The 144179-nt window shown below is 41.0% G+C and overlaps 10 protein-coding genes and 1 pseudogene across 11 annotated transcripts; 6 read left to right on the top strand and 5 right to left on the bottom strand.

Annotated features, from left to right (window-relative positions):
* Window positions 1-11888: 11888 nt before the first annotated feature.
* On the bottom strand, window positions 11889-28515 carry meis3 (myeloid ecotropic viral integration site 3). 2 transcript variants are annotated; one of them, XM_051958045.1, is made up of 13 exons: window positions 27979-28515; window positions 27485-27588; window positions 23384-23523; window positions 22893-23058; window positions 22754-22804; window positions 22617-22667; window positions 21696-21845; window positions 21431-21539; window positions 20162-20307; window positions 19419-19495; window positions 16651-16709; window positions 16484-16570; window positions 11889-13197 (listed from the first exon to the last, which is right to left on the bottom strand). In XM_051958045.1, the coding sequence occupies exons 2-13, from the start codon at window positions 27494-27496 to the stop codon at window positions 12998-13000; spliced, it is 1248 nt and encodes a 415-aa protein (XP_051814005.1). In that variant the 5' UTR covers window positions 27497-27588; window positions 27979-28515; the 3' UTR covers window positions 11889-12997. The 2 variants fall into 2 exon arrangements, with proteins under 2 accessions (XP_051814005.1, XP_051814006.1); XM_051958046.1 differs by lacking the exon at window positions 27979-28515 and adding an exon at window positions 27757-27962.
* Window positions 28516-34885: 6370 nt separating this feature from the next.
* On the bottom strand, window positions 34886-49630 carry LOC110952877 (serine protease 16). Its single transcript, XM_022196627.2, has 13 exons — window positions 49046-49630; window positions 48281-48456; window positions 47171-47270; window positions 43184-43313; window positions 41969-42092; window positions 40260-40337; window positions 39766-39813; window positions 39550-39669; window positions 37918-38082; window positions 37549-37690; window positions 37275-37454; window positions 36915-37069; window positions 34886-35475 (listed from the first exon to the last, which is right to left on the bottom strand). Exons 1-13 carry the CDS (start codon window positions 49113-49115, stop codon window positions 35404-35406), a joined length of 1560 nt encoding a protein of 519 aa, XP_022052319.2. The 5' UTR covers window positions 49116-49630; the 3' UTR covers window positions 34886-35403.
* Window positions 49626-55841, top strand: LOC127536920 (lysophosphatidic acid receptor 6-like). The gene has a single exon (XM_051958362.1). It carries the CDS (start codon window positions 54395-54397, stop codon window positions 55232-55234), a length of 840 nt encoding a protein of 279 aa, XP_051814322.1. The 5' UTR covers window positions 49626-54394; the 3' UTR covers window positions 55235-55841.
* A 4756-nt stretch (window positions 55842-60597) lies between these two features.
* Window positions 60598-61572, top strand: LOC127536870 (lysophosphatidic acid receptor 6-like). The gene has a single exon (XM_051958243.1). It carries the CDS (start codon window positions 60598-60600, stop codon window positions 61435-61437), a length of 840 nt encoding a protein of 279 aa, XP_051814203.1. The 3' UTR covers window positions 61438-61572.
* Window positions 61573-69770: 8198 nt separating this feature from the next.
* Window positions 69771-71569, top strand: LOC110952882 (lysophosphatidic acid receptor 6-like). The gene has a single exon (XM_022196630.2). The coding sequence runs from the start codon at window positions 69882-69884 to the stop codon at window positions 70728-70730; it is 849 nt and encodes a 282-aa protein (XP_022052322.1). The 5' UTR covers window positions 69771-69881; the 3' UTR covers window positions 70731-71569.
* Window positions 71570-80747: 9178 nt separating this feature from the next.
* LOC110972825 (lysophosphatidic acid receptor 6-like) lies at window positions 80748-81596 on the top strand. The gene has a single exon (XM_022223206.2). It carries the CDS (start codon window positions 80748-80750, stop codon window positions 81594-81596), a length of 849 nt encoding a protein of 282 aa, XP_022078898.1.
* An 8238-nt stretch (window positions 81597-89834) lies between these two features.
* On the bottom strand, window positions 89835-91470 carry LOC110972824 (lysophosphatidic acid receptor 6-like). Its single transcript, XM_022223205.2, has one exon. It carries the CDS (start codon window positions 91405-91407, stop codon window positions 90550-90552), a length of 858 nt encoding a protein of 285 aa, XP_022078897.2. The 5' UTR covers window positions 91408-91470; the 3' UTR covers window positions 89835-90549.
* Window positions 91471-99842: 8372 nt separating this feature from the next.
* Window positions 99843-102612, top strand: LOC127536672 (lysophosphatidic acid receptor 6-like). Its single transcript, XM_051957666.1, has one exon. The coding sequence runs from the start codon at window positions 100548-100550 to the stop codon at window positions 101370-101372; it is 825 nt and encodes a 274-aa protein (XP_051813626.1). The 5' UTR covers window positions 99843-100547; the 3' UTR covers window positions 101373-102612.
* Window positions 102613-105391: 2779 nt separating this feature from the next.
* LOC127536869 (lysophosphatidic acid receptor 6-like) lies at window positions 105392-106228 on the top strand (annotated as a pseudogene).
* A 3977-nt stretch (window positions 106229-110205) lies between these two features.
* On the bottom strand, window positions 110206-118848 carry itm2ca (integral membrane protein 2Ca). The gene is made up of 6 exons (XM_022218056.2): window positions 118588-118848; window positions 116920-117063; window positions 116556-116744; window positions 114170-114280; window positions 111524-111674; window positions 110206-111330 (listed from the first exon to the last, which is right to left on the bottom strand). Exons 1-6 carry the CDS (start codon window positions 118678-118680, stop codon window positions 111239-111241), a joined length of 780 nt encoding a protein of 259 aa, XP_022073748.1. The 5' UTR covers window positions 118681-118848; the 3' UTR covers window positions 110206-111238.
* A 2963-nt stretch (window positions 118849-121811) lies between these two features.
* cab39 (calcium binding protein 39) lies at window positions 121812-135323 on the bottom strand. Its single transcript, XM_051957667.1, has 9 exons — window positions 135077-135323; window positions 132506-132661; window positions 132183-132347; window positions 131276-131394; window positions 129885-130053; window positions 128330-128389; window positions 127633-127711; window positions 126904-127046; window positions 121812-124112 (listed from the first exon to the last, which is right to left on the bottom strand). The coding sequence occupies exons 2-9, from the start codon at window positions 132617-132619 to the stop codon at window positions 123924-123926; spliced, it is 1038 nt and encodes a 345-aa protein (XP_051813627.1). The 5' UTR covers window positions 132620-132661; window positions 135077-135323; the 3' UTR covers window positions 121812-123923.
* Between the last annotated feature and the right edge of the window lie 8856 nt (window positions 135324-144179).

Raw genomic sequence — 144179 nt, 5'->3', positions numbered from 1 at the left:
ATCCTACACTTAGCTAACTGACAAACCTGGTACATTCAGGTTTTAGCAAACAGATGTGATAGTGGCTTTACTATTATTCTCACAAAAATAAAGGATTTTCCCAAAGATCTCCATCATAAATTGAGCAGAGATATTATAAATGTGCTTAATGAGGAATTTTGACCAAGGTATTAGCTGACGAGACATTTACCCATCATAAAATTAGATTTATAGAGCTCTCTCATTGGATAAACAATGGAAACTGTGGTATTACTGCTTCTGACTTATTGCAAACATCTTTAGCATTTCTTTAAACTAACATTTCTAATTGTCAGCGGACATATGATGAGGTGACAAATTGAAGGAAAAACTTGAACGTGGACCCCACAGAGATGGATCCAGTGGTGTCGTTATGTTGTGGAGGGCATTTTGCTGGCTTGGTTTAGGTCCACTTGTCCCCGTAAAGGGAGGGATCAATGCAGATTAATACAAAGTTGTTCTTGGTGATCATCTCTATCCTGTGATGAAACTTTTCTGTCCTGATTGGAGTGATCTCTTTTGCAATTCTATAGTTTCATTTAGCAGAGCGACGTACAATTAAGAACCTGAGTGATCTCTAGGATGGCAGTCTCCTCATCTACAGGATATGCAGGGGTCTTTTTGAAATTTCTGGTCAACGTGTTCGTTCTCTTCACCACCGCCATCAAAACATCAGATGAGGTCAAATCTCTCAGAGGAATGATGTTCAACCCTCCAGCAGAGTTCAGGAGTCTTGGACAATCAATACGGAGGAGCATTGAAGCTGTTCTGATGGCAAACTGTGGTCCAACATTTTACAGATGCACAGGTTTTTCCTTTGTTGTTACTTTTTAAAAATGTGCCTCCCTTCTGTATCTAATCATCATAAGTAAGTATGAGAATTGACTTTAAACTTTCCAGTTTAAAATATGCGTTGGTCTTCTTCATGTTGCTTTAAACCAACAACACAGCCTGATTTATGGACACTATCTAGAGTACAGCGCCACGTGTAAGCACAGTTCTTGGTTGAGGAATGAGTGTTTATCATATAAAAGGAAGTTTTGTCTTTTACTTTTGAGAAATAAGAGTAAATGTAGTTCTTTTCCCAAAACCAATTTTGTATTGACTCAGAGTTCAGTGTCCAACTCTGGGAGGTCATCCTGAAACAAAAGCTGCTGCGCTGCTTTACATGACAGTGCTGTGAAAAAGATTACCAGGCAAACAAACAAGCCTGTGAGGAGGTGAAAGAGTAAAAGTGAGGGGTCCGTCCTGAGCAGCGAGGCCTAGGACTCAGTGTGTGGAGGCACAAAGAGAAAAGAAAAAGTGGATTGGTGCTGAGGTCAGGACCTGGGTGCCACCAAGAACAGCCATTTCCTGTTGACCTCTGTCCGAACTCTGGCCCCTGACCCCTCCTACTGCCCCAGGCCAAATGGGGGAAGGGCGAAGGTGGAGCATTTAGTGTTTTGTGGCGTGCTTGGGGTTGAATGTTGGCTGGCAAAAGGTGGAATTATGTGACAATGTTTGATTGTAGAGCAGACGAGAGGTGAAGGTTGCAGAAGCGACGTGTGCGTCACGAGCAAATATGTAGAGGTGAAGTTTCAAGGGTGTGCACTGGTTGACTCACACAATATAATTCTTAATTTCAGTGATGAATGAAAAGGAAAGAAGAATGTGAGCTCTGGTCTGAGTCATAAAGCATTTAAAAAGATCTTTCCTCCCTGTGATAATCCAGCCTGTGTGACAGATCACTGCAGCTGCAGCCTGAGGCCTCCGTCTGAGATAAACTGATAGTCGGAGCAGAGGACCCACTGACATGACTTATAGCTGCACAGAAAAGGAGGAAGATCAGTGCATTTTTCAAGAGAAGGTCTTATGAATGTGAATAGCTGTGAATGTTTGAAAACCACAGGAGCCAAAACTGGTCAGATGTGGTTTGGATAGTTGTAGATGAGGAACACACAAGCTGTTTTCTTTACTGTTTAAAAAAAATAATTAAATTAAGAGCTTGCATTCAGATTTTATTTATGTATTCATCCAGCACCTGTAGAAGATTTTTGGAACTGTTTATCTACAGTGGTATGCAAAAGTTTGGGCACCCATGATAATTTTCCAGATTTTCCTTTATAAATCACTGGTTGTTCGGATCAGCAATTTCAGTTAAATATATCATATAGCAGACAAACACAGTGATATTGGAAAAGTGAAATGAAGTTTCAGATTCATAGAAAGTGTGCAATAATCATTAAAACAAAAGTAGGCAGGTGCATAAATTCGGGCACCCCAACAGAAAAAATACATCAGTATTTAGTAGATCCTCCTTTTGCAGAAAGAACCTCTAAACACTTCCAATGAGGGTCTGGATTCTGGTTGAAAGTGTTTTTGACCATTCTTCTTTACAAAACATCTCAAGTTCAGTCAGGTTTGATGGTTTCCGAGCATGGACAGCCCGCTTTAAATCACACCACAGATTTTCAATACTATTCAGGTCTGGAGACTGAGATGGCCTGTCGAGGGCCAAGCACAAAATAACACAGGTTTAAAGTTAAATAAAGAAGAATATATTTTCCAAAAGCAATTTTTACAAACAAATGACCAAAGCTAATTAAATCAAAGGTATAGGGTCCTTTAAAGAGGTCAACAAAATATAATTCCACTGAAAATAGGAGTGACAGAACCTAGACACCAATTCAAATAACAGACCTACCAGAATGAGATTCTGGGGCAACATATATATACTGATGGAACAGACCACATTTAACATACAGGTGGAAACTATATATAAACTAAATAAAACTAACTAAATGAAACCCGGATTCCAGTGATTTATAAAGGGAAATCTTGAAAATTATCAGGGGTGCCCAATCTTTTTCATACCACTGTACATACACTACCGTTCAAAAGTTTGGGGTCACTTTGAAATGTCTTAATTTTTGAAAGAAAAGCAAATAATTGATGATTAGAAAACCCTTGTGCAATTATGTTAGGACATGGAAAAATGTGGGTTTTCATGGATACTATGAAATTGTCTGGGTGACCCCAAACTTTTCAATAATAGCGTAGATTGGTTAAAACAAAGTTTGAAGGAAGGTGCACACCCACTGCTGCTGTGTTTTTGAGAAAAAAATATTCAAAAAATGGCATTTTGCTCATAAATGGCCATTTCTGAGTTGTACTTGCACTGCACTGATGCTTAATTTCTACAATTTCTGCCCAACCAGAAGCCTATACACAGAAACTGTATGCCTGTTTTAAACAATAAACTAATACTATACGTTATATAGTACCACATCATAGTATACACTACAGAGCAATTTAAGAAATACTGTTCATTGATGGTGTGAAATGTGAACCTTCAATCAGACATTACATACAACTGCTAAACAGACCGGTGGATGTGTGAGTATTTCCATTTTATGTCACTTTATACTTCCACTGCTCTACATTTCTGAGAGAACTATTGTACTTTCTACTCCATCACATTTATTTGACATTTTAGTTGCTTTACAGATAAGCATGTTATGCAATGGATGATTCAATAAACTTTTTGAAAAATAGAACACATATTGTTAGACAAGCGGTGTCCAACTTATAGCCTCCTTACAAAGCCAGTGTGTAGGTGGGTTGCATTTCAAATGACTATGAGTTGTTAATAGTTTTCTCCTCTAAGCTTCTGAAAAATGTCAAAAGCAGATTTGTGTATCAGAATTGATTTTTTTCTTCTCTCCTCTCCCAATAATCACACTTTGAGCCTTCAGATTTATCCTCTGTCTCTGTATATAAAGCTATATATGCAGTAGTTCAGACCTGCAGCAGCTCCAACAGCAACCAGCTGCAGACACACTGATGCTTCACTGTTAAAAAAACAACTTTAAGGGTAAAACATGTATAAGATTGAGTTCAACATTACAAAAGTAACTTTGTGCAAAAAAATGAAATGTATGTGTCCGCATACTCGGCACTAAGTCAGACACGTTTCCAGTGGGTGTTGGACTCCGCCAGGGCTGCCCCTTGTCTCCAATCCTGTTTGTGGTCTTCATGGACAGGATTTCAAGGCGCAGTCGTGGTGGGGAGGGTTTTTGGTTTGAGGGCCTCAGGATCGCATCTATACTTTTTTGCAGATGATGTGGTTTTGTTGGCGTCCTCAGACCGTGACCTCCAGCACGCACTGGAGCGGTTTGCAGCCGAGTGTGAAGCGGCAGGGATGTGGATCAGCACCTCCAAGTCCGAGGCCATGGTTCTCTGCTGGAAACCGGTGGATTGCTCCCTCTGGGTTGGGGCGGAGTGTCTTCCCCAAGCGAAGGAGTTCAAGTATCTCAGGATCTTGTTCATGAGTGATGGGAAAATGGAGCGAGAGATGGACAGGCGGATTGATGTGGCGTCAGCAGTAATGCGGGCAGTGCACCGAACCGTCATAGTGAAGAGGGAGCTGAGCCGTAAAGCGAAGCTCTCAATTTACCAGTCCATCTACGTTCCAACCCTCACCTATGGTCATGAGCTTTGGAGGTTTTCTGAGCACGTCCATCTGGGAGGAGACCCCGGGGTAGACCCAGAAGTCGTTGGAGGGATTATATATCTCGTCTGGCCTGGGAATGCCTCGGATCCCCCAGGAAGAGCTGGAAAGCGTTGCTGGGGGGAGGGATGTCTGGAACGACCTGCTTTGCCTGCTGCCTCCGCGACCCGGCCCCGGATAAGCGGAAGAAAATGGATGGATGGATGGATGATGAAACAATGTAAAGTAGGCCATGAAAAACACTATGGAGCAGATTTCTTTGAAAAAAAAATCATCATGAATTTTGTCCAAAAAAAAGGCCCTACTATACTATGTCGAAAAAATACCATTTTTTCAACATGTCTTAAAAACATGCCATATGATGAAACAATGTAAAGTAGGCCATGAAAAACACTATGGAGCAGATTTCTTTGAAAAAAAATCATCAGGAATTTTGTCCAAAAAACCCATACTATGCAATGTCGAAAAAAATGCTATTTTTCCAACATGTCTTAAAAACATGCCATATGATGAAATAATGTAAAGTAGGACGTGAAAAACACTATGGAGCAGGTTTCTTTGGAAAAACAAATCATCATGAATTTTGTCCAAAAAAAAGGCCCTACTATACTATGTCGAAAAAAATGCCATTTTTTCAACATGTCTTAGAAACATGCCATATGATGAAATAATGTAAAGTAGGCCATGAAAAACACTATGGAGCAGATTTCTTTGAAAAAAAAATCATCATGAATTTTGTCCAAAAAAAGGCCCTACTATACTATGTCGAAAAAAATACCATTTTTTCAACATGTCTTAAAAACATGCCATATGATGAAACAATGTAAAGTAGGACGTGAAAAACACTATGGAGCAGGTTTCTTTGGAAAAACAAATCATCATGAATTTTGTCCAAAAAAAAGGCCCTACTATACTATGTCGAAAAAAATGCCATTTTTTCAACATGTCTTAAAAACATGCCATATGATGAAATAACGTAAAGTAGGCCATGAAAAACACTATGGAGCAGATTTCTTTGAAAAAAAAATCATCATGAATTTTGTCCAAAAAAAAGGCCCTACTATACTATGTCGAAAAAATACCATTTTTTCAACATGTCTTAAAAACATGCCATATGATGAAACAATGTAAAGTAGGCCATGAAAAACACTATGGAGCAGGTTTCTTTGGAAAAAAAATCATCATGAATTTTGTCCAAAAAACCCATACTATGCAATGTCGAAAAAAAAATGCTATTTTTCCAACATGTCTTAAAAACATGCCATATGATGAAATAATGTAAAGTAGGACGTGAAAAACACTATGGAGCAGGTTTCTTTGGAAAAACAAATCATCATGAATTTTGTCCAAAAAAAAGGCCCTACTATACTATGTCGAAAAAAATGCCATTTTTTCAACATGTCTTAAAAACATGCCATATGATGAAATAACGTTAAGTAGGCCATGAAAAACACTATGGAGCAGATTTCTTTGAAAAAAAAATCATCATGAATTTTGTCCAAAAAAAAGGCCCTACTATACTATGTCGAAAAAAATGCCATTTTTTCAACATGTCTTAAAAACATGCCATATGATGAAATAACGTAAAGTAGGCCATGAAAAACACTATGGAGCAGATTTCTTTGAAAAAAAAATCATCATGAATTTTGTCCAAAAAAAGGCCCTATTATACTATGTCGAAAAAAATACCATTTTTTCAACATGTCTTAAAAACATGCCATATGATGAAACAATGTAAAGTAGGCCATGAAAAACACTATAGAGCAGTTTTCTTTGGAAAAAAAAATCACCATGAATTTTGTCCAAAAAAAACGCCATAGTATACTATGTTGAAAAAAATGCCATTTTTTCAACATGTGGTAAAAACATGCCATATGATGAAATGGTGAAGCTGCTACCTCGCCCGGGTTAGGGAGACCGGGGCCTTCCCCTGGAGCCAGGCCTGGTGGGGCAGCTTGTAGAAGAGTGTCTTGTGGCCGAGCCTTGGGGTCCCGTGGGGCTCGGTCAGGCACAGCCCCGAAGAAGAAACACGGGGCCACCGCCCAGTAGGCCCACCACTTACAGGGCAGGAAGTCGGGCTCGGGTGCTCTGTCCACCGGGCAGTAGGCAGGAGCGGGCGCCTGGGCGTGCTGCCCCCTGGTGGCGTAGACTAGCTCTGTGGACATAGAACGTCACCTCACTGGTGGGGAAGGAACCTGAGCTGGTGCGGGAGGTGGAGCAATACCAGCTAGATATAGTTGGGCTCACCTCCATGCACAGCAAGGGTTCTGGAACCAGAATCCTGGAGAGGGGTTGGACTCTCTCCTACTCCGGAGTTGCCCAAAGTGAGAGACGCCGGGCGAGTGATGGGGATACTCACAAGCCTCCGACTGAGCGCCGCTTTGTTGGAGTTCTCCCCGGAGAACGAGAGGGTCGCCTCTCTGCGACTTCGTTTTGCAGAGGGGAAAACTCTGACTGTTGTCTGGGCTTATGCGCCAAACAGCAGTTCGGAGTATGCGGCCTTCTTGGAGTCTCTGGATGGTGTCCTGGAAGGGGTACCGCCCGGGGATTCCATAGTTCTCCTGGGAGACTTCAACGCTCACGTGGGCAACAATGGAGAAACCTGGAGGGGGGTGATTGGGAGGAACGGCCTGCCCGATCTGAACCCGAGTGGTGTTTTGTTATTGGACTTCTGTGCTAGTCATAGATTGTCCATAACAAACACCATGTTCGAGCATAAGGTTGCTCATAAGTGTACTTGGTACCTGAACACCTTAGGCCAAAGGTCGATGATCGACTTTAAAGTCGTATCATCAGACCTGCGGCCGTATGTTTTGGACACTCAGGTGAAGAGAGGTGCAGAGCTGTCAACTGATCATCACCTGGTGGTGAGTTGGATCCGATGGCGGAGAAGACTGCCGGACAGACCTGGTAAACCCAAACGTGTGGTGCAGGTGAACTGGGAACATCTGGCGGAGGACCCTGTCCGTAGGGTTTTTAACTCCCACCTCTGGAAGAGTTTCTCCTGCATCCCGGCGGAAGTTGGGGACATGGATTCTGAGTGGTCCATGTTCAAAGCCTCCATTGCAGAAGCAGCTGCTAGGAGCTGTGGTCTGAAGGTCACTGGTGCCTGTCGCGGCGGCAATCCAAATACCCGCTGGTGGATACCAGTGGTGAAGGAGTCCGTCAGGCTGAAAAAGGAGACTTTTCGAGCCTGGTTGGCTCGGGGGTCTCCAGAAGCAGCTGGCAGGTACCGGCTGGCCAAAAGTGCGGCATCTGTGGCAGTTGTGGAAGCTAAAACTTGGGTGTGGGAGGACTTCTGGGAGGCCATGGAGAAGGACTTTCGGTCGGCCTCGGGGAAGTTCTGGCAAACCGTTGGACGCCTCAGGAAGGGGAGACAGGGCTTCGCTCAGGCTGTGTACAGTCAGGGTGGAGAACTGTTGTCCCACACTGGGGATATCGTCGAGCGGTGGAAAGAGCACTTCGAGGAACTCCTGAACCCGGTAAACACGTCCTCTATGGAGGAGGCAGAGCCTGAAGACTCGGGGGGACCTTCGTCCATATCCGTGGCAGAGGTCACTGAGGTAGTTAAGAAGCTCCTTGGTGGCAAGGCGCCAGGTGTGGACGAGATTCGCCCTGAGATGCTGAAGGCTCTTGACATTGTTGGACTGTCTTGGTTGACACGTCTATATAATGTCGCGTCGGCATCGGGTACAGTACCTGTGAAGTGGCAGACCAGGGTGGTGGTCCCTATTTTTAAAAAGGGGGACCGGAGAGTGTGTGCCAATTACCGGGGTCTCACACTTCTCAGCCTCCCCGCGAAAGTTTACTCTAGGGTGCTGGAAGGGAGGCTCCGACCGATAGTCAAATCTCGGATTCAGGAGGAGCAATGAGGATTCCGTCCCGGTTGTGGAACAGCGGACCAGCTCTTTACCTTTGCGGAGCTGCTGAGAGGGTCATGGGAGTTTGACCTGCCAGTCTACATATGTTTTGTGGATCTGGAGAAGGCCAAATGTAATATTTCTAATTTATTGTTCTTCTTCCTTCTGCAGAGAGGGAAAAGTAAGTGCCCATTTTCAATCAAAAATATACATTTATGTTTATGCTGGCCAAACAAATTTGAAGTCAGTATAATTTTAACTGTTACAAGTGATAATATTTGAAGTTATTTTGAAAATATATCATACCATTAATTTATAGGATTTTTTCAAAGTCTGATATCCATTGCAATGGACATCAGGAGTTGGGCGAGTTTAGCCAACACTCACATGTTTAGTGTCAGTTTATAAAGAAACAAAACATCTGTAAGCTTTTCATAGGTAAATTAGGGTGTCACAGTTTATTTATTCATGATTATAAAATTTTAAATATATATATATATATATATATATATATATATATATATATATATATATATATATATATGCCGTATGCTGTGATACACCTATCAAGTTTATATGCATGTTCAGTACACAGACTGTACACAGACTCAAAGCCATGCAAACATCAAGTTCCAGATGTCTGATTGATTACCATGTGGAAAAATTGAGCCTTATTTTTCATAAGTTTTTCTGACATTTTACGCCCATGTTGTCGTGGCGTCCATTGGAATGGTCATGAAAAAATACTATTAAAAACATAAGTTAGAAAAAAAATGTTTTTTCCACTTTGTTTTTATGTTGGATAGGAGTCAGAATCAGTTTTAAATTCTTTTTTTTTGCCCAGCCAAAGAAATGCGGGTCTAGGCTCATGGGGGGCTGGACCCGAATGAGAGGTCACCCTGGACAGGTCACCAGTCTATCACAGGGCTACATATACAGACAAACAATCACACCTACAGAGAATTTAGAATTACCAATTAACCTCAGCATGTTTTTGGACTGTGGGAGGAAGCCAGAGAACCCAAAGAAAACCCATGGATGCTCAGGGGGAACATACAAACTCCATGCAGAAAGATCCCAAGCCCAGGTTGGACCAGTGTTAACCACCAAGCCACTGTGGAGCCCTACTTCACTGTTACTGTTATCTATTTTTAAATAATTTGTTCTTTTCTTTAGGATCTTTAACTGTAATGGAATATATTTTACATTGCTTTACAGATCTGAAAATTTCTTCCACTACTGTAAAGAAAACAGATTTAAAGTTTCATTGATGAGAGTGGTGAAGTGTGTTCCTTGTTTCTGCTCATTATAGTGTAAGATAATAATTTGTACTGTGTTTGGGACAGTCTACAGTCTATCCAAATATTATTACTCTGACATTTACATCCATTTTCATTCTGTTTATTTCACCAGTAAATATTTTTGATGAAACCAGAGATGAACTACCAGCACACACTAAAGGTTGGATGATATCAGTAATCAAGGAGATTGAAAACTGAAATTTGGAACCAACATGCATTTGCAGGGAAAACCTAAAAATCAAAAACTGGAATAAGACAAACTCTAACACACAGCTATGTTGAAATCTCTGTGTTTATTTATATTTTCCATGTGTTTATGAGCATAAACATTAAAATAACATAAACATTTATCCTTCACTGTTGACTTCAAGTCTCAGCAGAAATAAATTCTGCCTTCCACTTTGCAATAAATAAATGAACTTCAAAGGACATCACAGCATTAAAATCTCATCTCATTAGTGAGTTTAAAGTCTGTGTTTCTTAAAGCTGTTCTGAAGCAATGGAGGTTGATGAAGCCTTGAAAGTTGGTGCTACCAAATCATACAGGTGTCCCAACTTTTCTAGATTACTTACAACCCCCTCTGTCTGCATAAAAGTAGCGCTGGAACACACGGTGGCACCAAACCCTCCAGAGCATTATTTGAACAGTATTGTACAGCAGAAAGTAATGTGTTGCTTTAAAAATGGCGAGGAAAAGGCAATTAACATAGAAGAGAGACGGACCATAACCAGGTCTCTTCTACAGAGAATCTGTGAAGAAAGTCAGGGTGTCAGTGAGTCCAGTTTTCTTCACCATCAAAAGGCTCAGAAACTGGAGGAAACTCTGACAGGAAGAGGTCTGGAAGACCCAAAGCTACAACAGAATCAGAAGACAAGTTTCTGAGAGTGAACAGCTTGGTGATAGGAGCTCACAGGACAACAGCTTCAAGCACAGCTTGATAGTGGTTGTAGTGAGAAGTCTCAGTTTCAGCAAAGAAGAGAAAACTTTTTGGTATGACAGGTGGAGTTGCAGCAAGAAAGCGATTGCTAAGACGTCAGAATAAGAAAAGAGGTTTGCCTGGGCCATGAAACACCACCAATGGACTACTGAAGACTGGAAGAATATATTATGGACTGATGGATCAAAATTTGAAATCTTTGGTTCATCATGCAGGATTTTTGTAGAAAGGATGGATCCTCAGTGTGTGACATTAACTGTCAAACATGGAGGAGGAAGCGTGATGGTCTGGGGCTGTTTTACTGGATCCAGGGTCGGTGACTTGTACAGAGTGAAAGGAACCCTGAACCTAAACATCTAGCACAGTATTCTGCAGTGCCATGCAGTACCCTCTGGTATGAGAATAGTTGGTCAGGAGTTCATCCTACAGCAAGATAATGACCCAAAACATCAGTCCAAGCTATGGCAGAACTACCTTAGAAAAAAGAACCAGATAGTGAACTTGAAAACATGGAGTGGCAGCACAGTCTCCAGACTTAAACCCATGGAGCTGGTTTGGGATGAACTGGACAGAAGAGTGAAAGTAAAGCAACCTACAAGAACCTCGCATTTATGTATGGTTCTGCAACAGAGTTGGGAAGAACTTTCTGAAGAATATTTGATTTATACTGTGGAAAGAATGCCACGAGTGTGTTCAGCTGTTATATCTGCCAAAGGTGGTACTTTGAAGAGTCAAAAGTTAAGAATACATTTTGGTTCCTAAGTTGATTTTTGTTTTAAGTTAATTTGTTATTTTTTTGTTCTATGCTTTCATTTCAGAGCACAATGAGACATTAACATACAGAATTTCCAATTTAAAAAAATGAAAAAATTGGAGTATTCTAAAACTTTTGACTAGTAATGTATGTTAGAAGCTGGTGGTAATACTTGCTTTGTCTTTTCAGCTAATACATTAATGGTACAAATTTATTGACTTTTTTTTGCTATTTATTACTTTACACTCTACACAAAATCTTCAGTTAAGTTTATGTGCAGCGTGAAGTCTTCATGCACGCTCAAAAATCTAATTTTATGCACCGACTCCTCTGAGGATATTTATTTTAGCTATTGTTTCAGAATAAAATCATGAAGCCAAGGAAAATTCACGATATTGTGAGGAACTGAGGCACAGTGACTGACTGACCGCAGTTTTTGGTTCAGTTCTTTCAGAAATGTCTTTTTGGTTGGATTGGTTCCAGGTACAATCACACCACACACACAAACAGAGGACAAGCGACAAGTCGTACAAAAAAACATTTTAATACTTTAACTGTATTTCCCATCGTCATCAACATCATTCAGAAATACGTCAGCAGTCCGAGCAGAGCGGAGAAGGAGCTGAATGTTTAAAGAGTCCTTTGGCTGCAGCTCCTCTCACACACCGCCGTGACAGACAACAATGTACTAGAAATGCTTACAGAAGTTTGTTTGTATGTGTGTGTGTGTCTGTATGTGTGTGTAGAAATGGCTTTCAGTGTCGTGTTTGTTGCTGTGTGTGTGTGTGTGTGTGTGCAGGAAGGATCCTAAGGTAATGGACACCTGCTGGCGTCTTAAGGAGGTCAGTGGTACGAGAGCGAGGCAGACTGGAAGTCATTCATAGTGTTTTAGCTTCATGCTGAGGAAGAGCACTAACATTTCAACAAGCTCACGTGAAGCTGCATCCGCCTGGAGTGGCACACATAAATATAAAAATAGAATAAGAAAAAACTCAAAAACAGCTTTAAATAAAGTGTGTGTGTGAGACGGTGTGTGTGTGTGTGAGTCTTTGACAGTCAGCGAGTGCAGGAAGACAGGGACTAGTGAAGAAGGCGTGTTCACAGGATCGACTCCAGTCATGTCCGTGTGCTGTGGATGAATGTTCATCTGGATCTGCGATCTCTGATCCTGCGTCTTCCTGTGGTTCAGCAGGCATGATGGGAAGTGTAGTTTAAAGCATGTGTCTCGCCCACAGGACACAGTGGAGACGTTTGGAGAGGAGGAAGCACTTCTACTCTGAAAGAGGTATGGCTTAAACCTGTGGGTCCAGACTGAAGAGTGTGTGTCATGTTTATGTCTATGTGTGTGTGCATGTGTGTGTGCGTGTGTGTGTGTGTGTGTGTGTGTGTGTGTGTGTGTGTGTGTAAATGAGTGGAACAGCTACATTGAGGTCAGTGTCTTTCAGTGGGGAATGTAAACTTTCAGAGCAATGTGTCTTTTTTCTTTAAATAGTGTACTATATGCGTCATTACACATACACACACACACACATACGCACATGCATACACATCCTCCCACCATACACACACACACTCACACAGTAATTTCCCCTCGCACACGCACACACACAAACACACACGCCGACTCCCCGCCGCAGCTAGTGTGCGTGAATGTCCAGTCCTTGGGCGAGGAGTGGCTCTGCGGGGTGTGCGTGTGGTGGCGGGTGCAGCAGCATGGCGGGGTGAGGGTGAGGGCCCGGGTACGAGTGAAGGGACGGTCCAGGGTGGGGCGGGTAGCCTGGTTGGGACAGCAGAGCACCGGGGTAGTCGCCCTGCAAAGAGGACATTCCCTGGAGACCTGGGGATGACAAAAATGTTGATGAAGAGGAGCAAGTTTTAGGAACTGGTTCAGCTAAAATGTAGAATGACAGAGCAGGTAGAGTGGACAACAGTTCTCCGTTCACAGCATCCATATCAAGTGTGGAAGTTAGAGTGGAGAAGAGCATTTTGTCTTTCTATTCATAATTCTACGTGGTTCAGTCATGTTCTGACCTGCATCACAGAGCACAGACTGCAGGTTCTCCACATGCACGACCAGTCAAAGTCTGGACACACCTTCTCATTCAATGGCTTTTATTTCACTATTTTCTACATTGTAGATTAATACTGAAGATTGACACTTTTAAAAAAAAAAAAAAGAGCACAGTTTAAGCCTAAAACCACTCATTTTTTTGAATATTTATTATCTTTATTAACTTGTCTTTATTATCTCTCATCAGCACTTGAAAATGTCAGTAAACTTCAAATGGGATACTCAAACTTTTCAGGCTTTAACCCCCAAAATACCACAGATCTCCACTGTCCAAGAAGGCAGCTGAAGCATACAAATGTTGGGAGTATATGAGCACTGACAGGCCTAACAAAAAAGGAAACCAAAGCCTGACAAACATAATGTTATTTTATAGTAATGTAATAGAAGAAACAAGAAGAAAAATGAGTAAAAGTAATGTGTATAAACTGTAGAGTATGTGAATGCAGCAGGTGATTGCTGTGTGTTTGTAACAAGCAAAATTTAACTGCTATCTTTAAGATCGATTACAACTAAAATATTCTATTTCTGATGCGTTTTAAATTATATTGATTTCTAAAAACCAACAACCCTTGGTGTCTTCTGACCTCTGACTTAAAGTATTCACCTATTTTCCTGCGGCTAACTTTTAACTGACTTCAACTTACAGTATAGATTCTCCTCTTTGTTTTCTGTAATGAAGCTAAAAAAAAAATACAATTCTACACAGCATTTTTGGTATCCACTTGTTGCAGATCTTAATTGAAGCTACACAATATTTACACTGTCTTACACAATGCTTCTGATAACTGAATCATCTGGATGTCATTTTGTCGACATTTCTATAACATTTACTCCAACAATATCAGGCAGCACAGCATTAGGTTGTAAGGCGCTGCTTTCTAATTTTGTTTACAGCAGCAGAAAACAGATTTTGTCTACAATTAAAAGACACGTAGTCGATGAGAGGTTCCAGTCGTTCAGTGTGGTCTCTGTTTACATTTAAATCAAAGATTCAATCCACAACTTTCCACATAAAGTTGTCTTCTCTTGTAGCAGAAATGGAACAGAAACCTCTTCTAACATTGCTAAAGAGTCACTCTTTTTATTTATAGTATTTAATGGTGGATGTGGAATACAAATATTTCATTCTTATGTTTATGTAAGTTTCTCAGTTCATCTCTTTTCCCTTTAAAGTCAAACTCTGGTTTTCAGCAAGGTTCTCAGTAGTGACTCTTTGTATCTTCTAGTTGTACCTTTTAAGCAGACTTTAAGGAGATGACTGGTGATAATCTACGCTTTGCTTATCGTCAAGAAGTCTCATAAAAATCCCAAAATGTTTTAGCCGGAGCGCCGGATTGGATTCAAAATGAGTTTGTTGGAGGTTCTGTTTAAATGAGATATGTGTAGATTTAAAAATCCTCCGAGACGCTTTCTTTTTCCAGCATTAAAATGGCTTCATTATCATGGTATGGTCATGCTGAACCTAAATAGTTCCAACATGTTTCAACATGAAGCCTTCTTCAGAGAGTTTTCAGCAGATTTCAAAGAAAAATATGACCATATCATGATAATAAAGGATTTTTAATCTACATGTTTCGTTGATGAAAGATGAAAACTTAGATCTCTTGACACTTGATACCCACTGGCTCCTACTTTAGTGAATGATCGTCAGACACACACTACAAAGTTTGGAGTCACTGAGAAATGTCCTTATTTTTGAGATTTTTTAAATGAAGATAACATTAAATGAATCAGAAATCCAGTCTAGACATTGTTAATGTGGTAAATGACTATTCTAGCGGGAAACAGCTGATTTTTAATGGAATATCTCCATAGAGGTACAGAGGAACATTTCCAGCAACCATCACTCCTGTGTTCTAATGCTACATTGTGTTAGCTAATAGTGCTGAAAGGCTAACTGATGATTAGAAAACCCTTGTGAATTATGTTAGCACATGAATGAACAACCCGGTCTCACGGGGATTCGTGAAACTGTCACGTCAGTTTTTGTTTCGGTTTCGTGCGCACCAACACGATGTCGTCATGTTTTTCGTGCCGCTCACCACGAGCGAAAACCACTGTGGTAATCACATCTGAAAGTGGTTTATACCGGCGGATTCATGACGATCTAAGCTGTCCATCGGCGTTTGTGGCCGCCACAGCGGCGGCCGCCAGACATTCTTTAAATTCCTATGCAAATTAGGCGGATTCATGACGATCTAAGCTGTCCATCGGCGTTTGCGGCCGCCGCCGCCGCCGCCATTGCAGCCGCCGGACATCCGGCCGCAATAGCGGCCGGATCACATCTGAAAGTGGTTTATACCGGCGGATTCATGACGATTTAAGCTGTCCATCGGCGTTTGCGGCCGCCGCCGCGGCCGCTGTTGCGGCCGGATGTCTGGCGGCCGCAATGGCGGCCGCGGTGGCGGCCGCAAACGCCGATGGACAGCTTAAATCGTCATGAATCCGCCGAATTTGCATAGGAATTTAAAGAATGTCCGGCGGCCGAAGCGGCGGCCGCAAACGCCGATGGACAGCTTAGATCGTCATGAATCCGCTGGTATAAACCACTTTCAGATGTGATTACCACAGCGGGTTTCGCTTGTGGTGAGCGGCACGATAAACATGACGACATCGTGTTGGTGCGCACGAAACCGAAACAAAAACTGACGTGACAGTTTCACGAATCCCCGTGAGACCGGGCTGGAATGAAAGTGTGAGTTTTCATGAAAAACATGAAATTGTCTGGATGACCCCAAATGTTTGAATGATAATGTACATGCTTTCATTTAACGATGAAGCCACGGTAATTTCTAATCGATGCTACTCATACTGAGCATTTACTGGGGACTATTTTCTGTCTCCACATTTGTGTTCTAGTACAGCAGCAGGACAGATGATGTGGGACAGGATCCGAATAGACTGCTGTATTTGTGTGTATGTTGAATAAGGAGTGTGTCACCCAGCGCAACAGTGAGCCTCACTGGTGTGTATTTAACACCCTGTGACACAAAGGAATGAGATCACCAGATCCCTATCACTAGGGAGCCAGTTTCCCTGCAGGATGCCGTACCTGCTGTTCGAAGGCCGAGGTGGGCCTGTCCGTCGAGGCCGTAGCCCCCCAAAGCTGCTCCTTCTGGGCTGTAGGGACCCCCCTGACCTGTGAGGCAACACACACCTTCAGACACAGACACACAGCACACTTCTAGACACATGCAGTGAGGATGAATGAGCACCGACCTGAGCGATTTGACTGGTCAATCATCGGCTGGACTATTCTCCTCCTGGCGTTGATGAACCTTCACCAGAGAAGGAGACATAAAGAGGAAGAGAGAGGGAGATGGACAGCGCCACCCGTTAATGGAGAAAAAGGCTGACCGGGAGACTATTAACCTTTTCCCTTTTACAACCACTTAACCCTTTCAGAGGGCAGAGTAAATCAACGTTAGGCCAGAGCAGCTATCGATCAGCCCTGTGATAATTGATTGATCTGCATCGATCGGGCGGTTGTGTGTGTGTGCTGCAGCAGGACTACAAATAAAAACATGTGGGCGATCAAATGACCAAAGCTATTGTTTAACCCAGCTCGTGTTGCCCTGTGGGTCAAAATTGAAGTTTGAAAACGTGGAAAGAAAAATATATTTTCACAGTGGAACTTCTGATGTCCACATTTTCAACATTTTAGGAAACCTTTGAACATTTTTTGTTGGGAAAGAAGAAAATGTTTCTTTAAGAGCATTCACCAAAAAAATCAACCAAAATCCAGTGAAATTCGCTGGATTTTGGTTGATTTTTTTGTGAATGTTCTTAAAGGGGCACCGAGGAAGATTTTTATGCTAGTAACAAAGTCTCATATTAATGTGGATGAATCTTCGTTATTTACACTTATTAATGCCCCCATTTTCGATTCATGAATCATTTTGGTTTTGTAAATATTTGTATTTTATTAATTTTTTGTCGACTCGTCCAGAAGTTCCTGTGAGAGACGGAGCGATTTACCGCAAATACGGTGCGCGTGCGCTGACCGAGCGTAGCAGAGCGGAGCTAGTTGTTTTTAGCAGTAGCAGAGCGGATAGTTGGATGAGAAGATGGCACACATGGAGCGCAAAAGGAAGCGAATGGAGCAAAGTCTGCAAGCAAAAAGGTTGTCAGATTGACAACGAAGCAAAAGAAAAGTTAATCTTGGACAGGTATTTCAGAGGTGGAGAGCATTCCGGGAGCAAAAAGGAATCAAAACAGATGCCGAGCTGGCTGTGCTTCTCCTAGACAGGTACGTAACTTTAGCTCTTTGTAAGTTTGATACAATTCTTTTGTCTTTTGTGTGTGTTGCTTGCGATGTGTGGTTGGTAGACTATGGGATTCGTTTGACTGTGACTGGTTTAGTTGACTAACTTTGTGGCAAAAACACTGTGTGGGTATTGGCTAATGTAACGTTAGCTCGGAGCTACCGAACGTTAGCTCCGAGCTAACGTTCGGTTAACTCCGTAGCTCGGAGCAGCTTTGACAACTCGGTTTTACAACATTAGACCGCGGAGTCATTTACACATGTTATTGTTCAACAATGATTTCAACTCCGCCGGCTTTCCTGAGGCTCGCTCGCTCGTTTATGACGGTTTGCGACAGTGCGCGCCGAGGCTCACGGGAAATGCAGGCAACGCTACATTTCCGCTAAAATCTTCCTCGGTGCTAGCCTAGCCATGCTAGACCCATGTTTCTGACGGCACAAGGGTCTAGGGAAGCTCGACAGGGAGGGAGGCGGGCTAAAAGGTTGTCTATCAAATCCCTCTGCAGCAATTGGGTAGGTGTACAACCAATCAACGCAACGAATAGGCTGACGTAGTTCCGAGAGCACCGGCGGAATGTGTCCCATTAGCTTCCCAACCAGTGGAGCCGCGGAGTCAACTGGTATATTAAGGATTTGCCATATCCCATCGGCATAAGTCCAAATTCGTCTTTCTTCTCAATGAAACAGTTCAGTGCCGTCCTTCGTTTATCTTTCAAGTTGAATTTTAGCTTAAAATCTTTAAGGGCTGTGGCCAAAGCCGAGTCGAAAGATAACTGTTTATTGTGCGCTGGTTGTTTTTGTCCCTCTCTTCTTTCTGCCCCTTTAAAGAAAACATTAGACATTTTCCTGATACACATGTAATCATTTTAGCTATTTTCTGATTTTTTTTTTTTAGATTTTTACTCATTTTTTGAAAAATATTTACAAGAATTTTCTTGTCAAATTTGGGGGATTTTTTAAAAATAAAACTTTTAAGGGAAACTTTTAAGGAATTATTGGAATTTTCTTCCTGAAAGTTTTGCAAATTTTCAGAAATTTGGGGAATTTTTTGCTGAATTTTTGTATTTTTTTTCAGACAAGTAAACAATATTTTTGCCGCCTGTAAACGAGGACAACAGGAGGGTTAACACATAACGCACACTTCATACATTCTGGTCCCAATGTGTGTTTCTGCATAAACTTCTGCTGCACAGAAAACAAGCCACTATGGCAGGAGTGTGTGTGTGTGTGTGTGTGTGTGTGTGTGTGTGTGTGTGTGTGTGTGTGTGTGTGTGTGTGTGTGTACAATCTGTGTGTCTGGAGAGGGAATGGGAAGTTTGGGAGCAGTAAATAATCAGATTATTGGACATTGATTTGCAATTCTGTTTTATGAACATGGAGAGAGTGGATTTTATGGTGCTGCAGCTGCGGGGAAAAATGCTTCGTCAGACATTTCATCCTCTATTGCAGCACGTTCCCCAATAAAGCAGATTATAGTCGTCTTTTTAGGTCCTGTAAAAGTGCTACCTTTTTTTAATTAACACTTATTCACACCCTGAAAAGTGCATCTTATGTGAGTTGTAAAAGACAGATTCTGCACCAGGCTATCCTCCTAATATATTATTGACACGACAGCGGCCATGTTAATTTGAAACTTGATGCTTTACATTTAAACAAGGCCGCTGAACCGATTATTGATAAGCCGCGCGGCTGGAATTAGAGTATTGATCATGACAGCACTGACCAGTTGTTGACCTGCAGGATGGTCAGCCCCGTGTCCTGTGACAGCTGCTTCTTCTGCTCCTCAGACGGGTACGGGTGCTGCAAGAACACACAGAGATGAGCTTAAAGGAAATGTCTAGGTCATGATGTTTTCCAGCTTTCTTGCAAAAACATGCAAGTGAATGCAGGCGGATCAACAGGAGACTCATCCTGAGGCGACTCGAAGCTGCAGCTCAGCTCCAGAATGAAATAACGTGTGTGAACCCTCAGTGTGAATGTTGATGACCTTCCATTTGAATTCACATCTGCGCCCACATTTCCAGCCTCCACTCCCTCCCTGTGTTTCTTCCTCACACACACACAGACACACACACACACACTGTAATAATTGGAGTGAAGCAACATTTGACCTGCCTCATTTAGTAGCTAATTACCAATCTAACCACCCCACCAACAATTACTCACTCCATTTCTATCACTTCCACAATTATTCAACAGCGAGCATATTCACATAATCACTTAATCCCCCGATTTTTCATTTAATTTAATTGACCTCCATTATACACTCGCTTCCCCTCACCGTCTATTCTTGTCGGTGACGTTTTGTCCCACACTAAATCCTCTTTTCCAACGATTATTCTCTCACGCAGCGCAGTGCAACACACAGGCTTTCATTGTTTGGCTACAAGGATGCTTTGAATTACCGTCCACACTCATTATTTTCATTCATTTTGAGGCTGCGAGAACATGAAAAAGCGAACTCACCGACAGGTGCTGGAAGAGCCACGCTCTCATGATGTTAGTGGCCACTTTGGGGAAGATCCCTCTCTTCTTGTTGTTCCTTCTGTCTCTGTCGGTCTCGTCTTCTTCTCCTGTGCTGGGGGACGCCATCCCTCCATCAAGACCATCGCCTGCAGGATGGAATCAGCATACATGAGTCTCTGTTATGGCCCTCTGTGCTAATATTTTATCATATTCATTGCATTTTACTGATATGAAGCCAAAATGTCTCCCCCATTTTCAGCTTTCCCAAACCCTAATATGCGCACTTACAGTACTAGTCAACAGTTGGGACACATCTTCTCATTCAATGCTTTTTATTGACTTGTATTATTTTCTACATTGTAGACTAATACTGAAGATTAACACTTTTTTGTTTACAACATAATTCCATATGTATTATTTTATCGTTGTGATGTCTTCAGTATTACTCTAAAACATAGAAAATAATAAAACCATTGAATGAGAAGGTGTGTCCAGACTGTTGACTGGTGGTGTATGTGGAATCTAATCAGACTGTTACATTAAAACTAGTTGCTGGTTACCATAATAATGATCAGTGCACTGCAGTAATCATATTTTCTAATTAAATGACATAATTGTTCAGTGTGTCAAATATGCAACAACTGCAACAAAAAAGCCTTTATCAAAAACTACAGTGACCTTGAAATATTTAATTTACTGTCAAATGTGACAAACAAAAGCCACATTTTTTCTCATCTGAAAGGCTGAACGCAGAAAAATGTTTGTTGTCTTAGCTTCAAAATAATGAGGCCCATTGATTTATTGCAAATTAGAATAGAATAGAATAGAATAAAACAGCCATTTTCTTGTTAAACAGAACATACACTTGCTCGTGCACATCATGAATAAAATTTCGATGCAAAAGCTCACCATTGGACTGATAAAAAACAGAACAAAAACTTTTTGAAATAAAAACTAATTCAATAAATGCATGTAATATATGTATATATATATATATATATATATATATACAAATACACACACATACATACATACATATACACCTGCACATATTTTTATACACATACATTAATAGCTCTATTTTACATAATACTTTTTCATTGTTATTGTTGTACACTGTGGCTGTATAGCAGCTACAAAAATCATGTATAAATCTGCTTGCACACTTTTGTTTTCCTGCATGCATCTTCACTGAGCAACACTGTTTTTCCACACACAGTATTTTCCATGTACGTGTGTGTGTGTGCCTGTGTGTGTGCGTGTGTGTACCTGCGTCACTGCAGTTGTCTGCTGTGCTGTGTGAAGGCAGGCCACAGGTGCCTGGTGTTCCCAGAGGAGTAGTAGCACATTCATCTGGCTCCCGTAACCATGACACGTTCTGCAGAGGGAGGTTGGAGGTAAGGTGGGGAATTCCCAGCAGATGAGAGAACAAGGATTCATGAAACAACGGGAGTCGTTGCTCAGGTTTTGAACGGACACAGGTGGACGTGTGAGTCTTTCCTGTCATGGTGTGTACATTAATTCAGCGCCTCACCTGCTCTGACAGACTGGTGCAGGATCCAGTGAAGTCCTCCATGTCAGACTTGGAGCCGCCCTCCCGGTCATCCAGGACCAGGTCTGTGGGCATTTTGCCCTTCAGACAGGTGATGTAGCGATGGCAGAAGTTGTCACACAGGTCATGCACCTTAGGGAACAGATATAATCTCATCAGTGCATACTGTTAACACCACCAAGACAGGTGTGAGAATGTATTTTCATAGCCTGATCACTTTATCTTCTCTCTTCTAAATGCATAGCCAAAGATTCTCTTAAACTGTCTCAAGCAGTTTAACTCTCGTGGCGTCCTGTGGATCAAAATTGACCCGTTTTAAACTTTGAAAATGTGGGGGAAAAAAATACAACTGTTTCCACAGTGAAACTTCTGATGTCTACATTTTCAACATTTTGGGGAAATTTTGAACATTTTTGGTGGAAAAAAAAGAAATGTAAAAAAAAAAACTTTCTTAAGACCATTCACAAAACAAAAATCAACCAAAATCCAGTGAATTTCACTGGATTTTGGTTGATTTTTTTGTGAATGTTCTTAAAGAAAATATTAGAAGTTTTATTGATATGTATGGAGTCATTTTAGATATTTTAAGGATTTTTGGGAAAATTTTTACTCATTTTTTGAAAATATTTGCAAGAATATTCTTACCAAATTTAGGGGATTTTTTTAAAATGATACTTTTAGGGAAACTTTTAAGGAATTATTGGAATTTTCTTCCTGAAGGTTTTGCAAATTTGTAGAAATTTGGAGAATTTTTTTGGCTGAATTTTAAAAATTTGTTCAGTCACAGAAACAATATTTTTTGATGTCTGTAAATGAAGACAACAGGAGGGTTAACAGCTGTAGATCCTGAACGTTAGACCTTTACAGAAAAGGAACATTCAAACAGGCTGCAGGGCCACCAACCTTCTCTAACTCCAATAAATGGAAACGAAGAACCTGTATGGCCTGGATCATCTGTAAAGAGGAGAACGAGCATTAACTATGCAGACACATCCCATAATGCAACAGGTTTTAGCATGACGGTACGTGACGCTTCATACCAAGTTATCCAGCTCAGGATTGGAAGAAAATATGGGTTTCTCGGAACGAATCTGCAAAACAAATTTAACTGATCACAACAAATCGATTCCGCATCAGCTGCCTTCTGCGTTCTGATTGGTTCTCACAGCCGTCACTCACCTGCTTCGCGAATGCGGCGATGTCGTCGTTGAAGGACTCGGAGGAGCAGACGTCGCTGTGGTTGGTCAGGTGGGAGGTGGCTGAGAGGGAGGTGGAGTCTCGGGGGGAGCAGGTGGCCAACTCACACTTCTCAAACACTAAGGCCAGCAGTGGAAAGAGTGGATGACTGCACACACACACACACACACACACACACACACACACACACACACACACACACACACACACACACACACACACACACACATATACACACACATAGACAGTTAACATACTCTACATTAACACAGTAACAGTTGACATAGTGTGCACATTTACAGACTGTGTTGCCAGAAACTTTACACCACAGTATTTATGAAGCAGACAGCTGCTAACACTTCACATGTATCTTCATATTCGACACACAAACATTGTATATTCTGTATGCTAATGTGCTACAATAGCAGTATGCTGCTTTAAATGTTGACAGGCTACATAAATCACAGTGTTACCCGTAGATCTGATCTTTGTGGTGTTTGAGGGAGTCAGGGACGGTGGGTCCGTACTGTGGGGGAGGAAGCGCCCTGATGTCGTCCCCGTACCCCCCCACCGACATGCCCTCTGACCCTGAGTAGTGCACCAGCTCTTCATACTGAAACACAATTAGATGGAAAGACGGAAAACATGAGACATCTGCGGCTGTCTGACATCAAATCTTACTGTGATTTTATTATGTGGCCGAGCTGTCAGGGGGTTCACAGCACTGATGTACGCTACGGTTCAAAAGTTTGGGGTTATCCAGACAATTCAATGTTTTCCATGAAAACCCACACTTTCATTCACGTGCTAACATAACTGCACAAGGGTTTTATAATCATCAATGAGCCTTTCAACACCATTAGCTAACACAATGTAGCATTAGAACACAGGAGTGATGGTTGCTGGAAATGTTCCTCTGTACCTCTATGGAGATATTCTATTAAAAATCAGCCGTTTCCAGCTAGAATAGTCATTTACCACATTAACAATGTCTAAGATGGATTTATGACTCTTTCAATCTTATCTTCATTAAAACTGCTTTTCTTTCAAAAATAAGGACATTCCTAAGTGACTCCAAACCTTTGAAGGGTAGTGTACAGTCAGTAGGCCTGATGAGGTTTTACATCTGCAGCAGTAATCGTGTGTGCTTGAACTGCTGCAGGTATTTTGGATTTTAAGAATTAACTGTTGCATGTTTCTGCATGTGTATTGATTTGTGGATGTGTGTTTAAGAGTTGCACCAAGCATTTATCTTCATTTCTCATTCATCTGGCACATATTTCCTCACGTAATAATTCCATAGGTGTGTGTGCTCAGCCGTTTTCTCTCCTTTACACTCCACTTGTGTGTGCATGTATCCCCATTTCTTCACGAGAAGAAACCTTTTTTGTTGTTGTTTTCACTTCAGCTGGAGAACTAGTTCAGGCTGAAAAATTGCACCGCTCTCAGGATTACGAAACCCTCGTGAAACCCTTTCAAAAGCATCGGCACACACGCACAGCATTCAAGATTAAAAGGCAGCTTCTCTTAGTTCTTGAAAAGTCTGCTGGTGCTCAGGAGGAAGATGAGAAAGGAGGGAGCTGAGATCCTCGGAGGAAGACAGCAGCGAGCCTGTAGCTGCTAATGTGGTCTCCTCCCTCCTAAACTCAGACTAGACAGGAGCCGTGCTGTGACAGCCACAGTGGGGCCCAACACAGTGAGTCTGACACACATATGGCAGACACAATGACACACACCACATGCACATCCAGGCACAAACATATACATATACAGAATATACATGTCATGAATATACATGTCTGACTCCCTTGTCTTCCCCCCTCTACCTCCACTTCTCTCTGTGTTATGGAGCTAATTTGTGCCTCACTGCAGCTTCTGTCTCTGAGGCAGCGTTGCTCAGGTCAGCAGATCTGCTCCTGTTTCTCTCCCCGCTGGATTAAAGGGACTCCGGTCACTGTCCCTGCAGGGATCACAGACAGACAGCACCTGCTTGGCGGCCCGGCCCGGACACCTCTCGCTTCAGTGTTATTTTAACCGAGCCGTAAAAGTCATGATGTGCTTCGCCTAGTTCTTCTGTGGAGACTGTTCCCTCGGCAGGCTGCAAGGAGAGGTTTACTATGATTTACTGCAGAAATGTGTGACTCAAGGTAACAGCAGGGAAGGTGATTCATTTATATTTGTGCTCCTATTTGGACTCGTTTAAACAATGTAACTGCATTTCTAGGGTTTTTTACACAATCAGAACTCCAAAAACACCAAGATTTGTGTCCAAAAGGGATGTGTTTTAGAAGATATTGGAGGACAGAAGTTTCTACATTTTAAGTGGTGAGACAGTAACAGTGAGACCAAACATTAATGCAATTATCCTTGCATATTGTCTATGTTAACCTCTGGGAAATTAAATTATTCCTCTTCATGTGCATGCACTGCCCCTCTGCAGGACCCCTGGAGGTCTCCGGACCCCACTTTGGGAACCACTGTCCTAAATGGCTTATCAAATTGTTGTATTTCAGAGTCCCATATGGCCACCGGGATCACAGAAAGCACCTGCTCTGAGGCCCTGTCCCCGGACACCTTCTAGTTTTTATGGAGGCTGGCTATTAACACAATCACCGCTATCGGATTGCGCGTCTCTCTTTACGCACGGCCCCTATCGTGTTTCTGTGCGTCAGGCGGATCAAAGCGCACGAGTTGAGATGACAAATTCCGCGAATTTTCCATTTTTAAAAAGTCACGGAGCCGGTAAACAGCACTCAGATGGCAAGACAACATTTTCATTACGAGTTTTAATTGTGTTATTTTCAAAGCGAAAAGTTATTTCAGGCCTAACAGGCGTGTTTAGACTGCTAATACTGGGATTGTGTATCGTGAGTTTGAGTGGTTACATCTGTGGAACTGAGTACATATCCGACAATAACATAACATTTAGTAAAAGAAGAAATTAAAAGACTAAACTGGATCCAACTGCTCCGTTTTATGTGTCAGACATTTTGTGAAAGAGGAGCTGAACTGAAAGAGAAAACTTATTTTCCTTTCTACAGACATTAAAAAGTGTATTTAACTTTGTAAACACCAAAATTTGGTCAAACTGGGACAGCTATCAATTTTAAAAATGCTCTTATTTTTTACATTACAAATAGTAAAGTTAAAAAAAAAAGACTTACGGTTCTCGGTGCCTCAACTTTTAAAATTAAACCGAAAACGTGAACTTCTTAAGGTTCCTTTTTACGTCAAGGAATTATTAAATTAGCCGACAAAAAGAGAGTTATTTTATTTACTAAATTTCATAATTTTTCCTCAACAAAACAAAGAAAAGCAACCCGGTGGAACAAAGTATACCTTTAGAAAGCTACACAGTAAATGAATACGTCTATTTGCACTCATTTTTTTGAAACATTTAACACGTAATTAGGAATTTGTGAAAGCTATTAAAGTATAAAAACTGTTCGGTTACAATTAGAACTTTTCGAAAGAATAATTTCTACATTTTGCAGAGGAAAAAACAGACTAAATGAAACGGTACCTGTTGCAGATTTGAGTGCCTGAAAACAACTGGAACTATTTTCACTTCTCAAACATTTACGCGCGTTAAGCCACAAACCTGTTTTAAATTGTCTTATATTTTTTGCACTAAAGAACCGGCAAACTTTTGTTAAATAATCAGAGTTATTACTGCACAAAACGCGGCAATATAGAGCTGAATGAAGCAGTAAAATTGAAATTTTAACACCCAACAATCCCCTGACACAACCTGTGCCAACAAATGACGCATCTACCCAAAAGCTACCCTCTATTTTACGCCTGTTTGGTTTGGATTCTCTTGATTTAAAAGCGATTTTGAAGCTGTTGCTGGTACAGGTGGTTGTGTCTGTGCATGTCTGACCTCTCATCTGCCTGTGTGCATACAGCAGTGATTTTTCTGGCCACACACTGTACCAGTCTAATTGCTTTCTTGCACTCTGAGGTCTCAGCCCTGCCGCTGCCCGTCAGCCTCTGCCTGTTCCTCCTCCTCCACCACCACCACCAAGCCTCTGAATCACTGTAGCAAAAAAACTGACCTACTTACCGAGTTGAAGAGCTGCATCTCCTCTGCCCTGCTCTGCCTTTTAATGATCTACTCTGTAACCCTGCTCTGACTGGCAATGCACGACAGTAATTGTGAGGAATCTGGAGATGAAAAATCGACACTTCAAGTTGCACAAAACCTCCCCTGAACCTGACGGATGGGAGCTGGTTTGGAAGTTTATTATGCATCTATATAAATGTGCTTTAAAATAAACATCTGGTTGCATGTGGGGGGAATTTCTAAATAGTTTTAAAGCTTAAAATTCCTCCCTAAACGTGAAGTCCATGCCAGCAGCAGCAGCGCACTGCTCGGGTCTCCACAGGGCCTTGTGTTTTCAGCTAACCCCGAATGCGCACCGCAAAGAGGATTCCCAACCATGTGCTCCTATTATTGCTGCTTTTCTTAATTACTTCTCCTCCGTGGTGATATCAGAATATATCCCCCCCCCCCCCCCCCCCCCCCCCCGCTCTAAGCAGCCAGCTCTGGGTGAACAGCCCAGCAGACCTACCCTCTTCTCCATGCGCCTCGACAGCCAGTCCAACCCCGGAGATGATGATGCGCTGCTCGGCTAGTCCAGCGAGCTGGGCTCCCTTCCTCTCTGTCTCTGGGGTCCTGGAAATAAAAAGTGCATTTGTTTTATATCAGCAATTAAGTTGTAAACATGATTAACATCACAAGAGAGAGAGAGAGAGAGAGAGATATACAGAGATAGAAAAAAAAAACAAGCCTGTAATGATTCAACAAAAACAGAGGAGGCAGTGGATTGAAAGCAGTCCGGACCTGCTCCCTCTGTTTACTCCGAGTCCGCGGCGTTTTATATTACAACCTAATGATGGGACCGGAGCTTTTTATGGACGCCTCACATCCGTGCACCTCACTGCCTTAATGGTGATGGCTGAGAGGGTAATAAAGGCTATAACAATTCTCGAAGCCTATTAAACGCAAATTGGCTGACGAGGAGGAGTAATACGAGGCTCCGGTAAACGGTGTAAAATGTCCCACCGAGACGTAAATACGCGCCGTATCCGGTCCCGGTCGGGCCGCTGGAGTCCTGGGAGGGTTTGGAAGCAGAGCAGCGGCTTCCTGCAGCGCCTCGCCTCCGCCTGGTGAGTCTCTGGCTCCGGATCGCAGCGCGTCGGGATGCTCGGTGCTTGTTGGAGGATCGACAGACAGCCTCCTCTACCTCTCTCTCTCTCTCTCTCTCGCTCTTCTTTTTTTTTCTTTTTTGCCTTTTTGGCTCCTTGCGCTCGCTGTCCGCGCAGCATACGGCGACAGGCTGGAAAATGTCACGGTTGGGAATGAGCGATGGTGTTTTCAGCCTCCAGAGGGGAGGAGGAGGAGAGAGGAGGAGAGAGGAGGAGGAGGAGAGAGGAGGAGTGATGGTAGTGATGGTGGTGGTGTGCGGGGAGGTTTCCGAGGGTCAAAACGCGACGGGGTCTCTCGGCCCCCTCCCCCCTCCTCCCCCATTTACTCCTCCTCCTCCTCCTCCTTATCACATACAAACGCCACAGAAGAAGAAGAAGAAGACCTCCTCCATCGTTTTATCTCCGCGCTGATTTCACTCCTCCATCATCCTCCCATCTTTCCCTCCCTTTCTCTCCCTGCAGCTGCGCTATTATCATCCCGGGATAGAAGAATCGTGATAACTCTCTCTCTGTGTTCAACAGAATCTGGGGAAGTCTCGTGGTTAATCTGAAGTGTCCGTAAGAGGACACATCACCAAAAATGTTTTTAAAAAATCTGGATAGTTTGCACACAAACGCGACACTTTGGATCTTAATCAGCCAGAAAAATCCATAAAATTGTTGGTTTCCCTGCAGGAGAGCTCATCTAAAGGCTGATTTTAAAGGTATTTAGTGCACAATTAAGGAGTTTTATCAAGTTCTCTCTCATCCAGAGTCATAAATAAGTTTGAAGCGTGTTCGGTGACACGGAATTTACAAGCTGATGATAGTTTCCAAAGTGTTTTATTGTTTTTGTCTTCATCCATCCATCCATCCATCCATCCATCCAGGGCCCTTTTGACGCAGCCCAAACATGCCCCTTTGGCCTCTTTTTGTTGATTGAGAAAAGCGAGAAAACAAAACCACTCCAGTGAGAAAGTTTAATTTTAACTAGAGGGAGAAAACAAGAAACCTTTGACATGTTAGTGGGATATCTAAACTCCCAGTCTTGTGTTGTAAATGGCACCTAAGTAACATAATAATTATCCAAAACGCTCCTCTTTCCCGGGCCCCGCTGTGAGGGGCCAACAGGCGGCTGCACTTCAATCAGCAGCGGCTTGGAGGGGATCAGCAGGCCGGGGCAGGCGGCTCCGTGGGCGGCATGGTGTTTGGCCGTGGGGCCGCCTGCGAAGGACCCGAACCGTGCGTCCAGGCAGGGGTCTTTCAACTCTGCGGGGCGCTGATGTCCTACAGGGGTGATCAGAGCGCACAGCCCCCTCCGACACTGAGCCGGTAATACAGCCGTGAAGCTGCGTCAATGGGCTGGAAAAGGCTTGTTTTGCCTTTATCAGGGTGAATGAAAAGGATTAACACTCAAGTGATCTGAAGGATTCATGTTTGCAGGGGTTTAGATTTCATTTCCCCAACCTTTTCAGTTCACACTAATGCTTCAATAACGGATTGAAAACGCAGATCTCAGTGTTTTCCTTTGGCTCCTTTGACTTGTTGCTTGAATTGGATCATAAATCTCCAGGCTGAGTAACATCTATCTAACAGGCTGTTGCCTAAACATGCAGATTACACTCATTTAAATCCTAAACACATAAAGAATCTGACGTTTTTATCACATCAGCAGCTTTGACACACACCGCTTTTACACAACATGTGCTGTTAAGGCCATAAGCTGATTTCTTAAGGAAGACACACAAATGTTCTAACACAGGGAGGAACATTAGGTTGAAATGCAGCAATTAAAACAACAATGAGGAATTAAATACAATTCAAGGTAGAATGAGGCAAAATATTCAAACAGTGACATTCATTGGCTTAGTACTGGGATCTATTACTGCTTCATTGTTTTATTTAAGTCACAGTTTGGGGTCATATTGTTGTTTTATCAGCTTAATAATGAATGATTTTTCCTATTTTATGAGAACTGCTGACATATTTTACCCACATATGACATCTATAAGGTCCGACTGACTGTGGGTTGTGTCATTGTGTGTGTTTGTGTGTGTGTAGGTGGGGGTTCTAGGTTTATAATGTTGTCTGTGCTGTTTTTATTGGTGTTGTTGGTCCTCTGACTACTTTTACGGAAAAGCCCAACCAGGGACAGGGGATGAAAATGAGCTCAATGCTATACACTCTATATATAATACATCAGATGTGTTCTATGTTAATTGCATGGTCCCTGATCAAATAAACGAATAAATAAATAATAATTTTAAATGTCTGCTACAGAAAAAAGCTGCATTGCCTCAGTTTGGGGTTTTGAATGTGGTTAAAAAGATTGAATTTTGATACTATCACATAGTACAACCCTCCCAAATGTCCAAACTTGAGTCTAAATACTATCGGATTCCTATTTAAGCATGTCATTACATATAGTAGACATAATACATTTGCTCTGGGGTGGTTTTTGTTTATAACGATCATAAAATGCATTTCAATACCCATTTTTTAAATGAGAAAAAAAGCAGTATTGATTCTTTTAAAGAAAGCAAAAGATTGATCTTATTATTAGAGTTATTATTTTGCAAATACAGCAAGTAATTGTCAACAAAACTGGTTTAAACTAGAATTCCTGTTGCTGTTTTTTAGAAGATTTCCTTGATGTGTTTTTTTTTTTTTTGGACGAGGAAAACAGTTGATGGTGCGCGACGTTTCCACTCTGCTTTCCCGTCTGTATGTGCGGTGGCTGATAAAAACTTATAGTGAAGAAGTGGCTTCTTGCCTGTAACCTCCAGGTAGATTCAGGTTTGCGTGTCTGCCTCCTCCTGTAAAGAGCCGACTGCTTTTCTGCACCACAGAGCTGAGTATCAGTCAGGCAGGTTCACTGAGGGACCATTCTGCATGTCAGGGCTGCTGCAGTTATTTGTCACTCCCTGTCAAGGCTCAAGCACTCGCTCCTCTGCACCTACCGAGGCCTGTTGTTGAGAGCTAGCGTGTGTGTGTGTGTGTGTGTGTGTGTGTTTTCAGACTCGTGTGTTCATGACAACGAACACAGGAATGTGTGTAATGTATGTATGTGTGTGTGCTTGCTTACTTGTTTGCTTGTGTGCAGGAGGGTCAGTGTCAAGGTTCTTCTTTTTTAAGTTGGGCCTCACTGCAGGCGATGCCGAGGGCTAGAAAACAGGAAAGAACAAGCAGAGAAGTGCTTGTGAGAGTGTGCAGAGCTGTGTGAGAATGTGTGTCCGTGTGTTCCCTTTGCGTTGCATTAGAAACAGATTTGCCTGTAATCTCAGGAAGCTCTAAAGTGAACATGTCAGACTTGTTGTCCTCTGTAGATCCTCCCAGCATGATGTTGTTGTTGCAGACATAAATATGACATTTCCAGCTGTTGACGCTTTTCAAATGGTAATCTGTCAGCTGCAAGGTGAAAAACATCCACCTCCAGAAAGCGCTGCTGCCCCCGTTTCAGTCATGTAGCCACAAAAGTCTAGTTTTACTCGACTTGAGAAGGCCACCCAGCCTTGTTGACTTCGGTGACTCCGCCATTAAGAAAATATGGCTGCCGTGACCTCTGGCAACGACACACAACCACCCAAAACATCAGACGACCTCCACCCGCCTGCCTCGGCGAGAGAGGGAAGAAGGAGAGTGATGGAGGGGAGTAAAGGCAGAAGCAGAGGTTGGGGAAAAGAAACAGAGAGGGGTAAAAGTAGGGGGGCAGAGTGCATTTTTATGAGCCTGAGCCTCTCTAGTTTCTGGGTCGTCTAGCCGCATAGACATAAATTTTCTCCCTCCATCTCTCCTGTTTTTTTCGGGCACGCTCACCAAGCAAATCCACCCTTATCGACCTGCTCTTGCAGCCTGTTTGCAAACTTTCCCCCCAGTTTCTCTCATTCTCCTCAAAGCGGGCCATTCGTCTTCCTTTACCCCTCCCTCCGTTTCTACCTGTTCAGACAGCTCCCCATCACTGCCTCCTTCCCTCCTTCCTTCTGCCTTCGTCCTCTCCCTTTCTTTTTGTTTTTAGTAGACCAACGCCATCTTCCTCCATTCTGTTATTTTCCTCTCCCTTCTCCATCCCTCCTCCACCTCCCTGCTCCCCCCCACCCCCACCCCACCCTCCGCCCCCCTTATAGATGGAGATTAACTGGGGAGTGCAGCGCCATCCGTCCTCGTGACTGTTTGTTGTTAAGGAGATGGATGGAGGCTCCCTCTGCCAGCCCCACGCAGCCGCAATTACACCAGCCGCCATGATGGATGGAGGGGAGGGAAAGGGTGGAGGGTGGGGGTGGGGGGGATTGGAGAGGGGGAGATACGGAGAGGGGCATCTATCACGCCCCTTAATCTACCTGTCACGGCACAGGCTTGGTGGTGGAGGGGGGCGGAGGGGAAGAGTCGGCTTCACCCTGACTGCTGGTCAAAGGTTTACTTCTTTTCTTTTTTTTTTAAACACGACATTTGTTTCTTTTTTCTTCTCTCACAGAATTAGGCCTGTAAGGACTGAACTTATTAAATGTCCTGATCTGTCCAATTGATTTCCCTGAGCTTATTGGATTCTGTCAAACATGCTGTGGGTGTGTTTAAAGTGGTGTGTCTGTGCATCTCAAGCATCAACAGGTAATAAGCTGCAGCTCTGTTGCCTCTTTTTCGAGCAAAACATGCAAAAGTTTTGCATAAACTCCTTTGTGACACACACACTTACGCACACCGCAACTCAGCCAATAAACATGCATAAAGGTGGCACGCACTCACACACTAAGTTGTTTATCATCCCATCTGTGGTTATTGCCTCTGCACTCCACCCACACATGCTCACCTCTGCAGCATCTCCAGCTCGTTCTCGTACCTGTTGACGGCATCCCGTCATTGAGTGAATCTGCATACATCACCCGCAGTGCCTCCTCACTTTTTCCTCCCCACAATGCTACAGAAATGTTATGAAAAGTAATCCGAGGCCTCCAACCTTCTACCCCTCCTCCTCCTCCTCCCATCTCCATCTTCCTCCTCCACCTCCTCATCTGCCCAGAGGAGTGAGAGATGGGACGGAGGGATTAATACTCTTCCGCCCAAGCCAGCCCTGGGAGTGATAGATGGACAGATGCAGGAAGGGAGTAGAGGAGGACAGAGAGATTAAAGGAGAGAAGTCTGAGGGTTCATAAATCCAAAAAAGAAAAAGGAGGGGGAGACCTGGTCGGCATCACACTCTAATAAGATCTGCAAGAAATCTATGATGAGGGAGAGAGAGAAAGAGGAGGGAGAGAGATGGGAGAGATGTAATAGCATTAGATGTAATCTAATCATGGCAATAAGATGTGAATGGATGAGTGTGAGTTTGGTGATTATGCAGAAGAGGGATGGTGGTGTGTTGATGAAGCTTTGAGGTGCGGGGACAGGCCTCGTTATTGGACAACAGATCAACAGCGTTCTAGTCGTCGCTGGGGAGCTCTCTGCTGCAGAAAAACACCGAGTTCACTGTAGTTTCTGTCAGATTTCGTCTCACACTAACCGCCTGTAACATGCGTGCAAAAGTAAATGAGGGGCAAACGTATTGATTGGAGTTAATTATTCTACGTGTATCGGCCATGAAACCTCCGCTCCGTCATCCATCTGTGTGTGTGCCGTCAGCCGTCACCATGTTAAGAATCAACTGTAAGTGCATTAAGTGCAGTTGTGCAGCCGTGACCTGACTTGGATCAGATAGAGTGCTCCTTCACCTCCCTCCTCTTCTGCACGACCCCACCACCACCACCCATCCTCCCCCTTCTCCCCAGCCTCCCCTTCATCCACCAGGCCACATTTTTCATGGCCCAGCTGTCGGAGGGCCGTGATTGGTTGGCTCGGCAGACAGATAGCCGATAGGCTCTGATTAATAGTTGAGGCCCAAGAACTTCCTCATTGATCAACAGGACAGGCAGCAGGAGGAGGAGGAGGAGGAGGAATGGCGGAGAGAGAAAAAGCATGCCCTGTCGCTCTGCAAGTGCTGGCTGATAATCCTGATAGTGGCTCTTGGAGTTTGTGGAAGTGTGTTTCTGGTTGTGAGTGTGTGTGTGCTTGTTTACTACAACAAAGGAGATGAAGGTTGTTAGAAACAGGATAAAATAGAAGCACTGCAGTGAAAAAGTGCTTCAGGTTTACTCTCCTTTCCTCCTCCTGCTCTCCTCTTTCTCTATGCTGAGGTGTATGATAGGATCTGTGAGTTTACTATGAATAAGAAAGCATGTATATTATCAAAGAAAACACACATACAGCCTATTTGGTGAGTAGCAAATGTCTAGAAAGGTCTTTATGCATGTAGATGAGTGTGCGAGTGTGAACTGAAATATAAAACATGTTTAATGTCTGGGAATTTGATTCACAATTATGTGATTGGTTAATTTTAACGCCCTTTTAATGCGTTTTATAGTGTTTGTTACAGTACCTAGGTATGTGTGTGTGTGTGTTTGTGTGCCTGTGTGTGCCCTCCTGCTGTTCTGTCCAACCTCCAGTTGATTGATGATCTCCACTCCCACGGGGTCAGCAGGGTCGTGACCTCCCACTTTTGACCCCCCTACAGAGAGACATACACACACACGGAAACAGATGGCCTTGGGACAACTGGTGCTTCCTCACCTTTCTCTCACAAACACCCTCCGATCTCGCCGTCACAAACACAACACAACAGAGCCACACATACACCCTGACAACACACAGTCATGTAACATCCGAACAAATCAAAATGACAGAAGAACATCCAGCAAAGTGTTCCAGATGAGCAGGTTTACTGTATTTCATCAAAAACATCAGATCAGTGTCTCTGAACTTTGATATGCAGTGATTGAAGAAAAGGGTTTCCAGCCTATGTAGCAATATCACACCCTAGTGACTCCACAGGGTTATGACAACTGATGAATGCTACAAAAACAAACCGTAACGTTTTATTTTATCGACACCACACAAAAATTAATGAGTAGAAAAGAGCTACCAAGTCATTGTTACTATAAATATGTAAGCAGAAACTGTCAAAACCTCCTTTGTAATCTCCACTCAAATACAGCATAATTTAACAACAAAATAATTGAAGATCAAGTACAAAATAATGACAGCAAGGACATCTACGACAGAAATCTAAATAAATCAAGCTGAAACAAAAAGCACGTAAACACACAGATCAGGTGCAGCCCTCTGAGATTGTTATAGATGGAGAGTGAAGAGGTGGAGAACCGGAGAGAGGAAATGGAGGACGGAGCGGAGCGGAGAGGCAGGCCAGATTATTAACTATTTCTTATCAGTTCCAGGGGACGGCGATAAGAGCTGATCAGGTTATAATGTGATGTGATCACACTGTTATTTTCTTCATCTTCTCCCCGGCAGCTGTCTCCAGCCAGCGGGCCACATGTTTCTCAATCTCCTGAGAGGTGAGAAGATGAGAAAATAATGTGTTAGAAATCACCAAAGATACATATTTCAGTTTACTTTTATGCTTCATCAAACTACCTCAAATTGTTGTGTTTCTGTTGTTGCAGGCATGACTTTAAAAGCAGATTTTGATGTAGAATGACTGAAATGTGATTCATAATATTATACCGAGTGATTCCTTTGACACCTTTGTGCAACATTTAGGAAGTAATAAAACAAAACCCCTTGCCGGTAAAAAAAAAAACAACAAAAAAAACACTACCGTTCAAAAGTTTGGGGTCACCCAGACAATTTCACATTCTTTATGAACAGCCACACTTTTATTCATGTGCTAACATAACTGCACACGGGTTTTCTAATCACCAATGAGTCTTTCAACATCATTAGCTAACACAATGTAGCATTAGAACACAGGAGTGATGGTTGCTGGAAATGTTCCTCTGTACCCCTATGGAGATATTCCATTAAAAATCAGCCGTTTCCAGCTGGAATAGTCATTTACCACATTAACAATGTCAATGACTGGAATTATGTTTAATTTAAAGCTAACTTCATTGAAAAAAAATGCTTTTCTTTAAGAAATAAGGACATTTCTAAGTGGACCCAGACTTTTGAACGGTAGTTTATAGATGTGTGGCAACTTAAAAAACCCACACACCAATGTAGAGCATCTTGCCATCAGAGCAGAATCAATGCTTCTTGCCGTTGACTCTTCAAGTCTCTGAACTTCTCTGGAGAAATGATTGCCTTTAATCAAAAAAAAAAAATCCCCTCATTTAATGCTTTGATGATGGTGGTGGAGAGTGCTGTCTACCACATCTCCCATAAGATGTTCAGATGTGTTCAGATCTGATGACTGTGAAGACCAGAGCATGATTCACATTGTTTTCATCAGATCATTCAGTGACCCTTCATGCCCTGTAGATGGAGGTATTGTCATCCAGGAAGAAACCACTTTGATTGTGATCTAAATGTGTCATCACAGGATAAAATAGATCACTCAGAACAACTCTGTTTTTTGACCTGCAGTAATCTTTCCCTCTAAGGGGACTGGTAGACCCAGACCATGCCAGCAATATGCCCCCCATAGCAGAACAGAGCTAATGGATCCCCTCATTGTGGGGATAAAGCATGCATATGCTCAAACTTATTTCTTGGTGGACTTGATCAGTGAGGTCCAAACACATCAGCACATAATAGCAACTTGCCAGTCACCAATTTCCAATTTGCCACAATCCAAAATTTACTCTGCTTTATCATCTGTTTTACTCAAAATGAGACCTTCATATACAAAATGAATATCATGCTGTCTTGAATCCAGTCCAATCCAAGCTCCACAGATGTTCTGGTGAGAGAACCTTGCTGTGGATCTTTGTTGATTTGACTTACATGTTTGTTATGATGTGACAAACTAAGGTGTTCATGCTGTACCTGTCTGGCTTTCCTGAGTGAGCGGCGGTCTGTGAATCTTCTGCTCGCCATGTCGGCACAGTGAGCAGTGTCCTTAATGAAGACCGTCTGAGCATCTTCTCCTTCCTCAGTCCTGTCCTGGACCACTGACAGCTCCTTCCATGGGTCAACCCCACCTGTGGAAACGATTATGCAGACATTTATGTCAATGTGGTTGCTCACCGCTGTTCTCATGTCTAATGAGGGAATGAGGGGTAGCTTCCTCAGAGCCTTTTACTCGCCAGAAAAAAATGATTACAGCTACATCTTACTGTTAATGCTTTACTTTGCTACTTTATTCAGTTGCTGTGATTCTGTTGATTTTGTCTCTTGTAATCTCACCGTTGACATAAAGGACTCTGTGCGTGTTTGGGTTGTCTCCTCCATAGTAGCTATTAGTGAAGGCGATGCGTGCAGGCAGAGAATGCTGGGAAACACCAAACACCATGGTACAGAGCTTAGTCTGAGTCTGCAGGGTCAACATCCCAGAGAACGGACAAGTGGCATCCTCACAAGTTTCATCTAAACACACATGGAAAAGAGTTCAGGACATGAAAAGAATGATGGTTGATTATATATATATTTTGGTGTGTGTGTGTGTGTGTGTGTTTTGTACAGAATCCAAACTCAGTGCAGGTCTGGTAAATCCACTGTCTCTCTGTCCTCCTGCCAGAGTGGATAGACATGTCCATCAGATCCTTCACTGTTTTCTCATGGGAGATGTCCAGACATGACTCCTCACTGCTGGAACGGTAGATCTGCAGAGTGCACAAACACACACAAAGAGAAAAAAAACAACAACACACACACAGAGAAAAAAAACAAAACACACAAAGACATAGAAACCCCTAATGATTACACCTTTTCCGTTGAACTCCCACAAGCACTTCCCTTGTGAAGAACTCATTAAAATGGTTCAGCAGTGACATCTGGTGGTAATATCCGTGCTTGAAAGGGGACAAAGGAGGCCTTCAGGTTTCCATACCTGTGAAAGTTTAATGAGGCGGCTGTAGGCTTCCATCTCCTCCTCATATTCCTCGCTGGCATTGGTCATAACGCCACACAGCTCATTAATAGACATGAGCACCCCTTCTTCATTGTACTGCACCGTTCCCATCATAATGTCAGCCAAGTTTTGCATCAGCTCAACCTAAGTAAGGGCGTGTGATAAGAGTTATGCTTCACTGTAGAGCATTTATTCTACCAAAAGTAGAATAAAAAACTGAGTAAAGTTTGATTAAGTGATACTCATCATCAATAAGGAGAGCAGGTAGGAAAAAAAAAACATCTAATTAAAAAATAGCCTGTATATAACACTGAAACTTCACACGCAAATGAGAGTGAAAATTAGTAAGCTAGTAAACAGAAAGAGGCATTATGCTCACAGTAGTTGATAAATAAACAAATAAAACTAAAGCTAAGCTAACTCAGAGTAACAAATACACAGTTCAGATCTGAAGCTAATAGCAGGCTAATGGATACATGACCGGAAAAGCTAAAAGCAGATAACCAGGGTAAAATACTTTACAGAAGGTAAAGAAAATGGTTAGAATATCATAAAAAATAATAGAAAAATGGTCAATACATAGCTAAAAGTAATGGACATGAAGTTAAGATGTCCATTAAGCCTAGCTCAGGGCTAGGCTTAATGGTTGAAATAGCTAAAATAGCTGGTTGAAATAACTAGCTGAATGTAATAGATTAAAAGTTAACCGTTTGCTAAAAGCAATGGTTGTAGGGTGATTTTAAAAATTGTTAGAATTAGTGAATAAACAATAATTAAAAGGCTAAAATTGCTCAAATTAGTGAATATATAGTTCAAATGTTAGTAGGCTAATGAGTAAATCATTATAGCAGAAACAGCTAAAATTATGTGACTGGTTGAAATAGTTAACAAAATGTAGTAGACAAGTGGTTAAAATGGTGAACAAAATGTGGTAGATAAGTGGTTAAAATGGTGAACAAAATGTAGTAGATAAGTGGTTGAAATGGGTGAAAGTAATGAGTAAACATTGAACGGTTAGCTAATAAGCTGACAGATAAACCGTAAATAGTAAACAAAGGTATCACATAAAAGATAAAAAGTAAAATAAATTGTTCAAATATTCACCTAAAAGGAATAAACAGTTCCTTAAAATAGTATGTCGACAAAGAGCAGTTTAAATGTTTAAAGTTTTGCTTTGTACAGAACAAATGTGAATATAACCAAGCCAAACACTGATTGCTCAGTTAAATAAAAAAATATTTGCAATAACAGGAGTCATTTTAATGCTGTACATATAATTTTAAAATAAATCAGCTATTTTAGAACACATGCAGTTGTTGAAAAGCTAGGCTATTGTACCTGGGCTGTGAAAAGGGTTTGAACCTGTGATTTAAATGACAAGTTGGCTTTCTGAAACACGTAGATTATCGTCACTGTCCAATAGTACGATCCAAAGGCATGTTTAGTGGTCCCATGTTGAATGGTCAAGTATGACCATGTGGTGTTAAAGAATACATTTTTAATCCTCACAAAAAATAGGTGTTACAGCTGGTGCATTGCCTCCCTTTTTTTAAAGCCTCACAGCTGCTAAGTTTTCCTAAAAACACTCCATGAACAAACCAAAGCCTTCACCTGGTCATCATGATCTTTAGGGATCTGACAGCAGCCAAAGTCTTTGGCCACCTGGCTGACGTTTCCACCCACCAGGGCTGCCTCCACTGCTGCAAACGCTTCCCGCACTTTAGCCAGACACTGCAGGAAAAGGATGAGGGTGAATTCAACAGAAAAAGCACCAGACAGGATTTAATTACTGTCACACGATGCACAGACAGGTGGCAGCCTTCACACCTTCTCTGAACCGCCAACTGCCTCATTCATCAGCCCCATGCCAACAATCTGAAACACAGGAAATGGCAAATGTGTAGGTGATAGGAAACTAGAATCAGTAGAATGATCTGTACCAAGTTTCTGCTCTGTGTGCAGAGATAACGGCAAAGTGAGAACACTGAGATAAAGCTCTTGGTCATATTTCTTCAAATTTGATGGAGTTAAACAATTTGACAAGAGGTTTTTAGAATAAACTTCTTGAAACTGTATTGTTTTTGGGCAGCAAAATAAATAAAAATGAAAATAGAATAATATCTTGATTATTTTTGACTATAATTTCCTGCTTTGTGGTGTTGAGAAATCTTCGAAACAGCATTTAGATAAGAATGTTCAAGGGTGGAAATGTATAGAAACTATTTTGTAATTCATATAGTTTGCTTTAAGTTTTGGTTTCTTTGTTTTATGTTCGTCCTAGTAGAACGTCAACACTATAACCATGGATTGTACTAGTTTACATTGTTGTAGGCAGAAAAGTCCAGCTTCGCCTTGACCGGAGCAGAGGACGCCACAGCTCCATACACCAGATTAGGAAACTGAGGAGTCAAAGAGAACGGAGACAGAGGAGTGACAAGAGATAAAAATGAGTCAATACGTAGACAGTTTTATTCATAATCTGTGGTCTATTTCCTCACGTGTGGAGTATGCAGAAAAGAGAATGCATCTAGTGCCTTTTAGAAACCAATAAGATGTGGGAGATCTAAGATTCTAGGACCATTTTCAAAGGTAAAGGATAAGACATGAAAAGATTACGACTAACAACAAACAAATCCAACTAACATGTTTTTGGATTCAAAGCGTCACATGTTGTACAGTCCCAAAAACACATCAGTGAGCCACATCACGGCACTCACTGTAACTTATTTAACAATTAAGGCTTATGATTGTCTACTTTTACCATGAATGCTATGATAGTGACCTGAAAGCCAACAAATGCACGTGACTTCCATTTCAGTAACATTGGTAAACCGTGGAAGCCCATTCCTGTCAATGTGATGGCAAAAACAGGTCCCGTAAATCAATATAATCAGAGACTTTCTTGAAATAAAGAGTTAATATCTCAGAACATGACTGTGTGATCAGTCACATTTGACAGGGCTCCTCTGTCAGTAATTACCTCAGCCATCCAACACTTCTGGAGCATCCATCTGTAGTCGTGCTGTTTGCCAGATGTTTGCAGCTCTTGGTCAGTGAAGGATGGCCCTTCAGCTTCATCTGTTTGATTTCATCTCTGCCAAATCTGGTCCTTCTGCAGCTTTCTCTCTTAAGTCTGGAGTTTGACATTTTGTGATTCTCCCAAAACCACTGAAACTTCATGATTTGTGATCTCACGCCTGAGTCAGTCTTTAAAGGTGGTTTCCACCCTCTTCTGTTGCTTTGGCATGTATGAGGAAACATATACATTTGCAAATATTGAGAATGTTTCTTGTTTTTTTAAGCTATTAACTCTATTTCAGGAAAGTTTCTCATTATAGGGACATTATAATGACTCACAGGACATTTTTTCCATCACATTGGTTTAAATGGGCTTTCATGAGACTCTACAAAACCCAATTGCGAATTTCTATTCTCTGTATAGAATGAACAGACAGAAAGCCGCAGACATAATAGAGAAAGCATGAAACACAGAGATGGATTAATTCATGTTTGGCCTTTCATAAGATTATCCACGATAGAAAAACTAGTAGGGGCACTGAAAGGACTCTGCTGAGACAAACATCTATTTTTTGTTGGTGAACTTGGAAGTTTCTAAGCGCAACCTTCAACAGTACTTGATGAATCCCTGTACTATTTTAAAGGAGATTCAGAACATCCTTTCTTATCTCTTTTAAGATGAGAGCAAAAGAGCGTCCTTTATAAAATATAGTCCCTCCACAATTCTGCAGAAATAGATGACTCACACTGCACCTCTTCTCGACCAGCTGATTCCTATCAGTGAACTTCAAAAGAAAGATTCCGATTTGATACGTTTTTGCAAAATGATGCAGAGAAAACTACATAATCTCCATGTACATGTTCTCATGAACACAGTGTCTGGTAGGAATTAATGTTATTTAAGGATGTCGTTTACAGATTTATTATTTAAAGTAAAAGATTCTGAGGTGCCATGTCTTCAAGCAAAGAGGCTTTATGGAGCTTTAAATGTTTTCAGAGTGTCATATCTGACCTTTCCTCTAAACCAGGCGGACAGAGCTCCAGAGTACGAGCCTCCAAAGCTGATCCAGGTGTTCCTGCGACTCAGATTGAAGCTTTGACTGATGTGCTGGTGGAATACAGCCAAGTCAGTGAGCCTGAACCAAAGAGAACAAAATACTGAAAATATGGACTTTTGGCACATGGGACATTTAGACGCAAAGACATGGGGAGTTCAATAGGCAGAGGACAAATGTAAAAGGCTTTCAAAAACACACCAGCTTCCTCACACTCGTCAATACACTCAAAGAAAATGAGAAATAGTTTAAAAAGCCGATATCTGTCTTAGCCCTCGTGTCGTCCTGCGGGTCAAAATTAACCACTTTTAAAGTTTGAAAATGTGGGGAGAAAAAAAACCATTTTCACAGTGAAACTTCTGGTGTCCACATTTTCAACATTTTTGGGAAGTCTTAGAACATTTTTGGTGAAAAAAAAAATGTTCAAAGAAACGCTAAAAATCCCGCAAATTTCGCTGGATTTTTTAATGAATGTTCTTAAAGAAAATATTCAAAGTTTTACTCGTATATATTCAATCACTTTAGGTATTTTTAGGATTTTTTGGAGGATTTTTTTTAAAAAAAGTACATTTACAAGAATTTTCTCGCCACATTTGGGGGATTTAAAAAAAAATTCAAGCAAACTTAAGGAATTATTGGAATTTTCCTCCCGAAGGTTTTGCAAATTCTTAGAAATATTATTTTTTTCAGACACGGAAACAATATTTTTTTGGTGTCCATAAATGAGGACAACAGGAGGGTTAAGGATGTTCTTTTTTTCACTGATTGACCTGGAAAATATTTTCAAAATGCTTTAGATTTTTATTTGATTTAGTTTTAAAGGAGCTTGAAATGCCCATATGTCCATGACTATGATTTGTGCTGAATGTGATTGGGTTGGAGATGCCCATAATACACAAAATGCTAAAAAAAAATCTTATGATGCAAATGTTTGATCATTGTTTGCCTTATATGATTATGATTTGTTGCTACTGGTCTCATACAGTGAACTAGATTATTGGAGGCAAACTAAATACTAAAACATTAACAATCACTCCGACATGAAGAGAAGAAAGTGATCTGAAAAAAACTAAAAAGAGACAGATGCACATACATATGCAATAAGACAGAGGAAGAGGGGAGAAAAGCGGAGTGAACACACACACACATGCTAGAATAGAGCTAACACTAACGCCTGCTGGCTGCTCAGGTCTGCCAGGTTCTCCGTTTTGAGGCCATCAGGGTTGATGCTGTCGCCATAGAAACGGTGCTCCAGAGCCAGTAGCAGAGCCCCGTGCTCCTCAGCCATGTCAACATGGTGACCTGGGAAAATATGTTCAGAGCAGATAAGATTCAGAATGTACCAAGGTTCAGTCATTTTAGCACAAAATGCAGCTGCAGCATGTGAAAGGATTCAAAGTGAATAAAGAAGTTAAGATGTGTGACGAGGTGATGACCATCAACACCTTCGATCCCCCACAGGTACGTAAAGGTAACATTCTGTTAGCAGAACAGTGGGAAAAATAGAGTAGATGATATCAAAGATTTGATTCATTTCATTTCATTTGTTATCATTACAGTTTTCTTACTAGATTTCCTCTGATTTTAGCTTTGGATTGCACCCTAAAAATGTTGCAGATGATGAAGATGTGTGAAGCAATATTCCTATCAAAACAAAGAGACATGTGGTGCAAGCAAATTAAAGGGGAGTCAGTAAATGTAGAAACAAGAGCAAGGAACGATGGTGAAATAACAAAAAAAATGGAGAAAATTGACGCTCAAGAGAAACAATAAAACACTGTGAATTACATCGTAAATACCTCTTTATTTACAGTCTTTAAAAAAAATTATTAGACCGCCCTGTTTTCTTCAACTCCTTGTTTATTTTAATGCCTGATACAACTAAAGGTACATTTGTTTGGACAAATATGACAACAACAAAAATACAGTGCTCCCTCGTCTGTCACCAGGGTTACAGTCCACAAAGTAGCGACCTTATTTATTTGAATATTTATGTATATTTTCAGGTTTTATAAACCCTCCCACGCACAGCAGAGCAACACTATGCGCAGCAATCAGACGTCTATGTGAAATAGACAAAGCCAGATGCTGAATGCTGCTACACACAGAGACAGAGGAGACTGAAGCTACGGTCGCTGAGCCAATCAGTGCCCAGCTGCACGCATTTTATTTTCATTAAATGTTCTTTTATTATGTTTAAATTACATTTATTTTTTAAAATCTAGTTTTCTATCATTTTTTTCAGATTTTTATTCTAGAAAATGCTTATTTTGCCTCAAAAATTATTTAAAATAATGTAGCTATCACAAAGCTGAACTGTGATTGAACTGTTGTGCTGCAATGCACTATGGGAATTCTAGGTGTTGGGGGTTTAAATGTTATTATTGTGGTTTATGTTAATGTTCCAGTGTGGTTAGTGTTTTGTTGCGTTTTTGTGATTTAGTCTAGTGGTATGCTGTCAGGACCGTATGAAGTGTAGTGTGTTCAGTGACTTCCTGCCACATTCTCTGTATTGCTGGTGTCTGTGTGTGTCCAACTAAAAGCATGCTTTAGTTGCAGAGTGCATTAAAAGTAGATTTCTTGCAGCCGATGTTCTTAAAACGCAGCTCACCACAATAATAAATACATACAAATGCTTAAATGCCGCAAAATCCTGCGATATACCAAAACATCCACTATACCAAATGCAACTTTAAAATCCACAATACAGTGAGACCATGAAAAGTGAACTGTGATATGACAAGGGACCACTGTAGCTCACAAGAGTTTAACTTAAGTGCTGATATCCAGCAATTTTCCATGGTTTTCTTGATAACCAAAATCACTGAAGTTCTTCCATCAACAGCTATAGCATTGTACTGTAAAAACAGCTTTTAGGCATTCCATGTTTTCTTTTCTGCTTGTTTTAGTCTCATGATACACACAGGAGTTAGTACTGATTCATAACTATTGTTTCTGATGGCTGCAGCCTTGCGTCTTGGCATGCTCTCCACCAGCTTCTGACATTGTTCTGCTGTCACAGCAGCCCATTCCTGTTGCACAATTTCTAACTAATTGGCTTTGTTTTGGGGCTTGTGGTTCTCCATTTTGCATTTGATGATTTTCTACAGGTTTTCAGTTGGATTTAGATCTGGTGATTGAGCAGGCCACTGGAGGCAGGAAAGAGTTTCCAGCTGATAGAAGATTGTTTTCAAGAGTAGCCCCGAACATGACCTGGTTCATTCGCCCTGTTCCACCCATCCTGAAACTACCCCAGATCATCACTAATTTACCCCCATGTTTTACTGGAGGGGCAAGGCAGTCTGGTTTGTAGCTTCTCCAGACTTCCTCCTAACCAGTAAGTTGGCTGGAGTGGGCATCAACTGAAAACTGGATTCATCAGTGAAGAGAACCTTAGCTCAATCATCAACAGTCCAATCCATGTGATCCCCAGCAAAGAGTAACCAGGCTTTCCTCTGCCTGTCATTGATGAAGGGCTTCTTCTGTGTCCTGTGTGAGTTCAGACCAGCTTCATGAGGTCGGTTTCCAACTGTCCTTGCTGAACAAGTCACATTTATCCACAGTGTTCACTCATTTTTAAGTTCCCTGGAGGTCTGAGGATGATTCCTGACACAGGAACGGATGAATGACGGTCATCTGGTGGGTAGAAAGACATTTCCTACCCAGCTAGCAGTTTGGTAGAATCATGTTGGGCTCGTTTTTTCTTGGTGTAATGAATGCCTGTCTTGGAGATCTTCAGTTTTTTTTTGCTACTTGTCTCTCACTCATGCCAATTTCCAGCAGTGCCAAGATGGCTGCCTTTGTGGCTTCACATAATTCTTTTTGTTTTAGGCGTTATGTGAGAGCTGACAACTTCTGAGTTGTGCTACAGCTTGAATGTAAGCAGGAAACCACTCTAGACCTTTGCATGTGCAGTGCTGTGCATGACATGAAATATCCTAGGAATAAAATTCAGCTTAAGCATGCAAAATAGGACATAAAGTATTATGTAATCAGCTGCATTTTTGTAGTATTCATTCCTTTCCTCAGGTAATATACCTTTAGTGGTACCAAGCATTAAAGTGAACAAGAAATTGAAGAAAACAATTGTGGTCTAATCATTTTTCCATGATCTTGTCAGAAAGTACATCATTTACAAAAAACTCTACTCCTTTCCTTCTTTAATTCTGCATTTTATCAAATCGGAGTGAAATTCAACTGTTGATAAAGTTTTTGCCCATCTGATAGATGCCAACATGAACAATGACTTGCAACTCATGATTATTTTAATAGATTGCGTAATAAGTTTAGTGTTTGCTGTAGAAAATGCCCAAAACTAGTGAAAAATGGCTATCACACTTTTTGCCGTAATGAAATGTAATATCTTGTTTTCTGTCATCAACAGTCCTAAATGCAGAGATATTTAGCCTGTTGAAGCCAAAACTGTCACACTTAAGGGTTGTCTTGTTCAAGTTATAACCGACCAAGTGACTCATCATTTCTAAACGGACATACATAAAGCTGCAGTTATTAAGGTATTCATATCTCTTAAATCATAAACGATATGACATCTATAGTTTGAACGTATTTTAAATTACACTTATCGAGGCTGTTTTTTCCTGACTAGATCCTTGCTTGTGCTGTATTTAATCAGATGTACGTCGATTTGGATAAAAGTGGCTGAATGAAATTGTAGAATTGTAGAAATTGTAAATAATCTTTGCTTTCATTATTTCTTGTATGTTGCTTTTAAGTTGGAATTAAGTTTATTTCCGCTATTTTCGAACCTCCAATTTTGAGTAAAAATATGATATGGACCACTGAGTAACATACATCCTAAAAAAAGGAAAACAAAAAAACACCACAGTATTCTAAAAAATCATATATGTACTCAGACCATTACTGGAGAATAAAGTCGCTTTCTCAGTTTTTATTTCTTTCCTTTCTGCTCCTACGTATGTGAGAGATATGCTTGGTACAGACAGAACACAATTTAGAGCAGAAGGACATGAACCGCTTTCAAACAAGTATCACCTTACTACAGATATGACGCTTCACTAATGGTGTTTGCACTTTCATTTCACAGTTTCTGAGGATGTGTTGAAAAGTTTTATTGGCCAGTCTGACCTTTGAAAGTGCAGGTGTGGACAGGTGAAGACATGTGCTGCATCTTTCAGTACCTGCCAGAACATCAAACTCATAGATGGGCCCTTCTCCTCCAATGAACAGAAACACTGGACCATCAGGACGCTGCCAGTAGGCTTCGTTCACAAAGAACCTCTGGAAGACAGAAAGACAGAGATTTACATTAAAAAAAAAAAAAAAGTTCTGTTCATGTTCGCCTAAAACAGCAGCAGTGCACAATCATGGCCTTGGTGTAAGTAATCCTTTACTAAATGCTGCAGTGCACAGATTTGCACATTGTCAGCCTCAAATGGTTGGGAGAGCTAAAGAAGCTGAATATTTCATTCATGTTGTCAGGAAACGTTGTCTTGTCACTCTCTGGTGGGTTTGGAGAGGTGAATAGGTTGATTCAGCCCTGATTTCTCTAAATCAAGTGCCCACATTCTCTTGTCTATAGAACCAAACGAAATGAAACGAAAGCAAAAGAGTAGAGTGGGACAGGAGATTTGTTTTACTGGAGTCTTTTTTGTGACTGAAGCTGACAAGGCCGCTCCTTTATAAACTTTACTGCAGTCAAAACAGTCCTCAGAAGCAGTATGATGCCGTCTCATTTGATGCTTTAAATAAAATACGGCCTTCTTCTAAGAGATATAAGATTTCTTTGATCAACACATTGAACTTTCATAGTCACATGTTGTGTGAAGAAATGCAGGGGCCCAGATGTGAAACCCACAAAAATGGTATCAGGGGGATTTGAAATTGGCGGTATATGTAAGAAAACCCTCAAACATCTTGCAACTGAAGGAATTTTACATGAGCAGGAGTTTGAAATTTCAGCAAATTGGTGCCAAAATGATGGAAATCCTGCAAAATACCTTCAAGAGAGGATTTCTGTTCAAGGGGGTAATCCTAACTTCTGGTGCCAAGGGTGCACTTTATCCACCACGCTATATTGCTTCTATTGATATTGGAATTAAATAAACCGTAACAAAAATTACATTTCTTGAGGTATTGCTGAAGTGTACCACTTCAATTCTAAGCATTACATCAAAGAGAACCAATGCTTTCTTGTTCAAATATGCCAAAAATGTTTTTAAAAAGTCTTCTTTTTTCCTATATTTTTCACACGATTGCATTTGTTCTGATCTTTGTTTGATCTTCTCTACCTGAGTGAAGGTGTTAACATCCTGTCGGTTGAAATGATTCAGAGGCTGGTGGATCCAGGCCTCCTTCACGTGTTGTAGAGGCTGCTGACCGCTGGCTGTGAGCGTCAGGAGAAGCTGCTTGTTCTTCTGCAGCTGGAGTTCACGCACACGCTGTTTGATCGTCCTCAGAATCCGACCTGCCGGTAAAAAGAAACAAAAAGCAGGAAAAAAAGAGCAAGACAACTATGAGCACAGTTTGTATGAGCCCAGTTTGATGTTCATGTCACTGTTGACAAAACTCTTCCTACAAAATACATGATCTATTTCAGGAACAATCTGAGAATAGTTTCCCAAGAGACCCACTATAACCACCAGCATTTAGTTTGTTATCTCTTGTAGCTGGACTACAAACATAACTAAACCTGCAAACAAGTACTCCAGCACAACTCAGACCAAGAAGGTTTCAGAATCAAGTTGACTGGCAAAGCAGGAGCAGTGAATACAAGTGACTGGACATGCCCAGATAAGAGCTTCAGACAGTACCGCTACCATCTGATCGGAGCCAGTCTGGAACCACAAGCTTCTGTCTTTTCCCAAAATATTCATGAATGTAGAAATATAAAAGTTAACCTTCTGCCATATTTAAAATACAAGTGCGATTTAGACACATTAAAACCAAAAAATATAATTATTCACATTATTTTTTATTTCGTTTCAGGACAAAACCAAAAATGTATGTAGCCATAAAATCCATTAACACATTCAGTGGAACATTCATCAACTCACCAGAATCAACATAGCTGAAGAGCAGCAGAGGGATGAGACAGCGGACCAGTGAGAAAAGCATCTTAACCATCAGCTCAGGGTACTTCAAACTAAATTTAATGTTTATCCAATGTATAACACTCTAAGACTCTGGAGCATCTCATCACTCTGATCCCTATATAGTCTACAGGAGGGGCCACGCTGAGGAAACAACACCTGTAAACTGGCTGTGATATGAGCTGAGCATCATTGTTATGCTCTACATGTAGCACATCAAGAAAATGGACTAGTGTGTGTGTGTGTGAGAGAGAGAAAGAGAGTCTGTATGTGTATTTGCCATATACAAGCTGCTCAGCAAAGTATAGCGTCAGCCTGGTGATGTAATTAGACCTCCCTGCCTTGTAATGGCTTTTTTGTGATGGATGAGTTACTAGAGCAGTTTTCCACCGTTTCCGACTCTCGAGCTGCATCGTGTAGAAGCCATCAGAAGAACTGTTCCATAACTTCATTTGATTTCAAATGTTGCTCTTTAACTTCTACATGACAATATAAAATAACAATTAGAATGAGTTACGTGATGGATGAAAGTTAGCATTTGACATTTGATTTGGGTATTTGTTTAAATATAATAAGTATAAATGTGCTACATTTCATACCGGCTGCACAGTGGCTTGGTGGTTAGCACTCTCATCTTGCAGCTAGAAGATCTCCTCTTTGTGTCTTGGCTTGGGCCTGGGATCTTTCTGCATGGAGTTTACATGTTCTCCCTTGTGGTGTGGAGATGACAACTCCCATCCACCAGGTCCTCAGGTGGTAGATAGAGGAACGGCCCTCAGATATGAGGGCTAGCTGCAAATAGCAGTCCCGGACCAAATCGTGGGTTGCCCTTTGGCAAGCCATACCACCCGCCTGTCACCCGTTGCAGGTTGACATGAAGATCCATTTGGGAAGCAGGAATGGTGATAGCATTGGTGGGTCAACATCAATAGACAGCTGTTTCTGTCAATGATGGCTGTTTGTGAAGCGGATGAAATGTAAAGAGTCAACAATTATGAAACTCTGCCCCCTTCAGTGGGGAACTGCTCCTGTGATAGTCTTGGCAAGTCATCACAGTATTTATGCTACTACAAATTCATGATGCATTCAGATTACATCTCCATGGTTGAAGTACATGCTGCTTGGTCCCTACATGGTTATGATGAATCCCAAAAACTTCCATTGATGAAGATAATCCAAATCCTTCCGGACGGGTATCTTCTGAGATCAGAATCATGAAGGGACTCTCCCGACCAAAAAGACCCTATTTCATTGGCACTCTAAATTGTCACACTCTGTGTGCATTCAAGAACACAGACACGTACATTAAGAATAGCATTAGAATTGCCCATGATCTTGGCTCAAACACATCGTTTACTGCATCTGCCTGGAGAAACGAAGCCGGAGCATCAGTCGGTGGAATTGGGATTGTAGTTCAAAATCATCTCCTTCCCCTTCTTACAAATGTCACAAGAGTTAGTAAGCGCATCGTCACGGCAGTGCTTAAGGGAAACCCTATAACAGCCATCATCTCCTGCTACTCTCCACACAACAACCCCCCAGTAGAAGAAGCAGAGGAGTTTTACCAACAGTTCAGTGATACAGTCTCAGCAATACCACTGCATGCCATGCTCTTAGTTGGAAGAGACTTCAATGGTCATATTAGAGGAAAATTCTCATATCACTAGTCAACAAACAGAAATGGCTCCATGTTAGAGGACTTCCTACAGCAGCATAATCTCTTGGCTGGAAACAGTGTTTCAGAAATCTTCTCAGGCTCTGGACCTGCAGACACCCAGTTGGCCATCTGTCATAGATCGATTTCATCCTGCACAGGAAATGCTGAAGAAATAGTATTCATGACTGTCAAGGCCATTCTTCTCTGCTCCTATTGGTGGCGACCACAAAATCATTACTGCTACTGTCCAACTTAGCCTCTGTACATAAAAGAAACTTAGCACCAATAATCTCAACTGGCGGGCTTTGAAAGAAGACGAAGAGCTAGAAAATACAATTGATGATTTAATATTGGAAAAACTGAATCCTCTCTCAGGCTGAAAAATCATGTACTTCTGTTGTGTCCATAAGCAACAAGGTTGGGAAGGAGGAGTACTTACCACAGAGACTCCCACGTGCAACACCTACTGTGGATAGTTCACCAAGGAGAAAAGAAATAGAAGAAACTCTCAAAGCAGCTTCTTCAAATTTAACAAAGCAGCAATCAACTTTTGACAAGCTTGAGGATGACCACATTAACAAAACTCTTGCTGAATTTGAGGTCAGTGATAGCAAGCAAAAGGGACCTACCGGTAACGGGCCACGAGCGGCTCACAGGTCGGACTAGACACACAAAACGCGGCCTGCGTGCAGCTCACTTCTAGCGCACCACGGTGACTCTATGAGGATAATAAATGGCTACTATAACAATAACACACGAAAACTGCCTTAAACAAAGGGCAAGCGATGCAGCAACTGCTACCTTACCTGTTGGCAAAATGTAAACAGGAAGTGAGCCGAGCAGGAGCGTGCCCCTGACGTCAAAGCAAGAGAATGGCGAGTAACCATTGCCCAGCTTTATAGTGTGTCCTCCTAACATGATTGGTTAATGGAAGTCACAGGAGCAAAACACTAGCCAACCCAAAGCCAAGATGCAGCACTCATTCATTCTGCTACAGAACATTTCTGCAGTAGTGAAGAAGTACTTGAAGTACTTCAAGGAGACCCTCTAGCACCTTTCCTGTTCATCATCTGCTTAGACTATGCACTGAGGAATGCAGTCTTACCCTCCGATGGCCTGACCCTAAAGCGTCGTCAAAGTAGAAGACACCCTGAAGAAGTCCTCCCAGAACTTGCTTTTGCAGAAGACCTTCTGCATTGGGGAGAGTGAGAATCAAGATGATTGGACTCTTCCTGAATGCTGGGAAGACGAAGTTCATGCACCTTTACCCAAGATCTGAAGACAGATTGCATGTACTAGATAGGTTTGAAATCAAAAAAGTTGATGATTTCCTAAATCTTGGAGGCAACACCAAAACAGCACATGATATAGAAACAAAAACTGGTAAAGCTTGGGGAGCATTAAACTGTGTCAAAAATATGGGTATATTCCTATTATGACAACAACTAAAATGAGAGTATTCAAGGTGTCAGTGGAATCCATCTTACTCTACGGATCTGACTCCTGGTCAGGAAGGTTCTCTTAAGAAGAAATGATGGGACTTATACCAGAATGCTACGGATGGTATAAAAGATCTCCTGGAAATCGCACTTCGCCAACAAGTCGCTAAACAGTCTAACTAGCTAAACAAGAAAGAAATGAGCTTTTTGAAACATTGTTTTGATTGTGTTCTTTTTTATTAAATTTAGATAATCATGACAGACATTTTTTTGGCAATATATCAAATTTTATATGGAACAAAAAATTGTATCTGTGTCCGAGAAATGCATTTCAACTAAGTTACCCATTACAAAGACACCTCTCAAGGAAGTGTGTTAATTCCAGATCACATGACCTGCTCCACATGATGTCATTTCCTCCTGAAGAAAAGACTGGAAAGACTCCAAGGCTTTCTGTGTTATTGAAAATAAAGTAGTCTGTGAGTCAAATGTGGATTTATTGCATGTCAACAGGTTTACGACACTTTATTTATAAACAACTTTCCTTTTCAGTCTTACTCAACTCTATATATAATATTTAGAAGATTCTCTCTCGAAAAATGCCATGTGGTGTTTGGTTGTAGGTGGCCATGTTGATTTTAGGCCTGAAAACAGCAAAAATGCAAACTATGATACCTGTCAACTATGTTACAGAAAGTCCCGCAATTATACATTGGCCCTTGCATTTCTGTCAATCTCTTCATATGGAATAGATTATCATTTAAATGTAGAACATGTACAGCATGAATGTTTGGCTCCTCTGATTTGACCTAGATCCTCCCCACAACTGTTCCACTGAACAGACTCACAGGTTTTGCTGCATGTATTCAAGGAAAACATTTTTGCTCCTCTTGCATTATTAAAAAAACAAAAAAAACATTGTCAAATGTACTTAGAACATGCATCTTGATTATTGTCAGTATCATACTGAATATCATTATGAAGTTTCCACTTGAGAAGTGGTGAAAACCACAGAGGAGGAGGAGACTATGCGTGATTGCATTCTCACTGTTCTTATCCTATCAACATGGTGGTGGTGGTGAATCAGTTTGTGCCACATTTAGATTTGACTTTTAACTTTCTCAGAGAAATGAGTGAAAAATTTCCCTTGTAAGACCACAGATATTTCAATATAGGCCATCGTTTAATGCATTTCATCAGGTCAGGTTAAACAGCCAAATAAACAAATGCAGTGGTTCTATTTAACAGCAGGGACAAGGTACAAGAATAAAGGATTTACTACGATTGCCACTGAAGAGCTGGTACTGAGGAGATCTTTGGCTTTGTTGGGTTTGTCTCAGTAATCAAATGTTTTAAGATCCTCTTCTTACTCAGTAAAGTGCCTTGAGATGACTTATGTTGTGAATTGATGCAGTATAAATGAAAGTGAGAAGAGTCAAATTGAAATATGTTAGCAGATTATTGCACATCCAGCTGTGCTATAAAATATAACTGTACCTTTGAATGAATGTAGTCTTCAAGTGCATGTCAGTGTAACCTGTATTGTGCCAATATGATGATGTGCACTATGTAGAATTTTTAGGTTTTCTGAGCTGTGGAATATCTTGAAAACATGCATGTGTGCCAAAGCAGCACCAGATATCGTCAATCAATGAAAATTATGAGCAATAATGGAACAAGCAGCACAAACAACACCATTGGATGATAGTCTGTTTACAGTAAAAGCAGCTTTAAGCAGTTAATGATCATTTACATGCAAACGACCAAAAACCTTTTACTGATATGATCTGTGTAAGATTGACTAATATCAGAAGATATTTTCATAAAATGTTGCAATAAATTTGCATAATGTTCACTCACTTAGAGAGCAATGAATACTGGATATGTCACAGTAAAACTAAATAAGTCAGTTTGTCAGTTATTTACTATCTGTGTTACTATCTGTGTTATTTAACCCAAAAATGTGTTTATTAACCAGATATTGCATTTCAAAACCACATAAAACATGAAAAAAGTAAACTGTTGATTCATTTACGTCAGTGAGCACAACTCTTGGGTTGAGACACAAGAGTTTCCTGTTCCATTTTTAACATCTACCCTCCCAGTTGAACTGCTGATCACACAGATAGAGAGCAGAAAGAAGAACTACTGAGTGGTGTGTGAAGGTACAACTTTCACTCAAGGACTCAGAAACATTGCTTTTCTCAAAAAGTCGACATGAACAACACCACTGAGGACGAGCCACAGCCAGTCTACGCTGTGCTCTTTGGCTGCATCATGGCCCTTGGTCTGCCTCTCAACGCTGTTTCTCTGTGGATTCTGCTTCGTCGCCACAGCCTCAAGTCACCCAACGCCGTCTTCATGGTCAACCTGGCAATCTCGGACCTGCTGCTCGTCATCTCCTTACCCATGAGGGTCTATGTCTATGCAACAGGTAACTGGCCTTTTAGCAGCACAGCGTGCCTCGTTACAGAGGCACTCTTTTACACCAACATCCGCTCCAGCTCTATCTTCATCACCTTCATCAGCGTGGACCGGCTGCTGGCTGTAGTTTATCCTCTGAGGTCACGGCATCTTCGAACCTCAACCAACGCATGGAAAGGTGCTGGATTCACTTGGCTCATTTTGTTGGTGACAAGTATCTCAGTGACGGTGACGCTTTCAGGACAACCACCACATAACCACACCTGTTTTGTACCACATGATACAAATGATACTGCTCCTAAAATATCATCAGCCGATTTTCTTGATCCTGTGGTAGTGTCCATCCTGCTGGCAGTCAACGTTGTGTGCACTGCTATGGTGTTGTGGACTCTACGCAGTCATCTCAGTGACTCTGCAAAGGTCAAGAACAAGATGAATGTAATGCTGATTTTTGTGCTGAACTTGCTCATATTCACCATATGTTTCTTACCTGTGTCAATTAGTTTGGTTACAGTTCATAACCGTTTGTCATTGATATGTCTTGCTGCTGTGAACTGCTGCCTGGATCCACTGTTGTATTATTTTTCTTTTGATGCCTTCTGGAAGAAAAAAGAAGATGTGGAACTATCATGAGAATAGGACAAAAAGAACATATTTACATGAGGTGGTGTCAGATCTCCAGTGGGATGTTGTGGTTTTCCTATTTTCCTGCAAAATATGGAGCATGGGATGTACATTTGGCGACAAGCTAGACTATGTGATGCTTTTACATTTGTCTTTATACCAAGAAACCAAAAATTATTGGTAAAATGACAAATGTGCATTATTTTTTAAACCAGTTTTCTTCAGCTGCTTATGGGTTCTTATTTATTTTACAGACATAACTGATCTTCTCATCATTTACCAGAAGGTAAAACGACCTTTGACATGGTTTATCATGATGCTTTTAATACTAGTGCTAATTATATTCCTCTTCACTGTATGATAATGTTGGTGGTTGTACCTCTCTGTAAAGAGTAACGCCTCATTGCTGACATTTGACTCACTCTTATCTTTAATGCAAATCAGTTTTTAAATGCAATGTGCTTTCGTTCTGTTGATTCATTTTTCAAATCTTAAATGCTTTAATTATTGTTTGTCTTATTTTTCTAAATTTGCTTTAATATTTTTATTGTTATCCAAGTTTCTTATTCATGTGTGTACATCTTTAGTTTTCTTACTTGGCTGCATTGTAGATGAGGCCTCCACACTTGAGTGTATTCCAACTTGAAATAAAGATTGAAAACAACATTTATTAACCATTTGTTTGCATCCAGTGTTTTTTTTTTTTTTTCCAGTCATCAGAACTGAACTGAAGTTGCATGTTTAACATCCCTTCAGATTTTCATGCAGTTGAAATGACAAAAGGAGGCAGAAAGGGTTTTGGTTTAAGACAAGGCTTCAGAAAGTCACTGGTACCTGCAAGTAGTCAGCCACAAAATTCTGCATTTTTACACTTAGGCCTGTTTCAACGAGGGTTTAACCCGAGCAGAAAGCACACAGAGGCTGATCTGGGTTGGCTGGAAGACAGAATCAGGCAGCTGGCAGGCGTAACTGCAAACGACAGGACAAGATTAACAAAGGTTTTAAATGTACAACAGCAAGGTGCAGAATGAGCCTAAGTACTGGCTACAATAGCAGAACTTCACTCCCTGGCAGAGTGTGGAGTGTGAGACCGGCTTTTGTGGTAGTTGATGATTCACAGGTGTGCTGTGCTGCTGTAACCCAGTGTAACGGAGTAAGAGCAGCATTTCTTCTTCTCATGTAAAAGGAAAAAGTATGGCAGAGTTAAACTATAGACCTTTTTGCAGTGACGTCAGAGTCTGGGACACGTGACCATACCTTCCTTAGCAACGCACGCCGCCATTTTAAGAGGGGGCAACAAAGTCATTAGCAACCGTGATTTGACCGCCGAAACCACGCGGTTTTGACCCGGAGAAAAATGTCTGGTGATTATTTCGGAAATCTTGAGCCAAAAGCCAAGCTACGGTATAAAGAAAAAATAGAACTGGTTGGTTTGCAGTCACGTCCGTACCAAATTGCACTGGTTTCATGGGAAAACGACCCTACTACGTGTCCAGATCTTCATTGGCACTCCATTTACGAGAACCTTATCAACAGCCCAGGCTTCCACACAATGGAGAAGACTTATAAAAGCCTGAACTCATACATTTTCTTTGAGGTATGCTTATATTTATACGTTTTTGTGCATACAGGTCAATGTCAGAATGATAAATGCTTTGTAAGATACGGCTACACCAGCTCCGCTATGCTAAGCTAATGTTACGCTAACGGGGTGAGCCATTACACCTTTTAATTTCAAGTGGAAGTAGTGTATGTATATTAGTTAGATGTGCATTATCAAAACTAAGAGTCAGATACCTGTAAATGAGCTCTACCCACCCTAGGCCCAAGGGTATGAGGTGCTAACAATAATGAGGACAATGCTGCTGATTACAGCATAGTAGTTAGCAGAACGAAAGGGAGGAGAGAAGGTTTAAAAATAGCAGTGTGAGTAGAAAGACCCCTGACTTTTTGTGGGAAGCAGAGCTAGCACTAGCCTAAGCTAAGTAGCTAGCCCTCAACATTTCAGATAATTATAGACATCATAAGCTGCAGTCAATTCCAGCCACTTTCAGTACAAAAAAATCGCTAATATTCTATTTGTAAATAAAAATATGACGAGAAATACAGGGAATATTGGACGCGCATCGCGAGGTGCATTTCCTTGAAAACGACCTATTCGTGGATTATATACCGACTTCAAGATATGTTTTGGACAAAATATGTTACTGGCTTGTTTCGTCTGGATGTCCAAGGTTGGATTATGGCCGTTTTTTGTGGAATATTTTCATCTGTGTGTAATAATGAATCCGGAAATCTGAGTCGCGCTGTGTATGTTGAAGCTGTGAATAGAGAACGGATGGATGGATATTTGTTGTTTGTCGGACAAATGTGTTTATATTACCCGCTGTGGTAATCACATCTGAAAGTGGTTTATATCGGCAGATTCATGAGAATCTAAGCTTTCCATTGGCGTATAGTGCTTGTATAATCGCGTTTGCAGTTTCAGACATTTAGCAAATTGCTTATGCAGATCTCAAAGTGTACCGCGGGCGGAACACTGAAGCGCAACTGGTTAAGCTTATTAATTAATAATTTCAGAAAATCAGTTAAGGGGTAATAATTTCATGAAACACAACATACCATTGACGAAATGCTGACTGCAAACATAGGACCATTTTGACTGTGGGCTCCATGTGGTTCCATTATTGTTTATCCGCCTCAATGCTGTGAGCCATAAACTCCTTTTCTGGCCCTTTTCAGTCGGAATCCTGTAAAAGGAAATGTTCTTGTTGCTCCATGACTGAGAACTACAGCAAAAACAGCGCAGGTTTTGGGCATATCTGCTTTTGGTCGTTCAAATCAGGAGGGAAACGTGGGAAAGTAATGGTCGTCAAGGCAAAGCATACCCCTCTTAAAATGGCGGAATCGCGTTGCTAGGGCCGGTGACCGGCGGTGACGTTCGATGATGACGTTTCGGAAAAAGGTCTATTCTCAGAAGTACATTTTTTCCAAAAAGTTACTTAAGTAAATGTAACGAGTTACTATCCACCTCTGTATACACATATATATGTGTGTGTGTGTATATATATATACACACACATTTTTATTTATTGGCAATGTTTGCATGTAGCTTTACGCTGCCAGCTTCTGCATCAGCCAGAAGACCTCCACCTGCCCTGCAGCTCCCAAACCCACAGGAAAGCGAAGACGGGGCTCTGGTTCCACTTGCCGGCGCAACAAAACTCTGGCGACCAGAGGCCAACGATGTGGCTTTCACAGCATGCACACTCGATGCTGTCCCTGGCAGAGGTTGAGGTCCAGCTAGCAGCGGTAGAGGACCAGCCAGCAGTGGTGTTAGCCCAGCCAGCGGAGGTGGACGCCCAGCTAACAGTGGTGTGGGTCCAGTCAACAGAGGTGAAGGTCCAGCCAGAAGCACTGTGGTCCCAGGCAGCAGTGAAGTCCCAGCTAGCAGAGGTGGAGGCCCAGCCGGCAGAGGTGTTAGTTGAGCTAGCTGTGGTGTTAGCCCGGCTGCCCAAGGTGAAGACCCAGTTAGCAGTGATGTTGGCCCAGCTAGCAAAGGTGGAGGCCTAGCTGGCACTGGCCTTGTTACAATTCTGAAGGTGAGCTCAGGTGCAGAGAATAAGCAAGCAAGCAGAAGGTTAGCTTATTAAAAGCTTTATTGCAGAAAACAGAACTTCAGGACTACAACTCGCAGGCAGAAGACTACAAACGGAAATACTAAACGAACAACTAAGGTTTACGCTATACTGCTACTAGAGGCTGAGAAGACTAACTACAAGGACAGAACTCACGGAGGGTAACACCCAGGCAAGAACTGAATACTAAGATTACGATTTTACAAACAAAACTAGAAAGGAGTGAACAACTAAGGGCGAAGCTACTAAGGCTTGATACGATAAATAACTCAAAAGAATTAGGTACTCAAGTTAAACAAATCAACGCGTACTATGAATCTAACTGTGAACAAATACTCAAAACTAAGGATGCTCGGACTGGGCTTCAGCTGGTGTGGGGATCCGGGGAGGGTTGCAGCGACAGGTAGGTGGAGATGGACACTAGACAGACAACAGTGCAGGTAGGTGGCTTTCCAGGTGGAGAACAGACTGAACCAGGAGGAAGACAAAGAAACCCAGATGGCAGGAGCAGGTGGAACCAGAACTGCAGCAGAGGAAGACAACTAGAATTACTAGGAGTACTCAGTAAACTCAGAACAAAAGAATAGAAACTTACAGGTGGTTTCACAGTCCAGCACTGAGAGGTGAGTGGCATCTGATTGTATTGCAGGAGGAGTGAGGCTGATTGGCTGCGCTTCCACCTGCTCCTAATCCAGCTGTTGATTGGGATGAGGGACACCTGCTGCTGCAATCACCAAGTGAGAGAACCTAAGAAGGGAAGAAGAGAGGGGAAGGAGGTACTAGCCAGAGCTGGCAGCTGCCAGCCTAACAGGCCCAGGGTTTAGTTCAACATCACCAGCCGAAAGAAGTATTAGCAAGACATTAAAAACACCCAAGAGTGGTTTGCCTGTAACAGCCTGTTCCTGCTCACATGGGGGTGGCCTGGCATGGCCATAGTCCAGTACCCTTGTGAATAGCATGTGCTGACTCCATCTGGCTGGATACAAGGTTTGAGTGTCCCTTTTTCTTGGAGAGGTTGAACTTAGCAGAAGATAGAGAGTTATCCAAACAACAGAGGAATTCATTGACAGCACAATCCAAGGTCCAATTTGCTCTTTGGATGACTTTTTAAGCAAACCCACATTAATTGCCAAATCACAGCAGCCATCTTGGATTGAGGATTTCATGTCATTTCATATGGATGCAGATAAATTAAAAGTCACATTTAGACTTGACTTTTAACTTTCTCAGAGAAATGAGTGAAAAATTTCCCTTGTAAGACCACAGATATTTATATATCAGCCATCTTTTAATGCATTTCATCAGGTGTAAGGCTGACTAATATCAGAACATGTTTTCATAAAATGTTTTCACAAATCTGCATAATGTTCCCTCAGTTATAGTGCAATGATTACTGGATAAGTCACAGTAAAACGAAATGAGTCAGTTTGTCAGTTATTGACAATCTGTGTTACTACCTGTATTATTTACCCCAAAAATGTGTTTTTTAAAAAAAGATATTGCATTTCAAAACCACAAGAAACATGGAAACCTTAACTGTTGATTCATTTACGTCAGTGACCACAACTACTGAGTTGAGAAATAAGAGTTTCCTGTTCCATTTTTAATGCCTACCCACCCAATCGAACTGCTGATCACACAGATAGAGAGCAGAAAGAAGAACTACTGAGTGGTGTGTGAAAGTGTAATATTCACTGAAGGACTCAGAAACATTGCTTTTCTCAAAAAGTCATCATGAACAACGCCATTGAGGAGGAGCAACAGCCAGTCTACGCTGTGCTCTTTGGCTGCATCTTGGCCCTTGGTCTGCCTCTCAACGCTGTGTCTCTGTGGATTCTGCTTCGTCGCCACAGCCTCAAGTCACCCAACGCCGTCTTCATGGTCAACCTGGCAATCTCAGACCTGCTGCTTGTCATCTCCTTACCCATGAGGGTCTATTTCTACGCAACAGGTAACTGGCCTTTTAGCAGCACAGCATGTCTCAGTATAGCTTCACTCTTTCACGCCAACATCCACTCCAGCTCTATCTTCATCACCTTCATCAGTGTGGACCGGCTGCTGGCTGTAGTTTATCCTCTGAGGTCACGGCATCTTCGAACCTCAACCAACGCCTGGAAAGGTGCTGGACTCACTTGGCTCATTTTGTTGGTGACAAGTATCTCAGTGACGGTGACGCTTTCAGGACGACCACCACATAACCACACCTGTTTTGTACCACATGATACAAATGATACAGATCCTGAAATATCATCAGCCGATTTTCTTGATCCTGTGGTAGTGTCCTCCCTGCTGGCAGTCAACGTTGTGTGCACTGCTATGGTGTTGTGGACTCTACGCAGTCATCTCAGTGACTCTGCAAAGGTCAAGAACAAGTTGAAAGTAATGCTGATTTTTGTGCTGAACTTGCTCATATTCACCATATGTTTCTTACCTCTGTCAATTAGTTTGGTTACAGTTCATAATCGTGTGTCATTGATTTGTCTTGCTGCTGCGAACTGTTGTCTGGATCCACTGTTGTATTATTTTTCTTTTGATGCTTTCTGGAAGAACAAAGAAGATGTGGAATCATCATGAGAACAGTAGAAAAAGAACATATTTACATGAGGTGGTGTCAGATCTCCAGTGGGATGTTGTGGTTTTCCTATTTTCCTGCAAAATATGGGGCATGGGATGTACATTTGTCTACTATGTGACTTTGACTATTTGACTATGTGATGCTTTTACATTTGTCTTTTTACCAAGAAATCAAAAATTATCGGTAACAAGACAAATGTATATTTAAAAAAGCAAAAAAAAAACTGTTTTCTTCAGCTTCTTATGGGTTCTCATTTATTGTACAGACACGACTGTTCTTCTCAGCATTTACCAGAAGGTAAAAAGACCTTTGACATGGTTTATCATAATGCATTTAATACTAGTGCTAATTATATTCATCTTCACTGTATGATAATGTTGGTGATCGTCTCTCTCTGTAAGGCATAAGGTCTCATTGCTGAAGTTTGAATCTCTCTTTTCTTTAAGGTAAATCAGTTTTTGAGTGTAACTTTATTTTACTTCTGTTGATTAATTTGTTTTCAAATCTTTGTGTGTGTACATCTTTAGTTTTCTTACTTGGCTGCATTGTAGATGAGGCCTCCATACTTAAATGTATTTCAAATTTAAATGAAGATTGAAAACAATGTTTCATTATTTGTTAGCCAACCAAACGCATTCAGTGTTTTTCTTTCTCCATCAGTCATCAAAACTGAACTGAGGTGCCTGTTTAACATCCCTTCAAATTTTTATGCAATTAAAAGTACAACAGGAGGAAGGGTTTTGGATGTAAGACAAGGCTTCAGAAAGTCACTGGTACTGACTTGCGAGTAGTCAGTCACAAAATTCTGCATTTTTACACTTAAGCCTTTGTGTGATCTGATATCATTTTAAATGATATCAGGTGGAATTTAGATAATAAAAAACTAACAGTGTTGGTTCTACTGGATCTCAGTGCCGCTTTTGATACAGTAGACCATCATATCCTATTAAACAGACTCAGACACCTGGTTGGCCTCTCTGGTACTGTGCTTAACTGGTTCAACTCTTATCTTTCAGACCGATGTTTTTATGTAAGTATGGATACGTGTTCCTCAGGAACCCATGAAATTAGGTGTGGGGTTCCCCAAGGGTCAATTTTAGGTCCCATTCTTTTTAATCTTTATATGCTTCCTCTTGGGGACGTCATCAGGAGACACGGCATCAGTTTCCATAGCTACGCTGATGATACACAGCTGTACATTGCCGTGTCTCCTGATGACACAGGGCCAATTGATACTCTTTTAAAGTGTATTTTAGACATTAAGTCATGGATGGCAGCGAACTTCCTACAGCTCAACCAGGACAAAACTGAGGTTTTAGTTATAGGTCCTGAAGGTCAGAGAGAGAAACTTTTACTTAAATTACAAGTTTTTAAACCAGCAGAATTTGTAAAAAACCTGGGCGTTATTTTTGACTCTGAGCTGAATTTTATCCCACATATTAAAAACATAACAAAGATAGGTTTTTATCATCTTAAGAATATAGCCAGAGTCTGCCCATTTCTCTCTCAGGCCAGCATGGAGGTGCTAATGCATGCTTTTATCTCTTCTCGTCTCGAGTATTGTAATGCCCTGCTCTCTGGTCTTCCCAAAAGAGTATTTTTAATCTTCAGCTTTTACAAAACTCAGCCGCACGCGTGCTGACAAGGACCAGGGGGCGGGAGCATATTACACCAGTTTTAAAGTTGCTGCATTGGCTCCCCGTCCGTTTCAGGATCGATTTTAAGGTCCTTTTATTAGTTTTTAAATGTCTTAATGGCCTTGCGCCTTCCTATTTGTCCAATCTCCTTTTAACATACCAACCCTCGCGGACCCTGAGGTCCTCTGGCAGCGGACTCTTAATTATACCACAAGCCAGAACTCAAACATACGGCGAGGCGGCATTTAGCCATTATGGCCCCCGCCTCTGGAATGGCCTGCCGGAGAACCTCAGGACTGCAGAGACTGTCGGTGTTTTTAAAGGAAGGTTAAAGACTTACCTTTTTAATCAGGCTTTTAACTGATCTTTTAAGCCTTCTTATATTCTGTTGTTCTTATCATTCCTTATTTATCATCTTATGTATTTTAAGGTTTTTTACTTCCCATTATTTAGTTATTAGCACATTTATTTATTTGTTTATTTTATTCTTTCAACTCCAGTGTTTCCTCAGGGGGGTCCTCCACACTGGGGGCTGTGTCTGGTCTGCTGCTGGGGGTGTTGTCCTCGGGTCTCCTCGGCTCGGCTAGTTGAGGGGCTCCCTACCTCGGTGTGGGGTCCCTGTGTCAGTCGTGGTCGGGGGGTCTGGGTGCCGGCGCCTCCGGCGGGCATGGTCTGGAGCTCCTCCCGGTGTGGACGGCCCCAATGGAGGCGTTTTCCACAATTGTCAGTGCCACGCCATGTCTTCCTTTAGCCATTGGTGACGGTGTGTGTGTGTGTGTGTGTGTGTGTGTAGTTGTGTACCTATAAGGAGGGAGGGTGGGATGGGTATTCTTATTTTAAATGTTTTTAAATGTTGTACAGCACTTTGAGCTGCTTTTTATTGTATGAAAAGTGCTTTATAAATAAAGTTTGATTTGATTTGATTTGATTTGATGCAAACAACAACATATAGCACAGTAGTTATAGTTTTAGTCAGGCTTGACCAAAAAGATGTCTAGTCCTGGTGACTTCATATTGGATGGACACACACACACACACACATACACACACACACATACATATATATATATGTATATATATATATATATATATATATAGAAGGTCCCCAGTTCGTATCCTGTCCTGGGATCTTTCTGCATGTTCTCCTTGTGCATCTGTGTGTTTTTGAACTGTGGGAGGAAGCTGGAGTACCGGCTTCCTGCCAGAGTCCAACAACATGCTGAGATTAATTGGTAATTGTAAATCGTCCATAGGTGTGAGCATGATTGTTTGTCTCTCTGGTTTACCAGCTTCAACCTGGTCCTCTGCTCCTCAGCTGGGCTCTTTCTCCACCTTCCAACCTCTGGATTCCACTCTCCCTGGGCAACCACTTTTTCACATGTCAGCTGCTGCCGCAAGCCTCTGGTTACCTTCCTGACCGTGTCCAGTTAAGCCTTTCCGACTGTTCAGTTTTGTTATCCTGTCAGCCGAACTAACCTTTTACCGTATTTTCACGACCAAAAGGCGCACTGTACCAAAAGGCGCAGTCTCAGTTATGTGTGCCATTACTGTATTTAAAACACACATAAGGCGCACCTGATTATATGGCGAGGGTTTTATATACAATCCACGCCCACACTTCCCCCTTTAACGTTCTCATGGTGTCCTCTACTACGTCGGCCTTACAACAACAACACACACACAAGCATACAAGTGTGCGTATTTAAAAATAGAGCCGGAGCAAAACTGAGTTTGGTTGTGCTTTATTTAAGTATTGATTACAAAGTACTAATATTTTTTTAATCATCAATAGGCGCGGGCATGGTAAAACACACGGATTAAACAAGCACACAAGTGTGCGTATTTAAAAATAGAGCGGGAGCAAAACTGAGTTTGGTATTCACTTTTTTTTTTTTACCGGTAATCGTCATCAATCAAACCCATGGAAGTCCTCATCCTCTGTTTCTGAATTGAACAGCTGCGCTAAACCTCCATCAAACATGCCAGGTTCACTTTCTTCCCTGTCAGAGTCACTTTCCGTGCCGTGCGGCGCCTCGGAAATGATGCCGGCTTTTGCGAAAGCTCGAACAACAGTGCCAGCAGACACGTTAGCCCAAGCATTTACAATCCATTCGCAAATTGTGGCGTAACTCGCCGGCGCTGCCTTCCACTCTTAGTGAAACTGTGGTCTCCATCGGTCATCCATCGCTCCCACGCCGCTCGCAGCCTTACTTTGAACGGCCGGTTCACACCGATGTCCAGCGGTTGGAGTTCCTTTGTCAGGCCTCCCGGAATGACAGCAAGCTCAGAGTTCATTTGCTTCACTTGTTTTTTCACATCGGCTGTGAGATGGACACGCATAGAGTCACAGATCAACAGCGATGGTGATGCGTGGAAAAAACCACCCGGTCTACGTCCGCCTTACAACAACAACAACACACACAGGACGCACTGCACCATAGGGCGCGCCGCACAATTTGAAGAAAATCTAAGACTTTTATGTGCGCCTTATAGTCGTGAAAATACGGTAGTAGCCCTTTTTGTCCCACGCTAGTAGCATCGCTTTTTGTTAAAGTTAATTAGCCATTGTTCGGCAGTTTTGAGTTTTCTCAATTTTGTGTATGGACTATTGTAGTCATTGTTCTTGCCACCAGCTTAGTTTAACATAATCTAATTGAGTCCGGTTCTCTGCCATCTAGTTTAGTTCTGGTTTTCTTGCCTGTTAAATCTGGGGATATCTAGAATTGGTTTCACCGGAGGGTGAAGTGGTGAATTGAAACCAGATTGATCGCAAACCTTTATTGTCATCACATATTAGACTTGTAGAGCACGATAGTCATAAACCCTCATTGTTGTAGATGTTCCTATAGTGCGCCATTCGGCCCACGACTGTATTTGCAGAACTATGTTCATTTATCAAACTTCCATCTTCAAATGATATAGAGCGATGAGTGGCACTGATTGATTACTAATTTGGAAACGGCATGTGACAATAAGTCCAATCGCTGATCAAGCGATAAATAGCGGGTGACAGCCATGCGTAATGTGGCATAATGGATGCCCTGGCATTGCTGGAAGATCACGTTAAGAATGGAGAGAGATTTTAGGGATCACGGGGATTTCCTGGCCCATGAAGATGACTGGCTAACAAGCCGATTCAGATTCCCTCTTGGATCTATGTGCTGAACCGGGCCGTCTGAGACAGACCCACCCGCCGAAACCACGCCATCCCGGTACAGACACAGGAGCTGACGACTCGGGGGTTTCTGGCGACACTGGCTCCTTCCAGCGGGAATTGGCCGACAGGTATGTGTTTTATATGAAGAATATATGAGGTTACATTTGTTGTCTAAATCCCGTTTGAGTCTGATATACAGTTACATGATGTCCTTTAGGTCTGGGATATCACAACTATCCCTCAGCGCAATAATGCCAGCTGTTTTGGATGACATTATAAACATGACCAGTCAATACATCAGGTTTCCTTACACTGTGGGTGAACAGGCCAACATTAAATGGATGTCCAGTTAGTGCAGCGATGTCCAGTTTCCCAAATGTAATCGGCGTAACTGACTGCACTCGTGTTGCTGTAAGGGCTCCGAGTGAAAATGAATTTGTCTATGTGAACCGAAAAAATGTACATTCAATCAGTGTACAAATTATTTGTACATCAGACATGATCATAACAAATTTAGTGACAGAGTGGCCTGGGTCAACACATGATTCATTCATCCTGACGCACAGCAGTGTGGGGAAAAGACTGCAGGCCGGCGCTGCGTAAAATGCCGTGGATCAGCAGCTTATTTATATACAGATACATTCATGAGTTACTTTGCATTGACCATTCATGGTAAAATGTGGGTGTGCTGTGGGCGGGATGTGAGGTGGATCCACCTGCGCAATCTTCCAGCTGGTGTGTGATTTATAAAGAAATTGCGTGCAGCTGTGCTTACGCAAAGTTTTATAAATCAGGGGCGAAGGGTGTACACTCATTTCAGGTTTTTGACGTACGCAAACTTTTAGTATGGATCCTACGCAATGTTTTATAAATGAGGCCCCTGGTCATTCAGTATATTCAGGTAGTCAGCTGACCTCATTCTTTGGGAACATAACGTTGATGAACCTGACCAACCCCAGATCATAACCCTAACCCCCACAGGCTGGTAGGCACTAGACATGATGAATGCATCACTTCATCAGCCTTTCTTCTTACCCTGATGCCCCATCACATTGGAACAGTGTAAATCTGGACTCATCAGACCATATGACCGACCACATTTGTTCCTAGAAGATGATGGTTCACCATTATCCTTCAGGTTTTAATTATGCATGGAATTGTTCTTAACCCAATTTTAGTTTCAAAAATATCCTTAGTTGTTTCCTTTGCTTGAAGCAGACCGATAATTTTACACTTCTGAGACAGATTAACATCCTTTCTGCGACCACAGGATATGTCTTAAGGCATAGTTGTTTAAGAAATGAGAAGCTTCTCACTGCATCATCCATCCATTTTTCTATACACCGCTTAATCCTCATTAGGGTCGCGGGGGACTGGAGTCTATTGCAGGTGACTTAAGGTGAAGGCAGGGGACACCCTGGACAGGTCGCCAGTCTGTCACAGGGCTACACATACAAACAATCACACCACATTCACACCTACAGACAATTTTAGAATAATTAATTAACCTCAGTATATTGTTTAGTTAAATCCAGGTGGAGACTTTTTTTGGACAGGCAGTGTATTAGTCTATAAATGACACAACGGGTTCACAGGACTCACGGAGAGAGAAGTAATTAATTCCATGAGAAACCCTAACTCTTCTTTTATTCTTTATTTGTTTGCTTTTTTTTTACATTTGGACAACATTGTATGCCAAAGTTTCAACTTTTCTTTCACTTCTTTCAAGTCTTAAAAAAATGCTAAGCTGGAAGTCTGGCAAACATTTTATGTCTTAGTATAACACAGAGATGGACACAGAAGAAGTAAAATTTTTTACTTTAATGTTTGCATTTCTGTCAGTCTTTTCACATGGAACAGATTACCATGTAAATGCAGAACATTTACAGAATGAATGTTTGGTTCCTCTGATCTGACCTAGATCCGCCCCACAACTGCGCCACTGAACAGACTCACAGGTTTTGCTGCATGTATTCAAGGAAAACATTTTTTTATCCTCTTGCATTATTTTGACGACATTTCGCAGACCGATAATTTTGGCAATTCTTGTTGAAATAACCTCAAATTTTCACAGAATGTACAGAAACGGATCAAGTTTTTATATTTAATGTCTTATTTTTGTTATGTTTTCAGATTGAGCTATGCCGTTCACTCCCAAAGAGAAGTCATATTGTGTCTTGAAATATGCTCGCACACAGTCACCCAAGACTGTGCAGCGTGATGCGTGCCGTGTCACAGGTGGTGCACACAATGAACACTTATGAAATCAGTCCCATAATCAACTTATGATGTTCAACATCTAAACTGTTCAATTTAATCGAGACTTAGTAGTTTTCAAGAGAATTTCTTTTAAAATGTTAATTTTTTTGGGACACCCGGTACTTAGAACATGCATTTCTATTATCAGTATTACGCTGAATGTCATTATGAAGTTTCCACTGGAGAAGTGATGAAAACCACAGTGGAGGAGGAAGAGGAGGTGGTTATGCGTTTCCGCATTCTCATCCTATCAACATACTAGTGGTAGTACTGGATCAGTTTGTTTCCACATCAATTTAAAGGTCACATTTAGACTTGACCTCTAAAATTCTCAGAGAAATGACTGGAAAATTTCCCTTGTAAGACCACAGATATTTCTATGTCAGTCATCTTTTAATGCATTTCATCAGGTCAGGTTAAGCAGCCAAATGCAGTGGTTCTACTTAACAACAGGAACAAGGTACACGAATAAAGGATTTACTTTTATTATTGTCACTGAAAAGCTGGTACTGAGGAGATCTTTGGCTTTGTTGGGTTTGTCTCAGTCTTCAAATGTTGTCAGATCCTCTTCTTACTAAGTAAACTGTTTTGAGATGACTTATGTTGTGAGCAGATGCAGTATAAATGAAACTGAATAGACTCAAGTTGAAATATGTTTGCAAACTATTGCACATCCAGCTGTGCTAAAAATATAACTGTACCTTTGAATGAATGTAGGCTTCAAGTGCATGTCAGTGTAACCTGTATTGTGCCAATATGATGATGTGCACTATGTAGAATTTTAGGTTTTCTGAGCTGTGGAATATCTTGAAAACATGCATATGTGCCAAAGCAGCACCAGATATCGTCAACCAATGAAAATTATGAGCAATAATGGAACAAGCAGCACAAACAACACCATTGGATGATAGTCTGTTTACAGTAAAAGCAACTTTAAGCAGTTGATAATTTACATGCAAATTGACCAAAAACCTTTTGCTGCTATATGTATAAGATTGATTAATATCAGAACACGTTTGCATAAAATGTTGCAACAAATCTGCATAATGTTCATTCTCTTACAGTGCAATGAATACTGGATGTTACAGTAAAACTAAAAGTCAGATCAATTCGTGTTACTTCCCCCAAAAAATGTGTTTTTTAAACAAGATGTTGCATTTCAAAACTGCATAGAACATGAAGAATGTACTGCTTATTCATTTACGTCAGTGACCACAACTCTTGGGTTGAGACTCAAGAGTTTCCTGTTTCATTTGCACCACCTACCCTCCCAGTTGAACTGCTGATAACCTCAGACAGAGAGCAGAAAGAAGAACTACTGAGTGCTGTGCAAAAGTGTAATAGTAATATTCTTTTAAGAACTCAGACATTGCTTTTCTCAAAAGCCGACATGAACACCACCACTGAGGAGGCGGGGGAGCTACAGGTGGTAAAGTCACTGCAGGTGTACGCTGTGCTCTTTGGCTGCATCATGGCCCTTGGTCTGCCTCTCAACGCTGTTTCTCTGTGGATTCTGCTTCGCCATCACAGCCTCAAGTCACCCAACGCCGTCTTCATGGTCAACCTGGCAATCTCAGACCTGCTGCTCATCATCTCCTTGCCGATGAGGGTCTATTTCTACGCAACAGGTAACTGGCCTTTTAGCAGCACAGTATGCCTCAGTATAAGGAGACTCTTTATCACTAACATCCGCTCCAGTTCCATCTTAATCACCTTCATCAGCGTGGACCGGCTGCTGGCTGTAGTTTATCCTCTGAGGTCACGGCATGTTCGAACCTCAACCAACGCCTGGAAAGGTGCTGGATTCACTTGGCTCATTTTGTTGGTGGTGAATATCGAAGCGATGGTGACGTTTTCAGGACAACCACAAAACAACCACACTTGTTTTGTACCATCTGGTGCTGGTCCTCAAACATTACTAGACACTTACCTTCAACCTGTGTTAATGCCCACCCTGCTGGCAGTCAATGTTGTGTGCACTGCTATGGTGTTGTGGACTCTACGCAGTCATCTCAGTGACTCTGCAAAGGTCAAGAACAAGTTGAATGTAATGCTGATTTTTGTGCTGAACTTGCTCATATTTACTGTATGTTTCTTACCTGTGTCATTTAGTAGTGTTACAGGGTTACAGCGTTTGCCATTGATATGTCTTGCTACTGCGAACTGCTGCCTGGATCCACTGTTGTATTATTTTTCTTTTGATGCTTTCTGGAAGAAAAAAGATGTGGAACCATCATGAGAACAGTAGAAAAAGAACATATTTACATGAGGTGGTGTCAGATCTCCAGTGGGATGTTGCGGTTTTCCTGTTTTCCTGCAAAATATGTGGCATGGGATGTACATTTGGCGACAAGCTAGACTATGTGATGCTTTTATATTTGTCTTTTTACCAAGAAACCAAAAATTTGTGTATCTTCAGTAAATGTGTGTGAAGCTTAGAGCAAGATAGATGGAGAACAGGCTTACTGACTTTGTGGTGTCACATTTTAGTTGTGCCTATGGACTGCAAAATCACAGTTTCACATCCACAGAGAGACCAACCAGGTTTAGACAAACTATCTTAAAATGAGCACCTTGGTGTTTTGGGAAATATACTTACACACAGTCTTAGGAAAACTGATGCCACTCTTGTGTAGTTATTGTAAATATAAATGTAGAGGAAGTGCTTTAAGCACAAAAACCTAGCACAGGAACAAAGACCCAATGATGGCATGAAGCCACACTTTCTGACAAGGGGTCATTGAACAAGTGAGAGCCATGGTTATGACAGTTCATAATATAACTTGTAACCCTGAAAAATCTCAAAGATGTAACTTTTTGTATTTTAAAGATGCTGGCAAACAATTTTTTCCTTCTTTTTAAAATTTTCTTTAGCTGCTTATGAGTTCTTATTTATTGTACAGACACGACTGTTCTTCTCAGCATTTACCAGAAGGTAAAAAGACCTTTGACATAGTTTATCATGATGCATTCAAGACTAGTGCTAATTATATTCCTCTTCACTGTATGATGATGTTGGGGATCGTCTCTCTCTGTAAAGAGTAACGTCTAATTGCTGAAGTTTGACTCACTCTTATCCTGAAGGCAAATGTTCTTTAATTTCTGTTGATCCATTTGTTTTCAAATCTTAAATGCTTTCATTTGTGATGATAAAGCAGCAAGGATGAATGCATTATTTTACTAAATTTACTTTATTTTTTATTGTCATCCAAGTTTCTTAAACAGCAGGAACAAGGTACAAGAACAAAGGATTAACTATTACTGCCAGTGAAGAGCTGGTACTGAGGAGATCTTGCAACAGTGCTCGAGGAGGCTCAGGGTATGAGAGGCGACCAAGTCAAATAAAGGTTTAAGGTTTTTGTTTACAGCACAAGATGAAATATGAGACTACAAGAATAACGTAAGGACTACAACCAGAAGGGACAAACTGTCACCCTGTAGATAGAGTAAGGCAGAAAAGGGAAACTAACCCCTCTAGCGGGCAGGCAGAAAAACTACATTCATACTGAAGGTTAACTAGGAGGCAGAATGACTAACCCACAGAGGGTCAAACCCAGGCAGGAGAGCACAAAGAACACATTAAATACTACAAGGAATAACTAGAGAAGAAAGTCTGCACTAAGCAGTACACCATGATCTAAGAGGCTAAGCTAAACAGGGCAGCTATACAAACCTGGGAATTCCCAGACAGGAAATCAGTACAAAACAGAGTGTACAGTACTAAACAGAGTTGTCAACATAAATCAGAGAGCCGCACTACACGGTGTAACGCTATGCTAACCTACAGAGTGCACAAAAACAAATGCTGGCTACCAAATACTATCAGCACAATATACAATACTACGTATATCTATGATACTACCTGCCTGACTCAATAATTGGGAACTTGCTGATGGGGTAACCAAGCAGAGTAATGGGAGAGTCTTCGATGGGTGACGGTGGTGTGGGTGAAGCAGGAGACGGCGTGAGGAAGTAAGTGGTGGCCAGAACCCGGTGAGGAGTGAAGGGTCCAGAGACGAGGAAGGATCCATGTTACAGAGTGGCAACAGACGGCTGAGGCTTTAGGTTGGTGGCTCAGAGGATGCACAAGCAGGCTGGAAGGGCGCACAGAACGAGAATTAGCAAACTGCAAAACCACAGAGTGCTAAACTGAACAGAAAGCAAACTGTTGCTTGCTCACAGAGCAGCATCAAGTGGTGAGTGAGGTCTGCGTTTATGACCCAGAGAGTAGATGACTGAACCACTCCCACCTGCTCCCTCCACTACAGCTGATTGCTGAAAACAGACACCTGCAGCCTCCTGCTCCAGCTGCACCTGATGATTAACTCAGGACGGTAGGGGGAGAGTACTGCCACTATCTGGAGCCTGCAGCCATGGGCATGAGAGATCTTTGGATTTGTTGGGTTTGTCTCAGTCTTCAAATGTTGTCAGATCCTCTTCTTACTAAGTAAACTGTTTTGAGATGACTTATGTTGTGAGCAGATGCAGTATAAATGAAACTGAATAGACTCAAGTTGAAATATGTTTGCAAACTATTGCACATCCAGCTGTGCTAAAAATATAACTGTACCTTTGAATGAATGTAGGCTTCAAGTGCATGTCAGTGTAACCTGTATTGTGCCAATATTATGATGTGCACTATGTAGAATTTTTAGGTTTTCTGAGCTGTGGAATATCTTGAAAACATGCATATGTGCCAAAGCAGCACCAGATATCGTCAACCAATGAAAATTATGAGCAATAATGGAACAAGCAGCACAAACAACACTATGGGATGATAGTTTATTTACAGTAAAAGCAGCTTTAAGCAGTTTATGATCATTTACAAGCAAATTGACCAAAAATCTTTTGCTGCTATGATCTGTGTAAGGTTGATTAATATCAGAACACGTTTGCATAAAATATTGTAATAAATTTGAATAATGTTCACTTACAGTGCAATGAATACCGGATATGTCACAGTAAAACTAAATGAATTATCAGTGTCAGTTATTGACTGTGTTACTACCTGTTTGATTTATCTCAAAAATTTCTTTATTGACAAGATATTGCATTTCAAAGCTGCATAAAACATAATAAAAGTGAACTGTTGATTAATTTACGTCAGTCACCACAACTATTGAGCTGAGACAAGAGTTTCCTGTTCCAGTGCTGCATGTTTTCATGTTAGTCCCAGAAGCCAGGATGGGTCCTCTGTTTGTAGGAGTTAAACCTATTACTGTTCTCTATACTCTTATCTGATTGTGTGTGAAAGCACCAGTTGACACAAAATTTCTTACACGAGAAAACAAACGGTTTTGAGGGATATTTAAGCTTTAATGCATGCTGTAGCTAAAAGTACATATTAGTTGTCTGGTGTCTATTGGATTCACCTTACCAGGCTCCACCACATTACCTCAGAACAATATTACAAACTAAACGCCCCCCAAAAAACATTTACTGCTCTCCAACAGTTTAAAAGGTAAATAAAATAAGCATTGAAGCCTTAAATTGAATTGATTTAGGATTAATAACCACCTTTATTATTATATCGTTATTTTTAGCCCTACTATACTTGCTTTTTCCATGCCTCCTTTGTATCCAGCTGTTGAATTTTTCCAGTGAGGGGTCAATAAAGCCTATCTTATCTTATCTTATCTTATCTTGGAATGTGGCTGCCTGAATGACAAATTGTCTTTCTATACTGGTATTCATATCTATCTAAATAAAATAAAATGAAGTTTTTCTCTTTTTTAAAGAAATAAATAAATGTGTTACCTCTGCAGAAAAAAGTCTTCTTGAGTCTACATTTTTACCTGGTTATGAGGATTGCGGCTATTGCTTCAACTGATTTCGAAGCATATCAGAATCTTTTTATGATCTACTCTGGGCTTGGAAAAATCACAGACTGTATATAATAGATGAACGCTGCCTCTGTACAGTGACGCCTTAGACCTGCTGTCGTTCTAAAAGCCAGCAGACTCCTCTGGCTGCACACAGATGTCTAGACATCTATGAGAAACAATCTTACTTCTCACTTGATTTGTAAATTTAGCAAACATTTTTCTAATCAGTTTATCATCTCAATTGTTAGCTTCAAGTCTCCAGTTTCAAAAACCAAGATGGTGACGATCAAATGCCGAACTCAAAACGAGTGGCGTCACGGCGGCGATGAAAGCCATGACTGTCCGTTTAAAATGTTTGAATGACATCTTTCCTTACAGGGATATTTCTGTTATGCCTGAACTTTAAATGCAGCTCAGAGGAGTGTTGTTCTTTAACTAAGCTGCCCGACTTAAACTGTGTCGCCAAGGATGCAAACAGAACATGACTTCATCTAGAAATCCAGCAGCTCTGCAGCCGTTTGAATGTGATGATGCCAGCTTTAGCTCCCACAAACACGAATACTTGAGCATCAGTTGGCTTTCTCTGCTGTTGCAGAAGCAAGTTTGTCTCAGCAGTTAAACGTTTGGTGACGTCAGCGAGTGAACTCCAGTCGATAGCAGGAAGTACTGTGTACCGCCACTAGATCTTTTGCTGGTACGCAGTACCGGACCATACCGACTTACTTTCACCCCTGATGTAGATATATATTTTTTTATTTTTACATACACAGACACACACACAAAACACCAAAATTAAATAATCCCCCACACAGTGGGGAAACAACAGAGAATGGGGTATAGATTAAAATGGAAAAAATAGGATATATAAATAAAAGCAATAAAGTCAATAAAAATTAAGAAAAATAGGTAAAAGGATATATAAATAAAAATAAATAGGATATATAAATAAAAGCAATAAGAGCAATAAAAAAATAAGATAAATAAATACAAGGAATAAAAGACTTCAGACCAGACTGAAGCCGACGTAAAAAAAAACCCCAAAAACCCCTCAGAAATAGACAGAGGTTCAAAATGAAAAGAACGGTCAGCAGAGGGAAGGCTTACAACAGCAGGTTCATTATCTAAGACAGTGTTTTTAAAATCACTGTTTAAACAATCAAACAGATGCCCTACGGTGATAAAATGCTCATTAAAATAATTTAACATTGCAGATTTATTGGTCAAGTTTCCAGAATCTTTGACCAAAAAATTTGGTAGTTCATTAGAGGACATAGCACCCGAAGCAGATCTCACAACATTCCAAAATTTCTTGGGATCATTTAGATTTTTGGTGGTTTCAGATAGATAAAAATCTGATTTAGCTTTCTTAATTAAGGTGGTACATTTGTTGAGGAGCTGATGAAAAGTGTTCCAATCAGATTTTTTTTTAGTTTTCTGTGCTTTGGCCAAGAGATAATCTCTTTCTTTGAGGAGATTTCCAATTTCAGTTGAAAATCAGGGATTGTTTCGCCCCTTTATCCTAAACTTACGTAAGGCAGCATGTTTATTGATTACTTCAAGAATTCAGTATGAAAGAAATTCCAGGCCAGCTCAACATCATCAAAAAGGGAGATTCGTTTTCACTCAAAATTAGACAGATCATGCAAAAAAGCCTGCCCATGAAAATGTTTAAAGTCTCTTTTGAGTATGATGAAGAAAATAGCACACCTTTGGTACCACTGTCACATGTCACCCATTCATTCAATGTCCCATGGTTATCCACAATTATCACACTTTTGCTATTTGCAAGTATTTTACCAGACTCATCCTTTGTTTCCGTCTGCCATACCCCCGTCTTACCTCCTATTATCCAATTGCCCTTTTGTTACCCTTGATTCAACTATACGAAAATTAACCACTGTCTACCTTAGTATTTACTTACAACCCCCCAACCCTTTCTCTGAGATGTTCCTTTTGTCTTACCCTCCGTATTTGCATACATCCCCTCCCTACCCTCTGATGCACCCTCTGACATCCCTATAAAATGTGGACTCTCCAAATGTTCTGGGTCGACTTACCTTCACAGGCTCATGCTCTGTGTTGGTAAGCCCACCGTATGTCGGAATACCAATAAACACCCCACTACAGCAAACTTGGCAGAACCAAGAGTGAAATTTCCTCAACAAGTAGAATACGTGGTTTCGTTTTGGGGAGTTTGGTAATAAAAGTCTCTATCTCTGTTCTTCTCTCATGTTTTCTGCTTGCTGCACTTTTGTCTCATCTCATCGGTCTGACTTGGAGCGATCGCTTGGCACTGAACCTTCGAAACACCGATCATGGAATTGATTAGCTGGTCTCTCAACACAATTGACAAGATTCCACCCGCCCGAATGGGAGTTTCGCCTCTGGTTACGTGATCGACGCCTGGGGGAAGTGGAAGGGGATGATGTGCCTGGCACCCCTGTCCATGGAGGATGTGGAAGATGTTTATATATTCGGATTTGTGATGACAGGCCTGCTGATAATTGGCTTGATCACAGGCCTGAGCTTCTGGAAAATTAGGATGACCGCAGATAGAAAAAACGTCCAAAATCTGCTGGTCTTTGCAAACGATCGGATCAAGGCTGCCGGTGACCGGAATGCTGAATTCAAACGTAAGATGGACAATTTGCTTGGTGTGACTGTTGATTTGTGTCGCAAAGTGGATGCCATCAAGGTGAGGATCGTCACAGCTGAGGTCTGAAAAAGTTGAGAGCAACCAGGGGGAAGGTGAAATTGCTCCTCTCCCCCGCCTAAACAAGAAGGATACTGATTACATTCTGGCACCCCTGGAACAATAACAAACTCCTATGGAAGTTTCATGGCCAAGAGATAGCTCTCCAAGTTGGACTGTCTATTAATTGACTTAAATTTAGTGAGTCACAGATAGATTTCAGATCATCTGAGATTGATGACAACCAATCAAGATTTAGACCCCCCTAAAACAAACTCACCAGAATTCAACCCTAAGACACAGTTATTTAAGGAGTTTAGTGATTCACTGCAACCTGAAGGAGGCCTATAACAGCCCATGACTGTAAGGGATTGTCTCTGTTGGAATTCAAGTTTCAATACCAAAACTTCAAACTGTTTGCTAACTGATACAGAGGAGAGTAGAGTAGCATGAAACTTGTTTTTTATGTAGATGGCAACACCACCACCTTTCCTGGGACGATCACACCGGAAAACAGTGTAACCATTGATAGAAATATCCTTATCTGAGACAGATTTACTCGACCAAGTTTCAGACAACACAAGAATATCAGTTTCATTTGTCTGTACCCAAACCTTAACAAAATCAATTTTAGGAAGCAGACTCCGGACATTTAAATGCAAGATGGCAAGACATGATCTGGCTATGAATTCATCAGGGGTACTATTTCAAAGTAGTTTCAATAAATCAACTGGACTTTAAGAAAGTTCCTTGAAGACGTTTTTCCTCTCATCCAAGAGGCTTCTTCAGTTCTGGTGGTGGTTCTTCATCCCCACTGCCATCAGACTGTATAACACTACTGTGTAGTTGTTATTATGTGCAATATTTATTATCTTGTTCTTGCACTTTCGTGACTTTTTGCACTCCTCTGTTTTTTTGTTCCTAAGAGCCCTGTAACAGTAAATTTCTCCTTTGTGAGATCAATAAAGTCTATCTTATCTTATCTTAAAAATACTGTCCTGAGGAACTGGCTCTCCTGTGTTGAGCCATAAGCGCATGGCTCAACACAGGAGGTCCTTTCAAATTTATTTAAACTACTTTGGATAACCATGACCTGGATGAATGAGAACCTACACAGACATCAGGGGTACTAATATTCATCAAAGAGGGGCCTGGGTTAGGCTGAACATTGCCTGATAGTAAAAGAAGAAGAAGGATAAAACATTTTCGTTTTACATTACAAATCGACTCCCTGTCATCAATATTGGAATTTCCCAAGGCAATGAGTGAAAATTCTGTGTGTACAAAACTGTCTTGCAAGAGAGATAAACACATCAAAGGAAGAAGAGTTACATGAATTAATCCTGATGGGCAGCAGGACAGCAGCAGATGTAGAGTCAATTTATCAACAGCCAATGACCAGGTGGAGGTCACAAACCTGGAAGGTACCACAGGTGTAAGGAGGGCATGACTGTGTTTCCCACTACCATGGTTTGACAACACCAACCCATAAATAAAAAAAGAAACAGTGCAAAAAAGAGTTGCATTGTTACCGTCTCAGGATCTATTGCTAAGGAAAGCAACAATAAACAATAACAAAATGTTTGAAACACATCTAGCTGTTATGTTTCGGCCCATCTCCTGGCTGGCACCCAACTGCTGACAGGATCCAAATGCAGGTGGCTAGCAGTTTCGGCGGTTAGAGGGCCTGGCCTGGTGGATGGATGGGCTGCAGCAGGACCATAGACTGTATATATAGTGGACGTAGCATCTGGCTCCAGAATTGAAGCCCACCCGGAAGTGTCAAAAACTTGCAATATCACGCCGTCCGCTAGGGTTGGCTCCAAAAAGCTTTTGCTCCATAGACCCCAATTCATTTTTGGAAAAAATAAAATTTGATAGACTGATGTTCTGCAGCTCAGGATTTTTTTCCCGTTAGTTTTCATGGTCAAAATGAGAGATCAGGTGGCCGATCTTAAAATAAATCAGTACTGAATTTTAAATAAATTGTTAAAGTTGGCGGAGCCAGGGGGCGTGGCTATACTTGATAGACAGCAACAGAAGCCTCTGTGGTAAAATGTGGGCGGGATAAGAGAGTCCTCAGCCAATCCTGCACCTAGTTGCTCTCCAGTCCAGTCTGTTTGATGACGCTTTTTACGTCACTGGCTCCAAAAAATCCAAAACGGCGACCAGGAAGTAGCAAAATCCGGGCTTCATTTTCTCGGCGTTGAAACCAACGGGTGACGTCACGGTTAGTTTACGCTTGAGCAGGACCTGGGCCTGGCCTGGTGGATGGATGGGCTGCAGCAGGACCTGGGCCTGGCTTGGCCTGGTGAATGGATGGGCTGCAGCAGGGAGCCCAAGGCAAATGGTGGCTACAGCAAGGCTGTTGGCTTGGCTGCTAGAGAGGCCTAGTTCAAATCCACCAAGTATCACCATTCAAGTTGCCAATCCACTACTACAAATTAATCCCAAAAGTCTTAGATGAAAGGGTCTAAAAACATATACTAAAATCCAATAGAAAAGGACAAAAAAACCACGAAAACAGACAGACACCTTACAGAGACATTGGTTGTACTGCCATCTTGACATTGATCAGCCAATGAAAATTATGAGCAATAATGGAACAAGCAGCACAAACAACACAATTGGATGATAGCCTATTTACAGTAAAAGTAACTTTAGACAGTTTATAATGATAATTTACATGCAAACGACCAAAAGCCTTCTGCTGCTATTAACTGTGTAAGATTGACTAATCTCAGAACATATTTTCATAAAATGTTGCAATAAATTTGCATAATGTTCACTCAGAGTGCAATGAATGCTAGATATGTCACAGTAAAACTAAATGAGTCAGTTTGATCGTCAATTATTGATTATCTGTGCTAGTTACCGAGGGTGACCATACGTCCTCTTTTGCCCGGACATGTCCTCTTTTGAGAGGCTGTCGTTTATAAAGTCCTTCAAATGTCCGGGTTTTTGATCTTGCCTAGCTTGAGCGCATCACAGACCAGTGTATTTATCATTCACGTTGAATGGTTCCTTTGGAAACACGCTCTGAGAGGCGGAGTTTGAGCCGAACCCCGGAACGTGTATTAATCATTCACAAAGCAGTACAGAGGCGCTCCACACTCACTCACTCCTCACAGGCTGACAGGCAGATAGACACACTGTGAGAGAACACTCGAACCGAAAGAAAATGCCAAAACGCAAATGTCATTTCACTGATGAAATGCGAAAAAAGTACTCCTGTTTTCGTCCGGGTCGTGTCAAATGGGAGGCAGAATGTACAGTCTGCAAAGCTGGGACTTATGTCTCTGTGGCTAATAGGAAAAGGAAAAAGAAGGAAAAAAGGACTGTTGACTTGAGGCATCATTTATATATATATTTCATTTGCCAATAGACACATTATTTTGAAGAATGGGCTAACTGAACATTGAAATTTTTCACACGCGAGCTGGAAGTGTGTCCTCTTTTCAGAGAAACAGAATATGGTCACCCTAAGTTACCCAAAAAACATGTTTGCATTTCAAAGCCGCTTAAAGCATGAGAAACGTAATCTGTTGATTCATTTACGTCAGTGACCACAGCTCTTGAGCTGAGACAAGGGTTTCCTGTTCCATTTTTAACATCTACCCTCCCAATTGAACATCTGATCACTTCACACAGAGAGCAGAAAGAAGAACTACTGAGTGGTGTGTGAAGGTGCAATATTCACTCAAAAACTCAGAAACATTGCTTTTCTAAAAAAGTCGACATGAACAACACCATTGAGGAGGAGCCACAGCCAGTCTACACTGTGCTCTTTGGCTGCATCATGGCCCTTGGACTGCCTCTCAACGCTGTGTCTCTGTGGATTCTGCTTCGTCGTCACAGTCTCAAGTCACCCAACGCCGTCTTCATGGTCAACCTGGCAATCTCAGATCTGCTGCTCGTCATCTCCTTGCCCATGAGGGTCTATTTCTACGCAACAGGTAACTGGCCTTTTAGCAGCATTGCGTGCCTCATTATAGGGGGATTCTTTCACACCAATTTACACTCCAGCTCTATCTTCATCACCTTCATCAGCATGGACCGGCTGCTGGCTGTAGTTTATCCTCTGAGGTCACGGCATCTTCGAAATTCAACCAATGCCTGGAAAGGTGCTGGATTCACTTGGCTCATTTTGTTGGTGGCGAATATCTCAATGATAGTGAAGCTTTCAGGACGACGACAACACAACCACACCTGTTTTGTACCACATGGTACAAATAAAACACATGATACTGATCCTGAAATATCACCAGCCGCTTATCTTGATCCTGTGGTAATGTCCATTCTGCTGGCAGTCAACGTTGTTTGCACTGCTATGGTGTTGTGGACTCTACGCAGTCATCTCAGTGACTCTGCAAAGGTCAAGAACAAGTTGAATGTAATGCTGATTTTTGTGCTGAATTTGGTCATATTCACCATATGTTTCTTACCCGTGTCAATTAGTCGGGTTACAGTTCATAACAATTTGCCAATGATATGTCTTGCTGCTGCAAACTGTTGTCTGGATCCACTGTTGTATTATTTTTCTTTTGATGCCTTCTGGAAGAAAAAAGAAGATGTGGAACTATCATGAGAACAGTAGAAAAAGAACATATTTACATGAGGTGGTGTCAGATCTCCAGTGGGATGTTGCGGTTTTCCTGCAAAATATGGAGCATGGGATGTACATTTGTCTTTTTACTAAGAGACAAAAAATTATCGGTAAAAAGGAAAATATATGTCTTTAAAAAAAACTGTTTTCTTCAGCTGCTTATGGGTTCTTATTTATTGTACAGACATGACTGATCTTCTCATCATTTAGAAGGTAAAAAGACCTTTGACATGGTTTATCATAATGCATTTAATACTAGTACTAATTATATTCCTCTTCACTGTATGATAATGTTGGTGATCGTCTCTCTCTGTAAAAAGTAATGTATGGAGGTATTTCAGGTGCAAAATGTTTGAGCACCTGTAACATCGAATTTGTAGTTGTGTACATTGAATTTGTATGTGTATCAGCAAATATGATTTCCCACACTCTATGAGTTGTGTATTTGTAAAATAATTTCTTGTATGTGTCGATTTTTTTCCTCCCACAAATACAACACAAAAATACACATTCACAAAATCGTAATTCCAGGTGCACAAATCACATTTACAGGTGCACAAATCATATTTACAGGTGCACAAATCATTCTCTACAAGTCACATATTTCAACACTGACACACTCACATTTTGCACCTATTGTTGCAGCACACTAAGTGCAAAACATACTTGTGCACCTGTATTGTACGAAGTGAAGTTAAGGTGAGAATTTGAATATGTGTAAATCTGAATATGAACTTGTGCAATAAGTATGTGAAATAATTTACCACCAAAATAGCTGTGTCCTCTTGATAGGCTCCAGCACCCCCTGCGACCCTAGTGAGGATAAAGCGGTATATAGAGAATGGATGGATGGATGGATAGCTGTGTCCTCTAACACACAAACACAAATTGCTACTTTCAACCACTCGAATCCTCCCCACGAGTCACACATTCTCTGTTTTCTCCAGGTGCAAATCAGAAATCGTACTTCCGGTCCCACTGAGATATTTGGTGCAAAACTACAAAACGATCCGATCTGTGTATAAATTCTATGGTCTGAGATTGACAGATTTTTCGGCCAGTCAGAGAGACGCTTTGCCCGCCCAGCCAATCAGAGGTTTTTATTCCATCCGAGGTCGCTTTACCCATTGACATAATAAAGAGTAGACGCTGCTCGAGGTGCTGCGCAGCGAGAAATACGGCCGCCATCTTGGTCCGGTCACCCGCTCCACTCAGCGCTGTTTGACAGCGCATTTAATCCATCTAAACTCTGAATATTAAACTGATTTTCATGCGTTTTTTTTTTTTTTTTTTTTTTTTTTGCTGCAGACGTCATACATGTAGCTATGATACAGGATAAATGGTTCGGCGTATTTTAATATTCATAGCGGGATTAACAGTAATAGAATATTCTGATATTAAGCTCGACTGTAGACAGGTATTTTGCAAACACTGTAAACACACACACACTAATATATGTTAGAGAAGCAGATAATGGCAGTAAAGTCAATTATTTTAATAATTTGAAGAGACAATATATGATTACGCTATATGTACATATATAAACGAAATACTGAATAATGAACACATATTTCTATATAAAACTATATATATATATAAATCATTTTCTGATATATGTTTTTTAATATATATGTATGAATTATATTGGTAGTCTATATATGATTTATATAATAATTTTCTCTGATATACTGATAATATTAATATTCCACATATGATTTATATATATTATGTTTTCTGATATATTGATTATACTGATACTCCATACATGATTTATAAATGTAGTATGATTTTCTCTGATATGTAACTTTCATCTATTATATATATATATATATATATATATATATATATATATATATACATGTATATGTGAATGTTTTTTATACTCCATCTATGATTTATATATATTCATTTTCTCTGATACATAACTTCTGACTATTGCAAGCCTTGATTGATATTTTTATGGATTAGGTGGTTTTAGTATATGTTTTAGTATATGTACTTCTCCAGAAACTTGGCCTTGTAAGGGTTAAACAAACATGTCACTTTCTCTTTGAACACTGTCAGATTGGGAAAAGGCATTGGTTGAATGTAAGTAAATACATTTGTACAAGTACTGTATTTAGACATGTGGACAAAATTGTTGGTACCCCATGAAAGCAAACCCCACAATAGTCACAGGAATAATTTGAATCTGACAGAAGTAATAATAAATAAAAATTATATGAAAATTAACCATGAGTCATTCCATCTCATTTCAACAAATCTGAGGAAATTTTGTTGCATGACCTCCTCTGATCATCTCCAAACTTTTTTTTTAACTATCCCAACATAAGAATAGATTACTTGCAAAGTTTTAACATCATATGATTGCTATTTGCTAAGTTATAAAATATTTAAATCCCTATTTTTCCACTCGGAAATTGATATTTTAGGTAGAAAGGCTTGATTTAGGAAGATAATACTGGGAACTGACTGATGATATAGACTTACAAGTGATCTGAAGGGTTCAAACACCTTAACAATAGAGCAGGAAAAAAAAATTTGGAATGAATATACCCATTTCTCTGTGGTACAGGGCAATTTAAAAATTTGGCGAAAATGGCATTTTTCAAGAATTTAGGCATTTTTTTCACAAATTTTAATAAGTAACAAGGTTCATATGTTATAAAAATCTCAAAGTACCTTAAAAGTTCTCTCTAACCTAAAAATATCCAAGAGCTAGCTAGTCTCCTTAGACCTCAAAACGATGCCTATTTATGAAACAGACTGAAAAACACCATACATATATTGGCACAGAAACCAATGTGGGACATGGAGTAGAAACATGAAACTTTGTCTGTATAACAATAAACATCCGAATAATTGATATCTGAAGTATCAACATTGTTTCTTGAATCCTTCATGGCCAATTTAACCAAGAAATGCACTATGTTTTATAGGCGTTTTTTTAGGAATTCTAACTAATATATTGCAGTTAAAATGAGTTATATTGCCTTAGGTCCCATGTAAAACATGTAATTTGTCCCCAACTTATCACACCACTATTTCTGTCCTTTGAACTGCTTGAATTTCTCTGAAATCAGGCCATCATCTGCACCAGATATGTGGTACTGTCCACCACGGCGTGTTGAAGGAGCAGTGATTGGACAGAGGATGTGGGCTGTAGGCACCCACACTACGTCATCCTTTCTAGGCCATGTGAACTTCTTGCTGGGACCTTTTGGGTGCATGAATTTCACTTGCAAATCTTCAAATTCAGCTGATAAGTCAAATACGATACCGAGGCTGTCCTGAGAATGCAGTCTGGGAGTGATGCCATTTCTTCTTATCCAGTTACTGTATGAAAGAAAAAACAATGTCTATATAATAATTAACTTCAGATATGCCCTTTGTAACTTATACTACGATGCTGATGCTTCAGATTCATCTTTCATCTTTAGTTGGTCATGTAAATGGTTCCTAAAAACAAAAACGAGGATCAAAATATATAGTAAATTGATTCAGCAGTTGCTCATCTTTGGCACAAGAAACAAATATGAAAGTAAGTTCACACATACTTCACACATACTAGTTCCTCCAAAAAAAATTTGAACCGCGTACCATGTATCCCACATGCACTTTTTAATGCCTAAAGTTAGGCTATTTTGGGTCTACACCTGAGTTCAACAGCCTATAAATCAATAAATAAGCTTTATTTTAATGTTTTAAAACTTTTACCTTATGCAACTTTCATTAGTAAAGAAGAAAATTCATTCTTTCAATGTCTTTTCACAAGAATAAGTCCTAAAATAGAGGCATGAAAAACCCAAAATAAAGTCGCCCATGAAATAATAAGGATATTTTGGGAAATTCCACAGTCCAGTATTTTTTTATTTTCATTCATTTCTATACTTTTCTCACCAGAAGGGTAAAAGTTTTGGAAGGGGAAAAAATTCTGACCATGTAAAAGGAGTATAAATTGCTTTTTTTAGTAGTTTAAAACCCTAAAATCATAGGCGAGGATTAAGTTTGGACTGACTATGGGTATTAGATTAGATCATTACTGCTTATACTGTATGTTTATAACCATAATACTTTGCATTTGTTCATAAAATTACCCAAATAAAGCCCAAAAAATTTTTTGGGAGGATCTGAGAAAGTGGTGCAACAAGCATTTGTTGAATTGACATGGAATGACTCCCATTGAAAATTAGATCTTGCTTTTGAACTGTGGTCTCACAGAATTATTTTAAAATATAAACTCATGAAGCAGGCCTGGACAAAAATTATGGTACCCTTAACTTAATATTTTGTTGCACAACCTTTTGAGGCAATCACTTTAATCAAACTATTTCTGTAACTGTCAATGAGAGTCCTGCACCTCTCAGCAGGTATTTTGGTCCATTCCTGATGCGCAGACTCTTCCATTTGTCTCAGGTTTGAAGGGTGCCTTCTCCAGACAGCATCTGTCAGCTCCTTCCACAGATGTTCAGTTGGATTTAGATCAGGGCTCATCGACGGACATTTCAGAATAGTTCAATGTCTTCCTCTTAGCCATTCTTGGGTGTTTTTAGTTGTGTGTTTTTCGTTATTATCCTGTTGCAAGACCCATGACCTGTGACTAAGACCAAGCTTTCTGATACTGGGCAGCACATTTCTCTCTAGAACACCTTGATAGTCATGAGATTTCACTGTACCCTGCACAGATTCAAGACACCCTGTGCCAGATGGAGCAAAGCAGCTCCAGAACATAACAGAGGCTCCTCCATGTTTCACAGTAGGGACACTGTTCTTTTCTTGATATGCTTCATTTTTGCGTCTGTGAACATAGAGCTGATGTGCCTTGCCAAAAAGTTCCAGTTTTGTCTCATCTGTCCATAGGACATTCTCCCAGAAGCTTTGTGGTTTGTCAACATGCAGTTTGACAAATTCCAGTCTGGCTTTTTTATATTTTGTTTTCAACAATGGTGTCCTCCTTGGTCGTCTCCCATGAAGTCCACTTTGGCTCAGACAACGATGGATGGTGGATCTGACACTGATGTACCTTGGCCTTGGAGTTCACCTTTAATGTCTTTAGAGGTTGTTCTGGGCTCTTTTGTTGCCACTCATATTATCCATCTCTTCCATTTGTCATCAATTTCAGTCTTTTCTAGGAGTACCATCATTTTTGTCCAGGCCTGTTTCATGAGTTTATTGTTTTGAATAATTCTCTTGAACCACGGTTCAAAAGGAATGTCTGATTTTCACTGGTTAATTTTCATAGAATTTTTATTTCTTATTACTTTTGTCAGATTCAAATTGTTCCTGTGACCATTGTGGGTTTTTCTTTCATTAACTGAGGGGTACCAACAATTTTGTGCACATATTTAAGTATAATTTAAGGTGACTGACAAATTTCATGGTACTCTTCTTCTACTCTACACTGTGGGTGCAAATATTGTACTTTTTACTCCACTTTATGAATTTAAAAGTGCTAGTAACAGGTTTATTAATTTTGAGCACATTTAGATTCCAAAATAACATTAAACTTTTAAAGTGCGTGTCCACTAGATGTGATTTTCCCGCACAGCAATGCACCGCATCTGAACATGGCATGGACAGTGAGCGGTCACTTGCGGACCACAACATTGTCACATGACTGCGCTCGAGCAACAGCGGGCCGCTACGTGGTCACGTGACCGAGCTTTCAGCTTGAAGGTCTGGTAGCCGAATCGGATAGACACAGCGGCTCGGCCACAAACTCTCTTTTATTTCAAAAACATTTCAGCGAAAAGTATTTCTGAAATCATTTGAGGCAAGAAATAAGCTGTGCAGCAGCTGAATCTGTCCTCGTTTTATGTCACTGATGGCTAGCTTAGAAGTTTGAGGACAGTTTCCAGATGTGTGGAAGCTCCACACGCTACAGCGAATTTGCATAAAGTAGAAGTCCAGTCTACTTTATGCAAATGAGCTGACCCCCGCTACGGGTAAGCACATCGGATCGCAGCTGGAAATGCACCGCAACCAGACCAGCACGCAACATGTGTGAAAATCCATGTGTGAAAATGACGTCTCATGCTCCCTGATCCACTCATTCTCAATGTGAGCCCCATGAATCCTGACATCATCATCGAGGAACATGACCATACCATCAGGGAAGATAAACTCCATTGATGGAAAGACCTGGTATTTTTTGTGTACTTAAGTAGTCAGCTGACCTCATTCTTTGGAAACAAAACATTCCTGAACCTGGACTTGAACAATTGCAGCAACCCCAGATCATAACCCTAACCCCCACAGGCTGGTAGGCACTAGGCATAATGAGTGCATCACATCATCAACCTCTCTTCTTACCCTGATGCACCCACCAATTTGGAACAGGGTAAATCTGAACTCATCAGACCACATTTGTTCCTAGAAAATGATGGTTCACAACTATCCTCCAGGTTTCAATAATGCATTGAATGGCTCTTATCCCAATTTTAGTTTCAGAAATATCCTTAGTTGTTTTCTTTGCTTGAAGCAGACCAATAATTTGACCTTTCTCAGACAGATTAACATCCTTTCTATGACCACAGGTTATGTCTTCCAACATGGTTGTTTGAGAAATGAGAAGCTCCTCACTGCTTCAGCTAGGGTTAAATAAGTTGTTGCAGCTGAAACGTATTCATCACTGCAGAAATTATCCAATTAAGGATCTTACCTGTTTGCCTAGTTAAATCCAGGTGGAGACTTTTTTTGGACAGGCAGTGTAATAGTCTATAAATGACACAAGGAACTCACAGGACTCAGAGAAAAGTAATTAATTCCATGTGAAAACCCGAATGTTTCTTGAGTCTTAAATTTTTACATTTGGATCAGTTTGTATACAAAACTTTCAATTTTTCTTTCACTTGTTTCAAGTCTTAAACACCACACTAAGCTGGCAATGTGGCAAACATTTTATGTCTTAGTGTAACATAAAGATGGGCACAGAACACAAGTTACATTTTTACTTTAAACTTTTACTCGTGGTGTCACCTCTCTTATTCTGAGCCTCCTCAACAACCATAACAAGATCTCCTGAGTATGGCAATAGTAGTTAATCCTTTATTCTTGTTCCTGCTGTTTAATAGAACCACTTAATTTGTTTACTTGGCTATTTAGCCTGATCTGATGAAATACATTAAAAGATGGCTGATATAGAAATATCTGTGTTCTTACGAGGGAAATTTTCCACTCATTTCTTTGAGAAAGCTAAAAGTCACGTCTTAATGTGACTTTTGAACTGATGTGGAAACAAACTGATCCAGTACTACCACTAGCTTGTTGATAGGACGAGAAATGTGAGAATGTGGTAACGCATAGTCTCCTCCTCTCTAGCTGTGGTTTCCACCACTTCTCCAGTGGAAACTTCAGAATGACGTTCAGTTTAATACTGATAATAATTGAGATGCATGCTGTAAGTACAGCTGACAATTTTTTTTTAACCTGTTGCACTGAATGTTTGTTTTTAAAAATAATGCAAGAGGATAAATGTTTTCCTTGAATGCATGCAGCAAAACCTGTGAGTCTGTTCAGTGGAGCAGTTGTGGTGAGGATCAAGATCAGATCAGGGAACATTCATGCTGTACATGTTCTACATTTACATTATCTATGTATAATCTATTCTACGTGAAGACTGACAGAAATGCAGACAAAGTAAAAATATAACTTTTCTTCTGTGTTAGATTAAGGTGTGTGTAATAATTCTGTAACCTCTTCTCAGTTTAAGCTTCTTTTTCCAGCCTTTCTTTTTCTAATGTGTGAGAATAAACTAAATGCATTTTGAACAGTGTTACTACACTAGATTTTTAACATGCAAAATCTCACTTCAGGATGCAGAGACATTTTGGAAAATGTGTCATTTTTGTTTGTTGCCAAAAGTTAAATGAGGACAACAATTTCACCATCTAATCTGTCCATCAAATACAAAATCAGCAGGACTAGATTTTTTTTTTTTTTTTTTTTAGCAAATTCTGACTAAACCAAAGCCTGTAACTAGCCTGTTTGTTTGTATCACACAAATGCCTAAGTGTAAAAATGCAGAAGTTTGTGGCTGACTACTTGCAGGTCAGTACCAGTGACTTTCTGAAGCCTTTTCTTGCATCCAAAACCCTTCTTGCCTATTTTTGTCCTTTCAATTGCATGAAAATCTGAAGGGATGTTAAACATGCGGCCTCAGTTCAGTTCTGATGACTGATGGAGGAAAAAGAACACTGTTTGCAATTGGTTGGCTAACAAATGGTTAAACGTTGTTTACAATCTTTATTTAAACTTGGAATACATTGAAGTGTGGAGGCCTCATCTACAATGCAGCCAAGTAAGAAAACTAAAGATGTACACACAAGAGTAAGAAACTTGGATAAAAATATTAAAGTAAAATAAAGAAAGCATTTAAGATCTGAAAACAAATGAATCAATAGATGTAAAAGAACATTACATTTAAAAACTGATTTTCATTAAAGATAAGAGTGAGTCAAACGTCAGCAATTAGGCGTTACTCTTTACAGAGAGAGACGACCAACAACATCCTCATACAGCTCACGGTGATGGAGAACATAATTAGCACCAGTATTAAATGCAACATGATAAACCATGTCAAAGGTCTTTTTACATTCTGGTAAATGATGAGAAGATGAGTCGTATCTGTACAATAAATAAGAACCCATAAGCAGCTGAAGAAAACTGTTTTTAAAAAAAGTAGGAAAAAAATTGTTTTCTAACATCTTTAAAATGAAAAAAAAAGTCACATATTCGAGATCTTGCAGGTTTATGTTAGACTTTGGGACACCTTGAAGGGGCCACACTTAAAAGACAAATGTAAAAGCATCACATAGTCTAGCTTGTCGCCAAATGTACATCTATGCTCCATATTTTGCAGGAAAACAAGAAAACCGCAACATCCCACTGGAGATCTGACACCACCTCATGTAAATATGTTCTTTTTCTACTGTTCTCATGATGGTTCCACATCTTGTTTCTTCCAGAAGGCATCAAAAGAAAAATAATACAACAGTGGATCCAGGCAGCAGTTCACAGCAGAAAGACATGTGATTGGCAAACTTTGCAACCCTGTAACCTGAATAATTGGCATGGGTAAGAAACATACAGTAAATATGAGCAAGTTAAGCACAAAAATCAGCATTACATTCAACTTGTTCTTGACCTTTGCAGACTCACTGAGATGACTGCGTAGAGTCCACAACACCATAGCAGTGCACACAACGTTGACTGCCAGCAGGGAGGACGTTAACACCAGATCAAGATAAGCAGCTGGTGATATTTTAGGAGCAGTATCATTTGTATCATGTGGTACAAAACAGGTGTGGTTATGTGGGGGTCGTCCTGAAAGCTTCACTGTCACTGAGATACTTGCCACCAACATAATCAGCCAAATGGGTCCAACACCTTTCCAGGCGTTGGTTGAGGTTCGAAGATGCCGTGACCTCAGAGGATAAACTACAGCCAGCAGCCGGTCCACGCTGATGAAGGTGATGAAGATAGAGCTGGAGCGGATGTTGGTGTAAAAGAGTGCCGCCGTAACGAGGCACGCTGTGCTGCTAAAAGGCCAGTTACCTGTTGCGTAGACATAGACCCTCATGGGTAAGGAGATGATGAGCAGCAGGTCTGAGATTGCCAGGTTTACCATGAAGACGGTGTTGGGTGACTTGAGGCTGTGGCGACGAAGCAGAATCCACAGAGAAACAGCGTTGAGAGGCAGACCAAGGGCCATGATGCAGCCAAAGAGCACAGCGTACACCTGCAGTGACTTTACCACCTGTAGCTCCCCCACCTCCTCAGTGGTGGTGTTCATGTCGGCTTTTAGAGAAAAGCAATGTTCTTGAGTGAAAGCTGTACCTTCGCACACCACTCAGTAGTTCTTCTTCCTGCTCTCTGTGTGAAGTGATCAGCAGTTCAACTGGGACAGTGGGTGTTAAAAATGGAACAGGAAACTCTTGTGTCTCAACCCAAGAGTTGTCATCAGCGACGTAAATGACTCAACAGTTTGTTTTTCATGTTTTATGCAGCTTTGAAATGCAATATTTTAATAAACACATTTTTGAGATAAATCAGACAGGCAGTAACACAGTCAATAACTGACACTGATAATTCATTTAGTTTTACTGTGACATATCCAGTATTCATTGCACTGTAAGTGAACATTATTCAAATTTATTACAATATTTTATGCAAATGTGTTCTGATATTAATCAACCTTACACAGATCATAGCAGCAAAAGGTTTTTGGTCAATTTGCATGTAAATTATCAACTGCTTAAAGCTGCTTTTACTGTAAATAAACTATCATCCAATAGTGGTGTTTGTGCTGCTTGTTCCATTATTGCTCATAATTTTCAATGGCTGATGGTGTCTGGAGCTGCTTTGGCACATATGCATGTTTTCAAGATATTCCACAGCTCAGAAAACCTAAAAATTATTTGTGCACATCATCATATTGGCACAATACAGGTTACACTGGCATACATTTAAAGCCTACATTCATTCAAAGGTAGAGTTATGTTTTACACAGCTGGATGTGCAATAGTTTGCTAACGGGTCATTCCGTGTGGTTTCACCAGATGGTGGTTGCCGCACCATTTTCAAATTAGTCCTAAATTTGCATGCCATTAGATAGTCGCAAAATTGTAGGCCTGTAGCTCAAATAGTTTCTGAGTTGTGGGGTCTGAAATTTTCAGAATTTGGGCTATAAAAAGCCTCGCCAGCGTTTTTAGCATCTTTAAGTGGTTATTTCTCAGCCTCTAGACATAACAGAGAGCTGTGAGTTGGTAAACAAGGCCTCTGCATGTAGCTAGTGCCCCACAAACATCCCCAGGTGTTTCCCTACACTCTGCAGGCCATGGGGGCTTGCTAAAAATGCTAAAAATGAAGAGATACCTACTCACAAGTGGGGTTTGGGACCTTAAAAGTACTAGAAATACTGCACAGAAGTGTTCTAACACCCCTGGATTCCATTCTACACAAACTTGTGTGATAACTTAGCAAACTGGAGCTTTCTAGGTACCTCAGTTTAGAAAATATGAGCTCCCAAAGTTGGACGAGATTTTAAATTGGCTATTTTTGGTGGCAAAAATCTCAGTGTGGGACAGGTACCAGAGACAGGTCGCCAGTCTGTCACAGGGCTACATATACAGACAAACAATCACTCACATTTACACCTACGGGCAATTTAGAGTAATCAATTAACCTCAGCATATTTTTGGACTGTGGGAGAAAGCCGTAGTGCCTGGAGAAAACCCACGGATGCACAGGGAGAACATGCAAACTCCATGCAGAAAGATCCCAGGCTCAGGCCGGGACTCAAACCAGGGATCATCTTGCTACAAGGCGAAAGTGCTAACCACTACTCCCACTGTGCAGGTGCAGCAACACCCCCAAGGAATATCTGCTCATTTCACCTGGAATGACCCTAACGTATTTCAGCTTGATTCTATTCAGTTTCATTTATACTGCATCAGTGTACAGCATAAGCCATCTCCAAGCAGTTTACCTAGTAAGAAGAGGATCTGACAACATTTGAAGACTGAGACAAACTCAACAAATCCAAAGATCTCTCATGCCCATGGCTGCAGGCTCCAGAGAGTGGCAGTACTCTCCCCCTACCGTCCTGAGTTAATCATCAGGTGCAGCTGGAGCAGGAGGCTGCAGGTGTCTGTTGTCAGCAATCAGCTGTAGTGGAGGGAGCAGGTGGGAGTGGTTCAGTCATCTACTCTCTGGGTCATACAAGCAGACCTCACTCACCACTTGATGCTGCTCTGTGAGCAAGCAACAGTTTGCTGTCTGTGGTTTTGCAGTTTGCTAATTCTCGTTCTGTGCGCCCTTCCAGCCTGCTTGTGCATCCTCTGATCCACCAACCTAAAGCCTTAGCCGTCTGTTGCCACTCTGTAACATGGATCCTTCCCCGTCTCTGGACCCTTCACTCCTCACCGGGTTCTGGCCACCACTTACTTCTTCATGCCATTGTCACCCATCGAAGACTCTCCCATTACTCTGCTTGGTTACCCCATCAGCAAGTTCCCAGTTCTTGAGCCAGGCAGGTAGTGTTTTATATTGTACCGATAGTATTTGGTAGCCAGCATTTGTTTTTGTGCACTCTGTAGGTTAGCATAGCGTTATGCCGTGTAATGCGGCTCTCTGATTTATGTTGACAACTCTGTTTAGTACTGTCGTTCATTTGTGTTGATTCCCTGTCTGGGAATTCCCAGGTTTGTATAGCTGCCCTGTTTAGCTTAGCCTCTTAGATCATGGTGTACTGCTTGGTGCAGACTTTCTCCTCTAGTTATTCCTTGTAGTATTTAATGTGTTCTTTGTGCTCTCCTGCTTGGGTTTGACCCTCTGTGGGTTAGTCATTCTGCCTCCTAGTTAACCTTCAGTATGAATGTAGTTTTTCTGCCTGCCCGCTAGAGGGGTTAGTTTCCCTTTTCTATCTTAGTGTATTTCCAGGGTGACAGTTTGTCCCTTCCGGTTGTAGTCCTTCTATTAGTCTTGTAGTTTCATATTGTCTCATCTTGTGCTGTAAACAAAAACCTTCATGTTTGCATTACTTTCAGTCTTTTCACAGAGAATAGATCATCATGTAAATGCCTAACATGTAAAGAATGAATGTTTGGCTCCTCTGATCTGACCGAGATCTGCCCCACAACTGCTCCACTGAACAGGCTCACAGGTTTTGCTGCATGTACTCAAGGACATAGACAAAAATTCAATGCAGCAGGTAAAAAAACATTGCTGGATGTAATTAGAATATGCGTCTTGATTATCAGTATTACACAGAAGGTCATTATAAAGTTTCCACTTGAGAAGCGGTGAAAACCACAGCCAGAGAGGAGGAGGAGGTGGTTATGGGTTACTGCATTCTCACTTTCTCATCCTATCAACCCACCAGTGGTGGTGCTGGATCAGTTTGTTTCCACATCAATTTAAAGGTCACATTTAGAGTTGACACTTAACTTTCTCGAAGAAATGACTGGAACATCTCCCTTGTAAGACCACAGATATTTCTATATAGGCCATCTTTTATTGTGTTTCATCCAGCTGTGCTACAAATATAACTGTGCCTTTGAATGAATGTAGGCTTTAAGTGCATATCAGTGTAACCTCTCTAGTGCCAATATTATGATTCAATTCAATTCAATTTTATTTATATAGCGTCAATTACAGTCAAATCGTCTCAAGACGCTTTACAGAACCCATATGCCTGACCCCCAGAGCAAGCCCAAAGGCGACAGTGGCAAGGAAAAACACCCTTTTAACAGGGAAGAAACCTCGAGCAGAACCCGGCTCTAAATAGGGGGGACCCATCTGCCTGCTGGCCGGGCGGGTTGAGAAGGACAGAAGAGGGCAAGGGGGAGGGATGGGAGAAGAGGGAGGGGTGAGAAAGCAAGGAAAACACAACACACATTTGGATACATGCATGACAGGATATGTGACACAGACAAAGTATAAGCTAACATTGAAAACTGACTCATAGTTTACTCTTATGATGTACGGCTCTGACATTAAACATACTCCTTATATAGCTAGCAGTAAAATTCAAACAGTATGTAAGTTAGCATAACAGTATAGTGAAGGCGATGCAGAGTTGACTGGTGGAAAAAGGGAATTGGAAGCAGAGGGCTGGAGGAAGGTCAGCAGCAGCATCCCACAGTGGACATGGTGGAGACTGGACCAGCTGGTGGAACATCGACCGCACATCTGAAGCATCCAGCTCTGGGACCAGGGACACTCGGAGAAATAGCACAGGGAGAAACAGAGTGAATGTACTGCAATAACGGTATACATATTAAATGTAAAGGTAGATAGAGAAGGGCTCAGTGCGTCAAGAAAAGTCCCCCAGCAGCCTAGGCCTATAGCAGCATGACTAGGGGCAGAACGAAGGGACGTCCAAGAGGGGGTCAGCTGTACAATGAAGACACAAGCCGAACCTCTGTGGGTCACCCAGTCAGCCCCAACTATAAGATTTGTCAAAAAGGAACGCTTTAAGCCTGGTCTTAAAAATAGAGAGGGTGTCTGCCTCCCAAACCCAAACTGGGAGCAGGTTCCACAGGAGAGGCGCCTGATAACTGAAGGCTCTGCCTCCCATTCTACTTTTAGAAATTCTAGGAACAACAAGTAAGCCTGCAGTTTGAGAGCGAAGAGTTCTACTAGGATAATAAGGTACTATCAGATCTTTAAGATATGATGGAGATTGGTTATTAAGAGCTTTATATGTCAGAAGAAGGATTTTAAATTCTATTCTGGATTTAACAGGAAGCCAGTGAAGAGAAGCAAGTATGGGGGAAATATGATCTCTTTTGCTAACTCCTGTCAGTACTCTCGCAGCAGCGTTTTGAATCAACTGTAGATGTTTGAGAGAGCTATTTGGACAACCCGATAATAAGGAATTGCAATAGTCAAGCCTGGAAGTAACAAAAGCATGAACTAATTTTTCTGCATCACTCTGAGACAGAATGTTCCTGATTTTTACAATATTACGCAGGTGAAAAAAGGAAGTCCTACAGACTTGCTTTATGTGTGAGTTAAAGGACATGTCCTGGTCAAAAATAACTCCAAGATTCCTCACAGTAGTACTGGAGGCCAATGTGATGCCATCCAGAGTAACTATTTGCTTTGAAAGCGAGTTTCTAAGATGTTTGGGGCCAAATACAATGACTTCAGTTTTGTCTGAATTTAGCAGTAGGAAGTTAAAAGTCATCCAGGTTTTAATGTCCTTAAGACAATCTTGCAGTCTAGCTAACTGATCAGTTTCATCTGGCTTCATAGATAAATACAATTGTGTGTCATCTGCATAACAATGGAGTTAATACAATGCTTCCTAATAATATTGCCTAAAGGAAGCATGTATAATGTGAAAAGTATCGGTCCTAAGACAGAACCCTGAGGAACTCCGTGATTAACTTTAGTCTGCTCAGAAGAGTTATTGTTGACATGCACAAACTGGAACCTATCTGATAAGTAGGATTTAAACGAATCCAGTGCTGTCCCTTTAATGCCAATTGAATATTCTAGACGCTGTAATAAAATTTTGTGGTCGATTGTGTCAAACGCTGCACTAAGATCTAACAAAACAAGTATAGAGACTAGTCCATTATCTGATGCTATGAGAAGGTCATTAGTAACTTTCACTAGAGCTGTTTCTGTGCTATGATGCACTCTGAAGCCTGACTGAAACATTTCAAACAAATTATTCCTTTGTAGGTGTTCACATAATTGATTTGCAACTGTTCTTTCCAGAATTTTAGAGAGAAATGGTAGGTTGGATATCGGTCTATAGTTAGCTAACACATCTGGATCTAAAGTGGGCTTTTTAAGCAAAGGTTTGATGACAGCAACCTTAAAAGCCTGTGGTACATAGTCTGTTACTAGAGAGAGATTAATCAGATCTAACATTGAAGAATTAATTAAAGGTAAAATCTCCTTGAAGAGTCTAGTTGGGATAGGATCTAAAAGACATGTTGATGGTTTGGATGTAGAAACTGTTGAAATTAGTTCAGAGAGACATATAGGAGTGAAGAATTCTAAAGATTCATCAGGTCTAACAGCCAATTCAAAAGCATCTGTGACATTTGTAGGAAGGGCCAGATTAATTTTATCTCTAATCAGAACTATTTTATGCGTAAAGAAGCTCATGAAGTCGTTACTGGTTAAAACTAAAGGAATACAAGGTTCAACAGAGCTCTGACTCTTTGTCAGCCTGGCTACAGTGCTAAAGAGAAACCTAGGGTTGTTCTTGTTCTCATCTATTAAAGATGAATAATAAGTTGTCCTGGCATTATGAAGAGCTTTTTTATAGATTACTAGACTATTTTTCCAAGCCACATACACTTCCTCTGAATTAGTGGAATACCACTTTCTTTCCAGCTTTCGGGATGCCTGCTTTAAAGTCCGCAGCTGGGAATTATACCAAGGAGCAAGTCTTCTCTGAGATATAACTTTCTTTTTTACAGGTGCAACACTATCAAGAGTTGTACGCAGTGAGGCTGAAGCATTATTAACATAATAATCCACTTCTGTGGGGGTAAAATAATAATATTTGCCTTCTGATTTATCAGTAAATGTTGCTGAAGTAAACAGTGAGGGTATTATTTCCTTAAATTTAGATACTGAATTGTCAGACAAACACCTACTGTAATGATATTTGTTCTCAGCTGCTAAACAATCCTTTACTTTAAATTGAAACGTTATCATAAAATGGTCAGAAAGAAGAGGGTTCTGGGGAAATACTGTTAACTCTTCAATTTCTAAGTCATAAGTCAGGACAAGGTCAAGAGTGTGATTAAAACTATGAGTTGGTTTATTTACATGTTGAGAAAACCCAATTGAGTCTAATAATGAATTAAAAGCTGTTGTAAGGCTGTCGCTGTCTATGTCAACATGAATGTTAAAGTCACCCACAATAATAACTTTGTCTGAACTGAGCACTAATTCAGATAAAAAGTCTGAGAATTGAGATAAAAACTCAGAATAAGGAGCAGGAGGACGATATATAACAACAAATAAAACTGGTTTCTGAGCTTTCAAATTTGGATGAGAGAGACTAAGAGTGAGATTTTCAAATGAGCTGTAATCAGGTTTAGGCTTCTGGTTCAATTTTAAACTAGAATGGTAGATTGCTGCTACTCCTCCTCCTCGGCCTGTGATTCGAGGAATATGACAGTTAATATGACTAGGGGGAGTTGATTCATTTAGGCTAACAAATTCTTCCTGCTGCAACCAGGTTTCAGTCAAACAGAACAAATCAATCTGGTGATCAGTTATCAACTCATTTACTAGCAGAGATTTAGACAAGAGAGATCTAATATTTAACAGACCACATTTAATTTTCCTGTCTCTTTGCTCTGTTGAAATAGAGGTATTAATTTTTATTAAATTTTTGTGGTTACTATTTCTTTTGTATATTTTTGATTTGATTAATTTATTGAATTTTGGTGGTCGGGGGACAGACACAGTCTCAATAAAATTAACTGAATTAACTGAATTACTGGAGGGTGACAGCTGTGAGGAAACTGCAGAGAGGTGTGTAAGACTACAGCTCTGCATCCTGGTCTTAACTCTGGGTTGTCATGCTTTAGGAGTACTAATAAAATCAGCCATATTCCTAGAAATGAGAGCTGCACCAGCCAAAGTGGGATGGATGCCGTCTCTCCTAATCAGACCAGGTTTTCCCCAAAAAGAGCTCCAATTATCAATAAAGCCCACGTCGTTTGATGGACACCACATAGACAACCAGCGGCGAAACGACGACATGCGGCTAAACATGTCATCGCTGGTCAGATCAGGCAAGGGTCCAGAGAAAACTACGGAGTCCGACATGGTTTTGGCGAAAGTACACACCGATGCCACGCTAATTTTGGTGACCTCCGATTGGCGTAACCGGGTGTCGTTACCGCCGACGTGAATAACAATCTTACTTTATTTACGATTATCTTTAGCCAGCAGTTTCAAATTTGCTTCTATGTCGCCCGCTCTGGCCCCTGGGAGGCATTTAACTATGGTCGCTGGTGTCGCTAGCTTCACGTTTCTGACTATGGAGCTGCCAATGATCAGAGTTGGTTTCTCAGCGGGTGTGTCGCTGAGCGGGGAAAAACGATTAGAAACATGAAGCGGTTTGTGGTGAGCCGGGACAGCAGGCTTGAGTTTAGGACTGTTTTTCCTACGAACTGTCACCCATCCACCCGGCTGTTCGGGCGCTGCTAAGGGACGGCTAACAGATGCTACACAAGCTAAGCTATTGCGGTCCGCACCGGCTAAGGGGGCCTGGCTAGCTGCTAGCGGGTTATTTTCCATGGTGCGGAGCCGCGATTCCAATTCGGAGAGCCTCGCCTCCAGAACTACAAAAAGGCTGCACTTATTACATATATTGTTATCACTAAAGGAGGCAGAGGAATAACTAAACATGTGGCACACTGAGCAGGAGAAAGAGAGAGAGGGAGAGGAAGAAGCAGAAGCCATGCTAACACCACAACACAGTGCTGAAACAGGAACAGGAAATGACGCAATACGCTCACCGTAACGTCAGACGTCCAGGATCAGAGTCTGATCCTGCATGATGTGCACTATGTAGAATTTTTAGGTTGTCTGAGCTGTGGAATATCTTGAAAACATGCATATGTGCCAAAGCAGCACCAGATATCATCAGCCAATGAAAATTATGAGCAATAATGGAACAAGTAGCACAAACAACACCACTGGATGATAGTCTGTTTACAGTAAAAGCAACTTTAAGCAGTTAATGATAATTTACATATGAACGACCAAAAACCTTTTGCTGCTATGATCTGTATAAGATTGATTAATATCAGAAGATATTTTCATAAAATGTTGCATAAATTTGCATAATGTTCACTCACGTAGAGAGCAATAAATAATGGATATGTTACAGTAAAACTAAATGAGTCAGTTAGATAGTTATAGACTCAGTTATTGTTACTACCTGTGTGATTTATCCCAAAAATGTGTTTAACAAGATACTGCATAAAACACGAAAAACCTAAACGGTGGATTCATTTACATCAGTGACCACAACTCTTGAGCTGAGACAAGAGTTTCCTGTTCCATTTTGAACACCTACCCTCCCAGTTGATCTGCTTATCACTTCACACAGAGCACAGAAAGAACTACCTAGTGCTGTGCAAAGGTACAACTGTCACTCAAGAACATTGCTTTTTTTTCTAAATGAGTCAGATCGTCAATAATTGACTACCTGTGTTACTTATCCCAAAAGCATGCAAAATGTTGATTCATTTACGTCAGTGACCACAACTCTTGAGCTGAGACTCAAGAGTTTCCTGTTTCGTTTGTACAGCCTAGCCTACCCTCCCAATTGAACATCTGATCACTTCACACAGAGAGCAGAAAGAAGAACTACAGAGTGGTGTGCGAAGGTGCAATTTTCACTCAAGAACTCAGGAACATTGTTTTTCTCAAAAAGCCATCATGAACAACGCCACTGAGGAGGAGCCACAGCCAGTCTACGCTGCGCTCTTTGGCTGCATCATGGCCCTTGGACTGCCTCTCAACGCTGTTTCTCTGTGGATTTTGCTTCGCCATCACAGTCTCAAGTCACCCAACACCGTCTTCATGGTCAACCTGGCAATCTCAGATCTGCTGCTCATCATCTCCTTGCCCATGAGGGTCTATTTCTATGCAACAGGTAACTGGCCTTTTAGCAGCACAGTGTGCAACAGCATACAGAGACTCTTTTACGCCAACATCCGCTCCAGCTCTATCTTCATCACCTTCATCAGCGTGGACCGGCTGCTGGCTGTAGTTTATCCTCTGAGGTCACGGCATCTTCGAACCACAACCAACGCCTGGAAAGGTGCTGGATTCACTTGGCTCATTTTGTTGGTGATAAGTAGCTCGGTGATGGTGACGCTGTCAGGACAACCACATAACCACACTTGTTTTGTACCACTTCATAGTGGTCCTGAAACATCAGTAGGTGCTTATTTTCAACCTGTGTTGGTCTCCACCATGCTGGCAGTCAACGTTGTGTGCACTGCTATGGTGTTGTGGACTCTACGCAGTCATCTCAGTGACTCTGCAAAGGTCAAGAACAAGCTGAATGTAATGCTGATTTTTGTGCTGAACTTGCTCATATTTACTGTATGTTTCTTACCCGTGACATTTACTAGGGTTACAGGGTTATACCGATTGCCGTTGACATGTCTTGCTACACTGAACTGTTGTCTGGATCCACTGTTGTATTATTTTTCTTTTGACGCTTTCTGGAAGAAAAAAGATGTGGAACCATCATGAGAACAGTAGAAAAAGAACATATTTACATGAGGTGGTGTCAGCTCTCCAGTGGGATGTTGTGGTTTTCCTGCAAAATATGGAGCATGGGATGTACATTTGGCTACAAGCTAGACTATGTGATGCTTTAACATTTGTCTTTTTACCAAGAAACCAAAAATCATTGTCTCTTCAGTAAAATGCGTATTTAGCTCAAAACGAGACGGATGGAGAACAGGCTTGTTGACTTTGTGATGTCATGTTTTATTTGTTCCTATGGGCTGCAAAATCACAGCTTCACATCCACAAAGAGACCAAACAGGTTTACTAAACCAATCTCCAAAAGAACATTTTTTTGGAAATATACTTAAATGCAGCAGTCTTTGGAAAACTGATGCTACTCGTGTGTTTATTGTAAATATAAATGTAGAGGAAGAGCTTGAAGCACAGAAACCAAGACCCAATGATGGCATGAAGCCACACTTTCTGACAAGGGACAAATGGCCATTGAACATGTGAGAGGTGCGAGTTTGTACAACCACAGTTATATCAGTTAAGTGATGCAACTCGAATTTTGTCTTGGAAAATGTTGAAAAATTAATTTGCTGAATGTGAAGTACATACGAGAACTGTTGACTTTAACGATAAATGTAAATACAATGCAGACGGTTCAGCTTCACAGGAATTAATTTGCTTTCTTGATAGTAAGATGGAATGCACTGTGCATTAAATATACTGGGAGACACTTTGTTAGCTGAGCACAAATCAGCTAATGTGGCCCTTTAATGGTGTCCCATCAGTCTATACCATAACCCTGCAAAATCTTGAAGATGTAACTTCTTTGTATTTTAAAGATGTTGGCGACCAGAAAGGGAAAAGACCTTTGGCATGGCTTGTCATGATACATTTAATACTAGTGCTAATTATATTCCCCTTCACCGTGAGCTGCATGCTAATGTTAGTCGTCTCTGTAAAGAGTAACGCCTCATTGCTGAAGTTTGACTCACTCATATCTTTAAAGCAAATCAGTTTTTAAATGTAATCTTATTTTACTTCTGTTGATTCATTTGTATTCAAATCTTAAATGCTTTCATTATTGTTTTTATTGTTTTACTAAATTTGCTTTAATATTTTTAATGTCATTGTTATCCAAGTTTCTTAATCGTGTGTACATCTTTAGTTTTCTTACTTTGCTGCATTGTAGATGCGGCCTCCACACTTCGATGTATTCCAAGTTTAAATAAAGATTGTAAATAATGTTTAACCATTTGTTAGCCAGCCAATTGCATCCAGTGTTCTTTTTCCTCCATCAGTCATCAGAACTGAAGTTGCATGTTTAACATCCCTTCAGATTTTCATGCAATTGAAAGGACAAAAACAGGCAGGAAGGGTTTTGGATGTAAGACGAGGCTTCAGAAAGTCACTGGTACTGACCTGCAAGTAGTCAGCCACAAAATTTTGCATTTTTACACTTAAGCCTTTGTGTGATGCAAACAAACAACATACAACACAGTAGTTACAGGCTTTGTTTTAGTCAGGCTTTGATAAAAAGATGTCTAGTCCTGGTGAGTTCGTATTTTATGGACAGATTAGCTGGTGACATCAATGTCCTCATTGAACTTTGGCAAGAGACACAACTGACACATTTTCCAAAATGTCTCTACATCCTGAAGAGTGTTTTTGCATTTAAAAAATCGAATTGGGAACTTGCTGATGGGGTAACCAAGCAGAGGAATGGGAGAGTCTTTGATGGGTGACGGTGGTGTGGGTGAAGCAGGAGACGGCGTGAGGAAGTAAGTGGTGGCCAGAACCCGGTGAGGAGTGAAGGGTCCAGAGATGAGGAAGGATCCATGTTACAGAGTGGCAACAGACGGCTGAGGCTTTAGGTTGGTGGATCAGAGGATGCACAAGCAGGCTGGAAGGGCGCACAGAACGAGAATTAGCAAACTGCAAAACCACAGAGCACTAAACTGAACAGAGAGCAAACTGTTGCTTGCTCACAGAGCAGCATCAAGTGGTGAGTGAGGTCTGCTTGTATGACCCAGAGAGTAGATGACTGAACCACTCCCACCTGCTCCCTCCACGACAGCTGATTGCTGACAACAGACACCTGCAGCCTCCTGCTCCAGCTGCACCTGATGATTAACTCAGGACGGTAGGGGGAGAGTACTGCCACTATCTGGAGTCTGCAGCCATGGGCATGAGAGATCTTTGAATTTGTTGAGTTTGTCTCAGTCTTCAAATGTTGTCAGATCCTCTTCTTACTAGGTAAACTGCTTGGAGATGGCTTATGCTGTAAACTGATGCAGTATAAATGAAACTGAATAGAATCAAGCTGAAATATGTTAGGGTCATTCCAGGTGAAATGAGCAGATATTCCTTGGGGGTGTTGCCGCACCTGCACACCGTGGAGTAGTGGTTAGCACTTTCGCCTTGTAGCAAGAAGATCTCTGGTTTGAGAATGCTGCAAACTGTGGAATACTGGGCTCTCTGCATGCAAATGCAGCTGGATCTCAACATCTTTTTAAGACTGGCACCCATTCTGCTTCTCATTGGCTAGTGACATTAGTGTAGTTGAGAGCAAAAGCTGCATTCTCCTCATTCCATTGGTAGATGAGCTGGATTGGCAATGTCGTCCTATCTTTTTTTGTTTATCCAAACGCCTGTGCCGCACGCCAGAATTCTGACACGGTGCCTAGATACTTACAGAAAGCAGGTGTCCACTAGATGCGTTTTTCCTGCATGTAAACATGCCGCATCTGAAAATCGCATGCATGCTGGGTGGTCACTAGCAGGCCACTGACCGAACTTTCAGCTTGACGGCCTGGCAGATGTGTCAGATAAACATAGCGGCTCGACCGCAAACTTTGTCTTTTATTTCAAAAACACTTCAGGGAAAAGTATTTCTGAAAGCATTTGAGGCTAGAAACATGCTGTGCAGTAGCTGAATCTGTTCTTGTTTTAGTTCACCGACAGCTAGTTCAGACGACCGTTTAGACCACGGACTGGTTGGCCACGCCTGCCGTAAACCATAGAAAAGCTGCGCTGGTTTAAATAGAAGTGTCCCGTCAAATTTAAGGACCCGGTTTGTATCGAATGAAGTCTGGGTCAGGGCTCTGACTGCGGTCCTCCATTTCGTGACCATAGGGTCTGTCATGTAGTTGAAAAAACGAAGCCTCGATTCAGAGGAATTTGCCTCGAGGAATTTTAGTAATCGGATTACTGGAATAACTCGAGGAATCATTTCAGCCCTATTAAAGTGCATATCAGTGTAACCTCTCTTGTGCCAATATGATGATTTGCACTGTGTAGAATTTTTAGGTTGCCTGAGCTGAGCTGAACTATTGGACATCCAGCTGTGCAACAAATATAACTGTACCTTTGAAAGAATGTAGGCTTTAAATGCATGCCAGTGTAACCTCTATTGTGCCAATATGATGATGTGCACAAATCATTTTTAGGTTTTCTGAGCTGTGGAATATCTTGAAAACATGCATATGTGCCAAAGCAGCACCAGATATCATCAGCCAATGAAAATTATGAGCAATAATGGAACAAGCAGCACAAACAACACCATTGGATGATAGTCTGGTTACAGTAAAAGTAACTTTAGGCAGTTAATAATGATAATTCACATGCAAATGATCAAAAACCTTTTGCTGCTATGATCTGTGTAAGACTGATTAATATCAGAAGATATTTTCATAAAATGTTGCAATAAATTTGCATAATGTTCACTCACTTAGAGAGCAATGAATACTGGATATGTTACAGTAAACCTAAATGAGTCAGATAGTCAATTATTGACTATCTGTGTTACTTATCCCAAAAGCATACAAACTGTTGATTCATTTACGTCAGTGACCACAACTCTTGAGCTGAGACACAAGAGTTTCCTGTTTTGTTTGTACAGCCTACCCTCCTAATCGAACATCTGATCACTTCACACAGATAGAGAGCAGAAAGAAGAACTACAGAGTGGTGTGTGAAGGTGCAATTTTGACTCAAGAACTCGGGAAGATTGCTTTTCTTCAAGAGCCGACATGAACAACACCACTGAGGAGGAGCCACAGCCAGTCTACGCTGTGCTCTTTGGCTGCATCATGGCCCTTGGTCTGCCTCTCAACGCTGTGTCTCTGTGGATTCTGCTTCGTCGCCACAGCCTCAAGTCACCCAACGCCGTCTTCATGGTAAACCTGGCAACCTCAGACCTGCTGCTCGTCATCTCCTTGCCCATGAGGGTCTATGTCTATGCAACAGGTAACTGGCCTTTAAGCAGTGCAGCGTGCCTCGTTACGGCGGCACTCTTTTACACCAACATCCGCTCCAGCTCTATCTTCATCACCTTCATCAGCGTGGACCGGCTGCTGGCTGTAGTTTATCCTCTGAGGTCACGGCATCTTCGAACCTCAACCAACGCCTGGAAAGGTGCTGGATTCACTTGGCTCATTTTGTAGGTGACAAGTATCTCAGTGACGGTGACGCTTCCAGGACGACAACAAAACAACCACACCTGTTTTGTACCACATGATACAAATGATACAGATCCTGAAATATCACCAGCCGCTTATCTTGATCCTGTGGTAATGTCCATCCTGCTGGCAGTCAACATTGTGTGCACTGCTATGGTGTTGTGGACTCTACGCAGTCATCTCAGTGACTCTGCAAAGATCAAGAACAAGATGAATGTAATGCTGATTTTTGTGCTGAACTTGGCCATATTCACCATATGTTTCTTACCTGTGTCAATTGGTATGGCTGCAGTTCGTGACAATTTGCCAATGACATGTCTTTCTGCTGCGAACTGTTGCCTGGATCCACTGTTGTATTATTTTTCTTTTGATGCTTTCTGGAAGAAAAAAGATGTGGAACCATCATGAGAACAGTAGAAAAAGAACATATGAAGAGTTCATTTGCAAAAACAGATAACTCCGTTTTGATAAATTGTCAGAAAACCTTATATTTTATTGTTTACTTGAGATAATATCAAACTGAAGATTTGACTCAGTAGAAAAATACAGGACAAAATATAGAATAAATAAATTATTAGTGGTATTATTATTATCTAAAGTAAACAATAAAAAATGAGTTTTCTGAAAATTTATAAAACGGAGTTACCTGTTTTTGCAAATGAACTCTTCATATTTACATGAGGTGGTGTCAGATCTCCATTGAGATGTTGCGGTTTTCCTGCAAAATATGGAGCATGGGATGGTTTTACATTTGTCTTTTTACCAAGAGACAAAAAATTATCGGTAAAAAGGCAAATGTATGTTTTGCTTTGTGTTTTTTTTTGTTTTTAAAAAAACAAACAAACAGTTTTCTTCAGCTGCTTTTGGGTTCTTATTTATTGTACAGGCATGACTGATCTTCTCATCATTTAGAAGGTAAAAAGACCTTTGACATGGTTTATGATGTTGCATTTTATACTAGTACTAATTATATTCCTCTTCACTGTATGATAATGTTGGTGATCGTCTCTCTCTGTAAGGCGTAAGGCCTCATTGCTGAAGTTTGAATCTCTCATCTGTAAGGGAAATCAGTTTTTGAATGTAATGCTCTTTTACATCTGTTGATAAATTTGCTTTCAAATCTTAAATGCTTTAATTATTGTCTTTATTATTTTACTAAATTTACTTTAATGTTTTGTTGTCATTGTTACCCAAGTTTCTTACTTGTGTGTGTACATCTTTAGTTTTCTTACTTGGCTGCATTGTAGATGAGGTCCCCACACTTCGATGTATTCCAAGTTTAAATAAAGGTTGAAAACAATGTGATGCAAACAAACAACATGTAACACAATAGTTACAGATTTCGTTTTTGTCAGGCTTTATTAAAAAGATGTCTCGTCCTTGTGGCTTCGTATTTAATGGACAGATTAGATGGTGACATCAATGTCCTTATTTAACTTTCGGCAAGAGAAAAAAATGCTCATTTTCCAAAATGTCTCTGAAGCCTGAAAAATGTGTGTTTTTGCATGTTAAAAACCTAATGTATGAACACTGTTCAAAATGCATTCGGTTGCATTTGAGAAAGAAAGGCTGGAAAAAGAAGCTTAAGTTGAGAAAAAATGACAAGACTCTTATTACAGTATTTTCTTCCAATGGTATACTTTAATTGCTTTACAGAATTTTACCCTCTGTTGTGTGTGTGTGTATTATAAATCCTTTCATGTGATTTTGGCCTTCACCTTCTTTATGAGCGCCTCAACTATGGAGCCAGCTCAAATCCTAAACCCCTCCAGATGGAAGAACGTGGGTTTAAGACCACAGCACACTGTAAGGATCTAGATTATCTCATTTACAGATTTGAAATGATCCACAAATAATCATTGCAAATGCAATTAGGCGTTGCAAATTGGGAGATTTTCTTATATTCGTGTTTTTATTTTAACATACTATTGCACAACTACATGCTCAAATACCATTGCTGATGCACGCTTGTTACCTGTTGTTTAACCACATAGTCATATGAGGGGGAACTGAGAGATAACAATCTTTCTTGGTCTGGCAGAGTAGACGCATGTGATGCAAAACCGAGATAAGAATCACGACATTTATAGACCAGTACAAATACTTGATGCAATACTAAACCAAGAGACAAACCATGTCACAGCGCAGCAACACACAATCATCACATCCTGTGTTGTTGGAACATACAAACAAGAGGTGAAATGTATCTGAAGAAATGTTACTGTGATCTCAAAATACCCAAAACTGTCAGGCAGAAATTTTAGAGTCAGTTCACCCCAACAGACTAATCAGTCACACAGAAATATTTTTTGTGAGACACAAATAATCTAAACCCAGAAGTCCACTTACTGCAACAACAATCAAGTGAACCTTTAAGTGGGATTATTCTGTCCCTAGATCAAGAATGAGCTTTAGTTTTTAGGTTTTTCCTGTTCTGGGAGAAAACAGTAGAGGTGAGCAGATTGAGGGTTTGTGTTGCTCACAGTAAAAAAATAAATAAAAATTGGATTGCTGCTCCAAGAATACACATAATGTAATGATTACAGGTGAAACTGCTAAGACTGTCCAGTGGGTAGCACTGTGGAGCAGCAATGAGGTTCTGAGTTCAAACCTGGCCTGCTGGTGCCTCTCTGTGATTTTATATTTTCCCTGTGTGCCCGGGCTCCCAGGACATTCATGGTAGGTGATTCTAAACTAGCCCGGTGAGACTGAGCATGTCTGGTTGCCTGTCTCTTGGTTATCTCTGTAGTGAACTGTCCACCTCTCCTGGATGCCTCTGGCTCAGAGTCAGCCAACTACCCCTGTTGAATCCAGCCCCCTACAGGATGAAGTGGGTGATGCTAATTGGATTATTGTACGCAGATGAACCACAGTAGAACCATCTGCCTGATGGGTCAGGACACATGGACAACATGGACCCCTGGGAGCTGGTCAGCGCATCCCACAAACATGCCTTGGATCTTGGTTAAGTTCCTCTAGCTGTTCCTGAGCAGTTGTTGGAGTGCCGCAGTCCACAATGTCCTGCTGTCCAGGAATGGTTTTCCCATGTGGAGGACACAAGGTTGAGTCTTTCAATTCAATTCAATTTTATTTATATAGCAGCAGTTACAGGTCAAATTGTCTCAAGACGCTTTACAGAACCCATATGCCTGAAGCCCCAGAGCAGCCCTAAGGCAAGAAAAACTCCCTTCTAACAGGGAAGAAACCTTTGATTAGAACCCAGCTCTTTATGTGGGGGGACCCATCTGCTGGTGGCTGGCAGGTTGAGAGGGACAGAAGAGGTAGAGAGGGAGGGATGGCAGAAGAGGACGGAGGGGAACAAGGAACATTTAATACACAATTGGATAAATGCATGATAATCTAGATGATACATACAAAATACAAGCTAACATTGAAACTAATTTATAAGTTTACTGTTATGATGTATGGCTCTGGCATTAAATATACTACATATTTAGCTGGCAGTAAAGCTGGTAGAAGAGGATATCAAGTATAGTGAGGGGGATGCAGAGTAGACTGGTGGAAATGGGCAGCTTGAAGCAGAGGGCTGGAGGAAGGTCAGCAGCAGCATCCCACAGTGGACATGATGGAGAATAGACCAGCTGGTTTGACAGCAACTACTGATCTGAAGCATCCAGCTCTGGGACCAGGGACACTCGGAGAAAGGACACAGGGACAAACAGAGTGAGTGTAATGCAATAACAGTATATATATTCAATATAAAGGTAGATAGAAAAGGGCTCAGTGCATCCAGAGAGGTCCTCCAGCAGCCTAGGCCTATAGCAGCAGAACTAGGGGCAGAACTAAGGGACGTTGAAAAGTAAGCCAGATGTGCCAATGAAGACTCCAGCTGACCCCCTCAGGGTCACCCAGTCAGCCCTAACTATAAGATTTGTCAAAAAGGAAGGTTTTAAGGCTGGTGTTAAAAATAGAGAAGGTGTCCACCTCCCTAACCCAAACTGGGAGCAGGTTCCACAGGAGAGGAGCTGATAACTGAAGGCTCTGCCTCCCATTCTACTTGTAGAAATTCTAGGAACAAGAAGTAAGCCTGCAGTCTGTGAGCGAAGAGTTCTGCTAGGAAAATATGGTACTATCAGCTCTTTAAGATATGATGGAGACCGGTTGTTAAGAGCTTTATATGTCAGAAGGATTTTGAATTCTGTTCTAGATTTCTGGTACGCATCAAAGCACATCTAAATAAAATGGAAGGCTCAACATTTCTGGGAAGAACAACAACATGATTAGTGACATTACCTTCACCTGCCAGTGGTGTTGATGCCATGGCTGATTGGTGTATAATGTTAAAATATACCGGTGGCAGCATGACAATGTTGTTCATTTTAGCCGAGGTTTTTGGGGGTGTGGAAATAAAGCACCAGATTACATCACTTTTACTACTTTATTCACAGACATATTTCATTTGCAGACAAAATATACAGATCAAAGTTGGTTTTGTTTTGCTAACATTGTATAATATGCTCCCTTTCTGTTGTGTTGACTTTAGTCCAGTGTCTGACTCTGGACTAAGGCTTTAAACATTGTTTTACAAAACATTCTAAGAGTGCTGTTTCTCCTCTTTTAGATAAAGACATGCAAGGGAAAACAAAGATTACTGTAAATGACTCAGAAATGCAGGAGGGAGAAAAAAAGCACAAGAATAGAGAAATGACAAATGAGAGCATCAAAAATAAACATGGGTCTTCACGTGTTTCATTGATGGAATAGTATTTTTTTTTAAAAAAACATGAATGCAGTCTAATGCCCAGTTCAGCCTTATCTAACTTCTACTGTGTTGTAATGCTTGTTAACAAGATGAAAGGCAGAAAGAGGAGCAAGGAAGCAACAGGCAGGCAAGAGGTTAAAGATGCAAGCAAGCAACTAGTCGTCAGCAGTTACATGTTTACATTACAGAGAACATGAGAAAAACTAATTAATTAAACCCATGAACAATGTTTGCTCAGGAAAGCAAGACTTCACGCTTTGCACAGATGATTGTTAGCAGAACTAAGAGCCTCCAGGGCAGCAGGAAAAAAACAAAATACAGTCACCTTGACAACACATGGAGACAGCTGTCTCCCTCAACAACAGTAACCGTCATACAAATCCCCAGAGACGATGAGGAGAGGTGTTGAAATTATTATTCATTATTGGCTATGGATTCTGCTACATGGAAAATCCTGTGATAGAACCAGCAGCTTAGTATTGCATCATATTTGAAGGTAAATATTACCAATGGGAAATAAAAAAACCCAAAACAGACAGGTAGTGAAATAACAAAAAAATACTTCCTTTACCAAAGGACATCAAACCAAAAATCACAAGTACAGTGCAACTCAGACATGATCAGATCCACAGGACGGTGCTACAGTGGCTGGAGATGTGCCTTTGTTTGGGTGGGATGACAGATGATGGTCGTGTTTACGCTTCTTCGCAGATAGTCGTCTCCACCACAAACGTATTCTCAAAGTGGCGGATGTGGTGGCAGTCCTTCGCCTCACGCTTGTTGATGCCTGTCAGGAAAACAGGGTGAGACAGAGAGTGAAGACGGCAGCGTGGCTTTGTTGGGTGCGTGCTGAACATCGGATCTCATCATTGTTTGAACAATAAAGCTCCTCCTATCTCCGAGACTACAACACAGACAGTGCAGCCATATATCAGCTCTCCAACCTGTTTCCATTGACCCCTCCATAAACCCCAACTTACGCCTGCGGGTGACACGGCGGTTCAAGCGGTATGTGTCCTTCCCGTTGCACAGCTGGTAGATGAAAGGCCCCAGCTGACGCATGTTGTGCACTTTGCCAGTCACCACCATCTCTTCATGGATGATGTAGGTCTGAGGCAAGTATGTTCCCTTCTGTGAGGTGGAGACACAACAACAACAAACTCATTGGAACATGTTTGCTACAGAAACACTACCAGTCCGAAAACAGACTGCAGTGGCCCCTCATCTATCTACGTTCCAGATCCCCTTTCGATAGATGAAAATCCGCAAAGTAGTGACCATACTTATCTTATTATATTTATATATATTTGAAGGCTTTTTAAACCCTCCCCACACAACACCACAGAGCAACACTATGCGCAGCGATCAGACGTCTATGTGAAATAGACAATGAACGCTGCTACACACGGAAGACAGAGGAGACTGATGCGATGGTCGCTGAGCCAATCAGAGCCCAGCGCTGTATGCTACGAGTTTTATTTCAATTAAATATTATTTTAATTATTATCCCATATCTTTTTTTTTAAGATTGTTTTAAATTTTATAGCATGCTTATTTACCACAAAAATAATTAAAATAATGCAGGTATTGCAGAGCCGGTTTATGACTGAACTGTGGTACTGCAATGCACCATGGGAGTTCAGTGTGTTGAGGGTTTAAATGTCATTATTGTGGTTTATGCTAGTGTTACAGTGTTATTAGTGTTTGTGTTTTGTAGTGTTTTTGTGGTCTAGTCAGCCTAGTTCGTTTGGTTCAGTGTTATGTTGTCAGGACTGTGAGTGGGAAGTGTGTTTGATGAATTCCTGCCACATTTTCAAAAGTATTGTTCTTTGTGTGTCAAAATAAAAGCATCTATTAGATGAAGAGTGCATAAAAGACAGATTGCCTCTCTCCAGCATTTTTTTAACGAAGCTTGAGACAACAATAAATATATGAAAATAACTATATATCGCATAATCCTACAGTACAGTGAAAAATCTGCAATACCAAATACAATCTTAAAATCTGTGATACTGTGAGACCACGAAAAGTGAACACACATTTACCAACTGTTTAAATGTAAACATGAGGTCACACAAATGTAAAAGTTTGCTGCAAAATAAATTCTTCAGTTGGATTGTGTGATTAGAGGATTTGTTCTGGAGGGGTAAATCTGCATTTTTTTAATGTTGGCTTCGACTTTGGTGAGATCTGACAAAGGAATATACCTCACTGACCAGCAGCAAACTTTCCTGACAGTGCTGACCTTTGTGGGAATCAGCCTGAAGTACAGAGTAACTGTTGACCATTAGCTTCTACTTCATGGCCTCTGTTTAAAGAGGAAACTGCTCCACAACACAGATAAACTTACTTTGGTTTGGGTGATTAAACGATAGTGAGATATAACTCTAAAAGAACCATTCATCAATAGCTATAGGAAAATTGTTTGACATAATGTTCTACAGTGTCACTTAAATGCATCAGATGCAAAGGGCCGTGAAAGCCCATCATGAAAACACAGTCTGTTGAACAAATCCCGAGGGTGCTTCCTCCCTGGCTCATTAACATCCTCCACCCTCTATTTATTTCCCTGTGGCGTCCCTGCAGGTCTCCTGAGGTGTTCCACTCCACGGCTGCCTGGGCCTCTCCTCACCCCCGTCAGCACCCACGGACCTCCCCCTGGTGGAGGCTGTGGCCTGCAGGCACTGGTGGCTGCTCTTAGGAGATCTCGGTCTAAAAACATCCATGGCTTAGTGCCTCCACCACCTCCACGTAAGAGTCTCACTCCTGGTTGTCTCCTCCATTTTATTTTTAAGAGTCTTTTTTTTTTTCTCCATGTGTGTAAATAAGCTAAAGCGGGTACTTTCAAATTAAGATGGCTATATTTAAAATTAACCAATTTTCTCCAGGCCTTTAATTTAAAAAAGTCATAAAAAAAACAATAATTATCAATATGAGCTGAATTTAATTTTTTTTATCATGACAAATTTTCTGGTTATATCGCCCTGGACTAAATTGATCACAGTTAGTTCTCGTGCCTCGGTACATAGCCACATGTTTTAAATAAACTGGGTGATTTTATGGTCCCTTTAGCAATTGAGGAACAGTCAGCTAGCTAGCTAACTAACTTATTCCTGATAACAGATTTTACACAATTCATTAAATTAAAATTTGTAAATCTCAGAAAAAAATAAACAAAACAGAAAGAAGCTTGGAGAGCAGCTGTGACTGACTAGCATCTACCATTAGCTCTAGCATCTTCCAGACTTCCTAGCAAAGTAGCTGTTAGCTCACTTGCTTCTGTAGTTTACCAATTAGCAAGTAGCACCTCCATCTCAATACCTTTTACTCAAACTAATTTGCAAGCAATAGAAATGTTTTCTGTGCTTCTTTTGTTGTGGCAGAGATTTTAAAACTAAGACTCAGTTGTTTTTTTCTGTTAACTACCTACACCAGTAGTCAAAGGTCTGGACACACATTCTCATTCATTTGAATGAGAATGAAATTTTTGACTGGTAGTGTACATTGGTAAAACCAAGTGTAAACGTCCTGACCAGTACACAGCATTTGTTACCAGCAAAGGTTTAAAGTAGACAGTGCTTGAGAAGGACTCCTGAATCAACACTGTTCGTATGCCGTTGTGTTACCTTGACGTTGATTAGAAGCTCCCAGAGGTTGCGTGGAGGCATCACAATGGTGGTGTTGAGCTCAATAACGTAGCACTTGTCCAGAGCAATATCATGGTACGCTGTTAGTCCCTGGAAAATACAGCAGTTTGTTAGTGTCCAGTTTAAAATAAATGTTTCTTTTTTATGTTAATGGTTTATTTCTTGTCATCTGTTAGGATTAATTGAGAGTAATTTGAACCATGCTGGTTGCAGGGCTCGTCACTGCCATTCAGATTGTGAATTTATAAATGTTACTGAATATGGTGATCTGCACCATCATTCGGTCAAAATTTCAATTCATGTACTGCTTGGATTTGTTAAAAAAAAAACACCTAAAATGCTAATGGAAAGCCTGGCACTGTTCTCATTAGCAAATGTCAGCATCAAACACCTTTAATAAACAATGCCAACCGGAGATGCAATAAGGGAAGGAATCGCCACTAAATGAATCCTGAATAGAAATTGAATCTGTCAAAGATGGCGGCTGTATGACACATGTCCCGCCCCTTCCCCCAATGAACCAGTCCTCTGCTCTGTAACAGCTGAACCAGTAAAAACCATCCAGTTGTGTTGTTGCACTGACAGTGGTGAAATTGTGCACCTACCTAGTAGTCATGTATTCTGTTAGGTAAAGTGCTTTTTACCCTTATTTTGGAGCAAAGTCACCAGATTTTAAGTACTTTTTAAATCAGATTTGACTGGTGGTTAGGGGTGCAGTGCCTTTTGTGTAAGTAGCAGAGCACACCTCTGATGCATGTGCAGAGTTATGTTGCGACTCATTTCTAAGGTTATATAACCACTCTTTCAGTGGTGGCACATTTACATACAATAGTCAACTAAAACAGACTACACGATCAAATGTTTTAGGAATTGTTCATCATCATGCTGCAGTTCATTTATCTACCAAAGAAACCAGCATAACACTCCCATCTAAAGGATTATGTCTACACTGTCTCAGTATCTTGTTATAAGTTAAATGCCTATTAAATGTCTTAATTAAGCCATTTTTGCAAATAAACGTGTCGCAGCCTGACTTTAGGCCACAGCACTGACGGCAATAATAGTGATGAAAGAGGTATACATGCATAAATAAAGACTTCATATGAGTTTGCAATTACTTCACTGTATTATTATTGCCTTGAGTTATGGCTGGATCTCCTAGTGCCTAAAACATTTATATGAATTTCAATAAAATTATGAGAATTGTGAATAATCTATGTCCCCTCTTGGAGAAAGAAAGTGTTGTTCTGGTGCAGTCCGGCAGAACTACAGCTACTGTATGGTAGTGATTCTATACATACTGTATTTATGTTCAGTGACCAGAGAAATTCAAATTATGGCTGTCTTCCCATTCAATTAGATAGGAGCCTGATATTGTTAGCGAATGGGCCAATCCCAAGATAACTGCAAAGTGGCAAACATTTAAAGATTTAACTTTGTGTACTGCATATTGCAGTGATCATCAACTGGCGGCCCGCGGGCCGAATCCGGCCCGCCGAACCGTCCAATCCGGCCCACGACTGGATTCCAAAATTGTGAGGATCAAAGAGAAAATATCATGTGGTCCACACTATTAAAGCAGTCAGTCCAGTCATTATTAAAGGATCCGTTTTCCACATCAACTTTTCGTTTCGTGGCCTTAGAGAGTGCCATTTTACCCGTGTTAAGAGGCCTTTTCCTGTCACTTCTGCGGTGTTTCTTTTTCAAGTGCTCTGTGAATAAAGTTGACTTGAGATGAGGCAAAATATCTCTATCACTCCTAGTGGTTGACTGTGGTACAGCTGATAGGAGCACTGACTCATAAAGGCTAAAGATGCCTTCAGTTTTGTAATGAAATGGAAAAAATATAAAAAATAAACATCAAATAATAATGTTATGCCAAAATTCGATTTCTATTTAATTTTTGTTTGAGGGTCCGGCCCCCAAAGTGACTGTCCGGTAAAATTCTGGCCCTCTGGCAAATATAGTTGGTGACCCCTGGCATATTGTATTCAAATTGTATACATGTTAGGAAAATTAATGCATTTTATGATGAAATGCTCTTAACCGTGTAGTGTATAACTCATACGAAGCTGTGCTCAGTAATTTTCCATGAAGCGCTGCAAAGAGGAAAAAGACCTAACTGGCAGCAAACTAGAGAAAACACATACAAAGATGTGTAACTCATGCTTATGTGCCTGCATAAAAGCTGTTTCTCGCCTTTGTAAGTCACTTTTTCAGACTGTTCTCTGTTCCTATTGACGCCTTGCTGCATGTAAAACTTTGCTTTGACTTGAGCGATGACTGAGTGTTAACTTGGAGAAGTCAGGATTCCACTGAAGAATTTTCCTGACAATAAAGCATGCATGTGTGCATTTGCGCTCACTCTGTGGAAGTCATGGATTATATCAGCAGGGTCGCTGCCTCCAAAGTGAGGCACGGGCACAGTGATCTTCTCGTAGTTGTCAGCCAAGTAGATGCCGACATTTTCCTCCAGCTCCTGACGCCCACGCAGCGGGGCATACACAGGGTCTTCATAAAGCATACAGCAGTGGAACAGGTTGTCCTCTGGGATCTGCGCCCAAAAGATCAACACATGAGCTCGGAAGCAAGTCAGTAGTTAAAATATCCTTGGCACAGAGCAGCAATTTAAATGAAAAAGACACAGTTTAATTCATGAATTACACCATCTGAATGAAACATCAGCATGGCACACATGAGGCTCACTGTACAGTAAAATGAGGCCTTACATGAGGTATAAAGTAGTAGCGGTAGACGTAGATGGAGGCCAAGACCAGACCAGCCATGAAGACCACTAGGCCGAAGGTCAGGCAGCACAGCCCATTGAGTGGAGACTTCTTGGGCCGCAGTGGCAGGACCAGTTCCTCCTCATCCTGGAGAACAAACACACATATTCATACTTAAAGGTCACAGAAAAGCATATCTAGGAAGCTTCAATCCAGCGTACTCCTCTTCACAGTGACGGGCAGCAGTAAATGATCTGAACTAACCAACCGCTAAAGTAGAAGCTGACATAAAAAGCAAACGGTGCATTTAGAGCAGGACTTAGCAGCACCGAGGCAGACCAGAGGAAGGGATGCCGGAGAGCCTGGTAACGAAAACTGGACTGAGATGGTGAGTAATCTTCCCAGACGCCTCCAGTCTCACAACCCATCTGCTGGTGCCACGCGCCCAACCTGTGCTGGCAGGGTGGCACTACACTCAGACAGTCGCCGCTCAGTGTGTGTTTCCATTTCCCACAACAATGACTAACAGAGCAGTGTGTGAGCGCTGTACTGGAGCTGTGCTGCTCCACTGACTGAGGCAGGTGAAATTATCTTGTGCAAAGCCGGCTCTGTAGACAAACAATAAACGCTTTCTATTCTTAGCTGGAGCTGTGAAGGAAAAAATAATCACTGTGTGCAGAGGAAATGGCTCTTGGAGGAAACTTCAAAGAGATTCTGTGTGAACAATCATTTTAAAAGAGAGATGACACAAAACGCTTGAAAGCAGAACCTTTGTTTCACCGCGTCTGCTGCATCCCGAGTGCCAGTATCAGGACAGTGTGTTTTGCCACTGAGGCAGGATTTCAGGTTTCATGCTGTTCTTTGTGGAAGCGTTTGGAGACAGAGGGTGCATGAGGACGAGGAGATGACAGAGGATGCGCGAACACTCTTCTGAGAGTTCTTTGTGTTCTTCCATCCCACTGAGAGCGACATCGAGGCTCTTTTGCACCAGCTGGGAGCGTGACACACCATGAGGCCTGTCTGTCTCCTGTTCACCACATTTGGATGAACACATCTCAAAGTCACACAGATCTGTACTTCTGCAATATTCACTTCATATGAATGCCTGATGTCCCGTGTCTTCATTTTACAGTACCGTTCGTCATCAGCCATGTATCTTTGATAAGCTGGGATGCTGCCACAGCAAAGTTCAGGACTCCACTGCTGCTGACAAATAATCTTTCATGCACTGTCAGCCCCAGCAACCCATCTGCCATTTTGTCAGCCAAAGCTCTGCATTTCGTGCATTCTGCCTTTTTTTTAAGCTGTGGAGGTTGTTCATTTAAACCTGGACTGAAGGGAAAATCGCCAGAGGCCACATCACCAATAACACCAGATTCAATGCAAAGCCCTTCAACTGTGTCTCTCTTTATTTAGATGATGCACAATGCATTCCTGAACAAAGAGCATGCATTTCCACGTCCTAACAACTTGCATCCAGACGCACTGACGCAGAGGAAACCATCACAGCAATGACATGTTTTGTTTCCAACCAAATGGCGACAGCTGGTGTCAGAAATGCGCTGCAGGTGCAGACTGTCCTGCACTCAGCATCACAATACACAAGGATCATTTTCACACAGCAATGACAAGCAATGACGGATATGATGTTAGAAGGAGAAATAGACGCACCAGCGGGTGAGGGATGAGGATTTCGGTCTTGTCGCCATCATTTTCCTTTTCTACTTTCTGTCCCGCGACAGACTGGAAGCTGATCTTGACCATGGCTGGACGCTGATCAGTCCGCTGCAGGTGCTTCTCTCTCCGGCTGTGTGAACAACAGTTACCACCTTCTTCAATCAAATCCCCTCAGCTGCTCGACGGGCCGCCTTCTTTCTGTTCTCACCGCTGGGCTGCTTCTGTTTTTGTCTCTACCCACCGGATGTATGCTGTTTTTTTTTTTAATCGCCCTTAAAGGACCAGTCCGCTGTTTTGTTTCTGTGTCAGGTGTTGTGCTGAAAACTGATTGTGCTTCATGCTAAAGCTGTTTTGAGCATTTTTCTATAACTATAGGCTAGAGCTGCTTTTTTTTTCTGAATTAAACAGTCATAATGTTCAAATACACGATTACTCTGCCAAGGAACGTGGCGGAGTAATGTGACAATCGACTTATGTCCGTCTGTCTGTCTGTTAGTAACATTATTCAAAAATGGACGAACAGATTTGAATGAAATTTTCAGGAAAGATCAGAAATGACACAAGGACCAAGTGATTAGATTTTGGCAGTGATGCGGCTTATAGTCTGGATCCACAGATTTGTTAAAGATTTCTGTATCATTGCGGGCTGGCCGCACAGTGTCACTGTGACAAGTGAACACTACATCAGCTGCCTGCTGATGATCACATGATTACTATCCTTCAATAGTTCAACTGCTGTGGACTTATCGGGACTTATCCATCAGAAATAATACAAGGAGCAATTAATTAAATTGTGGGGGTGTTTCTGAGTCCCATCAATTTCCGCCACCCACTACATATTTAGGTCACGCGATTCGGTATCCGTACAAAACGTACACATGTATAACACACACCTGTGCTCAGTGCAAAGTAATTTTGTTTGTGGGTACATTTATATTAAATGGCCACATTCTATGTTGCCGTGATTCATGATCATCAATAACTAACAAACAAAAAAGCACTCAGAATTCAGAACTCAGTGCAGTACTCTGCCAAGGCTGATCAGTTGTATCATTTCCAACGGCTGAAATCTTGAAAAAATTTGTAATTCCACTTGTGTTTTAACTACACTGAACCACTCAGGCTTATTAATATTATTATGATTGTTGTTTTAGGAGACATCTTTCATTTTGTTCTTGTTTTTGTAATTGCCCGCCCAGGACCTCAGGGGACTGTCTTTCTTTTATCTGAGGCAGACGGCCTGGGGTCAAGGGGTATTTAGTTGATGGTATGATCTGGTTCAGGTGTTGTGGATGGAAACAGGCAGAGGCAGACAATTTTCGACTGTGCTCGACTTTCTTTATGTTTTACTATTTTGTTTATGACTAAAAGCTGGCTACTGACCAAGTTTGAGTTACGGGTGAAGAGCGATAATAAAAAACTGGGATTATTTGACTTGTATGAAGAATCAGTTTGTTTATTTTTTTGTTGAGTGCACATCAAAACTCGTGCATCAACAACCAGTAGTGCTAAGTACAGGACATAGCCACTACAAGTATTATTATTATTAGATTATTCATCTCCTTGCTAATTTTTGTGATGAAATGAATGCATTTTCTCAAGTTTGAGTTATTAGCCCAACAAGAGAAAGAATGACAACAATACACAATTCAAGAAACTTCATTTCATGGATATTTTATTCATGGATTCCAATAAAATGTCATGTTCAAAATTATTCATAGTCCAATTTTTTCTTTAATAATCAATACCATAGCCTTTGTTTTTTTAATGACTCCATCTAGACGATTCTTGTATGTGTTCACAAGCTTCCTGCACGTCTCCTGTGGAAAATTGGCCCACTCTGCCTTAGCGAAAGCCTCAAGCTGGTTTAGGTGGGTCAGTTTCCTATTTATCACTCTGGTCTTCAAGTCTTGCTACAGGTTCTTGATGGGATTCAGGTCAGGACTTTGACTTGGCCATGCTGGAATGTTGACATCATTGTCCTTGAACCATTTCTTCACTACCTTGGTGGAGTGTTTCTGATCATTGTCCTGCTGGTGCTTCCAGTTGTGGCCAAGCTGGAGTTTCTTAGCAGATTCCTTCACATTTTTCATCAAGGATCCTGATGTTATCCTCCTTTCTCATGATTCCTTGGAACTTGACGAGGTTCCCTGTTCCACTGGAAGAGAAACATCCCCATAGCATTGTGCTTTCACCTCCATGCTTGACTGTGGGCAGTGTTCTTCAGCTTGTATACTTTTTTTCCTCCAGACATATTCAGCATCCATATGGCCAAAAATCTCCAACTTTGTTGCATCAGACCACAGGATAGTTGACCATAAGCTGAGGTCTTGCTTCAGACGACCTCTAGCAAAGGCCTGGCAAACCTCCAAGTTTCTTCATGAGCAGTGGGGTCTTCCAAGGCCTACGTCCATGGAGACCTCCTCTGTGCAAGACTCACTCGATGGTGGACCGTGACACATTCGTCCCTGCCTGGTAAAGCATTTCTATTAAGGCACTGGTTGTGGTCCGGGAGTTGTTGTTGACTTCTCGGCAGACTTTTCTGGAAAGTTTGGGGGACACCTTATACTCCCTACCACGCCCGATGAGGTTTTTAACAATGTTGAACCTCTTTGCTTGTTGATTATGCTCTGGACGATTGCCAAAAGGACATCATACTGCTTTGAAATGGCCTTGGAACCCTTTCCTTCACTGTGGACATGCACAAGACTTTGATGTAGGTCCTCACTGAGCTCCTTCTTCTTGGCCATGATGACCACAAATTGAGAATGACTAGAGTGCTTTTCCTCCATTTGTACTCTTCTGGAAAGATGCTAATTTTTAATCATTAACATCTGGTCAACAAAAAGGGTATTCCTTTGAAACATCTTGAAATAACTATAGGACACATTTGGGCCATTTTTGTTGAGATATAATTCTGAACAGGAGCAAAAAAAATAAAAAATCACTTTTGGCCATATCTGTTTTTATGCAAATGAAGTTTTGCTAACTCATATGTGGATTTGTGCATAGCAATAAGTAGACAAAAGATATACAGGAAGTATCAACATAATAGCTTTTGCAAATTAAAAATCTATTTAGTTATTTTCCGTGAGGTATGAATAACATTGAGGATTGTATAGGTTCAACTTACCATACCAAGCTGATGTGAGCTGACATTGAAACACTTTTGAGAGATTAGATGTCACTTTGATGCAAAGGAAGAAAAAGACAAAAGCTTTATTTTATTCCAAATGTATTTTTTTTCTTTATTTCGATTGTAGGGCCCAGGCCTTTGACACTTCTGAAAGCACCCACACGCTCTATGCTGAAACTGGAGTCAGAGTCAGTGTGCAGCCGTATCACCAAGAGTTCAATTTGATATTTCAATGTTGTTAAATACTTGGAAAAAAGAAACAATTCCAGTACAACATCTTAAGTGCAGCATCATGCACAGCCAGTGGAGCAACATGCTTGTTCAATGCGCATGGAGGAACTGTGGGCTCTATTGAGTAGCGCTGTTGTCTGCACTCGAATGGCTTCTGATCTAGCCGTCTAAATGGAGCAACTTTCATTTACTGCAAATGAGGAAAATCTGTGGTCTCATCAATTCTGTTCAGCACCATGAGGACAATCCAGCATGCCCAAAGTACTCTGCTACCCACAATGCTTTACACTCATCATTGTACTGGAATTATAAAACCCCCTGAAGAGAAAGGCTTAAAAAAAAAAAAAACAACAACACAGAGGACAAGAAGGGAAGTAAGAGTGATATAAAGATGTGCCAAGTTGTTATAATGAGGTCACCCCTGAAGCACACTCACTGTGGGGCCACACAGCACTATGAGCCAAATGGTGAGAACGGGGGGGCAAAAACACGCCAAAGAAGGATTGGGGAAATCCTCAGCGCCCTCAAGTCCAGTTAGGTGATGCCGACAGCCCAGCATCTCACAAAGTGCACAAACACACAGGCTTTAATGTTTCAGTTAATGCTCTGCCATTCCCTTCCCTCCCTTTCTGCCCTGCTCACACCCCGGCACATTTTCAGCAGTCTGAGATACTCAAAATGTAGATGGAGAATAAAAAGAGGATTAACAGATCCAGAGCTAATACCATGACATTCCTCCGCTGTACAAATTGTTAATATCCTATAGGTTAGCTAAATGTGAGCTGGCCCTTTAAGTTATGTACAAAGAAACCCACCAGCAACCATTTCAGCAGTAAGATGAAACGCAAAAACAATGTCACTTAACCAGTTGTTTTTCATGGTTTAGAAAGTAATTTGATTACAATTAACCAAAAACGTGATGTTTAAGGTAATATATATATAATATATATCCATATGTCAAGGTTAAACAAAAATCTACAAAGCAAAAAAACAAAACAAAAAAAAAAGGCATATGTACATGTTCACCCTGTCCCAGAAAACAATAAAAACACCCAATTCTCGGGCTTTACCAAATTCATACCTTGCATCCCTCCCTCCTCTCTTCGTGTGCTTCAAGTGCAGTGTCGTAACAAAGCACACAGGAGGTAAATGGTTCTGTTTGATGGCGTCTGAGAGCTTGTCCCGGTCAAATGAACCACCGTTTGCTTTGCTGGATGAAGGCATAGATGCTAACTGTAGCGGTTGCTGTGATGCACATGAATTCCCGAGTCGGCGGCACTGAACGCGGGTGCCAAACTGGGCAGGCCTTCACAGAGCCGACGCCGGGTACAGCCGTGGATCTGTCACATTTCAAGGCATGCAACAAACACACCAATGTTCAACTTGCTCGTACCATTTCCATCACAAGGTTTTAGCTGACATTCTCGCAGCACGTGTGTGTGCATGTTTGTTTTTTATGTAATACGTGTGTGTAAACGTGTCGACTTTTGTTGCTCGGTGTGTGTGTGTGTGTGTGTGTGTGTGTGTGTGTGTGTGTGTGTGTGTGTGTGTGTGTGTGTGTGTGTGTGTGTGTGTGTGTGTGTGTGTGTGTGTGTGTGTGTGTCTTTTTCAATCAGGAAGTCTGCCTCTCTTTAAATGCACGGACATTTTCTGTCGCTATGTGTGATGGACTGTTGTCAATATAATATACCTTAAATGTCTCAATGTGCAAGAAAGCAGCAGCAACTATTATTTTCTCTTATTTGTTTTGAAGGAAAAAGACTGAAAAAGAAAAAAAAAATCAAATGTTCTGAGGAGCAGAGGAGCTGGTGACTTCCAGATGAGCTGAAATGGGCATGTTTGTTTTTCATTTGTTTCCTCATTTTTGTTCAGAAACCAGAACAGCAGCTGCTGATGGGTCCGTTAAGCAGACGTTGTCCAGATATGGTCCTGGTGGCTCCTCCCTGCACCTCTGCACCTGTTCTCAGGCCTCCTGGGGTGCAGGCCTCTTGAGGTCTCTGATCTGCTTGACCAGGTAAGTCTTTTCGTCGTTGAACTGTTCGTCCTCTGTTCTGTCGTTCTGGAACTTGCTGAGAAACTCGATGAGTTTGGTCTGGTTCTTCAGCAGGATGTCCAGGATGGGCTGTGTCTTGTTGGGGTTGGCCACAAACACCTGGTAGTGGAGGAAGAGGACAAAAGAGAAGAATTTATATGAGCAGATATTGTGTCATAGGTTTGATTGTTGTCACATCTTTGATAAAACTGTAAGAATGTGGATCCACGAGGCTTTGGTTTTTTATGGTTTGACAGTAGTTGAAGCAATGTCTTTGTTCTGTCACTTGGTTTCTTTTAGTGGCACTACAGCAGTTAAGAAGTGTTGAAATGATTCAACTTTTCAAATACATGCTAGCCATTGGATGGAAGGATGGGGTTTGCTAGATCTTTTTTTCAAAAAAAACCCCAAAACAGTCTATCTTTAAGCAGAACTCCTTCTGTGTTCTCCAGTTTGTGAGCAGTGAGGGCAGTGGACATGTTAAGTGTCTGCATGACTTGGTTATAGCAAAATTGTCCATATCTGGACCACATCTGTCGGTTCTCCTGCAGTTGACCCACAAAGTTATCAGGGAAGGCAATCACAGCTTCAGTTTGTGTTGCAACTGACAATCACACAGGTATGATAGCAGATGGCAGAGCTCAAATTTGACAGCTTCTGGAAGCTTCATTTTAAGAAGCCCTTGTTTAACGGCATCAGCTTCTATTCCGTTGACCTCTTTGCATCTTTTCATTTCTCGCTGCATTGCTGTTGCGTACAATCAAAGATGTACTTAAAATGTATGAATCTTGTTTCCTCTAATCACATTAACAGCAGAATTAAACCATTTTAATTGTGATTCAAGGACAAATTACCAGACTAACATGACACTGACAGTGAGAGAAGCTGTGCTAATTAACTATCAAACCTTGGACATTCTGCCCTGCAGGGCCGTAGCTTCCACTGCTCTATGACATTCATTAATTCTGTCCTCACTCAATTTATTCACTTGCTGCGAGGAAAAACAGTCTTTGTTCCTCCATATGAGGCTGAGCTGCAGCTGCAGAAGATAAAGTAAAAACACAGTGAAAATAACTAATTCTATTTTATCATTTGGTGAGTCTGCTAAATACATTGTTGATGTTTTGCATGCACTGTGCACTCAGCTTTACCGAAAGATGTCTTACACTTTTGAGAAATCACAGAACATAGTACAATACAAAGGTGGTGAGCCCTTCTGCTTCTCCAGGAAAAACTCCCAGTTGTAAATTTAACAGCCTGGGCGACAGATAAGTATTCAAAAAAATACAAGTGCAGAGTACCCTTTCACTAAACGCTGCAGCCATTTAGCTGAGACTGGAATGCTTAAAGAGAGCCACCTTTTTCATCATTGCTGATGTCAATGAGAGGCTATCTAACTAGTCAACGGTGAAAGATTTAATGAGGGATTCAGTGGCTGCATAATAAACTTGGGTGTTTTACCAATTGTAAAACCAGATTGTAAATGGAACCAGCTATCAGTGGCCACAACTTTGAATCATCAAAATGGAAAAGGGTGGAAATTTAATGAGTGAAGTCACAATTTGAAACTACAGAACCATTAACTAAACATTATATTTGTATCTTAGAAAAATGTAGCTGCATTTATCAGTTCTGAAACATGGAAATAAAAAAGTAGATTTCACATTTATTATTGCTACATAAATGTAATCGTATTTGATTTCAGCAACTCCACTGTAATTCATAGATGAAACTTCATTTTGTCTAGGATGCATTTTTATTGTTACCAATCCAGGAGGGGGTGCTCTCAGCCTGTGTGGACAGTTTTCTCTTTCACACACACAGATACAGACACACAAAGATTTAGCTCTTACTTACAATGGAGAGAATCAAATACTCAATGAGGAAACTCACTTCACTAGAGTCAATACTGACAATATTTGTGGTAACAAATGCAAAAAGTATTTTACATGTAGGAGCCAAAATACTATTATTCCAGTGAAAGCTCATCACATACAGGTGAAGACATGGACAATTTGACTGCTTTAGCTTGTAGCTGTTCTCTCGTTGTTGCGTATGCTAGCAGCCTAGAGCCCTTACATGGAGATAAAGAAATTATAAAAATATGGGTCAATGAACAATAGTAACTATTAACCAGCCGAACGTTTAGCATTGGGTAGGCTCTTAAAATCAATCTGAAAAGGTCAGAGCATTTTCTTTTCTGAGCTGTTGTTCAGAACATTTAGGAGCAGCAGGAGGGATTTAGTGATTTAGGTTCTGCAGGCAGTCTCTGTCTTGGTCTATTTTCACCCTTTCTCTGACTGAATGTTTGTGCTGGCAGTGATAGAAGTGTTCAAAACTTTTTTTCTCAAGTAAAACTATTAATACTGTCAAAGGAAAAGCACTGTGTTCCATTTTAACTAACATGAAGAGCAAAGGAGAATTAAAGCAATGGTTATTCTGTTCTTAAATTGTGTCTCTTAAAAAACAATAAAAAAAAAAAAAACCATTAAGACTGCTGCCAAAATATTGCTTCAATAAGCAGCATCAGTCTCCAATACAAGCTGTAGTACTGTTAAAGTCTTAGGTAGGTAAAGTTATGTTCATGTCAGGACCTCATCGTCCATCCTTAAAACCCTTAATATTTACTAAAAACACCTGCCCCAAGGCTGCTCAATCCTATCATTTCCAATGGTTGAAATCTTTCAAAAAAAATTGTGGATTCAGACTATAAGCTGCATCGCTGCCAAAATCTAATGACTTGTTTCTTGTGTCATTTCTGACCTTCCCTGAAAATTTCATCCAAATCCGTTATTCTGTTTTGGAGTAATGTTGTGAACAGACTGACAGACAGACAGACAAACCAATGCCGATCATCATAACTCTGCCGAGGCGCTGCCTCCTTAGCGGAGCAAATATGCTTCAGTTTTACCTTAAAAACGTGGAAAGCCTCAAACTGGATGTTGCGACTCTTGTCCCGTAGCAGATTCATCATTAGCTTGAGATTCTCTGGTTTGCTGATGTATTTCGTCATTATGGTGAAATTGTGCCGGTCAAGCAGCAACTCCCCAATAACTGCATTTCGGAGTGAGAAAGAGAAATAAATATTAATAAATAAGATCCAACATAAATTTTATTTTGAATAACATGCTTTGAGTTGACGAACTGTCACAACTACACGCCAAACTTCACTTGAAGGGTAGCAGCTTGTGTTTCTAAAAATGTAAATGTGACCACAACAAAACCAACACTACATGAATTCAAATATGGCTTAAAAATTTAACCCTAAACCTTACTGGAGGATATAAAGAGGATAATGTTCTTTGAAATATCCACCATTCAGTGCAAAATAAGCAGTGGGAGGAGCATTTGTTTACACCTGGAGCCCAAAATGTGGCTTCACAGCTTTAAACTGCTTAATATTCAGACTCAAAATTATACACTAGAATAACCAAAATCATACCACAAGTGAAGAAAACAATAAAGGGCCTTTAGAAGACATGTAAGGTACTTCTGCAGTCCCACCACTAGATGGCAGTCATGACACAGTGATCAGGATGGAGTGATTCCTGGTAACCCAACACTCTTGACTAGAAGTCATCTTTAAATAGCTTTCTGAATAGAGTTGCAACACTAAATGTGACCTGTTTACTTGGCTGACCCGGGGTCCTTACCTTCAGGGACTGCCTTTTAGTCACGTAGTTTTCCGAGTGGAGTAACTTCTCGTATTCACTAAAGAACTACAGCGAAAGAGAGAGCGGTTGTGAGAGAGAAAAGACAGAGAAAACAGAAGTAGTCGGGGGGGGGCAAGAACGAAAGAAAGTCTAAATGTGTGAAACAGTGATTTGCACAATTGCATCTGTGTCTTGTATCAAAACACGGTGACAGGAAAATGAGACATTTTCTTCTCACACACTGACAGCTCTGTTGTGTTCTCAGCCTGCAAATGATGTCCCCAATTGGTGATTTGATGTTGTTACCAAAGAAACTGCCAACATGCTAAACAGCCAGACTGACAGTTTCAATTTGCATGTAACTGGTCAAAAGAAGAAGTGAAGTTCATCCGAGGATGGAAGTTTCAGTAACCTAAAACATGTTGAATACCAATACAAGGCCTAAGCTTTTAACAGCTAGTACATCATGTAAATACAGCGATACCGAGAAAGCACACTGGATTCTTTGTTGTATTGTTTTCACTCCACTGATTAATATTTTCACAGCTGGAAGAAATGGCTGAATAACAATGCCAGCACATCTGAGCTCATTATTTCTTTTCGCTTCATAATGTATTGAAGCTTTTCTACTACACTGAATCCATCTCTCATTAGATGCTGGGCTTTAGCTCAACATGGACGTACCTTGTCATAATGTTGCTCCAGAAACTCTGCGCTCAGTAGCTTGTGTCTTGTGAGGAGGTCCTGGAAACAGACAAAGCTGACTGTGAGCACTTAATTCAGACATAATAGTTACGACCTGGCCTGGTCCTGATCGTCTCCTTTTTTGGAGAAAATCAGGGCAGGCAGAAATAATCCTTAGAAAGGCATTTCAATTTTTGTAAAATAAATGAATAACCACTCTGAGCCTAAAATTAGACAGGAAGAATGTCTTTGGTTGCAGTGTGAGTTGTGATAGAGATTTGAAAGACACAAAAAGACCGGCAGTTACTTGCAGCAAAGTAATCCTTTTGTTGGATGAAATAAAAAATAAATCTTGCCTTTTAATAGATAGACTGAAAAGTGATCACCAGTTGTTATTAAGAAGTGGTGTAAAAGTTTGCCTGAGAAGCACATTTACTGTAGTCTGTAAAATAGGAAAGGGCCAGCACTTAATATTATTATTTCCTTCTATCTTGGCGGCAAACCACTTAACAAATTTCCATGGGGAGCGACTTGTGGTTAGTGGATCAGCTGCTGTACCACCTGAGCCACAGCAGCTCCAAAATACTGGTTCATATCTGACAGAAGCCTGAACAATGAGCACAAAACTGGTAGTAGTTTAGATGCTGACATGAACAGTTACTGAACGGAATCACTATAATACGACCTGAGGCGTTGTTGTTGTGCAACTTTGATGTTGTGTTTTAAAAAGGAGAGGCAGCTCACTGATAGCTGAAGTGGTGTGTTGACGTCGCTAATTCAAAGTAGGTTGTTGCCAGAGGTACGGACCCGTACCCGTAGCCTGTGGCCTACGGATACGGCACTTTCCATTTGCCAATCAGATACGCGAGATCTGGTGACTCCCGGCAGACGCTAACGGTACGGACCCGTAGCATCGGTACTACAGGTACGGACCCTAAACCTGACCCTAACACTAACCCTAACCTTTGCTTACCTTTCAACAGTTTGCAGTGGTTAGCAGCTTCTTGACTCGCGAGAGTCGCGTACGGGTCCGTATCTGTCTGGCAAATGGAAAGTGCCGTATCCGTAGTCCACAGGCTACGGGTACGGGTCCGGATCTGTAGACACTACCTTCAAAGTATGACTTTTCATCTATCTTTTGCTTCATAACAGCCAGTGTTAGCTCCAAATTCACAGTCTCCCAGTTTGTTTGTGCTTGGTTATAACAGCAATATTAGCCACATGAAAATGCTGCCAGTGCACCAAATTTTCTGTCAGAGCTGTTTGGGTCGTTAAAGTGTTTGAAATTACACAACACAAACATGCAATCAGCAAGCAGCAGCTAGTAGGAAATGGAGAGATGCTTGAGTGAGATGTCATCTAACTGTATCTGTGTTCATCAGCTACAGTATGTGATTTAGCTGCTTTAAAAACACACACTTGGGGATTTGTCTGTAAAGGAATCACTGGCATAAAAATGTACGAAGTTACAGATGTACCTCTCTTTACTGAGAACGAAACTTGCCCGGCTCCCCTGCAAAATAAACTTCAACTTCAAAACAACTTAGCGACTTACTTTAAAAGTGGCAAATGCGTCGGAGGCAATGTCGAATGTGGACATCTCCACGTATCTGAAGAAGTCATAGAACTGTTCTGAGCACAGTGTGATTTTGGCCAGCGGTTCATGTCTGATGCACTCCCTCAGCATGATACCGCAGTTTAGAGCAATCTCTGGAGACTCATACCTGCAGGACACAGCAACATAAAGGAAAGGATTAATCATTTTATAGATGCATACTACACACACACAGTGTTTAAATGGCCTTTGGCTATGGACGGTTTCCTGAAACTAGAGGTAAGTTAGCTGACAAAACGTCCAGTTTGTTCACTATGATAATGAAAGTTAACCGATTTATCATTTAATAACTACAGCATTTCTGTATATTTTCACACCATCATGTGGAAATGACAATGATTCATTAAAAATGTTATTGTCTTTGCGTATCTCATGATGCTTCCATTAGTTCTGCCATCTCAAAAGATATGTGGACAACATTTTCTATCATCTACACATACATGCTGCATATGATGTGCTGCAGTCCAGCCTTCAATTAGCTGCAGTGTAGTTAGAATACAAACAAACCACAGATCAAATGTTATTGTTTGCAAAAGGCGATCCACCAAAGATTCAGCAGTGGATACTAAAGAGTTTAATGAAGAAAATGAGGAGTAGTGATTGAGCTGGGTGAAGGCTAATGGTGTTTACAACAGAGAAGAAAGATAAAACCAGCTGTACTCTGCACAACAAGGGAAGTCCCCATCGGTCCAATCACTATGGAGTGTTCTATGCATGAAGTGTAAGTTCCCCCAAAACACTGCTTTAAAAAAATCATCACTTTGGATTTACGGAACAAGCACAAAGGACCAAAAAAAACACCAGTCGTGTAACGTTGTGTCATAGCCAAGATGTGCCAATCCACCGAGTAAATGTGACAAAGTTTCTGCTAGTTTGAGTCACTAAAATGCTGTAAAATTAAACAGTAATGTATTGTAATTCGACACCCCTTGTGTGCAATGACAGCGGCCCAAGTAATGCATTTAGTTATTCAGGAAACAAGTGATGAAAATGGAGTTGTTAAGCATGACACTGGTACAAATCCGTGAATCCTCCCCTCTAAACAACCAAGCAGCCTAGTCACCGCTGGCTGTATCAGTTTAGCATTCCCATTTCCTTTAAACTGAAACATAAACCCATGTGTTTATATTCTGGATTGGATTGCTTCAACTATTTCTGTTCTTCTCTTATAGGCTACAGTCTAAAAACAGCTGCTCTCGTTTTCCTTTACGTAAGGAAGTCAGTGAGACAGTTGCTGAGTGTTTTCTAAAACATGAACTCTTTACAGTAATCGTCATAAATGATCTAATAATCATGAGGAGTAGGATTATTCAGTGAGTGCGTCTCCTTACCCTTTAAGCAACATGAAGAGGATATTCTGCTGAGTGCAAAGGTACTCTACTGTGGGTGTCCGAGTGCCAATCTGACGCCTCAGGATGTTGTTGAAGATCTGAGCCACATCTTTTTTACCCTGGAGGCAACAGACAAATAATACACAAAGGCTCCATGAAGCAGCATTGCATGTACACATACACAAAATGGTTTAACACAATCCCAGCAGATCAGGGTGGAAAGCCAAGAAGCAGCTCTTAACATCAGCTGTAGTGCTCTTTAAATGTGGCATAAACTCATGACAGATATGTAAAAGCCAACTAAAGAATCTCTTCAGGAAAATACTGCATTTTCTATTTTTATGCTGTGGCAATTAAACTTGCTTCTCATTTTTGGTGTTTCAGCTTAAGGAGAGAAAAGACAGATGCTCTCTCAAGGTTCAACCACATGGAAACAAAACAGCTGCAAAAATAAAAAAAACCAAGGCATCATATACCGACAACAATCGTGCATACTTCAAACGTGCACTGAAATATCTAACATATTGAATCACATTGGCAGCTTGCATTCTTGTGATTTACACTTCTTAAACAGTTTTATATGTTGATCACGGAGGAAGGATAAGCGAGGGTAAAAGAGGAAGAGCGAGATCACACAATAAAATGAGTCATGCTGTGATAGGGTGAGTCAGGGAAGCCTGCAGCAGCGGTTACCACACAGCACCGGTCTGACATACTGCAGGGAAACATGCGTTTGCTCACATATCGACACAGGCACGTCTGTCACGAACAGTCAACCGTCCTCACCACCTGAGAGTATGTCTTTGAAGCACATACAGTTCCTTCACACTCTACTGCTCATTTTTTTTCTCCTTTACTCTCATTCACCTACTATTTGTCTACTCCACTTCAAAAGGCAAAGTCTCACCTCAAAGTCGATGAGCTGCAGGTCTGCTATCAGGGTGCTCAGTAAGCCGCTGTTGTAGAGCTCCTGCGCGAGCTGGGCCACTGCCTCTGTCTGGGGCTCCTTTTCATTCGTCCCATATAGGATCTCCTTCATGGCCACCAGGCTCTTTGACACTTCCTCTGTGGCCTGCATACAAGAATATACACGTAAACAAAAACATATAAATACCACAAAGCACAAATCACAGCATTTCGAGCCTCAGAAAGCGTCTTCATCTTTTCCCTCATCATAGTGTAACTACTGAAGTGATGTGAAAGCAGAGAGCAAGCCCAGTTTCACTGTACCTTCTCTGCCTTTTTATCAGAGATATCGTGCTTCTCAAGCACCGACATGCTGTCCTTAAGGTTTTTGACGATGTCCGCCGGCGACTTGTGGGACTTGCCAAAGGGGAAAGGCATGGTGGAGAGTTACCACGAGCAACCAGGCAGCGGACTGTCCACCTGAGAAATTAAAGGAAAAGCAAGTCCATCTTTGACACTCAAATGGTGTAATCATGTAGAGCAAAGCTGGTCTGAAGACAGGTGCACTCCGAGTGTCCTAATGAAAAGCACCATTAGCTCCTCCTGTAAAACAATCTACAGCAGCAGGGCAGGGAGTCCTGATGCCAAACTGTGTGTTAAGCCCTAATGGAGCACACACTGCTGGCATTGAACACTGATAAAGCTACAACAGACACACGGAAAATCACAACTGTAGCTGTGGAAAGATGATGTTTTTTTTTAATAATATGTGAAAGTCATATCTAGATCTGACCTTTAAAGCTTGATATAGCAGTGGAACCACCTGGTCATTGTCAGCAAATGATTAACCCCGTACTGTTTACTATGACATCACCTCAGACCTTTGTATGACCCACTCCCTGTACAGTGACTAACACATCCAAGTCACATTGTGTTATATATTCCATCAGGTGACATTTTTAGGATAGCAGACACACCTTTTGAGTATCCTCTCTACACAAAAACTTCAGACCTCTAAGATGAACTGAACCCCACCACAAAGACCCCTAGCAAGGCCACGGGTGATCCAACTGACAGATGTGACGACCATATCTCACTGCTGGTTAGCTTAACGTGGACCCTTATCTACACAACTCCCTGATCCACCCAGCATCCTTACCTACACTGGAGGGCAAAAGCCAAAGTTTTCTGAACCCAAAGGGAAGTAAGCTAGAGCTCAAGACAGCAAAAAAACACATCAGCAAAACTAAATCCACGTCTCATAATCAATTTAGTTACATGTTTATTGAGAATGCTGCACTTTAAGATGTCTCTCTGGTCTGTTTCAGGTGGATATAAACTTCACACAGAACATCAACACGACTCTGTAGTGACTTGCAGATACACATCAAGCTCTAAGAGGCACCGGTGTAGAGTATGACACCAACCTGTTGTCCTGCTGGGATCCTCTAAACTCTGCACACAAACCCTGGAGCAGTCACACACCTCCTCTTATGTCTTGGCAGCGAGTCCACATTTAGAAAGCAATGCCGGGGCCAGGAATATAAACCAAGCAGCAGAGGAGAAGTGGGAGGTGCAGTCCACCATTCAGATATGATGTGTCATGTGTGAGTGAGCTGAAATATAAAACGGGCTTTCACTGGCGACCCAAGCACACAAGTTTGCCTCCGTATATCTTCATTAATCTAGACACACCTCAACTTCGCCAGGTGGCTAAATCCGTCTTTCGCACGGGCTAATGCTCGTTAATGGAGCCAGCAGGCAGCAGAACCGCCTCTGTACTCCTGACCCGCTTCAGTATCAGTGACGCAAATAGGAAAGCAACACATATGGCAGATTCAGGAGCAGCAGGTCACCACTGACCCTCTGTGACTCCGCTACTAATCAGGTATGGTGAGCTGGGGTGCTGCTAGGCCAGCCAACACCAGTGGTGCTGTGGGCCTGGATACTGCACCGTGTCGACTCTCTCGGGGGAAATCAGCCGGAAGAGACTGCACATTTCCACGACTACAATACCTATGGTGCCTGAAGTACTCTAACCAGCCAGAAAACAAACACAACAGTGTCAGAGAGCAGCTCAAACGTCCCCCCACCCTTCAGTCCAGACAGCAGCAGATGCTCTGCTAGCAACCACTACTAACAGCTAGCTGCTGCTAATCCACACATCTCACTAACTTCTTTACACGAGTCGCAAAGCTATGTCTGCTAACTTTAACATGACTGTCTTAAGCTAATGTTGAGATCAAGCTGACTTAAAACACAAGTCACAAACCCAGGGCCCAGTCCGATGACCACCATCACCCTGACAGTGAGCACCGCCCATCTGTGTTATCCATGCCTGTTTTGTGATGGTGTGAAGCTGCCAACTTTGCGCAATGCTACCAAAATGGACACTTAGCGAGAAAAACGACTCTAACATATGCTAGGTAGTGTAACCCAGAGCAGCAGTGATGTGTAATTCGGCTATTTTTATTCTTTACTCGACAGCTAACTCCATCAGTTTGTAAGCTAACGTGGCCTATTATGTTTCAATCACTGTCCACCAAACAACACGGCTACTGCTGCTGGTGAAAGTGTGTGCTGTCGATACACCAGAGGCCTCGGCAGGCCTAGTGCTTACAATCCGTTTCTATCTGTTCAAGCTTAATTTAAAACAGCAAAGTGTTTGGCGAGTAAATTTGCGATAACCAGTTACTTAACGTAATATTGGGGAGGTTGGTTAGCTAACTTAGGCTAACGTTAGCCAGGCCTGGCAGCGCTCCTCACCCATGCCTGGCTTTAGCACTCATCAGCAGCAGGCTAGTCCAGCTACAACGAGTCTGCTCGCAGAGCTGTCCAGCAAGCTGTGCCTGCAAATATTATTTCAGAGCAAAATTTATAAATAAAACATTATACCTTCCAAACGGTGTTGTGTCTAGTTTCTTCCGATTTGTCAAGACAGCAAAAGGCAATTCAGGTGCTCCTTGGAACAAAACCTGCTTTGTTTTCCTCGCTCGTTGCCTCCCCTTGTTTGTACTGTTGTTAATTGTGCGGCCCCTGTTTCCTCCTGGTTCTTTCTCTGAGCCCGACTGGTAGCGTTAGCAGCGGAGCGACTGTCACTGCAGCGGCGTCTACCGCCTCCTCTGGCCGCCTGATGTCACGGTAACAGCGGCGGCCGCTTTCCGAGAGGACGGTAGGTAGCCACAAGAGGGCGGCCTCTGCCCACGGACAGACGTGGACCTTCACAATGTACCCGTACTATACTATACTATACTATACTATACTATACTATACTATACTATACTATACTACAATGGCCATAGTATAATACCATACTATGCTACAATATCATGTCAATTATATTCTTAACTATATTATTATTATTAACTATATTATACTATACTACAGTATCATTACTATACTTTAATATGCTATTCAATACTATTCTATAGTATTGTATAATGATCATACTACATCATACCATAGTACAATATCATGTCAATGATATCCTTTACTATATTAAATTATACTACAATATCAATAGTATACGATATGATACTATATGATACTATACTATACTGTTGGAGAAATGACCATTCTACACAATACTGTACTACAATATCATGCCAATGATATCCTTAATTATATTATATTATACTATACTACTGTCGCAATACTATACAATGCTATACTATACTATACTATACTAACAATATTATGCCTCAGTTTATCATTTACACATCACAACTTACAGATCACAGAGTGTCTACAAAGGCACAAAACATTCCGTCACAGGTATGTGGAGCTGAACAAGATTGTACTTTACTTTATTTTATTGTACTTTTCTTGCTTTGATCAAAAGAACTTGTCAAGATCTAGAATTTCGACTTACATTTATTTACACATCTATGAGGTAATCCTGAGCACCACACCATACAAACTAAAGTGGGAACTATTAAGAAAGATGTCCCCCTGCCTTAGAAATATGTAAAATATATGTAAGAAAAATACATAAAATTAGTTTCAGTGCAGTGGACAAATTTAAAATAGTAGTTACTTTTATTGAAAAATTGCAGTTAATTTCATCTCTGAAATTTTTACATTTTGCAATGCAGCGGGCTGGATTGGACCTTTTGGCGGGCCAGTTGTGGCCCACAGGCCTTATGTTTGATACACCTACTATAGACTGATTGAATTATCTTATCGGAGAATAGGAGGCTCAACATCTCAGCATCCTTCTTCAAATAAGCAACACAATTAGGCACTTATTGGAAAAGTGACCAAGTACCTGATCTAAATTTGTGGTACTTGTACTTTTTGTGAATATTTAAATTTTATGTTATTCTATCCTTTCTACCACACAGAGGGAAATATTGTAGTTCCTCCACTACTTTAATTTGACAGCTATTGTAACGAGTTAGGCCACCGTAAAAAAGATTTAAACACAAAATATACCTTTCATAGCAAAATATGCTACATTTTACAAACCTTCACCTTGACCAACTGCACAACAAATTCATATTAATGTATAAGCACTAATAGTTAAATGATAGATTTAACATTGGAACATGGATGGAGGCCAGGTATCTAGATTAAGAATTTTTTCTTCAGATAATTTCAGGGGAAACATGACAGGTGAGCAGGGTCATATTTCTAATCCATAATACATATCAATATGACTGGTTGATTGCTTAAAATACAATAACAGTTTAGTATATGACAAGTTTTCAGCTGCATCTGAAAACTTGTCATATACTAGACAGTGTACATCCTGTTGTATGTCTTGATTTGGCTGATGCGTTTGATGCTGGTTGCTAGAAGCTGCAGGGGAATGCACAGTATTATCATGAAATATTTGTGGAAAAATCGTTTTTGTGTTTCAAAAGATGTGTCTGCATTAGATGGACACAAATATATATAAATTATATATTTTTTGTCTATTGTTTTCATGAAAGATCAACAAAACTAAATTCTACCATAATGACCCAATACTCAAAAAATCAATCAATTTTAAGTTTTTAATCAGTTTTTTAATGATTTGTTTGGTATTGTGGCTGTTATTGTACTAAAAGAAATTGCACTTGAAGAGTGATATATTGTAAAATTCAATCACTGTTGATTCAGTGAGGAAACAGTTGAGACTGAAGGTGATGCTGAAAACCTCAGACTTCTCTGTGGACCTGGAAGACATGCAGGATGCTATCTTGGAGCAGGTATGGATGCTTGACTGGAACAAAAGATGAACTGATTTTGTTTTTTTCTGGAGGCTGCCAAGATCGCTCAAGTAGTTGAGCAGGCGACCAATTAACAGGAGCCATAGTCCCCAATGCAGCGGCTTGGGTTTGATTCCAGCTCACAGCCCTTTGCTGCAGGTTTTTGCCCCCATTCTTATCCCTACTTTCCTGTTTGCCTCTCTACTAAACACTATCCAACAATGGCACAAAAAAAGACAAGATCAGTTGATTATTTGATATTTTAGGCATTTCAACTAAGAGATAGACTGTCATTGAATTTGATGGGGGTATTTGTGTCCCATCCTAGCTATACTGTTGTTTATTTGTGTTGCTGATACTTCTGTTGTAAGGTGCCACACTCCTAAAGTTTAAATTCTGACAGTTGTGCTCAATGTTTCTTCTTAGTTCAACCAGAGACTGAAGGACCATGGCAGGAGTGAACCTGTTAAGCTGAAGTGGATAAAGCAGCCTGATGGAAAGATCTTTCAATTAAAAGAAAGTGAGGAGAAGAAAAAAGAAAAATGTGACAAATGAAAAAAGCAGCTTTCACAAACAATGTTAATTTCATGCCTCCAACAGAATTGAGGATGTTATTAGTGATTTAGAAAGAATGTTGGTCTAAATGTTAGAAGGATCTTTACCTTGGTGGCTCCTGATGAGGAGCAGAAGATCTCTAAAATATCCAAGTGTCTTCAATTCAGATTTATTTTTCCTTGATTTTGCAAAATGAATATAAGTACAATAATAAATCAGCAACATTACATTACATACACTATTACATACTGTATGCTATCATTGTAAAAACATCAATTTAGGTTATGTTCTTTGGTATTAAGAGCTGTTTTTGGTTGTTTATTTGTGCTAAAACTAATTTTCAGAGCTCACTTTAAAGGCCCACTGAAACCATACTGTTAATTTTCAAAACCAGACTTAAATCAGATTTCAAAACAATTCTTCTTTTTCAGGTTTTCGCAGTGTTACATTAGTTGGTCAATTTCAAATCAGCCTCAGTTATTTATCTTGTTCAATCAGAGCTTAAAATTCTGAGTTCAAACTTTTTACTTGAAATGTTGAGTTGACACAAAAAACTAAACACTTTAGGATTGATTTAGTATGAACTGAAATTCTTGTGAAAGTGATCTATTTTCATATTTGACTTCAGTTAGATGATAGAAGTTTGAAATGTGTCTCAGATTAGTCAGATTTCATTTCTATGTTGCTGTAAAACATTAAAACTATGACGATGAAAAATCCAACAGAAAATGCCAATTACAAGGATGTACAGTTTGGAAAGTCTAAGTTACTTTGACAACAATTATGTAAAAGTAGCTGACTATGAGATTTAAATGGAATTCAGCCTGAAGAAAGTTAAATAACCTGAATAAAGACGGACAAATTCAAATGAGCTGCCTCAAACTTTCCTCATTTTTACACTGAAAGAATTCACAGTTTCTCTCTAACCTATTAAGTTGTTGTTTACTGTGTTATCTTTCATCTAACACCACTCTCTGACCACATTTTCCACTCAAACACAACCTGATTCCAAAGACAGGCCTTCTTTGACCTTTTGTTAAGGAGACTTATTGTCATATAGAATGGACATGCAAAGACAAAAGCCTTTCATGGGGACTGTTGTTACAATCATGGTTGCAAAACCTGCATTTTGTTCTAAATGTTAACTTTGCATCTGGAAGAAATGCTGACACTCTACTTACTGCAAGTACTAAAGTAGTAATATTGCAACTTTGGGCTTTGGGAGCTCCTTTGTGAAATAAGGCTTCATCATCTTTGTCATCCTTGTTTGAAAAAACAAACAAGAGAATAACCTGCATAACTTTACATCATCTGCATGATGTGTGTGTCAGAAAGAAAGAGAGTGTGTGTGTTTTTTAAAGAAAGCATTTTCTCCATATTTTCATCAATATTCAGTAGCTCTTTGGTGAACATGAATCTGTCTCCATTAAAACCACAGAAAGCTGTAGCTATGGGATCAACACGTCATCTACAGTTAAAAGTTCCAGATTAACATTTTTATTATTTAGACATGGGCTGGCTAAGCAAGGCTATTAATGTTGTTTTGGTGAGGAGGTTGACAATGGAACTTGATGAACATTAAAATCCAGTGGGAAAAACCAATACATCCATCCATCATCCATATATCACTTAATCCTCATTAGGATCGTTGGGGGCTGGAGTCTATCCCATCTGACTTAGAGTGAAGGCAGGAGACACCCTGGACAGGTCACCAGTCTATCACAGGACTACATATAGAGACAAACAACCACACTCACATTCACACCTACAGACAATTTAGAATCACCAATTAACCTCAGCATGTTTTTGGACTGTGGGAGGAAGCCGGAGAACCAGGAAAAAACCCACCAGACAGAGAGAACAAACCAACTCCACACAGAAAGATCTCAGGCTGGAACGTGAACCAGGAATCTTCTAGCTGTGTACTTGAGAGCAAAATGTAAGTTAAGTCTTAAAATAATCATACTGGTTTGGTCCTTGTTTTCTGTATGAAATGAGGAGATGATGAACAGTGAAGCATCAGTGTCTCAGCAGCATGTTTGTGGCTGCTGCAGGTTTGGACTTCCTTATATCCAGTTTAATATACAGGGACAGCAGATACATCTGACAGGCTGTCACATGAATTTTGGGTGAGAAAATAAAAAAAAAAAAAAAAAGTTCTGAAACTGTTTTTAGTTTTTGGTCATTTTGTCTGATCTTTAATTTTTGGTGAAATATTGCTTGTTATGCGCAGTGGATGATTGAGTCAGATTGACGGAGTTTATGCGCAGATGTAAATTTTAATTGATTACTGTGTGGAAGTCATGTGTGCGTGTGTTTGGATTGTAGGATTTATAATATTTTTGCCAAGATGATTATCTTTATTTAAAAATGAAATTAGTGCTTTAACACAGTGAAATGTTATATTATTTGCATGTTTTATTCTGTTGGCTTGTTGTTTACACATGTACTTTGTGTTTCTTAAGGTTTTTCACCTGAGTGGCCGATATACAGCCATAACTACATGAAATGAAACATTTTTAATTCTAATAAAAAGAAGAAAACCTGCCTGGCCAGAGTGAATTCCTGCATGATCCCGGACCTTTAAAACAAAGCTTCCTTTTCAAGTTAGGAAGAGCAGGCTGTAGAGAAAATAACTTGACACTTACTTATACTAACGTTCAAAAGTTTGTGGTCATTTAGAAGTGTCTTACTTTTGAAAGAAAACTTTTTTTTCGAATGAAGACAACAATAAATGAATCAAAAATCCAGTGCAGACATTGTTAATGTCGTAAATGACTATTCTAGCTGGAAACGACTTTTAATGGAATATCTACACAGGGGTACAGAGGAACATTTCCAGCAACGATCCTGTGTTCTAATGCTACATTGTGTTAGCTAATGGTGTTAAAAGGCTCATTGATGATTAGAAAACCCTTGTGCAATTATGATAGCACATGACTGAACATGAGTTTTCATGGAAAACTTGAAATTGGGTGACCAAAAGTTTTGAACGATAGTGTATGTATTGAAGCCATAGTGTAAGAACAGAGTTTGTCAAAATGCAACTCTTGGAAACCAAATGAAATCATAGGAAGTAGTATTTTGGAATAAATGTTTAAAACACAGCTGGGTACTATTTGAGTGGAATAATGTTATGATCCTGTTCAAGCTCTTGCCCTTCCTCCTTTTCCCTTCTCTTTCATTCCTCATCTGTTCTATCTGTTTTGAGATGTCTCTCCTTGGCTCCCTCTGTCTGTCACCTCTCCCTCATGTCTCTGTCTCTTGCTCTCCCTGCTACACCTGCCTGCACTCAGGTGATTACTGCAGGTGCCTCACATTACCATAATCGGCTCATGTGCCCAGGGGTGCCGAAAGGGGGGGGGGGGATTCTAGGGGCCCATTATTAGCAGGGGCCCAGAAAGGCCCCTGATAAAATTATAATACTGACAAAATGAATATGGCACTATCTTGTTAATTTATAATCACAAATAAATATTATTTACAATGCGCTGGTAACACAAAGTGTATTTGTTTTGGAAACATTTCTCAAGGGCCCCCCCTCCCTTTTTACGTAAAATGGTTCAGTCCTAGTGAATCAGCTAGGCTGCTGCGCCCAGCGGTTCGTGCTGCTTCAGTCAGACTGAGTAGGGTGAGGACAGTATGTCTTGAACAGACACATCAAGTGTAGCAGCAGGAACAGCAGCTGCTGTCTATGAGGCCTGTGAGCCCCTTACCCCTGAACAAGCCCCAGTACCCACAACTGAGGAAGGAGGTGAGCAACTGCAGCCACCAGAAGAAAAGACGAAGATTCCATGATAAGACCTCTGAGGAGAGGTCTCAAGAGAGTGCAGAAACTGTGTTTCGAAGCACTGTGTTTTTTTGTTACTGCTATGGACAGTATCATCAGTGACTTGGGAACTAGGTTCCAGACCACAGCAAATATTGTAAATGAATTTTCTACTGTTCTCAAAGTTGGGCAGATTAGTGAGGACAAAATCTCTTCTCTGTGCCAACAATTGATCACAAAGCATTCTGGTGTTCTTACACCTGATTTTGAAAATGAAGTAAGACACCTTAACAGTTTATACGCTTCCAGTTTCCTCCCTAACTTGTCCCCTCTTGAACTCCTGAATGCTATTTGTAAGCTGCAGCTCAAAGCATCTTTGGAGAAGTGTGTATTGCTTTGCGTATATTTTGCACACTGCCAGTTAGTGTTTCAGGTGGCGAGAGAGCTTTCAGCAAGCTAAAAATGATAAAACTACTTTAGGTCCAAAATGTCACAGGAAAGGCTCTGCAGTCTTGCCATGCTGTCCATCGAAAGCCAGTTGGCTAGAAAGCTAGATTTCAAAGACCTGATCAATGATTTTGCTACTGAGAAGGCTCAGCATTGGGCTCTTGGTTAGAAAGTTTGAGCAAGGGCCAGTTATAAATATGTATTGTAACTGTGTGTGTAAGAGGAAGCTCGGCTGAGCAAGGTTGTATCTGGCCTGTTATGTTTTTTTCTTTATGAATGGACCTACTTTGTTTACTTAGTTTAACATCTCCAGCTGATTTTATTGTGCTTGTATGATTCTATAGATGGTGATGAGAAATCATAAAAGGCAGTTCGCTTTTTGTATTTTATTTATTTATTTTATTTTTTATTTTATCTGTTTCTTCACAGATGATAATTGCAACTTATTTAATGGAAGAGGTTATTTTATGTTCAAGTTTTGTATTCAGGTATGTAATTTAATTTGGGGAAATTTTATGCTGAAGAATGAGAATCAATCTTGCAGTAAATAAATGAAACATTGTATTCAGAGTATTCAGAGTGTTCAATGCTTCCTCTACCAAGTAACTGTCACATTGTCCTTTTCACAAATATGGGAAATAATAGTCAAAAATATCATTAAAATGCACAGTTTTATGTAAACAGCACAAAATATTTTCGCCGGCCTTATGTCCGGTGCTACAGGGGCCCAGTAAAATTTCTTTTCATGGGCCCCAAACTCCCTGGTGGCTCCCCTGCATCTGCTCACAAGCTCTCCTCACTACTTAAGCCCTGTTCATTCGGTTACACCTCGCTGTATCATAAAGACTCATCGCCACAGTGACCCAGTTTTCCCCTCCACTGGATTACCCTCACTTGGACTCAATTCTTATTTTGGATTCTTGTTTGCCCTGCTTTGTCTCCAGCCAGTAGCTCCATTCTTGTCTCCATTGCCCTAGATTTCCTGAGCCTGCTTCCCAGCCCTTCTGTTGTCAGTTCCCCCATCTTGTAAGTACCCCTCCTAGCTTAGTTCTGTTAATTCAATTGAGTTTTGTGATCTCCCGTTTTTGAGTTCTTAGTGTTGGTTTGTAGAGTTTTGAGTAGCTTGGTTTAGTTCTGTCTCCCCCAGTTCGGTTGTTCATATGTATTCATTTTTGAGTTTGACTAAAACTCTTTCCGTATTTACTTGTCTACCAGTTTCTGTCTCTGCGTTTAGGTTCTCCAGCCCCTCCTTAACAAATAAACCTTCAAAGTTATATGTTATTGGGCATAAAGTAGTATTTTTGTCTCAAATAATCCTTTAAGTCCTGTTTGGATGGAAGAAACGTTTTAAACTACAACAAGCGTTTTGGCTAAAATAACCTTTGAATTGCCTTCTTTTCATTTTTGGAGTAGCTAGAAACTAGGTGAAGTCAGGTGCTGCCAAGATGGCAGCGGTTGCAGTCTCTGAACGTGTTGCAGAGAGTTAATAGTAGTGATCACTTTTTTTTTCTGTTCAATAACAGTGTTAATTCTAATAGTGTTCCCGTTAATTACTTCTCTTTCCAGCCTCAACAGTAAACATGTCTACATGTACACCTGCAGCACTTCACTGTCAGTTTCATCCTCGTATCAAAAATAGTAAAAGAACTCCAGAAAAGACCATGACGATGTTTTTCTCCGTATACACTCCCTCAATAGTTTGACAAGCAAATCATGGTTGAAAGACATCCTGTTCTAGCTTTGCTTACCAGACAACCAATTTGAATACTGTGCTTTCTTTTGCACTTCCATCTAACCCTAAGGCAAATCATTATCTTCACCACCCATGAAAAAAAATAAACAATTAAGGATAGCCAATCATTTCCAAGTGTTGAGAAAAGCGTTGTCTTATGGAGGAAAGACCACAGGTTCAGCACCACACTCTGTCATATAACATCTGTTTGCTCTCATGGTAGGACGTTGAAACCTGAGGTGTGAATTGTTCTGATTGCTGACCAAATATTACACTCGCACCGAATCCAACCTGTATACTGAA

The sequence above is a fragment of the Acanthochromis polyacanthus genome, chromosome 13 (genome assembly GCF_021347895.1).
Source record: "Acanthochromis polyacanthus isolate Apoly-LR-REF ecotype Palm Island chromosome 13, KAUST_Apoly_ChrSc, whole genome shotgun sequence".
Lineage (NCBI taxonomy): Eukaryota > Metazoa > Chordata > Actinopteri > Pomacentridae > Acanthochromis > Acanthochromis polyacanthus.
Note: the sequence above shows the minus strand (reverse complement) of the source record. Positions and strands in the feature narration are given on the sequence as shown.

Bases quoted from the DNA above. Each gene is read 5' to 3' on its own strand.
- LOC127536920 (XM_051958362.1), top strand. From the start codon at position 54,395: ATGAACAACACCACTGAGGACGAGCCACAGCCAGTCTACGCTGTGCTC.
- meis3 (XM_051958045.1), bottom strand. The intron at 23,059-23,383 runs GTAACACTGTGA...GTGTGTGTGCAG, and splicing joins CACAAAGATCAGATCTACGG to TCATCCACTCTTTCCACTGC. The intron at 13,198-16,483 runs GTACGGCATCCT...TGTCATCCCCAG, and splicing joins CCTCGGCCTTCGAACAGCAG to GTCTCCAGGGAATGTCCTCT.
- LOC110952882 (XM_022196630.2), top strand. From the start codon at position 69,882: ATGAACACCACCACTGAGGAGGCGGGGGAGCTACAGGTGGTAAAGTCA.
- cab39 (XM_051957667.1), bottom strand. From the start codon at position 132,619: ATGCCTTTCCCCTTTGGCAAGTCCCACAAGTCGCCGGCGGACATCGTC. The intron at 131,395-132,182 runs GTGAGACTTTGC...TGTTGCCTCCAG, and splicing joins TGCAGCTCATCGACTTTGAG to GGTAAAAAAGATGTGGCTCA. The intron at 124,113-126,903 runs GTAAAACTGAAG...CTCCACTACCAG, and splicing joins AGGCTTTCCACGTTTTTAAG to GTGTTTGTGGCCAACCCCAA.
- LOC110972825 (XM_022223206.2), top strand. From the start codon at position 80,748: ATGAACAACACCATTGAGGAGGAGCCACAGCCAGTCTACACTGTGCTC.
- LOC110972824 (XM_022223205.2), bottom strand. From the start codon at position 91,407: ATGAACACCACCACTGAGGAGGTGGGGGAGCTACAGGTGGTAAAGTCA.
- LOC127536672 (XM_051957666.1), top strand. From the start codon at position 100,548: ATGAACAACGCCACTGAGGAGGAGCCACAGCCAGTCTACGCTGCGCTC.
- LOC110952877 (XM_022196627.2), bottom strand. From the start codon at position 49,115: ATGGTTAAGATGCTTTTCTCACTGGTCCGCTGTCTCATCCCTCTGCTG. The intron at 39,814-40,259 runs GTAAACTAGTAC...CCTGTGTTTCAG, and splicing joins ACTTTTCTGCCTACAACAAT to ATTGTTGGCATGGGGCTGAT. The intron at 35,476-36,914 runs GTACAGCATGAA...CTCACCTCTCAG, and splicing joins CACTCAGGAAAGCCAGACAG to GAGATTGAGAAACATGTGGC.
- LOC127536870 (XM_051958243.1), top strand. From the start codon at position 60,598: ATGAACAACGCCATTGAGGAGGAGCAACAGCCAGTCTACGCTGTGCTC.
- itm2ca (XM_022218056.2), bottom strand. From the start codon at position 118,680: ATGGTCAAGATCAGCTTCCAGTCTGTCGCGGGACAGAAAGTAGAAAAG. The intron at 117,064-118,587 runs GTGCGTCTATTT...TTTGTTCTCCAG, and splicing joins TCCTCATCCCTCACCCGCTG to GATGAGGAGGAACTGGTCCT. The intron at 111,675-114,169 runs GTAACACAACGG...TCCACCTCACAG, and splicing joins AGCTTCTAATCAACGTCAAG to AAGGGAACATACTTGCCTCA.